Source organism: Salvelinus alpinus, chromosome 5, assembly GCF_045679555.1.
Source record: "Salvelinus alpinus chromosome 5, SLU_Salpinus.1, whole genome shotgun sequence".
Classification (NCBI taxonomy): Eukaryota; Metazoa; Chordata; class Actinopteri; order Salmoniformes; family Salmonidae; genus Salvelinus; species Salvelinus alpinus.
The window spans coordinates 81387798-81531158 of NC_092090.1; the positions used below are offsets into that span (position 1 = coordinate 81387798).

General features: G+C 43.8%; 8 protein-coding genes and 2 pseudogenes across 12 annotated transcripts; 1 reads left to right on the forward strand and 9 right to left on the reverse strand.

Annotated features, from left to right (window-relative positions):
• Positions 1–9539: 9539 nt before the first annotated feature.
• Positions 9540–32796, reverse strand: LOC139576969 (protein crumbs homolog 1-like). Its single transcript, XM_071403635.1, has 13 exons — positions 32541–32796; positions 26679–27374; positions 26242–26437; positions 25498–25637; positions 24705–24890; positions 24418–24531; positions 19705–20697; positions 18916–19475; positions 18569–18734; positions 17023–17884; positions 16791–16907; positions 11758–11884; positions 9540–11503 (listed from the first exon to the last, which is right to left on the reverse strand). The coding sequence occupies exons 1-13, from the start codon at positions 32608–32610 to the stop codon at positions 11282–11284; spliced, it is 4449 nt and encodes a 1482-aa protein (XP_071259736.1). The 5' UTR covers positions 32611–32796; the 3' UTR covers positions 9540–11281.
• Positions 32797–34215: 1419 nt separating this feature from the next.
• On the reverse strand, positions 34216–43154 carry LOC139575352 (folylpolyglutamate synthase, mitochondrial-like; annotated as a pseudogene).
• Positions 43155–43160: 6 nt separating this feature from the next.
• On the reverse strand, positions 43161–47887 carry LOC139575354 (folylpolyglutamate synthase, mitochondrial-like; annotated as a pseudogene).
• Positions 47888–54482: 6595 nt separating this feature from the next.
• On the forward strand, positions 54483–57205 carry LOC139576970 (tubulin beta-1 chain). The gene is made up of 4 exons (XM_071403636.1): positions 54483–54635; positions 55551–55659; positions 55769–55879; positions 55996–57205. The coding sequence occupies exons 1-4, from the start codon at positions 54579–54581 to the stop codon at positions 57054–57056; spliced, it is 1338 nt and encodes a 445-aa protein (XP_071259737.1). The 5' UTR covers positions 54483–54578; the 3' UTR covers positions 57057–57205.
• A 1062-nt stretch (positions 57206–58267) lies between these two features.
• Positions 58268–60219, reverse strand: bcl2l16 (BCL2 like 16). Of its 2 annotated transcripts, none has more exons than XM_071403637.1 (3): positions 60025–60219; positions 59081–59716; positions 58268–58474 (listed from the first exon to the last, which is right to left on the reverse strand). In XM_071403637.1, the coding sequence occupies exons 2-3, from the start codon at positions 59558–59560 to the stop codon at positions 58343–58345; spliced, it is 612 nt and encodes a 203-aa protein (XP_071259738.1). In that variant the 5' UTR covers positions 59561–59716; positions 60025–60219; the 3' UTR covers positions 58268–58342. The 2 variants fall into 2 exon arrangements, with proteins under 2 accessions (XP_071259738.1, XP_071259739.1); XM_071403638.1 differs by having other exon boundaries at positions 58268–58470; positions 60025–60167.
• Positions 60220–82884: 22665 nt separating this feature from the next.
• On the reverse strand, positions 82885–86712 carry LOC139576972 (LIM domain transcription factor LMO4-B). 2 transcript variants are annotated; one of them, XM_071403639.1, is made up of 5 exons: positions 86370–86712; positions 85162–85398; positions 84532–84628; positions 83949–84107; positions 82885–83853 (listed from the first exon to the last, which is right to left on the reverse strand). In XM_071403639.1, the coding sequence occupies exons 2-5, from the start codon at positions 85377–85379 to the stop codon at positions 83845–83847; spliced, it is 483 nt and encodes a 160-aa protein (XP_071259740.1). In that variant the 5' UTR covers positions 85380–85398; positions 86370–86712; the 3' UTR covers positions 82885–83844. The 2 variants fall into 2 exon arrangements, with proteins under 2 accessions (XP_071259740.1, XP_071259741.1); XM_071403640.1 differs by having other exon boundaries at positions 86657–86705.
• Positions 86713–89262: 2550 nt separating this feature from the next.
• Positions 89263–92657, reverse strand: LOC139576973 (CCN family member 1-like). The gene is made up of 5 exons (XM_071403642.1): positions 92312–92657; positions 91802–92015; positions 91200–91565; positions 90838–91040; positions 89263–90587 (listed from the first exon to the last, which is right to left on the reverse strand). The coding sequence occupies exons 1-5, from the start codon at positions 92381–92383 to the stop codon at positions 90285–90287; spliced, it is 1158 nt and encodes a 385-aa protein (XP_071259743.1). The 5' UTR covers positions 92384–92657; the 3' UTR covers positions 89263–90284.
• A 7456-nt stretch (positions 92658–100113) lies between these two features.
• On the reverse strand, positions 100114–104965 carry LOC139576974 (uncharacterized). Its single transcript, XM_071403643.1, has 11 exons — positions 104837–104965; positions 104315–104480; positions 104000–104174; positions 103788–103860; positions 103487–103605; positions 103239–103305; positions 102741–103106; positions 101835–102030; positions 101451–101614; positions 101237–101342; positions 100114–101064 (listed from the first exon to the last, which is right to left on the reverse strand). The coding sequence occupies exons 2-11, from the start codon at positions 104469–104471 to the stop codon at positions 100970–100972; spliced, it is 1518 nt and encodes a 505-aa protein (XP_071259744.1). The 5' UTR covers positions 104472–104480; positions 104837–104965; the 3' UTR covers positions 100114–100969.
• Positions 104966–105329: 364 nt separating this feature from the next.
• On the reverse strand, positions 105330–118548 carry fkbp15b (FKBP prolyl isomerase family member 15b). Of its 3 annotated transcripts, XM_071403644.1 has the most exons (29): positions 118365–118548; positions 114272–114375; positions 114084–114162; positions 113891–113960; positions 113696–113770; positions 113499–113597; positions 113258–113407; positions 113066–113134; positions 112800–112943; positions 112545–112696; positions 112399–112447; positions 112155–112271; positions 111971–112055; positions 111672–111775; positions 111305–111505; positions 111117–111215; positions 110912–111006; positions 110674–110776; positions 110370–110402; positions 109736–109907; positions 109476–109612; positions 108253–108402; positions 108005–108157; positions 107699–107791; positions 107463–107576; positions 107266–107373; positions 106560–107149; positions 106247–106355; positions 105330–105943 (listed from the first exon to the last, which is right to left on the reverse strand). In XM_071403644.1, exons 1-29 carry the CDS (start codon positions 118412–118414, stop codon positions 105869–105871), a joined length of 3579 nt encoding a protein of 1192 aa, XP_071259745.1. In that variant the 5' UTR covers positions 118415–118548; the 3' UTR covers positions 105330–105868. The 3 variants fall into 3 exon arrangements, with proteins under 3 accessions (XP_071259745.1, XP_071259746.1, XP_071259747.1); XM_071403645.1 differs by lacking the exon at positions 110370–110402; XM_071403646.1 differs by lacking the exon at positions 106247–106355 and having other exon boundaries at positions 105801–105943.
• A 6958-nt stretch (positions 118549–125506) lies between these two features.
• fgf17 (fibroblast growth factor 17) lies at positions 125507–130587 on the reverse strand. Its single transcript, XM_071403647.1, has 5 exons — positions 130402–130587; positions 130277–130313; positions 129629–129806; positions 128788–128894; positions 125507–126056 (listed from the first exon to the last, which is right to left on the reverse strand). The coding sequence occupies exons 1-5, from the start codon at positions 130431–130433 to the stop codon at positions 125766–125768; spliced, it is 645 nt and encodes a 214-aa protein (XP_071259748.1). The 5' UTR covers positions 130434–130587; the 3' UTR covers positions 125507–125765.
• Positions 130588–143361: the final 12774 nt, after the last annotated feature.

Genomic DNA, 143361 nt, shown 5'->3' on the forward strand with positions numbered 1-143361 from the left:
AAGTAAAAATCTGTCGTTCTGCCCCTGAACAAGGCAGTTAACCCACTGTTCCCCGGTAGGCTGTCATTGTAAATAATAATTTGTTCTTAACTGACTTGCCTAGTTAAATAAAGGTTAAATTAATAAATAAATACTGGAAAACATGATTAAATTGTATGATAAGATAGTATCACAGCCTTTGCCTCTGTTTCAGTGACCAAGACCTATGTGAGAATGCTCTTCATTGACTACAGCTCAAGCTCAGGACCCTGGGATTGAACATCTCCCTCTGCAACTGGACTTTCTGATGGGCCAACCCCAGGTGATGAGGGTAGGCAACAACACATGTGCCTCGTTGACCATCAACACGGGGCCCCTCAGGGGTGTGTGCTTAGTCCTCTCTCTTACAGATAATTGTATGTGTGGGGTACAGAGATAAACATTCAAAAATCATGTTAAACACTTTTATTGCACACAGAGTGAGTCTAGGCAACTTATTATCGTAACATAGACGCAAGGAGTCAGGAAACAGGTGCAGTTAGTGCGTTTAACGACCGATACAAAACAAATCAAATCAAATCAAATTGTATTTGTCACATACACATGGTTAGCAGATGTTAATGCGAGTGTAGCGAAATGCTTGTGCTTCTAGTTCCGACAATGCAGTAATAACCAATGAGTAATCTAACCTAACAATTTCACAACAACTACCTTATACACACAAGTGTAGATGGTATAGAGTACAGTATATACATATGAGATGAGTAATGTAGGGTATGTAAACATTATATTAAGTGGCATTGTTTAAAGTGGCTAGTGATAAATTCTTTATATACATTTTTCCATTATTAAAGTGGCTGGAGTTGAGTCAGTATGTTGGCAGCAGCCACTCAATGTTAGTGGTGGCTGTTTAACAGTCTGATGGCCTTGAGATAGAAGCTGTTTTTCAGTCTCTCGGTCCCTGCTTTGATGCACCTGTACTGACCTCACCTTCTGGATGATAGTGGGGTGAACAGGCAGTGGTTCGGGTGGTTGTTGTCCTTGATGGTCTTTATGGCCTTCCTGTGACATCGGGTGGTGTAGGTGTCCTGGAGGGCAGGTAGTTTGCCCCCGGTGATGCGCTGTGCAGACCTCACTACCCTCTGGAGAGCCTTACGGTTGTGGGCGGAGCAGTTGCCGTACCAGGCGGTGATACAGCCCGACAGGATGCTCTCGATTGTGCATCTGTAAAAGTTTGTGAGTGCTTTTGGTGACAAGCCAAATTTCTTCAGCCTCCTGAGGTTGAAGAGGCGCTGCTGCGCCTTCTTCACCATGCTGTCTGTGTGGGTGGACCAATTCAGTTTGTCCGTGATGTGTACGCCGAGGAACTTAAAACTTTCTACCCTCCCCACTACTGTCCCGTCGATGTGGATAGGGGGGTGCTCCCTCTGCTGTTTCCTGAAGTCCACGATCATCTCCTTTGTTTTGTTGACGTTGAGTGTGAGGTTATTTTCCTGACACCACACTCCGAGGGCCCTCACCTCCTCCCTGTAGGCCGTCTCATCGTTGTTGGTAATCAAGCCTACCACTGTAGTGTCGTCTGCAAACTTGATGATTGAGTTGGAGGCGTGCATGGCCACGCAGTCGTGGATGAACAGGGAGTACAGGAGAGGGCTCAGAACGCACCCTTGTGGGGCCCCAGTGTTGAGGATCAGCGGGGTGGAGATGTTGTTACCTACTCTCACCACCTGGGGGCGGGCCGTCAGGAAGTCCAGTACCCTGTTGCACAGTGCGGGGTCGAGACCCAGGGTCTCGAGCTTGATGACGAGTTTGGAGGGTACTATGGTGTTAAATGCTGAGCTGTAGTCGATGAACAGCATTCTCACATAGGTATTCCTCTTGTCCAGATGAGTTAGGGCACTGTGCAGTGTGGTTGCGCTTGCGTTGTCTGTGAACCTATTGGGGCGGTAAGCAAATTGGAGTGGGTCTAGGGTGTCAGGTAGGGTGGAGGTGATATGGTCCTTGACTAGTCTCTCAAAGCACTTCATGATGACGGAAGTGAGTGCTACGGGGCGGTAGTCGTTTAGCTCAGTTACCTTAGCTTTCTTGCGAACAGGAACAATGGTGGCCCTCTTGAAGCATGTGAGAACAGCAGACTGGGATAAGAATTGATTGAATATGTCCGTAAACACACCAGTCAGCTGGTCTGCTCATGCTCTGAGGACGCGGCTGGGGATGCCGTCTGGGCCTGCAGCCTTGCGAGGGTTAACACATTTAAATGTTTTACTCACGTCGACCGCAGTGAAGGAGAGTCCACAGGTGTTGGTAGCGGGCCATGTCAGTGGCACTGTATTGTCCTCAAAGCGAGCAAAGAATTTGTTTAGTCTGTCTGGGAGCAAGACATCCTGGTCCGCGACGGGGCTGGTTTTCTTTTTGTAATCCGTGATTGACTGTAGACCATGACACATACCTCTTGTGTCTGAGCCGTTGAATTGTGACTCTACTTGTCTCTATAAGCATCTGACATGGAAACAAACAATACTACCTGATGACTGACAACTCGTTTTTTTTTCACCTTATTTAACCAGGTAGGCCAGTTGAGAGCAAGTTCTCATTTACAACTTCGACCTGGCCAAGATAAAGCAAAGCAGTGCGACAAAAACAACAACACAGAATTACACATAAACAGACGTACAGTCGAAAACACAATAGAAAAATCTATGTACAGTGTGTACAAATGTAGAAGGGTAGGGAGGTAAGGCAATAAATAGGCCACAGAGGTGAAATAATTGCAATTTAGCATTAACACTGGAGTGATAGATGTGCAGATGATGATGTGCAAGTAGTGATACTGGGGTGCAAAAGAGCAAGAGGGTAAAGAGTGCTATATAAAGGGTAGGTAATCAAGGGAGTAATGATGTCCAGGTGTGACTGATGCTGAGAAGCAGGTGTACGTAATGATGGTTGCCAGGTGTGCATTAAGATGGGTTGCCAGGACTGGTGGTTAGTAGACCGGTGATGTTGAACGCCGGAGTTGGGGATCGGGAGTGGACGTGACAATTATGTGACTAGTTAAGCACATTTTTACTCCTGAACTTATTTAGGCTTTCCATAACAAAGGGGTTGAATACTTATTGACTAAAGACATTTCAGCTTTTCATTTTTTATTAATTTGTAAACATTTTAAAAAACAACATTTAATTTTGACATTATGCGGTATTGTGTGTCCGCCAGTCACACATTTTTTTATTTAATACATTTTTAATTCTGTCTGTAACACGACAAAATGTGGAATAAGTCAAGGGGTGTGAATACTTTCTGAAAGCACTGTATATGTGCATGGCTACCTTAATTACCACGTACACCTGCACATCAACTGGGTACTGTTACTCCCTGTCACAGGAGGTTGATGGCACCTTAATTGGGGAGAACAGGCTTGTGGTAATGGCTGGAGCGGAATAGTGTAATGATATCAAATACATCAAACATGGGTTCCATGTGTTTTATGCCATTCCGTTCGCTCCTTTCCAGACGTTATTATGAGCCGTCCTCCCCTCAGCAGCCTCCCCTGCTCCCTGTGTATTGCCATGTTATTTTTACTCATTATTTTTGTATTCGTTATTCACTGTGTATTTTATTCACTATTTATATATTTTTATGTTTAACTCTGCATTGTTGGAAAAGCATTTCACTGTTGGTCTACACCTGTTGTTTACGAAGTATGTGACAAATAACATTTTATTGGATATTTTTATTGGATATATCGTTATGGGAAAGCCTGATTGCTAAAACTCTTGTCTTTCTTCGTTCCTCATAAGAAGGATATGAAAAAAACAGTTGTGTTGGATCACACCTTGCTATTCACATTGAAGTCCCTCTCCTTTGTCTGCATGGTGGAGAGTGATTCACTGACCCAAAGCTTCCCTGGAGGCTAGATGCATTACCTCCAATTTATAGAAGTTCATTTGATTATTCCCATAGTTAATGGGTGGCAATAGTCATTGCTCTATTCCGGTACGTTGTATGGACCAGGCTCGGCAGAATATGCATTGTAATTAAAATAAAAGGCAAAACTCTAATAGGCATTTTGTTCTAGGAGCTCTTGGGGAATATGGATTATGAATGAGGGCAGAAACAGACCTGCTGTGGTTTCAATATGTATGAACCCTTTCATGTTCAGAGCACTGGCTCTTTGTCTGCCTCAGCAGGTGAGAGGAGAGGAGGAAGGAGCACTTTCACAGAGTCAGAGAGAGAGAGGGAGAGAAAGAGGGAGAGAGGGAGAGAGGGAGAGAAAGAGGGAGAGAGGGAGGGAGGGAGGAAGCACGGAAGGAAGCACGGAAGGAAGGAAGGAAGGAAGGAAGGAAGGAAGGAAGGAAGGAAGGAAGGAAGGAAGGAAGGAAGGAAGGAAGGAAGGAAGGAAGGAAGGAAGGAAGGAAGGAAGGAAGGAAGGAAGGAAGGAAGGAAGGAAGGAAGGAAGGAAGGAAGGAAGGAAGGAAGGAAGGAAGGAAGGAAGGAAGGAAGGAAGGAAGGAAGGAAGGAAGGAAGGAAGGAACAGACAGTGTCCTGCTGGATGGCCTACAGATTAGGTAAATATATAAAGTGCAAAGGTTACTGTAAACCTCATTATGACTTAACCTGTAGGCCATCCAGCAGAATGCTGTCTAACATGCTACCAGATTATAATGAAGTTTACAGTAACTTTTGCACAGCACATTGTTTTTGCACTATGAAAAATTCCCCCAAGACTGAGCATGAGGGTAATCTTAAATGATGAAGGTGCCATCAGATACAAAGCTCTGGTCAATGTGGTCACTAAATTAACAGGTTTCTGCATACAAGATATGTACTGCTAGCCTTGTAAATACCAGACTGATTACAGTCATAACACATGCATGTAAGACACACACACACAGTAGTCCGTTCAGATGGGGCTGGCTGGTGGAATGTTCTTTTTTTACGGTCACTCCAGAGAAGTATTCACAGCACACTGACAGACTGGTTCAACTGGCCCTCCAGCCTCAGTTTAATTAAACACACTTTCATTTTGTCCTCCTGCATGTGTCCCTTCTACTCTACCCCCACTCTCCCACCCTCCCTCCCTCCCTCCCACTCTGCCTGTCTTCTTCCCTGTCTCTCTCCCTTTCTGCCTGTCTCCCTTCCTCCCACTCTCTCTGTCTCCTTCTCTACTTCCTTCCACTTTACATCGCTTACTTCCTCCTTCCTCCTTCCCTTACACCCTCCCTCCCTTCCTCCCTCCCTTCCTCCCTCCCTCCTTCTATTCCTCCCTTCCTCAGCTCCTGTCGGAATTCAATGAAGCGCTCTCCCCCATCCATCGCGGCCATGCCACGCCACGCCATGCCATGCCACGCCACGCTGCTGCCTTTGTTTGCTGGCACCAAGCCATTTGGCTGGGCTCTGTCAGCTCCTCTCCTCTTCTTTCTCCTAATTAGCTGTGTTGTTCTCCTCCTTCCAAGATCCCCCTGTTTCAAGTTCAGACAAACAGCACCAGGCTTTAATCCCACTTCCCCCACCTCCCCCACCCCTCCAGCCACAGGTCTAGGGCCCACCATGGCCCAGATGTGACCCCTGGTGATGACCTCTGTGTGGAGGCTGTGACCCCTGACCTCTGGTCTGTCTACCACTCTGGGTCTGGTCTGGTACTACAACTTAACCCAATCACCACCAGGCACTCTGGCTGCCACAATGATCTCTGCCTTTGAGCTGTGAACCTCAGAGTGATGTGGAAGAAAAGGGGATTTTGGACAATGTAGCGTGAGTGATATGTACCCTTCAGGCACTTTAGGGCGATTGGGATGCAATGTTTTAGCGGTGGTTAGGCAATGCATAAGGTGTATAATGATTTAGAGAGAAGAATAATGTTGCTGGAGCTGTTCCTGGGCTGTTCGGGGGATGCTCTCAGTAATGAGCTATGTTTCCCTCTCTATCAGCCCTACCCTAGGGTACACATTAACATTCCATTCACATTGTGCTACATCAACGCTAACAATTAAGACATACTCATCAGCAGAGTAAATATACACCCAAGCCGCTGCATGAAACTTAGTCCTCTTAAACTCCTCCTGCTTCCGTGAGAAAAAGACCCTCAAGTCAAGCGATTCAGGCTGAACTCGAAGGAATTCGGAGGTATTGGTTGCTTCAATTTTAATAGACACTTTAAGGTGAGAAGGAACAAGGTTTTCACAGAACACACAGTATGCATTATTCGGCTGTATAGTTCACATCCATTAGTCCAATTTCATATCCAAGAGTCTGCATGACAGCTATATATGTAATTATGTTCAATAGTGACCAGTAATTAACTATTAGCACTGGAGGGGAGACTACTGTGTGTGTGTGTGTGTGTGTGTGTGTGTGTGTGTGTGTGTGTGTGTGTGTGTGTGCGTGCGTGCGTGCGTGCGTGCGTGCGTGCGTGCGTGCGTGCGTGCGTGCGTGTGTGTGTGTGTGTGTGTGTGTGTGTGTGCGTGCGTGTGGAGCTTCAGAGACACTGGGAGTCTGCATGGTGCCAGAGACAGGGTGAGCTGCACTCTGGGCCACAGCTTTATTCAGGAGAACTGGCGAGGATATTGAGGTTTCTCCATTTAAACGGATCTGATGAACAAACCCCAAAATGTGGAATAAACACATTAATTCTTATCTCCTCCTGCCCCCCTCCTCCTCAGTACAGGCCTGCAGCTCGCTCTTGCTCTCTAATGGTGAAAAAAGGGAATTGCAGCTCATGAATAAACTGACCCAGCAGGCCAGGGTCATAGATATGAGTTGAGAAATCTGTCTGTTGCAAACAATTACACCAAATGGGATTTAATTGTGTAATTCTGCACAATGATCTGAATTTACAGCTATACTGCTCAATTAAAGACATCTCAGGCAATAAGTCTGGAAATCAAATGCATGATTTCTGTAGTATTGTGCACCTGTTATTACCGGCTGAAGAGCCAAATGTTTGTTGAGTCTATTATGAGTGTAAACACAGGCAGTTATTACCATATCAAGTGAATCCATAATTCACCCTGTGTCTGCCAGAGCTTTGTGACATGTGTGTACTTAAGGCACACCTGGCTAACTAGTGACTAGTTCATGATTGGCAGGGTTTGGTACAGTGACAGTACAGTCCATCAGCTGTAAACCTCAATGCTGCTGTATCAATGCAGCGCAGACGTTCCCCACGCAAGGCTGTCACGGCGGGCTGACAAGCCTCAGAAACACACATCTAATCTTAGCCTGCTTTTAATCTCGTCCTCAACCACAGGTGTGGAGAATACAGGGAGAATGACATGCTGTACAAATATTAAACATCCTTCCAGCGTATTCATACATAATTTCTTCTCTGGAGCTTTTTACATCTCTGCTTTCCCCTATTTTTTATTTCCTCTCTCACTCTTCCCCCCCTTCCCTCTCTCTCTTCCTCCCTCTCTCTCCGTGTCATTGTCTCCTCAGAAGTCCTGGCAGCGGGATCATCTCCATCTCTTAGTGTCAATTAAAAGTGAAATATCTGCATTTGTCAACGTATCATTTGTGGCCGGCGTGACGCTCCTCTGATTTTGTCGGCGATTCCTGACACGTGGGAGAGAGCAGGAGACGGCCGTCTCCCTCATTAGAGCGAGAGCTGGCATCATGATGGCTGACACTGGCGAGCGCCACCTCCTCCTGACATGATACTTACCCAGGAACAGCCCTCGTCTGTCAGGGCTGTCACACAACAGCGCTGGGGGAGCGGGCCCCTGCACACCAGGCACCCATCTCTCAGGGCTCAGGAGGAGAAGGGGGAGGGAGGAGGGGTGTTGGAGATCAGTGCAAGGCTGGGTGCTGGATTGTCTTTGTCCTAGTTTTCTATTGACTGTGTCTATCTTTATTTATCTCCCTTCCTCCCTCCCTATCTATACTTAGTGTAGTCTGAGTACCCAGATCAAGGAAAATGTAGTTTATTAGATGAGACCAATCATCTTTTTTTCACAAAAATAGTGTAGCATTCACAGCTTTAAATTGTCTTCATCAGGCTTACCTAAGCTGAGAACATTGTGTATAAATTGTGTTGGAGTCTGTGAAAGTTTTTATGATATATCTACTGTAAGGTGTCAGATACCTGGAAGGTTGTGGTAAGATAGTAAAGTAATAGAAAAGTAAATATGTTCTACATTGTACAGTAGATTACATCATATCTAGGTAAGGAATATTTTATACCTTCTTTTATGGCTGGGAGGGGTATCGGAATTTGAGATGCCCAGTGTGTGTGTGTGTGTGTGTGTGTATACGTGGGTGTGTAGATTCCAGCCCAGCATTCCTGCCTCCTCCGCCCCCACGCTGTGGATCAGGGAAGAAGCCAGCCAGCGATCCTTTCCTCTACAGTTCTGTTCATTAGGGAGGGAGAGAAGCACTGACCACCACTGCACTGCTCTGAGGGTGTAAGTTATGATAAAGACACAAAGGAATTCACCATGAGCTCTTCAAAGAGGCCAGAGAGTGAGGAAGGAGGGATGGTGCAGAGTGAGAGGAGAGAGAAAGAGAGAGAAAGAGGAGGAGATAAGATGGAGACTGTGATGTTAAAGGATTTTTCTATAAATTGAATGATCCCTCAGGATATTCAGCCACCATCATTGTTCTAACTTTTTCACATATCATAACCTTTAAATGTAAGCACCTTTGTCAGCATTACTGTAAACTGTAATAATAGTCCTTCCCAAATGTTTCTTCTAAGCTCAGCACTCCCTCCTGTGGGTTCCTCTTGCTTGTGTGGATCAGGCTTCACATCTCTGTCTGGCCCTTATCCTGGCTGTGACCCTCTCCCTCTTGGTTTACTTGAGTGAAATCATTGTAGTTCCCTCAGTTGTTCTCATATTATGTCAGCAGAGAAGATTTAATTTAGAATTATTTTCTTGGACCGGATGGGCCCCTCCATTTCAAAATCATAGGCCAGTTCCCATTCTCTTGGATCAGTGAGCTAATTTTAAATCTGGAATCATACTCTTCGTTTCATTTGGGATGAGCGAGAGAAGATTTCTGTGTCGTGTCTGAAGGGTCCTTTCTTACTTTGTTTTTACAGACAATTTCCAGGCGGTACATGTGTTACTTCATGAGAAGAAACAGACCTGTGCTTGTGAGAGACTGTATTTCTATATCATTTATTTTTCAATGAAGGCGTTATTAGGCGTTACAAACATGCACTGTGCCGCTCTACTCCCTCCCTGATTCCCTTATTTTGCTACAGCACTGAGAGAGGGGATCCATTCAGGAGCATTGCATTCATTTAAAAGACACAAACCATAGGCACTGAATTGCAAATTCTATTTAACAAATAGATAGTCAAACCCTTATAGCAGGGATGTCAAACTCATTCCACGGAGGGCCGAGTGTCTGCAGGTTTTTGATTTTTACTTTCAATTAAGACCTAGACAACCAGGTGAGGGGAGTTCCTTACTAATCAGTGACCTTAATTCATCAATCAAGTACAAGGGTGGAGCAAAAACCTGCAGACATCCGTCCCTCCGTGGAATGAGTTTGACACGTGCCTTATAGGATAACTGTTGACTTATAAGATCGTTACAAACAGAAACGTACACAGCAGGTCCATTACTTCATGATGTTGTTTTTATTATCCTTCTTTTATATGAGCTCTTTTGCAGCAGTTTAACTGTTGAAATCCAACAGAAACGTTTACGTTTTGAATAAATCACATTATATACAATTACATCATGTTACAGTGTTACTATCCAATCACATTTTACAGAATCACAGAATACTCCTTGTATACACCAGTGTAGCCTACCCAGCATCCCATACTGTTGAGTACACTGTACTTTGTACTGCGTGAGTAAAGATGCGTCCAGTGAAGGCTCCTACCATACTGTTCAGTGCTGAAATACAGGTCAGTCCAGTCTATCCCCTGTTGTAGATTAATCCAGGGTGTACCAGGATTGGGGTCAAATCAGTTTTCAATTGACAATTGACTTTGTGAATTGAAAAATCCCCATAGAAAGCAATGGGCTATGTTCACTTCCTGAATTGACTTTATTGAAAACTGAATTGAACCCAACCCTGGCATGTATTCTGTGAAATCCAGCACTGGAGCAGAGATGATGTCAATGTATACACAGTAACATGTCTCCCAGTAAAATATCATCCAGCCATGCAGGAATAAGAGGAGGAGGCCCAACAGAGCTGGAACAGGCAGCATGCTTTGTCTATCTGTCTGTCATACTGCTCTACAGCATTCCACAAAGACATCAATAAAATCATCACAGTGAGTTTCCCTTTGAGACAATACATGGCTCCATCGAACATATAGATACAATATACAGGAGTAAAATGTTGGGTTTGTCAGCATTCCATCCATTCTGTTAGGAAGGCACATACAAACAACTCATTCATAAAGTAATTTAGAAGTCAATTCATAACAAATACTTATCTTTCAATTATTTGCCTTTAGTAGGGTCTGCATGATCTTCATATCTAGCTAATTTGATAGAAAAATATAGTGCCTTATTTTCATTCAGCTCAGTTACAGTATAAATGTGGTACAACATCCATAGTTACAGAGAGCGAAAACATCCATCGATCACTTGGCTGGTTAAGTTAGTGGCACTGGTGAGCAAAGACTAAGAGACAGGAGTGTAGGTTTGGGTAAAAGCAACCTGTCTGAAGACTGTGGCATCAGAGTTGAAGTTAGCTGATAACATTAACATGGTCTCAATCCACTTTCTAGGAGTTTTAGGAGCACCTCACACATTTGCATAAGACAGTGACATGAACAAAAACACATAAAATATTTAGAAATAGATAATTATTTACATTGTTGGTGTAGCCTGTTAACTTACATAGTGCACATCCCGAGAAAAATACAATGTTTTACCATCAAAGTCATCATTCGTGTGAACTCACACATAATCATTGTGGGGTACAGAATGTTCACAGGTAGGTATTTTATAGAAAGACACTGGAATCAAGTATGGTTCATCACTCCAGAGAAGGGATTAGCTGAGGAGACTCAACCCGACAGCATTTCTCGAGTCTTGGGAAGAAGACCGTCTCTATCCTGTCTTTCTCTGAGGCTCTGACAGATCATGTCACTTCTTTCCATAGAGGGATGAGCTCTGGGTTTAACCACCCCCACCACCATGACCCAGCAGCAGCAGTGTGGCGGGGGCACCACTGTAAGGGCATATGTCCACACCACTGGTGGCCTTTCACCCCTTGGACACCTCTTAATGAGTCTGACCAGTCCTCGCCTGTCTGTTTGTGTGTCTGAACCAGAGAGTGTAGGTGTATGCAGCCAAGCAAAGGAAGTGTGTGTTTCTGTTGTGTGTAGGGCTCATATGAGCCTCTCCTCAGGGGGCACTTTGAGCACGCTACCCATCTCCAGCCGTGCCCCTGCCACCTCCTGGGCACTGGGACTATAGGTGCCCTCTGACTGGCGCTTCTTGCGGGCGGTCAGCACCATGAAGACCAGGGCCACCACAGCCAGCAGCACACACAGGCTGGCCAGAGGGATGGCCACCACTAGCCAGGGCACACGCTCCCTCTGCTCCTGTCTCTACAGAGGGGACAGAGCAGGACAACAGGCCTTACTTCTCACTCAAACTGAGATTAGAGGAACTACAGTTTAAATAGTTTAATACATCAGCTCTTTTGATCCAATCTGGTCTATGTATAAGCTTTTGATACTCAACACACATTAGCATTACATACTAGACTACTGTAACATATACACCTACACTATGTACTGGTTACATGCAGACTGTCAGTTACTGAGTGCGATATGGGGAGATACAGTATGTGGTCACCTACATTGTTTTCACACTGTGTGCCGCTGAAGCCCGGCATACACATACACTGGAAGCTGTTGAGTCGGTCCAGGCAGGTAGCACCGTTGAGACAGGGACTGGACTCACACTCATCTGTCTCTGCCTCACACCTGGGAAAGAACTTCAGGGGTTCAACACAACACTGACACACCAGCAGTCCCACAGCTCGCTGTAATTACAACAGGAACCTTGCACTGTCCACCCATTGACATAGACAGCATTTTAACCTTAGACATATAGGGCTGGTTTACTGGACACAGGTTAAATGGTGACTGCACTTCCTATTTTGGCCTCGTTTTGAAGATTGCTCATTAAGAAATGCTAGCGGCCATGACTGAAGCCAAATGAGAGTTGTCTTGGGAGTGTGATTTGATGTGGGAGGTCTTAGTCACACAATTTTACATTGTTTGTCAGTGCCCCAAATCACTTGCTAGCTAGCTAAGTTCGAACTGTGTCCGATTACCCACACTTGCATCCTAAATTGTAGGCCGTTTGAGTAAGTTTAATAATATGCCACATTTAAAAAATCTAGTATACTTTAAATGCCAGGATGTCATTCTCCTTCTGGCAGCTGATCAATTAGATATTGGGGATGTGCTACCGAATCAACAATAGTGGGAAACAATGCAATCTCAGTATGTGAAAAAAAAAAGGTTTACATATGAATAGGAATTTTCGAAAAATCGGATGGTTTAAAGGCCAGGATGTTATACTCATTTCCTCTCTTCATTTAGTAGAATTCGCTGCACACTTTTCTACAAAGAGGTTGGCTGCGAGTGATAGGCCCTAGTTCTCTTCAAGTAGCCAAACAACAAAACTATTATGAAGATGCCGAATAACGAAGCTTCTGCGGTGGTGTTCAAATGTAGGCTAAGTAGTTTTTGTTCTCCTTAATTAAAATGATCACCAGTATTGACTTTTACCCAAAGTGGATTTCTGTTTTCTCATTGAAAAGTGTTACTTGTTCTCTCTCATTGAAAAGTGTTTCTCGTTCTCTTGGCCTTCGTCAGAGCTTTAAAACTAAATACACAAACATATTTTTATTTCTGAATGTGTCGGCAGACTCAGGATGTGGCTGCTTTAATGATGTCATGTTATTTAGGCCTTTTGATTTGAACATATAGATTGTTTTAGTTTTGTAGGCTACCTATTTAATTATTACATTTTTGGATCAAGCCTTAGCAGTCATTCTTATTTCTTTCCCAATGATCAAGGTTTTAGTTTATTATGTTGCTGTCCAGCGGTTCTGAATTTGCGATGCACACGACTGTCCACGTTTTTCCGTACAATAGCCTTTTGATTTGAACATTTGAAAAGTTTTGGTGTGTGTACTAGACTATTTGATTGAATTTATATACAGTACCAGTCAAAAGTTTGGACACACCTACACATTCAAGGGTTTTTCTTAGTTTTTTCTATTTTCTACATTGTGCAGTAATAGTGAAGACATCTATGAAATAAGACATATGGAATCATATAGTAACCAAAAAAGTGTTAAACAACCACAATCACCCGACCTCAACCCAATTGAGATGGTTTGGGATAAATTGGACCGCAGAGTGAAGGAAAAGCAGCCAACAAGTGCTCAGCATATGTGGGAACTCCTTCAAGACTTTTGGAAAAGCATTTGTAACGCAGGTCAACTAATGTTGAATACTTATCGTTACTAGTGAGATTCCAGTAACCAATCATATATTGCTATTGATATGTTTAATGTGACAGCTATTACAAATCAGCTGTCAGAAGCTGCATGACGAGCAGTTTATTTTGAGCCAATCAAAACTCAATAATCTCTTAGTCCCTCTCCTAACTTCACGTTATACACCAGTTGGCGCCAACATGCTAAAAAAGAGCTAGAACGGAACGTGAAAAGCTACCGCCATTCCATGGAAGAAAAACTATGTTTCAAAATGTTGAGAAGTTGTATAAAACTGAACTAAGAAGAGAGAACTGGATGTTAACATTCACTTATCTATACAAACATGCTGTGAAGGGATTGAGGGAAAGATTGACGCCAAGATTTGTTGAGTTTTTGTATGGAGAACGAGCTGCTAGCATTTAGTGTAGCTAAGCTATTGCTAGCATTTTGTGTGTGTTCATACTGAACCAAGCATACGCACAAGCCGTTAACATTTAAGCTAGCTCAGTTATCAATCAATTGAAATAGCAAACGTTAGTGATCATGCTAATCATGCATGGCCAACTATTTTAGTTTTCATACTTTTATAAAATGTGATTAGCTAGTATCATAATCCATTTTGGTACACTGTTATGTTTTAGATGACTTTATAAGAAATGACGTGTAGGTGTAAGCACTAGTACTTTTCATTTGCCCGGACTTGTCTATTGTTCAGTCCACGTGAGCCTAGTGCAGTAGTGAAAGTGTAAAGCATTTTGACTAAGTTTTATTTTCTTAGTCCTGTAAGAGATTAAAGCTAAGCACTATATTAATGGTTATATGAAAGTACTCATGGTGTATATATTGTGTGATCCTGTTTGTAAAACAGGTCAGGTTTTTTGAGTATGGTTTCAAGTCCACCAAGGATGGCGAGCAGCCCGAACCCAGGACATTGATAAGAAGATTTGCATGCAAAGATTTAATTTCCTTGGAGAACACCGAATTTGCACTGCCATACTACGGTGTGGTAGGATATTTCTTGCAAAACATCATTGCATCATTCATTGCAGTGGGATTGTTATTATAAGCACATGCTACACTTAAACACCTTACAGTGTTTATTGATAGGCACAGTCACTCACATTTGATTCCATGTCTTAGTGTTTTATAAGTCAGTATTTGTGAATTGGTTTGTGTTTTCTGTGGATTCATGTTTTTTGTATTGCTATTGAACTTTGAACATTGAAATCTGAGAGACCTTCAGATTAAAATAGAGTTGGGTGAACTCTAGTAAACTATAGGCAGGATATATGGCCGAAATCTAAGTCTATTGTACTATTGATGTATTTCATTCATATTGAGCTCATTGTACAAATTTCACATATGAATATTTACTCAAGGTGATTCAGTTTTTGTAAGTATTTTTTATTTACAAAATACAAGCCGGCATTCTTTTCCTAAATGATTCAGTTATGTGGTTTTCATTTCTCCCTACTGCTCCAGTAGCGAACCTAACTGGTCCAATAGAGTTTAAGCTTAAACATAGTGCCCATAGTGTTAAGCAATTGTTACACATTTGTCATCAAGCTGTTTGAGAGAATGCCAAGAGTGTGCAAAGCTGTCATCATGGCAAAGGGTGGCTACTTCGAAGAATCTCAAATATAAAATATATTTTGATTTGTTTAACACTTTTTTGGTTACTACATGATTCCATATGTGTTATTTCATAGTTTGATGTCTTCACTATTATTCTAAAATGTAGAAAGTAGTAAAAATATAGAAAAACCCTTGAATGAGTAGGTGTGTCCAAACTTTTGACTGGTACTGTATATTACAGCAAACTCCATAAAAGGCTTAGGGCCAAGGGTTATTTCAACATAACATTGGCGATGTGTTGTCTTATGGAAACAAGTCTGAGGCGCTGCATAACGGGCAGGTCTGTTTCACTGTCTTCTTCTTCTTCTATCGTATTATGACGGTCCGCAAACACCTCCGATCTCCAGCACCATGGGCACCCCCACAGTTAACACACACAACTCTTTCCACCGATACTACACATTCCTTTGTCTCATGCCCTCCTGCAGACTTCTCACATCTAGGAATCTCCCTCCTACACACTGCTGCAACATGACCATACGCTTGGCACCTAAAACACTGTAATGGGTTTGGGACAAAATCTCTCATGGGATAAATTATACATCCTAACTTGACCTTGTCGGGAAAGACTCAGCAGGAAACTCTGCAGGAAAGACAGTATCCTCTCTGTTTCACCACACTCTTCACCGGATCTGTGTCGCACCAAATGGCAGGAGTCACAGACACCGGGAATCTTCCATTTCAGTTGATCCTCCTCCACACTTAACGCCACCCCCGTTACCACTCCTTTCAACAGCACCTTGCTCCAGAGAGCAAAGCAAGTCACAGCTCTTGTCCCTAGTTGTGTGGTCTGGAACGCTCGCTCCCGCTGGACAGAAGAAACGCAAAAAATCATCACGAGTCCACTTCGAGTTACTTTCACCAATTCAACAGTCCCCAACCTCTTCTCCACCCAACCTGACACCACATATGGATCTGCCAGAAGGCAAGAATCCAGCCTCTCCAAAAATCTCACTCCCACTGGGCCAGAATCATCTTTATCATCATCAGGACAAGGCTCAAACTAGGCGCTTTTTACCTCATCTGCCACCGCAGTTAATTCATCCTCACTCTTTTCACATTCAATTTCTTTCTGTAGCTCTTCCAAAAGTTCTGTGTGATCCACCATTCCATATTCACTCAAAACATGTTCCACTTTTCTCCTTTTCATTTTCTCCTGTCCGCCATCTTCTCCTTCATCAGATCTTCCAGAAGGCTTGTGCATTCCCCATTCCATATTTACTTATAATATGTTAAATTTTTCTTATTTTTTTCCTGTCCGCCATCTTACCCCCACCTCATGGCCACACCAGCTGCCACATTCAATCACCATGCCATGCAACAAAAAAAAGCGTGTTCCAGTGTCTGGATGTTCTGGATGCTATGATTACATAGAGCGTGTGCAGCTGAGAAAGCGCAATCAGCACAGCTGCTTCTCTCATGTTAATGGGCACTAGGCAAGTGGGCATGATCATTATCCATACTCAACCCTCCAGTAAGTTGTGACGAACTCACTTACAAAACTCAGTTTTGGATGAGACTTTATTGGACGTGACTTTATGGCCAAAATTATCCTATTTACACTTTGTATTCAATTTTGTCACTAAAATTAATGTTTCTGACTCATATCGATGCCACATAGGCCGTTTAAAACTAGAGAAGTTGGTTCTAAGAGGCAGTTCACCTTTAAGCATAGTCCATTGAGCATGCCTTTAAGTCCACGAAAATGTGAAATGCATGAAATGATAGGTTTGGGATCTCACCAGTCCCCAGTGTATCCAGGCTTGCAGGTGCAGTTGGCACCCCAGATCCCATCCATGCAGACTCCACCGTTGTCACACTGCGTATCCTCATCACACTGCTGTGGAGGGAATCTCCGCCTACCGAACACACACATTATAGAGTCATTACAACTTCTACACAAACTAAACACACACACACACACAGTGTTGTGATTTTTCCAGTCAGAAGCATGCACAAGTTTGTGGTACTCACTGACAGCGGCGGCCGCTGTATCCAGGGAGGCAGACGCAGTGGTAGTTGCTCGTCCCGTCCAGACAGGAGCCCCCGTTCAAACAGCTGTGTTCCAGGCAGTCATCCACCTCCTCATCACAGTCTCTGCCCCCCCAGCCTTTGTGACACTCACACCGGTAGTCTGCCAGCAGGTCTGTGCAGGTGCCATGGGCACAGAGGCCTGAGGCACACTCATCTGTGTCCCTCTGGCAGAACTGTCCTTCCCAGCCTGTGGCACAGCTGCAGTTTAACAGGTTCCAGAGGTCCTGGCAGAAGCCCTGGTTGAGGCAAGGCTGGGACTGGCACACATCGGCACCAACACACCCCATCTTGGGCTCCTGGCCTCCCTGCCTGATAAACCGGGCTGCCTGGGGGGAATCCTGGTCGTCCACCAGGGGTAGGTAGACTCCTCCCACCCTCAACTCCCCCAGACAGCCTGTGTAGTTCTCTGCCATCCACACAGTGGTGTCGTTGAGGAAGTTGAGATTCCCAGCTGTGCCCATGGTGCTGCCCACCCTGCGCCCGTCCACAGTGAGGTGCCAGCGGGACACAGGTTGCAAGGGGTCGGCCATGGCAAGGTGGAGATGGTGCCAGGCCCCATCTGAGATGGGCAGGTCACTGGTGAATGCCTGCAACTCCAGGCTGTTGCCGCTCAGTAGTTTGACTAGCAGGGAGGAGTTGAGCAGACCCAGACAGAAGACCTCAGCTCCGTTAGTGGCCCGCAGTAGCACGCCGTTCTCCTTCCGCGTACGTATGTCCACGGAGACACTGGTCACCGAGGCGACTAGCGAGCCGTTAGCAGTGAACTGCAGAGCGTTGCTCTCAAAGGTGGCATTAGTGAGACCTGGGGGAAGAGCAGTATCGTATATACACTGAGTATACAAAACATTAAGAACACCTGCTCTTTCCATGTCACAGACTGGCCAGGTGAATCCAGGTGAAAGCTATGATCCCTTATTTATGTCACTTGTTAAATCCACTTCAATCAGTGTGGATGAAGGGGAGGAGACAGGATAAATAAGTATTTTTAAGCCTTGAGACAATTGAGACATGGATTGTGTGTGTGCCATTCAGAGGGTGAATTGGTAAGACAAAATATTTAAGTGCCTTTGAACGGGTATGGTAGTAGGTGTCAGGCGCACCGGTTTGTGTCAAGAACCGCAACGCTGCTGGGTTTTTCAACAGTTTCCCATGTGTATCAAGAATGGTCCACCACCCAAAGGACATCCAGCCAACTTGACACAAGTGTCGGAAGCATTGGAGTCAACATGGGCCAGCATCCCTGTGGAACGCTTTCGACACCTTGTAGTGTCCATGCCCTGACGAATTGAAGCTGTTCTGAGGGCAAAAGAGGGTGCAACTCCATATTAGGAAGGTCTTCTTAGTCATACCTTTCAATATGTAATATTCAGTATTATCTGGTATTTGTTATTTTGTGTGCATGTTTATGGCTGAAAGAGAGCAAGAGACTGAGACTGTCAGAAAGGGAGTGAGGGAGTGAGATAATGTATCAAAAATGTCCACTTACACTCATAACCGTCAACTAGATCCACACACTGGCTGCCCATGACACAGGGGTCACTGACACACCACACGCGTGTATCACATCGCCTGCCAGAGAAGTTCATGGGACAGGTGCACTCAAATTCATTCCAGGTGACCCTGCACGTTCCTCCATTCTGACAGGGACCAGTCTGAGGAGAACTTAGAAATTAGTGTCTGTTACAAAGACTGAACTCAAAAGTCTTTATCAGGACCCTAACCTGACAAATCGAGTCAGCTCTTGTACCAAGTATCCTTGAACAGTTACACCCACTTCCTGCAGTTACAGTAATACATCTCTAAAGATTAAAGTTGCCATTGATGTTACTGTACCTTGCATGCCTCATCACTGACACAGCCATCCAACACATTCTCAGCTTTGTTTGGGAAGTAGCACTGGTACGCTTTGTGGGTGTGGCACTCCTCCTTTGTGTGGTTGGGATACAGCTGCATGTGGTCCAGAGTGATGTCCTGCAGGCAGCCTTTGAAGTGACCTCCCCAGGGGGCAGTGGACTCCCCCGGTGGCAGACCCCCGATGTACACCACATCCCCCCGTTCCATCCTCACCCTCCCCAGGGAGAGCTGTGTACCAGCCTGGCTGAACCCTACCTGACCCTGGCGTATCGTCACAGTAACCAGCTCCCTCTGTCCGCTGGTGAAGTAGGTATTGTTAGAGAACAGAGTGGTGGGGGGGCTGTTGAAGACCAGGGTTCCCTCCCGCAGGTACAGGATGAGGTAGGCCCTCCTCCCTCTCCGCAGCTGGAGGAGCAGGCCGCTGGGATTCAGAGAGCGGAGGAAGAAGGAGATGTTGAAGTTCTCACCATCAGTTGTGTTGATGTTGAAGGCAGCATAGCTCACTGTTTCTTCATTACTGAATGTCCATGAGGGGTATTCTGAGGCAAGCAACAAAAAGCAATGCTTTCAGTGTGAATGACAAAACCTGTACAAACCAGTGTTGTTGAAGGAAACTGGTTGTAAGTTGAGTAACCCTCTTTAAATGACCGTATAGTGTCAACGCCTGGTGTTTACAGTTTATTGTATAGTTTTTACATAATTTTAAAAGCAATATTTGAAAACTAAAAAGTAAAGTAGTAATTTTTTAAAAGCTATAACAGTTCTTACCTTCTTCACATAGGGAGCCATGATAGGGTCGATGACACTCACAGCTGAAGCTAGTCCACAGGTCAATACACTGCCCACGATGATGGCAGGGGTCAGGATGACACCAGTCAGTCTTGTTGCAGCCCAGCTCCATGTCTTGGACGTGCTCTAGAGAGAAATCCTGTGGCAGAACACGCTGGTGGTCAACCTGTAGATCCTCCATGCAGCCAATGAAACCCTTCCTACTCTCTGTGTTGTCCAGATACTTCTGGGGGGCCCCCCCCACATAGACTTCTGGGAATGATCCATGTTGGAAGAAGACCAGTTGGTTGTGTCCTTCGTTCTCCACCGTGCATCCCTCGTCATTGTCACAGACTGGTCCTTTGACCATCAGTACCAGCTTCTCATCCATGGTCACTTTGGCCTCATGCCAGTCTCCGTCGTTGACTGGGAGATGGTAGGTGGCCTGTAGCTCCTTCCCTGATCCAGCTCTAGCCTTGAGGAGGCTCCCCACGATCTCCAGGGACACAAAGTAGTGCTCAGCCCCTCCGTAGAACAGAAGCATGTCAGGCAGAGTGGTCCTGAAGCGCAGCTGGACGTGGTGGTGATGGGGTTCTACTTCTGCCATGCTCCTGTGAGCTGTAGGAGGGAGCTGAATGAGGATATAGCCCTCTGTGTTGAAGGAGAAGGTGGTGGGGATGCCGCAGTGCTTCCCAGTGAAGCCCGGGGGACAAAGGCAGGTGTGGCCATGCTCTTGTTCATCCCCATCCCCATCACTGTCCTCATTACCATCCTCTTCTTGGCTTAGGATAGGCACACAGGGGGCTCCGTTCTCACACAGGTGTTCCCTGCAGCCAATCAGACGGACGTCACAGTTATGGCCGCCCCACGGCTCCTCCCCTGGCTCCGCCTCCACACAGTGGCAGGTGTAGGCGTTGGCGTCGTCGTGGCAGGACCCTCCGTTCTGACAAGGCTCGCTCTCACACTCGTCGATGTCTACCTCGCAGTGCACACCTGGAACGAAAACATAACACACCACTAGTTCTTCATGTTATACATGTATCTGGCTGAAGGGTTTTGTCATGTCGTTCTCTGCCAAACAGCACTGTCCCTCAGCCACACAGACAGATTCAACAGGAGCATAAGGGTCTCCCTAACCAAACCAATAAGTTAATCAGAGTCTCCCTAACCAAACCAATAAGTTAATCAGAGTCTCCCTAACAAAACCAATAAGTTAATCAGAGTCTCCCTAACCAAACCAATAAGTTAATCAGAGTCTCCCTAACCAAACCAATAAGTTAATCAGAGTCTCCCTAACAAAACCAATAAGTTAATCAGAGTCTCCCTAACCAAACCAATAAGTTAATCAGAGTCTCCCTAACAAAACCAATAAGTTAATCAGAGTCTCCCTAACCAAACCAAATAAGTTAATCAGAGTCTCCCTAACCAAACCAAATAAGTTAATCAGTCTCCCATACCAAACCAAATAAGTTAATCAGAGTCTCCCTAACCAAACCCAAATGAGTTAATCAGAGTCTTCCTAACGAAACCCAATGAGTTAATCAGAGTCTCCCTAACCAAACCAATAAGTTAATCAGAGTCTCCCTAACCAAACCAATAAGTTAATCAGAGTCTCCCTAACCAAACCAATAAGTTAATCAGAGTCTCCCTAACCAAACCAAATAAGTTAATCAGAGTCTCCCTAACCAAACCAAATAAGTTAATCAGTCTCCCATACCAAACCAAATAAGTTAATCAGAGTCTCCCTAACCAAACCCAAATGAGTTAATCAGAGTCTCCCTAACGAAACCCAATGAGTTAATCAGAGTCTCCCTAACCAAACCAATAAGTTAATCAGAGTCTCCCTAACCAAACCAATAAGTTAATCAGAGTCTCCCTAACCAAACCAATAAGTTAATCAGAGTCTCCCTAACCAAACCAAATAAGTTAATCAGAGTCTCCCTAACCAAACCAAATGAGTTAATCAGAGTCTCCCTAACCAAACCCAATGAGTTAATCAGAGTCTCCCTAACCAAACCCAATGAGTTAATCAGAGTCTCCCTAACCAAACCAAATGAGTTAATCAGATATGGAACTAAGTACACTGGCACGCATGAGACTTTCCAGGAAGCACTTGATTAGACTATGACAGTTTACTAATGATGAAATGACCGATGAAGGTAGCCTTACACAATTAAAGTAATGACTGGGACGTTAATTGAATTGATCTGACAGTTGAAATATCGGTAGGGATGTGAGCCCAGTTGCTCCTTTTCTTTCTGCATTCCAGCCAAATCACAGTAAAAAAACACTTGCTGTGAAGAATAGTGCTAGATTATTTACAGTCTATATATAGTAAATCAATGGGACTTTAATACACTTAGTAAGAAATGAGCCCAGAAAGTTTATGCATTAGCAAAACCTACTAAAACTCCTCTCCACACAAGTAAAAACAATAACAATGCTCCATGCGCCCTCCTCCAGCCCCATACCTCCCCCACATAAACACACAGCCTGTCCTAGCAGCCCTTCCCTGTACTGTAAATCGGAGGTGTTTACCTGTCTGTCCCCATGACCCACACCACACAGCCAGCAGCAGTAGTAGCAGTAGCCCCCTCATTCTCCCAGAGCAGTAAACACACACATATAGCTTAACAGAAGAGATCCAACTCATGCCCCTTCTCTCCCTCTCTCTCACACACACACTCACACACACATACACACAGTCCATACACTCCCCTCTGTACCAGGCAGGCAGAAGTGATTACACGAGCCTAGCCCACCCTCCTTCTCTCCCTCCCTTTTGCCTGCATGCCTCCTTCCCTCGGCAGCCCAGCCCAGCCAGGGCTCTAAGCCTCCCACCCAGCTGGCTTCTGTCAGTGCTGACAACAGGAATGTTGGGCTGCAGTCCCTCCTGATTGATGTTATGGATGCCCACTCATGGCAGATGACATTTTAATCACAAGAGATGGGCTTGTGAGTAGAGGGGCTGAGCTTGACTAACAAAAAAAATAAATTAAAAAAAATAGATGAAAATGTATGCACTCACTACTTACTGTAAGTCGCTCTCGATAAGAGCTTCTGGTAAATGACTAACAGTTTTTTTTAGCTCAGTATAACATAGGGGGAAAGGAGGGTCAAGGTGGGCTGGGATGAGGGGGGCTCTATGTCATTTGTGTATCCAGTTCCTGAGTATTATATCTGCACGTGCAAAGGAAACTCATGGAATCACAGATAATATGCAGTCATATGATCTTGTTGTGCACGTGTGTGTTATGTCCCCTCTATTTTGCTGATGCCTGGTTACAATATATGGAAGTATGCTTACCCTTGCAAATAGCCTAGGACTAGGAGTATCACAATGCATTCTGTACTAATTGGTAACAGGTTTTGTTTTGTGATGAGAGGGTCTTCGTGCCTGCTTTCATTCATTAGCAGTTGATAAGGCTTAAGCAGCTTTGTGGTAATCTCTCTCTCCCCTGGTAAACTAGAGGAAAGACCTATGTTTAATGCACAGCCAGGACTACTGACATATGGCAGCAGGTTTTACGGGCTTTGTTGTTCTTCTACTGCCTTGCCCCTCCATATGGACTCCCCTCTTCACAGTCCGCAAGTCCAAAACGAATTCACGGCAACGCACAGTATTATACAGAGCCATGATCGCATGGAACTCCCTTCCATCTCCAATTACTCAAGCAAACAGCAAAATCACCTTTCAAAACGGATTTAACAACATCTCATGGAACGGCGGGGACAGTGAGGGGACACACACACACAAAGACACACTCTAACACACACATTGTTTTTTAGTTGTATTGTTTGTGTATCGTTGCATTTTCACTTTGTGACTATCCATGTCTATTAGTGTATCAGTGTTTGTTTTGTAAAGTTATTTTGAGGACACCAGGAAGAGTAGCTTCAAATACCCGCCCTGTCAAACCCCTGTACACGGCAGGTCACCCAAGAAACTGGATATATACTTTGTTTTATATTCAGAGTTATTCATGGGTGGTTTTCCTTCCCACCTTCACTTGTACTAAACTCAAGGTCAAACTTTCAGCGTGGTTTTATCTCTGTTTTGACTGATGGTGGTATTAAAGTTTTCTAATGCCCAAGCAGACCAGTTCCAGCCGGAATGATCAGCAGTGGCAGGATTAACCAATTATTGTTTTTCTCACTGCTCAGCAAGCATCTCCAAAGAGATATCACTATGGGATTTCCGGGGCCGGGTTTAGGCATAAGTGCAATAACCGGTCAATTAGGACCCCTCAACTTACTATTGAGAGTAAGAATAGTAGAATAAACCAGGTTTAATTTCGAATTTTGGTTGTGCATTAGATTGGTAGTTAGTCTAGCCAGCTATCGAAACTTGTAGTAATCATGGCCAAATACCGAACGGGCACTCAGGGCACATGCCCAGGGGCCCTGATCTTCAGGGAGCCCCCATTGATTGTGTTAGTCATTCTCACACACACATCATATTAAGATGACATAAGTCATTACAAAATGTGCAGAATTGTAGGAAATTAGCTGTAAAACTAGAAAAGTGTTCTCTCTGCCCCTTGGCAAAATTTGTAGAATTGCAGGAAATTAACTTTAAAACAAACATGTTTCTCTCTACCGTCAAGGGGGATTCATTTTCTTTGTAAACTGAAATATATTAAGAGCAGGTCAGGGGTTCTTTGCACATAAAGAGCTGTATTATTACACAGTGAAAAAGAGAGACAGTCTTACCTGTAAACCCAGGTAGACAGACACACCAATATGAGTTGACCAGGTCCTCACAGCTCCCTCCGTTCTGACACGGGGCGGACTCACACTCGTCCACATTCACTTCACAGCTCTCTCCTGCAAGAGACAGGACGCATTACTTACTGACTCAATAACTCACCCTCAACTCAAATTAACATCCACTACAATATCAAAGGATTCCAATTCAACCAGATCTTATTCTTAAAGGATCCTGTTCCTATTCAATGATCATGAGGTCACCAAGTATGAATATGAGTCATTTGCCTTACCAGCAAACCCAGGTTGACAGTGGCAGAGGAACCCAGCTGCATCCTCATAGTTGAACTCCCTGTCTTCCAGTCCAGACAGCACCCCATAGTACAGCAACTGTGAGCGCTGGAAACACTCTCCTCCATTCTCACAGGGCTCCAGCTCACACTCGTCTATATCCACCTGGCAGTTCTTCCCTTCATAACCTGCATTACACACAGCCATTATTAAAACAGGACCACACAGTACCACCTTGTTCAATACACACATACAGTATCTATCAGCATGTCTTTATGCATCAAAACACAACAATATGATGTGTTCTCCCATATTATGATATATTATTGAGGATCATCTTTGTTTTCCTACTGCTCATGGCCCTGCAGCTGCACCAGTTCTGCACTAGATGACACTGTGGTGTAACACCACAGTACTACACTATTACAGACTATTATAGGTTTTTCGCTATGTCTCATACCACTCCCCCTTCTTGTCCTCTAAACTACATACCTTTTACCCTTTCTCTCATTGATTTACGTCTGGGAAACTCCAATAACCCAATCTTACCAAGAAGAGGGTTTCAAATGTCTCTAAAAGACTGCGCCTGGAGTGTCTCATTTCAACATACTCCTGACACTTAGGATGTTCCCATATACTCGCTGTTTTAGTGTCAGATAGCAGATCAAATTGTCTTGTCCAATAACCCCTGCATGTGTAGTACTTCCTGTAGTGTAGCGAAAGCTATGCAGACATGTTACTACTCCCTCATTTGGTGAGAAGTGGGTACACAGCGGGAGTATTTGGTGTGTGTACCTGGCCAGCAGACACAGCCATATTGGTTGATTCCCTCTACGCAGGTAGCTCCATTCTGGCAGGGGTCAGAAGCACACTCTGGGATGTCCACTTCACATTGCTCTCCTGTAAAGCCTGTCCCAGTGCAGTCACACTCATAGCTGAGGAGGAAAGTTACAGAGGCAAATTAGATCCATCTTATTTCAGTGAAACTGGGACAGCTTTGATGTATAAAAATGCGGTGGGGTCTCAGCGCAGCCAGTAGAGATATTAAACAGCCCTAGCTGTGAAGTTTCTAGTCTAGTATATGATTTCTGAGCTACAGGCTTTCCACCCTCAAGTAGTTTTCTTTTGTGGGGCAGTCCCACTTCTTGCGTTATTTAGTTTTATTGGACAAGACAAAGGTAGAAAGGAAATATAGAGGTGAGATTATGTTGAAACAGCAATGGGCATGATCCTAAACAGCTTAGACCACTACAACTCCTTAGACCACCTTTAGGGCATTTTTTGACTAACAAATGTAATTGGTTCAATCTAACGTATTTCTGTCTTATCAACCCAGGTCTGATGAAGCTCTATCAGGTTTTCCTAACTTCCCAACCTCATGATTAATTACCATCCGAATAAGCGGATTGATCCTTATCCTTGCCCTGTTAAACTTTACTGTCTGGAAGGAATCCCTCGGCTGACATACTGCTCACCGACACATTGGGGTTAAGCAGCTGATTCAGCCTATAAGAGGAGAAAGAGTAGGAGCCGCCTTACCTGTTCACCAGGTCAGTGCAGTTGCCCTCGTTGAGACAGGGTCCGCTGGCACACTCATCAATGTCCAGCTCACATTCATGGCCCTCGTACCCGGACACACACTCACATGTGTACAGACCCACATGGTCATGGCAGCTGGCACCATTCTGGCAGGGCTGCTCCTCACAGTCATCTATCTCCACTTCACAGTTCACCCCTGCCACACACAGCACAGACACAGCTTCATATGATGTGTTTCACCATGAGGAAAACAACTGAGCTCTGAGGTCTAATGGAGCAACACTAACCATGGTGTATCAAACGTGTGTAGTTTCTATATGAGGTTGGTTTAGTAGTGAACTCTTAACTAAAGGCACTGAATTAAGAAGAAAGGGTAGTTCCCTAACTCTCTAAGACAGCAGGATGTATTGCACTGACCTAAACAGAGACCGTCTCACCTTTGAATCCAAGAAGACAGTTGCACTCATAGTGGTCCACCTCATTGGCACAGGTCCCGTTGTTCTCACACGGCCGTGACGCACACTCGTTAATGTCCAGGTCGCAGTGGTAGCCTTGGAAACCAGGCACACAGAAGCACTGGTATCCGTTGACGCCGTCTTTACAGATGGCTCCGTTCTGACAGGGGAGTGACTTACAGTCATCTATGTTCTCCTCACAGTCGCTCCCCTGGAAACCCGGGCCACACTGGCACACGTACCCATCCGGTGTGCCAACACAGGTGGCATCGTTATGGCACGGCTCCTCAGAGCAGTCCCTGATCCTCTCCTGGCACTCTTCTCCTCCATAGCCAGGGGGACAGTGGCAGGTGTAGCCGTCCACCCTGTCCACACAGTGAGACCTGACATCCCCTTTACATGGGTTGCTCAAACACCTGCTGATGTTGAGTGTGCAGTTGGTCCCTGCGAAGCCGACAAGGCAGTGGCAGGTGTAGACCCCTGTGCCCAGTGTGCTGGTACAGTTGGTGCAAGGGGCATCGTAGACACAGGGGTCGTACAGCTCCTTACACTCCTTCCCCGTGTAGTGGACTGGCCATCTGGGGCAGAGACACGTGTAGTTACCCATATAGTCCAAACACGTACCTCCATTCTGACACGGGGATGACAGACACTGGTCTGCTGCTGTGCACAGTATACCTGTTTGCAAGAAATAAAAGACTCAGTGTTTAACATGAATGAGTAGACCTTATCAAGCTCCAAAGTTTGACTTGAGGAAACTGCTGTGAGAAAATCACTGGTAAAGTCTGGTAAGCTGTGCACTTGTGGGCACACAGCTCCCCTGGGACTGCAGTGCAGAAGAAACATCAGCCCCAGCAGAGAAGCACGAGATTGAACTACACTCAACTTTCTAGTTTTCCCCTTTAGTTAACACTATCAACATTTCCCTCTACAGTGGGAATAGACAATATTAGCCACTTTCAATGCAACATACTGAAACAAAACGAACTATGCAAGACTTAGTGTTGCAAAACTAACTATACAAGATATTTTATTGTAGGCAGAAAGCACCAAAGTAGGATTCTATTGAATTGACAGGCATGACTCAGCCCGTACTCCAAAGACAAGTGTGACATAACCAATCAGAACTACAGTATCCCTATATGCAAATGTCCAAATTGTCCTATGTGGATCTGATAATAATGGACTTTATTTTGTAAAGTGGTTTCTTGCATCAAACAACATATTGTCAGTCACCTCCTTGTCTGAAGGACAAGTGGATAAACAGGTTAATGTCAAGCCCTGCATATTTTTTCAAAAGGTCTCACGGAATGTAGGCCTACATTGAACAACACACATTGGCTGCTACTGTAGGCTGAATGATAGAACTATTGATTTTGATAGTAGGCCACTCTGATAGGCCTACATTATGATCAAATAGCCACAGTAGCCTAAAGCGGGTACAGCCTCAGTGTTCACAATAAACCCGTGCCAGAAGTCGCACAGAATTTTCACAAGGTTCAAGTTTGCGCTCAGCAGACCTGAAATTTGCTCAGTGCCTACATTTTTTGGAGGGAACATTGCCAATGAGATTACCAAGTAGTAGCACTGAGAGTTCTTATAGGCGTGACATCCTACAAGCTCATTAGTAGACTGATACACCAGCTACAGTACCTTTGACCTCTCCCTTTGTCTCTGATTTTGAGGCGCTTACAGAGCACTCTCTTATTAATGAAGAGTAAAAAGCCCCACTTCCCTCTCTCTCTAGTCTCTACAGTGAACACAGCAGATGGTGTTAGGAGTAACTTCATTACACAATCATTGTAAAAGCAGCTGTTACCTGAGACTTCATCAATTTAGTTCCCTTCACTCTGACCACTACTTCTCTAACTTGGTTCAGACCGCATGGCCCATCGTCATACACAATGCATCAGGTTGTCATTCACTAGTTTAATAATCACAGACTGTTTGACCCTGGTTCGATTTCCCGCAATAGTTGTTGAGGACATAGCAAACACTATCTTTGCAGAATTTCCTTTATGGAAAAGAATAAGCTTACAGTGCTAAAATATTTGAATATGAAGAGGACAAAACTGTGGAACTGCCCCTCCCTACCTTCAGGCTATACTCAAACCCTACACCCCAACCCAAGTACTCCTCTGGTCTCTTGGCCCTCCTACCCCTCCCGCTCAGCCCAGTCAAACCTCTTCTCTGTCCTGGCACCCCTATGGTGGAACCAGCTTCCCCCTGAAGCTAGAATCCCTTCCCATCTTCCGAAAACATCTGAAACACTACCTCTTCAAAGAGTATGACTTTGCTGTTAGCTGCTTCATTGAAGAAACATGTACTTATGTGGTTGTCTCATCTATCTATCTATCATCTATCTATCTTATGTGGTTGTCTCATCTATCTATCTATCTTAAGATAAATGCACTAACTGTAAGATGTGCATTTATCTTAAGATTGATAGGTGATTGCTTTGGATAAAAGTGACTGCTAAATGACTAAAATGTCAAATGTAAATGCTGTGTGAGTTCTGATAATGTGTTCCTCATAAAACTTTACGTTTATGGAATGTGTATGTTGTCTTAAATCCTGATTTGATTAGATTACTAAAGTATCGACTGGCTTATCAGAGTTATTCAATATACTGGTATTGTTTATATTGTATTTAACAAAGTTCATTAGAAGGGATTTTTAACATATGTTTACATGAGAGTTGTTTCCGTCACTCACAGCTTATCTTCTCTGTCCCTTCCCACTGGGCACAGACGTCAATTCATTGTCTATTCCACATTGGTTGAACGTAATTTAATTTAAATGACGTGGAAACAACCAGTGTATGCCAGTGGGTTGTTAGTCACCCCTCCTTATAAAACACCTATCCCTCTATCCATAGTAACACCTACGACTGCCATTTATTTATCCAGGCAAGTCAGTTAAGAACAAATTCATATTTTCAATGACGGCCTAGGAACAGTGGGTTAACTTCCTTGTTCAGGGGAAGAACGACTGATTTTTTTTACCTTGTCAGCTCGGGGATTCGATCTTACAACGTTCCAACACTCTAACCATTAGGCTACCTGCCACCCCATACCATTTAGCACATCTACATACAGTTCCTGTGTCACCCCTAACACCTATCTGTTACTATAATGTGACCACCCATAGTGCTGAAGAGCTGCAGGGTGGGCAGGCTTTTGATCGAGTTCAGCACCTGATTCAATGAATCAACTTATCATCACACAGATTAGTTGTGTGTGATCAGGTTTGTGATTATTGGCAAAAGCCAGCACAACTTGTTGCTCTCCATGACAAGTGTTGGAGACCACTGACCACTGATAATGTCCTACTGTAAGGCAATGTGTCACAGTCTACTTGCTGTCAGTCAGTCTGCTTCCCCTGCTGTAATCTGTCTGTTCGAAACACCTTCCCTGTTCTCTACTAATGCCCTGATACCCCAGACACACTGGAATGTTGGTTTCAGCCCCCAGTTTAATCAGTTTCTCCTACTCTCAACCCATCAACCCACAAGCTTCCCTTAACTCATGGTGTTCCCTTTATATTAGAGAGTGTGTTTAACATGCACACATGTTAACACTCTCATCCTCCAGACATAATCATAATGCATAGGATTTACACTGAGTGTACAAAACATTAGGAACAGGTACTGGTCACAGAGGCAAATAGCGAGCGGTTAGCAGTGTACTGCAGAGCATTGCTCTCAAAGGTGCCGTTAGTGATATCTGGGGGAAGAGCAGTATGTCAGTAAGGTAATATCGTATATACACTGAGTATACAAAACATTAAGAACAAAGGACATCCAGCCAACTTGACACAACTGTGGAAAGCATTGGAGTCAACATGGGCCAGTATCACTGTGGAATAGTTTCAACACCTTGTAGAGTCCATGCCCCTGACGAATTGAGGCTGTTCTGACTCAATATCAGGAAGGTTTTCCTAATGTTTTGTGCACTCAGTGTATATAGCGCTTTTATAAGACCTAAAGATGCTTAAGTAGTGTAGTGTAGCTGGTACACATGGACCCCATATCAGACTAGTAGTAGTGTGGGGGGTGGTGATTGGTTTAGACAGTGGGGGTCTCTGACTGGTCTATCCTGCTACAGCCAGACCAGTCATCCCTGAAACATTCCAATGTGTTGATGTCATTGCTGCCTCCCGTGTCATGAAACAGTTCATAAATCATGGTTATGGGCAGATTACGGCGCTGTTCTCTGGCACTGCACTGCACCAAGCACTTGACCCCAGGAATGAAGATAAACACAGAGCAGAGCCAGTTACTTGTCATGGGACCATCCTAACTTAGTACGCAGGTAGAGTAAAAGAACAGAGAGTTGTCAGCTGTCTGTGCAGAGATGGATCCCAGCCCCAACTCTAGAGTGAGTCTGTCAGAGCATCCCTCTAACAGTGTTGGAGAACGCAGCAGGAAGATAATAGATGATTAATAGTTATAATATAAGAGAACTTCTTTCCCCTGCCCCGTGATAACAGTTACCAACAATAGTTAGCCAACATAACATACATAACATACATATACTCCAAGTCAAATGTCAATTGAAACCCACACTGTGAGATATGGACCAATGATGCCATGACTAATGTGAGAGGACGCTCCTGGCTCTAACACAAGTTCTAGTTAGAGGAATTCTATTTGGTCACCACAGGGGACTGCTAGCCAAGCCATGCCAGTGTTGAGCTTTCTCCTAAACTGTATTCATACTCAAAAGGCTACACTGTGGTGATTCACTTCGCTTTAAAAAGCACAAATTCTCACACGTTTAGTCACAGTTATCCTGTGATGTCAGTCAGAGATTTAAAGGTTTGTGTTTCGTGTGGGTTTAACATTAAAGGAGCCATATTGTCGTCAAGATAGTATTTTATATGAACAATTGTTGATTCAATATTGTAGATACTTTTCCATCAGCCATAAAATCTAAATATACTGTTTGTTTTTCCACACTTCTCCGAAGATTGCCTCTCTCTCCATTCATAGTTTAGACAAAACGTGGTGCAGACTCTTAACCCGTCACCATGGTGATGGGTAACAATGGCCCCTGCATGCAATCCGCTCTAGCCGTCCCGTCCTGTCAGTCTGTCCAATTTAACGAGGTTCAGACGCTTCCCACAGGGCCGCAGGAAAAATGGGTCAACGCATCATTAGGTGGGGTTCAAAATATCCTCCACCCAACGGCACCCCAATCCCACCCCACAATCCCTCCTGTCTTCATCTCTCTACTAATCTTAATGCTTCTATCATAGAAGACATGGGTTATCAGAGATTAATAACAAAAGCCAATTATCTCACCGTGTTAGTTGATTGTGAACGACAAATTAATTAATGATAAGGGCTCAAGACAATTATATCTTCAATCGTCTTACATAGTAATGGATGATAAATTATAGTGACATACGTTTTACCACAATTCTTGTTTTATGTATGCTATGTTACAAATGTTTGATAGCTCTCTTCTTGGGGCAAGTCTATCTTGGTTCTCTTAAAGAGATGTATAAATAGGATAAATAGGACCAGCCGTATAATTAAAGAATAAATAACTTATTGAAGGGAGACTGCAATCAGCTTAACATCAACTACAACAACCTGTCTGCCAGCTGGCCTCTAACCACTTGTCCTCCTGTAACATCTTCCCACCTTGTTAATGCCCTATTACAGCCCTGTCCCTATCTCCTACACACAGATACACACACACACACATTTTCACATCACTACTTTCCCCATTAATACTCACACATACAAGTGCACACACACTTCTCACTATTCACACTCACAACAACACATGGAATATTGTAGTATTCATACACCTAGTAGTTGATCAACAGTCCTACCCAGTTTGAACATTATCATGCTGAGCAGCAAAGTTCTTTGGGACTTGAAAAGAAACCTCCCAAACTCCATGGCAGTGATGGGACCCACTGGGTTCCGTAACGTCCAGCCTGAGAACTGCTGCCTGTCACTCCTCCACAGGGTCCCCGCCCAGCATACTGGTCCAGCCGATCAACTCTCTGCTCTAATAGAAGTTAGCTGGAAGTGTGCTGCAGCCTCTCCATGCTTGGTCAGTAGTCAGTAGTGTGAGTGTGTGTGTGTGAGCTCTCTGGGGATAGAGCTTGGCTGGCTAGAGTAAGGCAGAGTAATCACCCTGCAGAGAGAGGCCAAAGAAAACATGGCCTGGATTCACTGACATGGACTGTTTCTCTCTCTAGCACTCTCTCTTTCTACTACACCCCTTTGTCCTCTTTCCTCCTCTCTCTTCATTCCTCTCTCCCACTTTATTTCACTTTCTGAAACAAAACATAAACGCAACATGCAACAATTTCATTGATTTGACTGAGTTACAGTTCATATGAGGAGAAGAATTCATTTGGCCCTAATCAGATATGCATCTGTTGGTCACAGACACATACAAAAAATGGGCCTCACAATGGGCCTCAGGATCTCGTCATGGTATTTTTGTGCATTCAACTTGCAAATCAATTCAAATCGCCATCCATAAAATGGTCTTGTGTTTGTTGCCTGTAGCTTATGCCTGCCCATACCATAACCCCACGCCACTATGTTCACAACATTGACATCAGCAAACCGCTCGCCCACACAATGCCATACACGTGGTCTGCGGTTGGGAGGCCGGTTGGACGTACTGACAAATTCTCTAAAACGACGTTGAGGCTGTTGGTATGGAAATTAACTTACATTTTCTGGCAACAGCTCTAGTGGACATTCCTGCAGTCAGCATGCCAATTGCATGCTCCCTCAACACTTTAGACGTCTGTGGCACTGTGCTGTGTGACAAAATTGCACATATTAGAGAGGCCTTTAATTGTCCCCAGCACAAGGTGCACCTGTGTAATGGTTATGCTGTTTAATCAGATTCTTGATGTGCCACACCTGTCAGGTGGATGGATTATCATGGCAAATTAGAAATGCTCACTAACAGTGATGTAAACAAATTTGAGAGAAATAAGCTTTTTGTGCATATGGAACATTTCTGGGATATTTTACTTCAGCTCATGAAACATGGGACCAACACTTCACATGTTGTGTTTAGATTTTTGTTCAGTGTAGTTTTATGGCAGTGTGGACCAACAACAAATGCACCTGTTGATATGAATCAAAGTAGACCATGATACTGAACCCACTTTAACAAGATTTTTCTCTCAAAAGTATCCCTGCCTCTTTTATAAATGTGTTAAGCCAGACCTTAATGTCACTATAGCCTCCTGCACTAGCCTTACAACAGTCTCTGGAGTGGAGAGAGGTCCAGTCCAGGTTTAATGAGTATACGAGGGGTCCATCAATGGCTAGCCGGGTCCTTTGTGAGTGGGGGGCTTATCCCACCGCGCTCTAACACCTAGCGGGACAGAGCAGGCCCCCATGGCAGCTGGGTAGCCCCTCCACACCCCAGAGCAGTCCTAAGCCCAGGCCAGGCTTAACTACAGCATACTGGGATTGGAATGACACAGAGTTTAATTAAACACTTGGCACCAGAGCAGGCCAGAGATAAGTCTAGCTCCATTCATCCCAGCGACACGCAAACCCAACCTGCAGTATGGGAGCCTGAGAGTGACAGAGTGACAGACAGGGTCACTGCAGAGCAGAGCACCTCTCAGCATTACTGCCTGGCAGGATCACAGTGACGTCTTGCAGCTTTCATTAAGCACCAAGACAAAAGAGAGAGAAGGACCTAAAGACAGTCCCAGTTTGTCAGTTGTTCGGCCAACTCAGTAATGAGCACAGGCAGATGAAGAAATCATGAGAAGAAGCATTTAAGCATTTGAATAGTTGGTCTGTTAGAGTGGATGTTGTAAAGTAGAAACAATTTCAAGATCACTAGACTAGTTGTCCCTTTAGATCTCTGAAAAATTATCGTTTTTTAAAATAGTTCTTATGGTAATTGGAACATTTGAAAACTTTATTTTAAATTACTTGTGTTACTTATGTTTAATCTTCAGGTTAGTGTGAAACGCCTTATCTAAGAGGATGTTTGTTATTGTAGGACCCTGGCCATATGCTTTATCATTAGATTTATAGCTGTGCCTGGGTAGGTCCTCCTCAGTCATAGACACACCCCCAGACCAATGTTTGTTATATGTGGTCAAGGGTCTGTGGGCAGACGTGATTGATGAGGTAATCTTCTTCCCTAGTCTGAGTAAAAAGACAGGAATTTTAATAAAACTGCTGAAATCCGGGAAACATGTTTATAATAATTATATAAAGTCGATGAAGTTATTATCTGAAGTCTATAACAATTGGTCATACATAGGGTCTAAATGTTGTTATTGATCAACATAAACAGCTTATTATGTGAATGATAAGTCAGGAGCTTATCAGTGTTTAGCCTGCTAAAAATAAACTAGTGAAACAAGATCTACTGCAGAGAAGTGATGTACTACGGAAAAGCTATATGCACTAATCCCAGTCCCACCAGGAATTTGGGTAACCATGATAAGGGTAGTTATCCTACACCATAAAACAGTATACTACCCAGATTAGTGCTGGCAGCACAACAAATCTGTCTGCCCACTATGGAGTTTCCAGTTTACCAGTCATATACCATACGGGCTGCTGGGCTGGGCTGCTGGGCTAGTGATCGAGAAGAGGCTTTAGAGAGAAAACCCCTTTTTTAAACTAGGTGGTCTGTGAGCAAACAAACATGACCATTAGAATTTGATTAAAACACACACATGCCGTGTGACACGGCATACCATGACATCCCCTCTGCTCTGTGCCTCTGAGATTACCATTGTGACAGGAAGCCCAAAGCACCTCTGACTTTACAGCAGCATTGTATGGAAATGTTGTGAATCAATGACGGCTTCCTGTTTATAGGTGCTGTTCCTTGATATGGGTGGCACTGGCACCGTAATATTGAGAATCTACAGGAAGACCAGTGACTGAATTCTGGCTTGCTGTTATAACAAGCAGGTTTTAACAGTGGGTCGTTTACAGGGGGTGGAAGGATGAGTATGGGGAGGTGATGACCAACTAATGCTAATTCTGTCATTAAGCAATAATACAGGTTTATGGCTGCGTATCTCATGCATAGCCATGGAAAGTCGTTTTTTGGGGGGGGGGGGGCAGACTGCAGAAAGCTATATCGGTCTGCTAATAACACTAATACAGGACTATTAAATGCCCAGTGCACTACTTTTGTGGTATGTATTCATTTATTATTAATTTTAAAAATCAAATCAGATTTTTCAGCACCCCGACTTCCCTCTGCTATGATCTCATGCCACTGAATTTATTAACACTTTAACTACACTTTTAATGCCATTGAGAGCGAATAGAGCATGCATGAGTGATGCTGAGAGAAAGAGTGATGGCCTCTGGGGCTGAGCTTTCACAGACCAAGTGCCATCTGACACTGCCCACCTTTCTTAGAGATGGGGAACCCCCAGGATTTATGAGACTTCTTATAAAGGCCCAGACTGGAGCTTAATCTGCCTGCTCAATCACACACTCTGCACTGTCCTCCCTAAAGCACACACGTGCACGCAGACACACACACACACATATTCACATGGAGACCTTAGAAAAGTTGCTGAACTTCAATTCAAGCCTGACCCTAAACAATTTTGACATCTCAAAGAGGTCCGTACGCCTTGTGACCCTCAGCTCCACTGGCTCATAGTTTCCTCTTTTTCATTTTAACAACAGAGAATGCAGGAACAGCAGAAGACTGGAGGGCATTCAGACCCCATTGGATATATAATCCAACATTACCTTTGTTGTCTCACATTAATCTGATTACATCCACAGCAGCTACACTTTGAAGAAGGAGAATGTTTTCTCGCCATTAAAATCGTATTTTCTTCTCCTAAGTTACTTCAGTAGTTGCAGTGCTGCCACCTCACAGAGTATTGAGCCTCTGATTAGGGTGTCCACACAGAAGATGACATTTCAATTCCTTATGTTATAAAATACATTTTACCGAGACAAATATGATTATTTGTGTTCTGAATCGTTCAGTGGGGTCTTTTTCTAACATATCATTAACATTATATCAAAAAAGTCGGATGTCGTAACCTAAGACATAGCAAGCACAGAATTCTGCTGACATAGCGGTGCTGGTTTCTCATAACAACTTTTGAGGATTTTACATTTTCGTGGTTGTCCTCTTCAAAGTTGTTTGCGGGTTGCAAAAAGCTAAATGAACATGACACGAGCAGAATTACATTTAAAAGGCTTTGAAAATAAAAAGCTTGATATACACTTTTATTTTTATTTTATTTTTTATTTCACCTTTATTTAACCAGGTAGGCTAGTTGAGAACAAGTTCTCATTTACAACTGCGACCTGGCCAAGATAAGGCATAGCAGTGTGAACAGACAACAACACAGAGTTACACATGGAGTAAACAATAAACAAGTCAATAACACAGTAGGGGGAAAAAATGAGTCTATATACATTGTGTGCAAAAGGCATGAGGAGGTAGGCAATAAATAGGCCATAGGAGCGAATAATTACAATTTAGCAGATTAACACTGGAGTGATAAATCATCAGATGATCATGTGCAAGTAGAGATACTGGTGTGCAAAAGAGCAGAAAAGTAAATAAATAAAAACAGTAAGGTGATGAGGTAGGTAACTCAGTGCTCCGTTGACATTTCACAGAGATACGCTTGTTTTTGTGATAATAACCCTAAACCTTTTCTTAACTTAACCTAAACCTCAGTCTCCGAACCTGCCACGCTATTTCATCTAACCTGCCACGCTATTTCACCTAACCTGCCACGCTATTTCACCTAACCTGCCACGCTATTTCACCTAACCTGCCACGCTATTTCACCTAACCTGCCACGCTATTTCACCTAACCTGCCACGCTATTTCACCTAACCTGCCACGCTATTTCACCTAACCTGCCACGCTATTTCATCTAACCTGCCACGCTATTTCATCTAACCTGCCACGCTATTTCACCTAACCTGCCACGCTATTTCACCTAACCTGCCACGCTATTTCACCTAACCTGCCACGCTATTTCACCTAACCTGCCACGCTATTTCACCTAACCTGCCACACTAATTTACCCTAACCTGCCACGCTATTTCACCTAACCTGCCACGCTATTTCACCTAACCTGCCACGCTATTTCACCTAACCTGCCACGCTATTTCACCTAACCTGCCACGCTATTTCACCTAACCTGCCACACTAATTTACCTAACCTGCCACGCTATTTCACCTAACCTGCCACACTATTTCACCTAACCTGCCACGCTAATTCACCTAACCTGCCGCGCTATTTCACCTAACCTGCCACGCTATTTCACCTAACCTGCCACGCTAATTCACCCTAACCTGCCACGCTATCTCACCTAACCTGCCACGCTATTTCACCTAACCTGCCACGCTAATTCACCTAACCTGCCACGCTATCTCACCTAACCTGCCACGCTATTTCACCTAACCTGCCACGCTAATTCACCTAACCTGCCACGCTGTTTCACCTAACCTGCCACGCTAATTCACCTAACCTGCCACGCTAATTCACCTAACCTGCCACGCTATTTCACCTAACCTGCCACGCTATTTCACCTAACCTGCCACACTAATTTACCTAACCTGCCACGCTATTTCACCTAACCTGCCACACTATTTCACCTAACCTGCCACGCTAATTCACCTAACCTGCCACGCTATTTCACCTAACCTGCCACGCTATTTCACCTAACCTGCCACGCTAATTCACCCTAACCTGCCACGCTATTTCACCTAACCTGCCACGCTAATTCACCTAACCTGCCACGCTATTTCACCTAACCTGCCACGCTATTTCACCTAACCTGCCACGCTATTTCACCTAACCTGCCACGCTATTTCATCCTAACCTGCCACGCTATTTCACCTAATCTGCCACGCTATTTCACCCTAACCTGCCACGCTATTTCACCCTAACCTGCCACGCTATTTCACCTAACCTGCCACGCTATTTCATCCTAACCTGCCACGCTATTTCACCTAACCTGCCACGCTATTTCACCTAACCTACTATGTAAACAAATCATATGTGTCGAGAACCCATCAGTCTCATAACATTGGAACTGACCAATAGCACGTAAAAATCGTGTCATCGGTTGCAACACTCACTATTGAGTTCCAAACTGCCTCTGGAAGCAACGTCAGCACAATAACTGCTTGTTGGGAGCTTCATGAAATGGGTTTCTGTGGCTGAGCAGCCGCACACAAGCCTAAGATCACCATGCGCAAACCAAGCATCGGCTGGAGTGGTGTAAAGCTTGCCACCATTGGACTCTGGAGCAGTGGAAACGTGTTCTCTAGTGATGAATGACGCTTCACCATCTGGCAGTCCAACAGACTAAACTGAGTTTAGTGGATGTCAGGAAAACGCTACCTGCCCCAATGCATAGTGCCAACTGTACATTTTGGTGGAGGCATAATGGTCTGGGGCTGTTTTTCATGGTTCGGGTTAGGCCCCTTAGTTCCAGTGAAGGGAAATCTTAACATTACAGCATACAATGACATTCTAGACGATTCTGTGCTTCCAACTTTGTGGCAACAGTTTGGGGAAGGACCTTTACTTTTTCAGCATGACAATGCCCCCGTGCACAAAGCGAGGTACATACAGAAATGGTTTGTCGAGATCGGTTTGGAAGAACTTGACTGGCCTGCACAGAGCCCTGACCTCAACCCCATCAAACACCTTTGGTATTAATTGGAACGCCGACAACGAGCCAGGCCTAAATGCCCAACATCAGTGCCCGACATCACTATTGCTCTTGTGGCAAATCCCCACAGCAATGTTCCAACATCTAGTGGAAAGCCTTCCCAGAAGAGTGGAGGCTGTTATAGCAGCAAAGGGGTTACCAACTCCATATTAATGTCCATGGTTTTGGAATGAGGTATTCGACGAGCAGGTTTCCACCTTTGGTCATATAGTGTATCAATGGGCGTTTCCTGATATCAGGGAACACCCACATCAATAAACACCCCAAATTGTGGTCTGCAATTACACCATATTCTAAATCTTCAAAAAAGAACAGTATTTTGAATTAATATGAAAAGCGTATTCTAAAATATGAAAAATACTACATCATGACTCAAAGTCGATATCCATCTTACCTATATATTGTTCTTTGTCCAGCGGATTTGAGGAGAAAGATGAGGAGTTCAATGGGAAAGGGAGTCTGTCAGGTAGCCAGTAGCCTTAATTCTTGCAGCCTAGCTGACGCCATGCAATTTTCCATTTGTTTTCTTCTCTAGCCTCAATTGATTATTAAGTCACCTTAATTCTGCCATCCTACAAGGGTAAACACTCCAATAACTTTAAGTTTGGACCATTGGTTTTCTTAGAGAATTGTCTACACAATATATTGTTTTACCCATTGCTCAAAATATGTTTAGGATTGGACACCCTACTTTGACAGTATAACTGCAGTGTTGCGGTCTGCTTACCGCCCACCACTCCCAGAGCTTCAGTCAGGGACCTGTAATGGGAGTCCCTGCTGTAATTGAATTCTAAATAGTACAATCTTCTCAGAGAGCAGAGGTGCTGCAGATTCATGACCAACTCCCTGCAGTTTCTCATTGAAGGGGAAAGGTGGTCTCCGTCAACTAGCAGCAAGCACCAGCTACACTAATATCCTCATCAGAACTAGCCTTTCTAATTACTCTATTGCCTCTGAAATCCTATTGACTAATTGTATTGAAATGTATATGTTCAATGTAACATCCTATTGGATCGTCTTTTTAGTTTCATTGTGTGTTTGGTGTATATTCTGCTCTTTTGATGTGTTTGTCACCGAGGCTTTCAATCCACTGTAACATGCAGTCCAGCAGCAATATCCAATATATCCTGAGAGGATGTATGGCTAAATCTCTGTGCTCAGCATGAAAATGTTTACTGATTCGTAGAACAGTTTCATTAAATGCCACTAATCATATTTTCTATTCAAAGTTCAGGAAGATTCGTTTTTAGGTTCTAGATAGCACATTTTTTCCTAAGATTGTAGAGCTCCTCTCCTATGAGCTTGTGTCTATGGTAATCTTGATGAGAGGCTAATAAGCGAGAGAGAGACACTCGTCCCCTAGCGGGGCCCTGAACCCACACAAACATCCCACTTTAACCCTTTCTTTCACGGGCCTGGCCATAGCGATACCCCCCTCAGATGCTGAAGTAATGAAAGGATTCAGACAGGATAAGGGGATTGGAGCAAACTTCCTCTCGTAATATTTTGAAGGTAAAGCTAATGGCAAAATATTGCATTCCATTTAGCTTTTAAGATTGTGTCTGTCTGTAAGCTTACCTAAGACATTACAGGGAATTCATTCACTGAGGGGGCATGCAGACAGAGACAGACAGGCATGTTGTTCTGTTTCAGGGCAACTCTAGCAAAGGTCAGGGAATATGTGGCAGTCTGTACGTATGAACAGTCAGTGCTAGGCTAGGGTACAAATGAACATGAAAATAAATCTTTACTCACAATTAATAACATTTTTAAATAAACTATTTAGAAACAATTTGTACTTTCATTTTCGTTATTTACATTAGTCAAAACAATAATTCTAAGGGAAAATACAATCCAACTCAATCATAAGGTAATCACCCTGAGAAAATCAATAAACTTAAAGTTCTATCAGAAAGAAATATTACTTGCTGACAGTAGGCCAACAGCTGTAACTTCATAGTATAAAAGCTCAGGGATCCTGCACTGACAGAGCAACTTGAGTACAGCGCACTGGACAAGGAGCACACCTCTATTCAAGATGACCCTTAGCTGTAAACACCTCAGATATTATACCTGTCAAACATTGACTGTATCTCAATGTCCTACATAAAAAACAGCCAGACGGATCCAAACAAACTACTGATCCAAACAGAATCCAAACTGTGCCAATAATCCAGTAGGACTCGAGCGAGGGGTCCAGGTGATTCAGAGCCACTCCTACTAAGTGTAGACTACCTGTGACCAGGCCAGAGATGTGGGCTGCCTCTCTTAGTGCTGCTGCTTTTGCCATGACACTGGGTTGTACTGGAAGACTGCTGAACAATTAGTCACCCGGACTATTTACAGCTGCTACCCGCTGTTTATTAGCTATGCATAGTCACTTAACAAATTACATCGACTAACCTGTACCCCCGGCACATTGACTCGGTACCGGTACCCCCTGTATATAGCCTCGTTATTGTTATGTTTCTTCTGTTACTTTTTACTTTAAAAAATATATATATTAATTCATTCTTATTATTTTTTCACTTTAGTTTATTTAGTAAATATTTTCTTAACTCTATTTCTTGAACTGCATTGTTGCTTAAGGGCTTGTATGTACGCATTTCACAGTAAGCTGCACCTGTTGTATTCGGCACACGTGACAAATACAATTTGATTTGATTTGAGATAGTGGCTCCCTGCAGTAGCCAGCAGTGTCCTTTCCCTGACTGATCCACTGGAGGGCGCTGAGGATGCAGGGGTGTGTCTCCTGGTCTTGGCCAGCAGGGGGAACTTGTCCTGTATCAGCAGCTCTGACTCAGATCCCTGCTGCTTCTCTCTCCCACTCAGGCTCTGCTAGCTGCTCTCGTTGTCCAGGCAACGGGTGAGCATGTTCTCCATCAACACATTGACATTCTGCTGATCTGTAAAAGAGCAGAGCACACAAAGAGAGTAAAGGACTACACACACATCTATGACATTTTTCAGAGCTGGACAATGAATGTGGTAGCATGTTTTTTTACACAGCCAAGAAAACAAATATTCCAACTTGTGTAATCATATATTTATTGTGGCAGTTATGCTTCAGTAAATAAATATTTATTTGCACGACTTGTCTGTTAAAACCCCAGACAGAGAAGCCCAGAGAGAGAAGATAACCCACCTGCATTGTTTTCTGTAATAGTTTCAGTGATGTTGGAACAAAACACAGTCAAATCAAACTGGCATAGCTGCAAGGACAACAAAGGGAGAAGATTTGATATTTTGTCTATTTCAGTGTTTGATCTGTGTTGTGCTTCTTTGGGTGCTGTACAATAGTCAGATCATGGCCAGAGCTGCAGACTAGAGCAGGACAGAGCAGCATCTGTGTATCTGATCCCAGACCTGTAGTACTCACCACTAAGAGCTTTAGCATGGTAGCAGAGTCCCTCTCCCCTGTGGTGTTGAACAGCAGTACTCTGACCACAGGGCATCTGTCATACACAGGCACATAGTGAGTAGGCTGTCTAGCAAAGAAATACACACTCAAATCTTACCGTAAAATTTATGGATGATAATTTTGTATCAGATTAATGTGAGCGTCAATCTCAGGTGCGTGCTGATGTTTGGTGCAATGCAACTATTTCCTACAGTTATATGAGCTTACAATTTTCCACAATCGTTTGACCAATACAGGCCACTGTAGAAAAGCCTGAGGAAGGACCACCCTCAGCGGGGTCAGTCAAACAGTAATCTCCAGTTTACAGGGTCTCTTCCCCCGGCTCAGGCATTTTGATTTACGCCTGCACCATCAGACCTGGAGACAGAGGAGACAGAGGGAAATTAGTGGAGAAGTGTGGGAAGGGTGAGATAGATTATTATTTATTTTGTACATTCAGGCATTTTTATATCTGGATGTTCCATGGGTGAAAATATGCTATTGACCTTTAACCATGATGCTGGGCTGAAAGGCTGCTGCCTGGGAGACCAGCCTGTTCTCCACTACTGGGGTAGTGAGCTGGTCATCTGCAAGTAAGCAGAGGCACACAGTCACTGAACCTCATCACAATTGGAATGTGTACTGTTATTTTGAGAAATACGTTCCCACACTAGCTAGAATAACATTGTCATACTTTGCGAGTTATAATCTAACACACACGCACACACATCCACACACACACCAGACTGTTGGTAGCAGTGTAGCCAGGTCTTGCTGTGCTGCAGGGCAAGTGATGCATTGCAGCGCTGCTGTTGTCCAGCCAGGCCTAGACACAGAGGGTCAGCCCCAACTTCATACTGCTCCAGATCTGGACATACCCACAGGGGACACTACACAAGGCAGGGGAGAGGGGGTCAACTCAGTATGTGAAATATGGGCGCACTCAAACAAATGCATAGCAAAATCAATGCAAATCTACTAGTTTTATGCCAAAGCCATGAGAAAAGGCCCCAGTGACTCACCCCAGTCTCTTCGGCTCTGTCCGGTAGAACAGTCATGGGCCTAGTATGCTGCCTCACAGTGAATGCTGGCACCCCTTGGTTGAGGAGAGAAAGGACTTTATTCTACTACATTCACCCCTGCAGACAGACTGAGTGGCACTTGCATCTTGCATCAAAGTGCAAGAGGCGTCACTACAGTCCCTGGTTCGAATCCGGGCTGTATCACATCCGGCTGTGATTGGGAGTCTCATAGGGCGGTGCACAATTGGCCCAGCGTCGTCTGGTTTTGGCCGGGATAGGCCGTCATTGTAAATAAGAATTTGTTCTTAACTGACTTGCCTAGTTAAATACAGGTTAAATAAAACATTTTTTTTTTTTAAATAGATAGTAAGAATAATGCCACAGACAGGTACACAGTTCATAGGTTGACCTCACACAACACAACATGCATTACTCTCACCTGAAATATACATGCTTTCTCCTCTATGGTGTCTCCTAGTATACTTGATCAATTCCTAAGGTGGAGATCCCACAAACCCATGGCTTCCTGTTCACCAAATGTCAGAAAGAAAAATAAGTGAATACGGATTCTGTAACTAATCAATCTTATGTTTGACTTTGATAATATACCCTTTATGATATGCAGCAAAATTACCTGATGATGTTTGCACAGTCATAGGCCCTTCAAATTACAACCTCTACAGATAAATCCATCTGTTATATAGAAAGATACTGCTCAGAATGGTTTACAACTGTTCTCAATTGATTTGGTCGTTTGTAAACAAACACACATTTGTAAACAAACTGTACATGTGACAGGGTATGTGAATGTTACCCTCTCCTATAGGAAAACATGGAACGCCAGGATGGTGAGGAAGCGGAGATAGGCCGGTATACTAACTCCATGGGAGTATTGAGGATCAGTGCAGTGACACAGTCATAACAAGAAAGGGTCAGAGAGTTCCTTTGAGAGTGATGGGCTACATCAGTGTTCATTCTTCAACTCTCTATGAAGACATACTAGAACTGTGTAGCCTTTAACTGGGCATACACCTCCCAGAAGTATTTGGTGAAGAGCTCTTTGCTGATTGGCTGTCCATTGATGCTTATTCTCGCTCTGAAATGTACCAGGTGTGGAGAGCTGTAAGGTAAAGATTACAATCTTAATGTTCACAGTAGGATAGCCATGACATCTCTGATTGTATGTTAGGTCATTTCATATTATGTGTGTGATAAGAATGTAGTTTTTCACAATTCCTGACATTTAACCCTAGTAAAAATTCCCTGTCTTAGGTCAGTTAGGATCACCACTTTATTTTAAGAATGTGAAACGTCAGAATAATAGTAGAGAGAATTATTTATTTCAGCTTTTATTTATTTCATCACATTACCAGTGGGTTTGAAGTTTACATACACTCAATTAGTATTTGGTAGCATTGCCTTTAAATTGTTTAACTTGGGTCAAATGCCTTCCACAAGCTTCCCACAATAAGTTGGGTGAAATTTGGCTCATTCCTCCTGACAGAGCTGGTGTAACCGAGTCAGGTTTGTAGGCCTCCTTGCTCGCACACGCTTTTTCAGTTCTGCCAACAAATTTTCTATAGGATTGAGGTCAGGGCTTTGTGATGGCCACTCCAATACCTTGACTTTGTTGTCCTTAAGCCATTTTGCCACAACTTTGGAAGTATGCTTGGGGTCACTGTCCATTTGGAAGACCCATTTGCAACCAAGCTTTAACTTCCTGAATGATGTTTTGAGATGTTGCTTCAATATATCCACATTTTCCTCCCTCATGATGCCATCTATTTTGTGAAGTGCACCAGTCCCTCCTGCAGCAAAGCACCCCCACAAGATGATGCTGCCACCCCCGCGCTTCACGGTTGGGATGGTGTTCTTCGGCTTGCAAGCATCCCCCTTTTTCCTCCAAACATAACGATGGTCATTATGGCCAAACAGTTCTATTTTTGTTTCATCAGACCAGAGGATATTTCTCCAAAAATAACAATCTTTGTCCCCATGTGCAGTTGCAAACCGTAGTATGGCTTTTTTTATGGCGGTTTTGGAGAAGTGGCTTCTTCCTTGCTGTGCAGCCTTTCAGGTTGTCAATATAGGACTCGTTTTACTGTGGATATAGATCATTTTGTACCCGTTTCCTCCAGCATCTTCACAAGGTCCTTTGCTGTTGTTCGGGGATTGATTTGCACTTTTCGCATCAAAGTACATTAATCTTTAGGAGACAGAACGCGTCTCCTTCCTGAGCAGTATGACGGCTGTGTGGTCCCATGGTGTTTATACTTGCATACTATTGTTTGTACAGATGAACGTGGTACCTTCGGTGAAAGTGCTGAAGCCTTCAGAAAGCCTTGGTTTCCCATCACCATTCAAGTGCACACGTTTGGTAATGTAATCGCTAGGTTAAAGGTAAAGAATGATTTGCAAACGCAACTGTAATCCTCATTGAATTAAGTGAGGAATCCTTTGTTCATGTGCTAGTCGGAACTAGGAAATTATGACATTTCAGACTTGCTAACTGATTGTTGGGCGGCAGGTAGCCTAGTGGTTAGAGCGTTGGGCCAGTAACCGAAAGGTTGCTGGATTGAAACCCTGCGCTGACAAGGTAAAAATCTACCGTTCTGCCTCTGAACAAGGCAGATAAACCACTGTTCCCCAGTAGGCTGTCATTATGAATAAGGATTTGTTCTTAACTGACTTGCATAGTTAAATAAAGGTTACATTTTAAAACATATTAAAATATTCAACTGGCGTTCGTAAATTCATCCGTTATTCTACGCTCTGGCACACTCAGACGAGAGTGCTCTGAAATCGGAGTAGATAGCCAGAGTGAATTTATAAATCAACAAATAGTGATGACTGTGTTAATACACCTGTAACTTTTTAATTACAGATATATATGGGCCTACATGATGCAACCCTGCATCAAACAAGCTCATCCCTGTTAGTTATATTGTCTAATTCCAGTTGTGTCTGTGTAACTGAAACCCCCAGTAAGTTTTAAAATAGAATTAGTATGAACAAGTACAAGGTTGCTGCAGTTTGATAGGGTTTTCATCCTCCCTACAGGTCCAGGAGGTTTTCCAGGAGTTTAAAACTGTGACCTGATTAGAAAAACTCTGTTCTCATCAAAGCTCATATAAAACCGTTTTACATCTGATTAATCACTGTCATGCCCCACACAGAGACTGATTTTAAGGTCAGAAAGGTACTTTCCCATCTGCCAAATCAGCAGTATTTTTTGATTGCCCGAAGATTATGTTCACTTGCCCAGAAATGGGAAAATAGTTGTTTACACACAGAAATGCTATAACTTGTCAGTCTCTTAATAAAACAACAATGAGGTAGCAGAAAAATCTGTTTTACTGGCCTGCTCCATCAAATGGAACTTATAGGCCTAACTTTTGCAAAGCGTGAGACACGATTTCGACAAGCAGCTCACGCCTGATGGGGCTTTTACACTAGAGATGACATCAAGTGTGTAGCCCTATCCTGGAGTCAAATGACCAAATTGCCCTCTAGTGACCTCATGGGTGGAATGTTACTAATATTTTCCATAATATCCTAATTAATAAACCTTCTTTTTTTTAACAGCTGAAAAAAACCTGTTTCTGTCAATTGGTTTTGTTATATTTCAGTCTTCTGTGATGTATACAGTATAAAATGTAATATTGAGATGCAAACTCAAAATGAAACACATAAGAGAAGCTACATGTATCTAATTATAGATAACTTGACTAACAAATAGCCTACCAGCATGTCAGAAATTATAAGCAGAAACATATCTAAATCCTGCAACCCCTTGTTCTGCAGTCTTTGACTGTAGCCTATAGCACATTTTCTATATTTGCGGGTTAGGATCAGGTGCGGGCCTCAGATTTTCACTTTATCACATATAGTCAGGTGGTTGCGGATGGGTTATTAGCAATTGCGGCGGGTGTGGGTGAACAAACACCTGACCCGTGCACCACTAGTATGCACATGTACAGTATTTTCACATTAGTATACTTACACATTCTACTTACCCCTTTTGACCTGTTGTCAAGGACCTCGACATAAAACTGGAGGCCATTGTTGGTACGATTAACATTGTTTATCAAATGTTTTTCCGTGTTGTCTTATGTGAACACAGTCAGCAGGTGATTGGTAATGGCTTAAGTTATAATTGATTTTCTCTTGTGGAGAAATGTGGCTGCAACAAAAAAGAGGATCTCAAGATAGCGATGTCAAAGCTGAATGAAGACCTGAAATTGATTAAAAGTGTTGTAATTAATTAAATTAATGTAATATATTTTATTATTAAAAATACAATTAAGTTTGTATAAACGTATTTCTTGTTTTATGAACATGGAGGAATTATGTAGGAATGTGGAGGTTTTAAGTCGTACAGTGCATACGGAAAGTATTCAGACCCCTTGACTGTTTTCACATTTTGTTACGTTACAGCCTTATTCTAAAATGGATTAAATCGTTTTTTCTCATCCATTTATACACAATACCCCATAATGACAAAGCAAAAACAGGTTTTTAGGTACTAGTTGGTACTAGTTTTCTCAGGTACTAGTTGAAAATAAGGGGTTAAATACATGTAAAAAAATAGAAATAAAAACAAATGTTCCCTGATCTTTCTTATATCTTTCAGATATAGGACAGACACTTCAGAATGAACTTTATTTAGATTTTTGGAGGGACTATCTGTTGTTCCATGTAGTGAATTTGTTATTAAATGCGTTTGAATGGGTTAATAGTGCTAAAGCCAAAAATAAATACTTTTTTCATTTTTTTGATACTTCAAGGGGTCTTAAAATCAAAATCATATAACTAAATGATCCTTGGTATCACCTTCTTAAAACAATTCCATATAGCTTAGTAGAACCCCCCACCCCTGGCTTAGACTCTTATGGGTTAATGGAGATAATTTTCCTGCTGGGCCAGTACAACCCAGGGATACTGATACTGTAAGGATAACATCCTCCCTGCAGGTAACTGATCTGATTTTTTCAATTCAAAATCAATGATCTTCTCCTGAATTGAATATCACCATGCCATTCATGCTCTGTTACAGATGTTACGGTAAAGAGTCATGGGGAAAAGTGGCGGTATGCATGCTGCTCTTGCACGTAGGCTAAATGTACTGTTGTGTAGCAGCTACTCCCCTACACAACAGGCCTACCAATCAACACAAATCATTCCCAATCACCTTCACTGTAAAATCAGATTATCTTGTACTTGTGTTTTATCTCTATGACAACTAGGTACTGTTTTGTATATTCTAAATAGAAAAATAAAGGTTTGCTTTTGCTTTATAAGATATCTGTGTTGAAATGTAATGCTGTCATAAGATAAACCTACAATATTCCCTCTTGAGACAGTTGGAGTTCACTTAATTCAAAACCAAGATGATAGTCACTAGGCAACAAGATGATAGTCACTAGGCAACAACATTATAGTCACTAGGCAGCAAGATGATAGTCACTAGGAAACAGGGACACTGCTAGTCAGAGAAAACAGGAAGTAAAACCCTACATCTAACACATTGAAATGATTCAGCATGATCATACTCATGGTTAATTTCATGTTCTTCAATTTCTCATTATAGTTTTTAATAGACCTTCATCAAGGTTTGTTTTGACGAACCAAAACACCCAAATATGGATCTATTGGAAATTGTGAATTCATACAAGATCGCCAGTCTCCTGGGATGTATTTTTCCAATAATCAATAAACATGACACTGGTTTTCAATACAGCCAGAAGATGGCAGTAGATGATTGGAACGTTATTGCTCTCCGGAAGTGTTGGGAGTTGGCCTGTAATAAGGGGGTGGTATGGAGTCGAACACACAATGGACTGCTTAGCAGCTGCCTCCAGTAGCAGGCCTCTGAAAAAGATCATCATACCAAATGAGCATCTGTTTGGATGCTGTCCCAGAGATTGTAATCTTTTGGTAACAGTTTCAAGACTGGTTTACCCATATCCCATTACCCACTGTTTCATTATGGGTGACTGTAGTAGTGTCCAATATGCTTACATAAAACACTAGAAAAGGTAGGCAATATTTATTTATTGAAATCATTGATTGATTGATTCAAATCAATGTCACTACTATAGAGCTAATTTAAACCATTTAGAGAGAATCCCAGTTCTTAGAAAAAAGGAAAGAACACCACAGAGAAAACCACATTTGATTTGTAAACCACATTCATTTGATTAAAGACTCACTTGAAAGAGTGCAAATGTAATGTATTAATGAATGAACACTCCCAGGATTGATCAAAATGATTTGACCCATCTCAACATCTCATAAACATCTCAAAACATGCTCTGTCACATCCAACCATAAAACCAGATTATGAGGCTGTCGCTAAGTGCTGTCTAGTGGGCCAGTATTTATTACAAGATATCTTGAAAATGTATTTATATTGTTTTTGGCAAAGAACGCATCTACTTTCATCTCAAAATCCCTAAATGAGTGATGCAGTAGTATTACTTCACCCCCCTCCAGAAGGCTATAAATCCAAATTGATCCAGTGACTCATCCTTAATCAATACAAACCCATCCCCCATTTTGTTCTACCATTACCACACCAATTATCTTCCATCTCAGCCACCATCATTATCCCACTCAGTCATTCAGCCAGTGGCAGTGATAGCCCAGTACATAACCAGCATAGTATATTGCCAGCGATGTGATAGCCTGTGTTGATAAGTGTCACAGCGGAGGTCTGGACTTCCCCGGGCCACAGCTGACTGTATGTTCTCTGCGTATGCATCATCATCATCAGTAAGCTCAGTGGATGTGCTGCATAGTCTGGAGCTGAGTGTCTGGCAGCGTTAGCATCAGCTGTGCTTCCTGACTGACTGTTCTCCCAGTGGACCAGCCATGGAGACAGTGAGAAGAGAGAAAAGCACAGAAGGATAGCATGCTTGGCCAATCTCAGGAAAATCAATGGAAGAATTATGTATTCCCTCTCTGCATCTGGGCACTGTTCCATTATTCACAATGCAGCCTAGCCTACCACTGAAGGAGTGCCCCTCCCCCTCTTGCTCTTACAATAGTGAATCCCACCCATTCACTCACAGATTGTTACTCTTCATTAGGGACAGATATGGTGATACACAGCTTACTATGCTATGAGAGATCAGGATCAGACACAGCCATTTATTGTAACAGCATTCCAGAGTAAATGTAAATACTGAGGAGAGTAACCTGATATGTCTGAATCACTGGGCTCCATCAGCAGACATACTGTACAGTACACAATCAGCGTGAGACACAGCTGTTCCTGTCCAACACCTGGCCTGCATTATTAACCACACGCCCATTCCACCCGCTCACCCACAATTCTACTGTATAGGCCAGGCCAGGGAAGACCACCTCTGATTTCTGCTGTTCTGCAATGAAACTTTACAAAGATGTCAGATATTCACTGGAAATTCTAAATGTTACCCAAATCTTGCCCAAATAATTGTTGGTAGAACCCTCTTGTAGAGAGTAGGCATCTGTCTGTACCAATATGCTGGACTGGGCAGGGCGTGGCAAGTACTTTACAGTGCTTAAGAATTCTACTGCCAATTTGTTGCAAATCAGCATACATTTATAAATTGACTTGTGTGTACTTGTTCCTCGCTGCTAGAAAACACAGTTCTTGAATAGCATCACAACATGCCCACTGCAACACAGTAACTATTGTAGCTGACACTAGCTAGCATTTGCATTCTGCCAGGGTGTCTTTTTTGCACAGTCATGGTCTCTTTGTTATGTAACGTGAATGTGGAGCTCTGTCTAACTCTTCCTCACACTCTACCCTGAGAATAGTGTAGTCAAGTCATAGAGATACAGTATAATACTGATTCTGTTATATCTACAGTTGTAATCGTTTTTCTATGGGTGTAGTGTACCACTGTCTGCTACACTATCTGGCAGTACACAGAGGATGCAGTAGTCTACTGAAGATGTAGGGAAGATGCTGAGTAAGGGCAGGGTAATTTAACCATCAACCTTCTGGGGAGCTCTAGTCTAGTGGGACAGCCAAGCTGCAAGTTACTAGAAGCATATAATGAGGTGACATTATGTCCATAAATGAGTCCATAAAGAGCCGAGGACAGCAAATGCCCTCAATTTGACTCGGAGATGTTTTTATGCCGATGTGCAGTAGACACGCTCAGCCTCACATCACATGACATCATACCACTTAGTGTACAGTCAGACTCTATTCCCCTTCAAAGTTAGATGAATAATTAATTTACTGCAGAGGGATAAAAATGGTTTGAATCAAAAGGAAATCTCACACCTCCAGTCCTGTCTTGAGATTAAAAAGGCTGAGATAGAAATAGAATGTGGATGTGTGTGCCCAAACAGAGGATGGTATGGGAAAGGTGTTGTATGAAACCATAATGAGCTGCTTCCACTGTATAGGATGTTACTCAGGAAATGTATTTGTGAATGATTCCTTTTGTCTCTCCTCAGGCTCACCTTCTTCCAGTCCTCACAAGAAAGCCCCACTCTCTCCCCCTTTGTTACTATTAACACACCCTCCCTTTCCCTGTCGTCTGTGACTAGACACTACCGTGGAGGAAGAATGCAGGTGTGAGGAAGAGTTAGACAGGGCTCCACATTCACTTTACATGAAAAGGGGCGGCAGGTAGCCTAGTGGTTAGAGCGTTGGACTAGTGACCGGAAGGTTGGAAGATCGAATCCCTGAGCTGACAGGGTAAAAATCTGTTGTTCTGCCCCTGAACAAGGCAGTTAACCCACTGTTCCTAGGCTGTCATTGTAAATAAGAATTTGTTCTTAACTGCCTTGCCTAGTTAAATTTAAAAAAGTATTCTGTATATACACTGAGTGTACAAAACAATAGGAACACCTGCTCTTCCACTCAATAATAGGAAGGTGTTCCTAGTATTCTGTCATTGTGTGCTGTATCAAACTGAGAGTACACTGTATGATGACCCAGTTACAGAGTGAACACAGCAGCGATGTCTCTGCAAAGGCTGCCTATGCTGTGAGAATGGACTGTATGCACTTACTGTGCTGTAATGAGATTGAAACTAGGCCCTTTGTTTCTGAGTATGGCTATTCATTCCACACACAGAGCTCTTATCCCTACACCTTGACAACTCTATAGGTTTAATCTACATGAAAATGCATGTTATGGATACAGTGGTAAGAGCTGAATGGGTATGGATCACCAGACTCAAGGTAAAGCCCCTATAGGTCCTCCACAAAGGTCTGTTCAATGGCTATTGGTCCAAACTAACAGAATCAGCTGGGTGTCTCTCCTCTGTCCTTCAGTGCACAGCTACTTTGCCCATGCAGGAGGCGAGCGCTGGCGTCTCAGACACATTCTCCCCTTGGCACACATATTAACTATCAATAAACCCCCCTACCCTAATTCCAGCACTCTTTAAAACAGGCATGCACTGCTCCCCTCCCAAGCCCACTCGCTTTCTCTGCTGCTGCCACACCTCTCCCTGTTTTGTTCATCCTTCCAGACAGTGTCTGTCTCGCTGGTGTTGAGATCAATAGCCCAACCTCCCCATCTCATGCTAAATTGGATTTCAGCTGTTTCATTGCTCTATTTATGTGTTGTTTCATATTATATAATTAAGACTATGTCAGTACAAAGATTAATACAATTGAACATGGAAGATTAAACATTTTATTGGACTGTCTGTCACTTCATGACTGGACTATGTTGTGATCAGTAATACATACCAAGGAGATGGTTACAATGGGGCCCCAGGTCAGAGTCATCTGTTGGAAATGGTAATACATTGACGTTATATAAATCAGACATGGATTCATTCACAACAATAGACTATGTATATGCAGGATTTGTTAAAATATAATAATCCTGTTGTGAAGTTCTCACTGTGGCCTGTAAGGGGAAAGGAGCAGTCAAGTAGTCTGTCTGTAAAGCCCTGACACAGCCCAGGCAGCCATGTTTTACAATGCGCAAAAAGGGAGGCGCCCATATTCAGAAATATGTAACAACAACGATAAGAATTAGGGATATAAATGACTCTGGGTACATATAATCTAATCGCAGGTTTCCGGGACAGTACCAAAGGCTGTAGACTATGTTGTGTTATGATAACAAAACAACTGACATATCTTTGATGACATATTAGATCCCTTTATTGACAGAAAACATGTGACATGATGTTGGATACATTTCATGTGACAAAATGTAAATCGAGAAACGAAATAGCTATGTTTCACCCCCAAGAAGCTGAAATAATTCTGCCAGGAATGGTTACAACGTAACAATGAGCCACGTGGATTTACATGACATCTGTGAGGTTGTTCTTAGTTGTACCATTTTATGTGAAAAGGTTTCACATATTTTAAATAGTCAACAGGTGCCTCTCTTAATCATGTACTCTATGTGGTTTATTGGATCAAAATATGGTAAAGAAAGTATAGTTTAAAATGAGATATGATTTTAGCCGGCATAAAGGATGTAGGACAAATCTTCAAGATTATGTGAGGATCACACGTTTGCGTATATTTGATTGATAGTCAGAAGAGGCCAATGAAAATCATTCCTTGTGAATATGATTGGTCTATAAGTGTGTCAATAATTGGGTCTGAGAAATATTAGCCAATAGATTTGTCAGATTTGGTGACATAGATTCTAAGGGGCGTGCACAAAGTCCTCCTATATAGTCAGGGAGACTATTCTTTTCGCGCACTCTAAGAAAGGAAGCCAAGCCTCTGGTTTTTATTGGCATAAGAGTTGTTCTACCTCCAAAGCAAAAATGAGGGAAATCGTGCATCTTCAGGCTGGTCAGTGTGGAAACCAGATCGGAGCTAAGGTTTGTCATCTGTTTTATTAATTTGATGCAAATCGTGCGATAAATAACTGAGCGCAAAATCGCAGTTTCTTTGTATGCGTGTTCAGTTAACCACACCCAAAGAACTGTATTGTTAATGGAAATGCAAGCAATTAATATTCCTAACCTATATTGATTACCGTTATTGTTTTGATTGGGGGGGGTGGGGGGTGTTATTGGTATTATTTTTATGCGCTACTCTATTTTTATTCGACCGGTTTTATTTGGACTGGAATGATCCTTACACTGTAGACTACTGGCGAGTGAGACAATATACATGAAAATGTGTATTAAGAAATTGTTTTATTAAATGTAAAATTGATCGATTAAATGTGGGTATAGATAACCACAATTTACTCGCCCTACTGCAATGCGCAAAAGGGGAAGTAGGCCTCAGTCATGCCAAATGCCATATTCCAAGTAATCTGTTAAATAGCGACTACATTTCGGTTATTGTCGTAATAAACATATTTCTTGGGGGGGAATGGGAAATTTGTTCAATCCCATATTATGACCCACATTCGTATCGTTGACAGCGCGCCGCGCCCGGTTTTTGGCGGATGTGAGCGGTGTTTCATCAAGTGACGTATTCGACATTTTCAAAACCTTTGCTAATGGATTTCAGCCAATCGGAGGTCATGCCGCGCGCGCGGAATTTTACGGGAGGGAGATTTTCATTCCAGATACCTAACCATACATTGTATGTACCTATAATGAACCATGCAATATAGTCGAATTGATCCATTGACGTAATCAAATGGAATATTGAAACAATCTAATAACTGCATAGGCCTACCACGCATTTGATTAACGGATCACACTTTGAATGGCATATTAGCCTACCTGATATGAATTCTATTTTGCGCTGTAGACTAAATCCGAATGCTCTTCTTGCAGTTCTGGGAGGTGATCAGTGACGAACATGGCATTGACCCAACTGGTACATACCATGGGGACAGTGACCTTCAGCTCGACAGGATCAACGTCTACTACAATGAAGCCTCAGGTAAGCCTTGTTCGTCTAATGTATAACCACATTTGTCAAATTCCTTATCCCTCCCAATTGATTATGTGTGGTTCTGACATTGATCTTTATTTTCCTCCTGGTTGTCTAGGTGGTAAATACGTGCCTCGTGCCGTGCTTGTCGACTTGGAGCCAGGGACCATGGACTCTGTGAGATCTGGACCCTTCGGCCAGATCTTCAGACCTGACAACTTTGTGTTCGGTAGGTCTCTCTGCTTCATATTTGTACAGTATTTGTATCATATTCATAATGTTGCCTGTACATGAACTGAATAGAGCACTAGACTACAATAATTTATCCAATATCTTGTTTTGCAGGCCAGAGTGGTGCTGGAAACAACTGGGCCAAGGGCCACTACACAGAGGGAGCTGAGCTAGTGGACTCAGTCCTGGATGTTGTGAGGAAGGAAGCTGAGAGCTGTGACTGTCTGCAAGGTTTCCAGCTCACCCACTCACTAGGAGGTGGAACCGGCTCTGGCATGGGCACCCTGCTCATCAGCAAGATCCGTGAAGAGTACCCCGACCGCATCATGAACACCTTCAGCGTGGTGCCCTCACCCAAAGTATCAGACACTGTGGTGGAGCCCTACAATGCCACCCTGTCAGTCCACCAGCTAGTGGAGAACACTGACGAGACCTTCTGTATTGACAACGAGGCTCTCTACGACATCTGCTTTCGTACCCTCAAACTCACTACTCCCTCCTACGGCGACCTCAACCACCTGGTGTCGGCAACAATGAGCGGTGTCACAACCTGCCTGCGATTCCCAGGACAGCTCAACGCTGACCTCCGTAAGCTGGCCGTCAACATGGTGCCCTTCCCCCGTCTCCACTTCTTCATGCCTGGCTTCGCCCCCCTCACCAGCAGGGGAAGCCAGCAGTACCGCTCCCTCACTGTTCCCGAGCTCACCCAGCAGATGTTCGATGCCAAGAACATGATGGCCGCCTGCGACCCCCGCCACGGACGCTACCTTACAGTAGCTGCCATCTTCCGTGGACGCATGTCCATGAAGGAGGTAGACGAGCAGATGCTGAACGTGCAGAACAAGAACAGCAGCTACTTTGTTGAATGGATCCCCAACAATGTCAAGACTGCAGTCTGCGACATTCCTCCCCGTGGCCTCAAGATGGCTGCTACCTTCATCGGCAACAGCACAGCCATCCAGGAGCTGTTCAAGCGTATCTCAGAGCAGTTCACAGCCATGTTCAGGCGTAAGGCTTTCCTCCATTGGTACACCGGAGAGGGTATGGATGAGATGGAGTTCACTGAGGCTGAGAGCAACATGAATGACCTGGTGTCTGAGTACCAGCAGTACCAAGATGCCACCGCTGAGGAGGAGGGAGAGTTTGAAGAGGAGGGAGAAGAGGAGCTGGCCTAAATGTTTGTAAAATATATGTATAATTCACTGACATGTCAGTCTTGACCTTTCCAGTGTTCCATTACCTGTCCTTTTTGTTTTGTCACCTCTGCTATTCCTGTCATTTCTTGTCTGTACAGAAACATGTCAATAAAATTTCTTTTGTTTAACGTGCTGTATTCCTCAATGTAATGGTTGCATCAGTAATCACATGTCACACATTATTCTGACAACAACCAGTTCTTCAACTAGGCAATAGTTTTCAGTGGTGAAAACATTCAAATGACATGCATTTATTGTATTGTAATCACAGTTTCATATATAACTGTAGAGCAGCTGTTGGTGCATTTATGTATGTTTTCTAGACATAGTAAGATGAGGGGCTACAGTGTTCCCCAGCACAATCGTGCTAGTTCTCTGAGGCATAGCTCAGGTTTTTGCATGTTTTGCCATGCCTCTGAAATCTGATTAGCGAGCTAAACTCGTGGTAAATCTGTTTTGAATTAGCAATTGTTATCCATTCAAGCTATGATTTAGTCTGACACAACATGCACTAATAACCATGCTAGTTATCCAAGGACTTTATCCCCTGTGATGTTGACAGACCAAATTGGCAAGTAAAGTGGTGTTTCATAAACCCTCTTTAGTTCCTTATTTCGATGTTAGCGCACACATAAATATACACATGTAGGCTATCATGAAGTTTATTGCTAATTTGGCTGACAAAGTCAAAGGTATATGAGTAATATTAGAATATGCCTGTGGGTTGAACTTGACAAACCAAAGTCTGCGTTTGCACAAGCAGCCCATATCTGGTGTTTTTCTTTCACTAATTGGTCGCTTGACCAATCAGATCAGCTCTGAAAGATATCTGATGTAGGGGGAAAAAATCAGAATTGGCTGCCTGGATGGGGCATTTTCAGCAAAAGAAAAATAAAACTGTTGGATAGAGCATTTCGGTTTCAGTTGTGCAAATGTCCTTGGCTGACACCTGACACAGTGAAAAGCTTATCTCTACTGAATTATGATTCAGTTGTAAACTAGCTGGCTGGTTAATACTGGGAGCCTATTGTATGTTTGTTGAGCCCTGAAACTTATGTCAATGTCTAATGCAAAGTCCCATAACTGCCTGGCACATTATTACTGAGGTAATGTTTTTACCAGCATGATTGCACACCTCAATGGTTTAAAATAGACAATAGTGGGACATTGAGATACAGTTGGAAAATATATGCTTTGGGAAAATATTTATTCAATAAGGGGACTTTTGGAGCGATCTGATTGTGGTCACCAGGTGGGGGTGTTGTTTAAGATATTATTCGTTTCCACAGGAAATAGGACAGGATACTGGTGACCAATAGTAGTAGAGTCCAGCAACACACCTTCTTCACCTGGCCCTCCAAGTCCTGCTTCTGCCCAAAGCGGGACACAAAGCCTGTCTGCCAACAACAGAAAATGTGATTAGATCCCAGGAATGAAACAGAATTTAAGATTCACAACAACAACAGGACAACCTAACATTTTAAACTGTAGTCTAGTGCTCTATTCAATCACATCTGCTTTAGCCGACATCCTTTTTAAAGCGATGTCCTTGTTTTGGCGATGTCGGAGGTGGAACTGCGTTAGAGTTGTCAAATTCACAAGCGGCTCCTGGCATTATACCTAAAGCTGACATTGCCATTGGCTGCAGAGTCGCATGAAAATAAATCCCATGCAGCCAGCCTTGTTACCAAGTTTGAACCCTGGAATGTGAGCTGTAATCTACACCTCAATTAGGCTGATAAAAACCCTCATTGTTTGATTTTATGATTTTATAATTGGAGCGTAATTATTTCTATATAGCTTACACTTTCTTGTTCTGAACTTCTAACGGGAGTGGCTTCGTGACAATGATCGTAAGATCAGCTGCTCACTGATTTGACGGCTCCAACGCCGCAAAAACATCCATTATGTGGCTGTCTGCCATCGCTGGTTAACGCTTGATCTGATTGAATCTAGACCTTAGTCTTACTTTGCCAGTGAAGAACCTTGACTAGTGAACTTACCCATCCACCCTTGTCCCGAATCTCTGGACAGATGACCCTCTCCACGTAACCACCCACACACTCCTTAAGCTGGGGCACGATTCCCTCCATGCCCCTCTCGTGGCAGTGCAGGGCCATCTGGCCAGCCAGCACATACACAGACAGCACCGCACTCCAGGCCAGGTCTCGTCGGCGCCCCCCGGGGGTGGTGGTGGCAAAGTGCTCATCCAGGATGGCGGTGAGCATGGGGCAGGCTGTGGCCTCGGTCACATCGTGGAAGACGCGTGGCCAGCGCCTGAAGAAGATGGGGAACCTAACTAGCAGCTCATCCCCAGCATGGCGCAGGGCTGCTGCTGTGGCAGTAGGTGGTGGGCCTATGTGGCCGTCGGGCCCTGCAATCACATAGTTTATATAGTCATGTAACATCAGATAGGCCTCTCGTACCAGGGGGTCAGGGCTGTTTATGCCACCCCTGCTCTCTAGCCCCTCTGACTGACCCATAGCCTCGGGCTGACTGACTCGCTGTCGCAAATCACAACGCTGTGACTTGCATTAGAGCAGTGGACCGTTCACAGATAAACAGTCCCTGTGCCAAGTTGCCATCAGCCATCCTCTCAGCAATGTCAATTCCTCATAGAGGGTTAGAGATCCAGTCACCTGAAACCACAAAGAAATCATCAACCTCTGCACTGTACATGTTGAACAGCACAGTGGGTAAAAAAAACATGTAGCACTTATTATACCTTTTATAAACAAAACAAGTGGAATGCTTTTCAGTTAATGTTAGTCAAATCTGTGCATTTCTCCAACTCCATTATGATGTTTGTTAGACTAATGTTATATTACACAGACATATCATACAATATTTGAATATAACATATTCTGAAATGTCAACTAATACAGCAAATGTGCACATTTCCAATAAACAACACTAGCAATCAACAGAGAAAGTATTTCAAACTCACCCCTTCCCTTCCACCAAAACACAAGTGGTACCAAGACACACACACACAAACACAAAAAGGAATTAGTGGTGCAGGTGGCGGAACAACAGCGGGTCCAAAGCAGTATATAGTTCAGCAGGAGTGGGTCGCCAACCGGTCCGCTCGTTGCTGCCTTTACCCAGGCTAAATTTAGAGGCCTTGTTGGAAACTGACACTGAACTCCTGCGTCATATGCACAATCATCAACCCTCTGATACACATCCCCATTCCAACACAAGCAAAGTTAAATATAGATCTTAGAGAGTGTGTGTGTGTGTGTGGCTCAGCGTAGAAACAGGTTAACGTTAACAGTCTGTGAGATCATACTGGTAAAGACAGACAAAGAGGAGGCAGGCCAAAATAAAGTAATCAGTTGATAGGTTTAATATTTCACTGAGCTATTGCCTTTGAAAACCATTCAGAAATGTTTCTTTTTGGATTCTGCCCATCAAAACCAGATTTCATACTGTGATGTTGTGCAGCCTTACATAGATGTACAATTATACAGTTTTAGCTCTGAAACATTTGTCGTTCATGTTTGATTGTGGTATTTTAATTCAGAGACCACCCACAAACACACACACACACTCACACAGCATCACGATTAACATACAACAACAATCCTACTCCTTCACATACAGATTTAGCATAGATTGTGTTTCTTCCAGTGAGCTTCTTTCAGCCTGTCTGTAATCTGTGTGGTGCCAGTCAGGGGAATGTGGTAAGGAGGAGTAGGCTTTAAGAGCTGCTGAAGGCTTTCCTCTATTGACCATTGTTTTCCTCCAATGGGAGTCTGCCAATCTACCCATCTGTTCCTCCACCAGGAATAATGCTGACCAGTGGAGTGCAAGGCAATAAAAGCCACATGCAAGCACTTGGACTTCCACTAGGGTGCAGTGGTGTGTCACTAAACAGATTTGACGCTTGTGAGTTGCAGTCAGTATTGAACTGTAAATTATGGTTTTGCAATACTGTAGGTTTGTAATTGATTGAAATAACAGAGACCAGGAAATGGTTTCCTTTGTACTTCCTCCCCTGCAGCTTTGTATATACAACCAGTATATTGTATGGCCATGGCACCAGCAACATGGAAACAATAATTTATCTTTAACACATTGTCAAGCATTTTGGGTTTCAATACACTTGTTTTTATTCTTGTGATTATGCATATTGCAACCAAATTATTGTCTGTTGATTTAAAGAGACAAAAAGAAAGGGTTCTTATTGCGACAGTGTATGGCTTAATGACACACTCATGTTCATGTGTGCATCTACACTGGCCTGTGTGTTAACTATCTACGTACCCGTTAATCTGATGGAGCACTTGGGGATCAATCAAATGCACTCATTTACATTGACATTTTAGTCATCTAGCAGACGCTCTTATCCAGAGAGATTTACAGGCTCAATTAGGGTTAAGTCATGTACTCCTGTTTACTCCACTGATTTATAAGTGAAGACAAAGACCAGCTGAAGTAGCATGGTCAGCAGCTCTGTGTGTTTGCCCATCTGGCACATACTGTACATGCAGAAGGAGATATGAAAAATGACAAGTCCCCTCATCCTTCCACATAGATAGATGCAGTATGAGAGAGGTGTTTTATTATTCTTCAACACATTCAACAGACAATGCTAGAACATTACAATGAGTGTGTCACATGGTTCCCCTCCTCATAGAGGAGATAGGGTGCAGGGGAAGTGACATCGTTGATAGTACCTGCTATCAGGGCTCTCATATGTTCATGTGGCAACATCTGCAGGGGGGAACTTCCTGTCTAGAGTTTTACTGTAGGCTACAGGGCCCTTTGAAGTTGGTTCAGTCCCTGCCAGGGAAACTAAAGTGTTTAACCAGATGAAACAAAATCACTCTGACAGTTTCATCTGACAAGCTGATTACAAGATAATTGCTTTCCAACACCAGCTTTTGTTGAGAGCTGAAGTATTTGAGAGTACGTGAGTATGTTGCTTACTTTAGTTTCTATGTCCTTGGTGAAACAAAATAGACTACAAGACCAAAAGTATGTGGACACCTGCTCGTCGAACATCTCATTCCAAAATGATGGGCATTAATATGGAGTTAGTCCCCCCTTTGCTGCTATAACTGCCTCCACTCTTCTGGGAAGGCGTTCCACTAGATACTGGAACATTCAGCCACAAAAGCATTAGTGAAGTCGGCACTGATGTTGGGCCATTCTGCTGCCAATCTTTGTCTCTGCAGATTGCATGGCCGTGTGCTCGATGTTATACATCTGTCAGCAACGGTTGTGGCTGAAATAGCCAAATCCACTAATATGAAGGGTTGTCCACATACTTTTGTATATATAGTGTAGATATAGGATGTTTACTGTTTTGTCTTTCTGATGCAGCACCTGATTGAGTGTAACAACTGTCTCCTCCTTTTCAAAAACAAACAAAGGATATTGTGGAAACACCTTGCCCGTTATGGACAATTTGATGAGAGCAAGAAATAATGATATTATTATGTTTTACATCACTCATTTTCATCCACTTATATCTGCCCCCCATGACCACACGTACATGTATATCTCTCTCTTTCTACTGGTTCATTGCTTCTCTCCCTGCCGAGAGGTTTTCAGAGCTTCCCCAGCATCACACAGACATTAACACATTCAATTGGTCTGAGACCAGAAAAGTGGAATACTATAATTTGACTGCTTGATCGCATGTTGTTTCTCTGGGAAAATTCAGGCCTTTGCTGGAACCTGAAAGAATCATGTAGAGCTTCACTGTGAAATGTGAAAGCAATGCTAAACTACATGTCAGGTTTTGGCCAGGACTGTTCTGTTTTTTTGTCACTAGATGTCCCCATTGCACCTTTTTTGTACCTTTTGTTTTTCCCTTGCTCTAATTATTGTTTGCACCTGTATGTCGTTCCCTTGTTAGTATTTAATCCCTGTGTGTTCCTCAGTTCCTTGCTCAGTGTTTGTATGTTAGCACCCAGCCCCAGCTCAAGCCTTGTTGTGAACATATATTTTTCTCTTGTTGGATTTTCCAGAGGTTCTCTGGTTTTGTTCTTTTGTATTTTGGATTAGTCTTTTGAGGTTTGTTTTTCCCTTGCTGTTTTTACCACTTTGTGGATTTTCTTTGTATTTTGGAAGATATCTATTTTTTTATTAAACCACAATCTCTAGTACTGCTGTGTCTGCCTCATCTTCTGGGTTCTGCCGATTTAGTGACTGCTTCTCTCACCGGGTCCTGACAGAAACACTGAGCCATTAAAATGAACCCAGAGGCAGCCAGTACCCAGGACTTTTTTCCCATGCTGTCCCACCACGAGGGGACTGTCCAACGTCACGAAGCTGCTCTGGTTCAGCAAGAGGCCTTAATGGCTGGACATTCTCAACTTCTGTCGGAGATGATGACTTCCATAAAGCAGATTTCTGATCAACTTTCTCCTGCAACCGCTTCTGCTCCAGTTCATCAGATTCAAGTGCCCGTTAACCCCCTGGCTGAACCTCGTCTGCCGCCTCCCCAACGGTTCTCAGGTGATCCGAGTGGTTGTAAGGGGTTTTTCACCCAATGTTCTCTCTCCTTCGAGCTGCAACCCTCGTCATTTCCCACCGACCGGTCCAAGATAGCATATATCATCACCCTGCTGTCGGAAAAAGCCCTAGCCTGGGCTACTGCTGTGTGGGATGCCCAAAGTCCCTGCTGTGCCAGCTACTCTACCTTTGCTGAAGAATTCAAGCGAGTGTTTCAAGGTCCTACCAGCGGTCCTGACTCAGCCAAACAGCTCCTGACTCTCCGCCAAGGTCGGCGCAGCGTGACGGACTATGCCATCCAGTTCCGCACGGTGGCAGCAGCGAGTGGCTGGAATGACGAGGCGCTCACAGTGTGCTTTTTGAAGGGTCTTTCCGACACCATCCAAGATGAACTGGTCACTCGGGAACCACCGGACAACCTCGAGTCCCTGATCAAGTTGGCTTCACGCATAGACCAGCGTCTGAGAGAGAGAGAGCTCAACCGTAGATCTCTCACCCTAGCTCCTATCGGTCCCAGCTCCGAGTCTCCACCTTTATCCCCGCTGACTCCACCGGAACCCATGCAGGTTGGACGCATCTCCCAGGCTGAGAGAGACCGCCGGATGAGGGAGCGATGCTGTCTATATTGCGGCAAACCGGGCCATTTCCTCTCCACGTGTCCCGGGCTCCAGGGAAAACGCACTCTCCCGTGCAGGCCTGGGAGGACGGTAACGGGAAACATAACCTCCTCTCATCCATCCAACTCCCGCCTGCTCATTCCAGTTACCCTTTCCTGGGACAACCACGAGCTTCCCCTTCAAGCCTTGGTAGACTCTGGAGCCGCAGGTAACTTCATGGATGGTGTCTGGGCGAAGGAGAATGGCGTTCCCTCTGAACCTCTAAGTGACCCCATAAGGGTTACTACGTTGGATGGAAGTCCTTTGGGATCTGGACTTGTCACTCGTGTCACTACCCCCTTGCGTCTTTCAGTTTCCCAACACCAGGAAGTGATGAACTTTCATCTGACCTCGTGTTCCGAGTTCCCTCTCGTCCTTGGATACCCCTGGCTTCACAGCCATAACCCTCACATCGACTGGTCTGTGGGCACTATCAAGCAGTGGGGTCCTACGTGCCAAGCCACTTGTATCTTCCCAAGTTCCCCGAGTTCCCCTCCCGAGTCTCTAGAATCCATCGACCTGTCCCGAGTTCCCGAGTGTTACCATGACCTCAAACCGGTATTTAGCAAACAGAGGGCCACCAAACTACCACCCCATAGACCTTACGATTGCCCCATCGACCTGTTTCCGGGCACCTGCCCCCCCAGGGGTCGGATCTTTTCCCTATCTCCTCCCGAACGAGCTGCTATGGATACCTACATCAAGGACGCTCTGGCAGCAGGCCTCATGCGTCCATCCACCTCGCCGGCGGGAGCAGGGTTTTTCTTTGTGGCCAAAAAAGACGGGGGATTACGTCCTTGCATCGACTACCGGGGACTTAATGCCATAACCGTCCGTAACCGCTACCCGCTACCCCTTATGGCCACAGCCTTTGAGCTGCTCCAGGAAGCAGTGGTCTTCACTAAGCTTGACCTGCGGAACGCATACCATCTTGTGCGGATCAAACCCGGTGACGAGTGGAAGACCGCTTTCAACATGCCTACTGGTCACTACGAATACTTGGTGATGCCCTTCGGCCTGACCAACGCCCCGGCTGTGTTCCAAGCGCTCATAAACGATGTGCTTAGGGATATGCTTAACATTTTCGTGTTTGTTTACATGGATGACATCCTCATCTTTTCGAGCTCCCTTCAAGAACACACTAAGCATGTCAGACAAGTGCTCAAATGCCTCCTAGACAGCCATTTGTACGTTAAGCCGGAAAAGTGTGAATTCCATTCCTCTCGAGTACAGTTCCTGGGATTTGTAGTGGAACCCGGTCGAGTCCAGATGGACCCCAAGAAGGTAGGGGCGGTAGCAGATTGGCCCACCCCCAAGTCCGTTAAGGAAGTTCAGCGTTTCCTGGGCTTCACTAACTTCTACCGCAAGTTCATCAAGAACTTCAGCTCGGTGGCAGCCCCTCTCTCAGCTTTAACCAAGGATGGCAACACAAGGTTTCTGTGGGGAAGAGAAGCTGAGACGGCCTTCCAAGGACTCAAGCAGCGCATCCTCTCTGCTCCCATCCTGACACTACCGACGGCGGATGAACCTTTTGTGGTGGAGGTAGACGCATCAGAGGTTGGTGTTGGAGCTGTCCTGTCTCAGAGGGGTGAAGACAAGAGGCTTCATCCTTGCGCCTTCTTCTCTCACCGGCTTACCCCGGCCGAGAGGAATTACGATGTGGGGGATCGTGAACTCCTAGCGGTTAAGATGGCATTGAAGGAATGGAGACACTGGCTCGAGGGGGCTTCTCAACCGTTTCAAGTGCTTACGGACCACAAAAATCTGGAGTATATCCAGCAGGCGAAGCGGTTGAACTCCAGACAAGCTCGATGGTCTCTTTTCTTCAGCCGATTCCAGTTTATTCTCACCTATAGACCCGGGTCGAAGAATCTCAAACCGGATGCCTTGTCACGAGTCTACTCTCCTGCCATTCGAGAAGATACTGACATGACTGTTCTTCCTGCCGCTAAGATCGTGGCTCCGATCTCGTGGCAAGTGGAGGATACCGTGAAACAAGCTCAAGCCATCGAACCGGGCCCTGGAGGAGGTCCTGCTAATCGGTTGTTTGTTCCCAAGGCAGCAAGGTCCCAAGTCCTTCTGTGGGGGCACTCCTCTCGCCTCACCTGTCACCCGGGCGTAGGTCGCACCTTGGAGTTCATCCAGCGTAAGTTCTGGTGGCCCACCATAAAAGAAGACGTTGCCACTTTCGTCAAGGCCTGTTCCGTGTGCTGCCAGGGCAAATCTTCTCACCTCCGCCCTCAAGGACTCCTTCACCCTTTATCTATTCCCCACCGACCCTGGTCCCATATCTCGCTGGACTTTATTACTGGCCTTCCTCCGTCCCATGGTAATACTACGATCCTAGTCATCATCGACAGGTTTTCTAAGGCGGCCAGGTTTGTTCCCTTGACCAAATTACCTTCTGCCAAGGAAACAGCTGAGTTGGTGATTAACCATGTGTTCCGAGTCTTTGGCATCCCGCAAGATATGGTTTCCGACAGAGGTCCCCAGTTCGCCTCAAGGTTTTGGAAGGCCTTCTGCCAACTCATAGGGGCCACGGCCAGTTTATCTTCAGGGTACCATCCGGAGTCCAACGGCCAAACTGAGAGGATGAATCAGGAGCTGGAAACCACCCTCAGATGTATGGTTTCCAACAACCCATCCACATGGTCATCCTTCATTGTTTGGGCTGAGTACGCGCACAACACCTTGTGCTCCTCCTCCACTGGTATATCCCCGCACGAGTGTCAGTTTGGCTATGCTCCTCTATTGTTCCCGGACCAGGAGGCAGAAGTCAGAGTGCCTTCAGCCTCGAGGTTCATCAGACGCTGTCGGCTTACGTGGAAGAAGGCCCGTCTTAATCTTCTGCGTTCCTCACAGCAGTACCAACGACAAGCCAACAGACGTCGCCGTCCCGGTCCTACCCTGTACCCCGGCCAGAGAGTATGGCTCTCAACAAAAAACTTACCGCTACGGGTGGAGTCTCGCAAGCTGTCCCAGAGATTCATCGGACCCTTTAAGATTGCCAGGAGAGTCAATCCCGTTACTTTTCGCCTGCACTTACCCAGATCCCTTAAAATCAATCCCACATTTCACATTTCTTTATTAAAACCTGTTGTTTTTTCTCCCCTTATTCCGGCAGGCAGACCTCCCCCTCCGCCCCGTGTCATCGGAGGCCAGTCGGCTTATACCGTCCACCGGATACTGGACTCCCGCCGGGTGCAGCGGTCCTGGCAGTATCTGGTGGACTGGGAAGGCTACGGTCCCGAGGAGCGCTCCTGGGTTCCTGCCAAGGACATACTGGACCCTGACCTCATTCGTCAGTTCAGGGCCCTCCACCCTGAGAAGGCTGGTAGGAACGTCAGGAGCCGTTCCTAGGAGGGGGATTCTGTCAGGTTTTGGCCAGGACTGTTCTGTTTTTTTGTCACTAGATGTCCCCATTGCACCTTTTTTGTACCTTTTGTTTTTCCCTTGCTCTAATTATTGTTTGCACCTGTATGTCGTTCCCTTGTTAGTATTTAATCCCTGTGTGTTCCTCAGTTCCTTGCTCAGTGTTTGTATGTTAGCACCCAGCCCCAGCCCAAGCCTTATTGTGAACATATATTTTTCTCTAGTTGGATTTTCCAGAGGTTCTCTGGTTTTGTTCTTTTGTATTTTGGATTAGTCTTTTGAGGTTTGTTTTTCCCTTGCTGTTTTTACGACTTTGTGGATTTTCTTTGTATTTTGGAAGATATCTATTTTTTTATTAAACCACCATCTCTAGTACTGCTGTGTCTGCCTCATCTTCTGGGTTCTGCCGATTTAGTGACTGTTTCTCGCACCGGGTCCTGACACTACAGGACTGTTTTGCTAGCACAGACTGGAATATGTTCCCGGATTCTTCCGATGGCATTGAAGAGTACACCACATCAGTCATTGGTTTTATCAATAAGTGCATCGAGGACGTCGTCCCCACAGTGACTGTACATACATACCCCAACCAGAAGCCATGGATTACAGACAACATTCGCACTAAGCTAAAGGGTAGAGCTGCTGCTTTCAAGGAGCGGGAGGGCTTGTGGCAGGGCTTGCAAACTATTACAGACGACAAAGGGAAGCACAGCCGAGAGCTGCCCAGTGACACAAGCCTACCAGACGAGCTAAATAACTTCTATGCTCGCTTCGAGGCAAGTAACACTGAAATATGCATGGGAGGATCAGCTGTTCTGGACGACTGCGTGATCACGCTCTCCACAGCCGATGTGAGTAAAACCTTTAAACAGATCAACATTCACTAGGCCGCAGGGCCAGACAGGTTACCAGAACGTGTACTCCGAGCACGGGCTGACCAACTGGCAAGTGTCTTCACTGACATTTTCAACCACTCCCTGTCTTAGTCTGTAATACCAACATGTTTCAAGCAGACCACGATAGTCCCTATGTCCAAGAACACTAAGGTAACCTGCCTAAATGACTACCGACCCATAGCACTCACGTCTGTAGCCATGAAATGCTTTGAAAGGCTGGTCATGGCTCACATCAACACCATTATCCCAGAAACCCTAGACCCACTCCAATTTGTATACCGCACAAACAGATCCACAGATGATGCAATCTCTATTGCACTCCACATTGCTCTTTCACATCTGTACAAAAGGAACACCTATGTGAGAATCCTATTCATTGACTACAGCTCAGCATTCAACACCATAGTGTCCTCAAAGCGCATCACTAAACTAAAGACCCTGGGACTAAACACTATGCAACTGGATCCTAGACTTCCTGATGGGCCGCCCCCAGGTGGTAATGGTAGGTAAACAACACATCCGCCACGCTGATCCTCAACACAGGGGCCCCTCAGGGGTGCATGTTCAGTCCCCTCCTGTACTCCCTGTTCACTCATGACTGCACGGCCAGGCACGACTCCAACACCATCATTAAGTTTGCTGATGACACAACAGTGGTAGGCCTGATCACCGACAATGATGAGACAGCCTATAGGGAGGAGGTCAGAGACCTGACCGTGTGGTGCAAGAACACAACCTCTCCCTCAACGTGATCAAGACAAAGGAGATGATTGTGGACTACAGGAAAAGGAGGACCGAGCACGCTCCCATTCTCATCGATGGGGCTGTAGGGGAGCAGGTTAAGAGAGGAGCAGGTTCAGATCATCAAAAGGTTTTACAGCTGCACCATCGAGAGCATCCTGACGGGTTGCATCACTGCCTGGTATGGCAACTGCTCGGCCTCCGACCACAAGGCACTACAGAGGGTAGTGCATACGGCCCAGTACATCACCGGGGCCAAGCTTCCTGCCATCCAGGACCTCTATACCAGGCAGTGTCAGAGGAAGGCCCTAAAAATTGTTAAAGACTCCAGCCACCCTAGTCATAGAATGTTCGCTCTGCTACCGCACGGCAAGCGGTACCAGAGTGCCAAGTCTAGATTCAAGAGGCTTCTAAACAGCTTCAACCACCAAGCCATAAGATTCCTAAACAGCTAATCAAATTGTTATTCACTGCTGCTCTTTAATTATTTGTTACTCTTATTTCTTACTATTTGTTATTTAAATAATTTTTTGTCTTTTTAAGTAATTTTTGATATTTTTATTACATTTTCTTTTTTTTTATGTGTTTTCTTAAAACAGCATTATTGGTTAAGGGCTTGTACGTAAGCATTTCACTGTAAGGTCTACACCTGTTGTATTCGGCACGTGTGACAAATAACATTTGATTTGAAGAACATCCAGCAACAGGAAAGCTGAAGTACTGATGGAAAGAGTAGAAACGGCATACAAAGACAGCACAATAACATCCCCACAACTCGTCCTCTGTCATCCATGGCAAATAGCCTCCCAAGCAAGACAGGGACAAAGAAGGAAAGGGAAAGGGAAACATTAGAGTCTTGACCAGTGGTGAAAATGAACAAAGATGATTTAAGATGGAAGATGAATCTTGTGACCTCTGCGTGCTACACATTGTAATGACTAGAAAAAGCAGAAACAAAAACTGTTTTTTGCTCTATCAATTGGAACAATATGCTCCTTCCATCCTGTCTGTTTGTTATCTGTAATGCATGTGTACGTATATCTCTTATGTTCAGGAAGTTTCTTATCTACAAAGAACTTGAAACACTGAAGTTTTTGACCTTTTCTATAAAAACACTCAGCTCAATACAAAGCTGCAAGATGACTAAGAAAGGTAAAAGGAGACAAGCGAATGAAAAAACACCCCCTCCATACCTTTGTTTTATGTGAGCCTCCTATCACCCTCACAGAGGGAGGGCTGGGCAGAAAGAGGAGAAATTGCTCTGAATTTGCCAGTAATTGAAAACACCTATACCTCCCTCTACCTCCCTATCTCTACCTGGCCTCAAACATCCACTCCCCTCTCCCTCCCCTGTTACTGCCTTTTATTCCAAACCAGTCTGGCCTCCCTACCCAAACCTGTTCTCAGTCTCCCACCAGCCTGAATTTATGCAATCGATTGAGGTACATTTAGTGTCTGGAGGAGAGGTGACCCACTTGTGATCTGTGTCCCGCTGTCTCCCACCCCACCTCCATTCCGCCAATTGAAGGTATTGATGCCCGCTATTGTTTCCCCCTCTGCCAGGGAGGAAATTAGGGACCCATCAGGCGAGGATAGCAGTTATCGATTTCTACCTTCTCCTCCAACTGTTCTTGTGCTGTACAAGCTCTTCAGATACAAGCCAAATCCGAGAAGGTGTTTGCAGTTAAAGCTAGAATCCTTAATTTAAAAAATAACAAAACTAATGTATAGTTGTAATCATGTTTTGAGGCTATACAGTGTTTGTTTACATTTACATTGTTTACAAACATTGGAGTTAAACAAGCTTATATTTTGATGGGGTACGACAGTTGAAATATGCTCATGAGGCTTTTATAAGTTATATTCTTCAAGAATCAATGGGTATATCCCATTAATTTATAGGTCCAAAAGTGGATGTAGCATCTAACGATTCTAGCTTTATCATTCTAGGTTCTTTACTGTAGATGCAGAAGCCACGTTTCCTTCATGCTGGGACGATGACAGTAGAGAGATGACTGATGAACATGTCTCTCTGAATGGTTATCTGCCTGTGATCGCTGTCTGACTCGGCCTCTGCTTCTGAAGTTAACTTCCACAATCTTCAAATGTTTCTTCATAAAGTTATGCAGGTGATCATATAAAATATATATATGTACTGTATCTCAGATATGGTGAGCTCTGCGGGGGACACTAAATTATATGGATAGAATACAGTTTTGAGGTCCAGGTCAGGTTAAGGTAGAGTGGGTGCTGAGCTTCCTAAAGTGGTCAACTGTTGTTCAAGTGTCCTCTCTTTATATTACCCTACATTAGCAGTTAGACCCATTGGACCAAGCAGCTTTAAACCTCTTCTCCACCTCCTAAACCTCTACAAACGTGGATGAATTCAGCAAGCTATTAAAATGTATAACAGTTTCTACCAATGTGCTTGGACCTCGGCATACAGAAATAGAGCAGAGAGAATGTTCTGTTCATTGTTGAGGGGTGAGAGTTGACTCTCCTATGGAATATGAGCTGCCTCTCCATACCAATAACTCCCTCTCACTGTCAGACGTGTGACATGAGGAGAGCTCACCCACTGGAATATGTATCACTCTCAACCAGCACAGTCTGACTGTTCTTCACCACATTAACATGTTCAACTACAGATATACCTCTTGTTTATATAACGGAAGCCTCTACTCAATTAGAGCACCTGGGGTGAAAAGAAGAGTGGGCACACACACACACACCCACACACACACAAATACACACACACACACACACACACACACACACACACACAAATACACACAAATACACACACAAACACACACACTCTCTCTCTCTCTCTCTCTCGCTTATCGCTCTCTCGCTCTCTCGCCCAAGGACAAGAGATATAGCTTGTGATCACCTACAATCTGTATTTGAGGAAATTAAATACAAATGACAATTGTGACAAAGATCCAACAGAGTGCTGCATCAGCAGATACTTACAGAAACACCACAGTCATTAACACGTGGATTTACTTTTCATTTTTCAACTATATCCCACAGTTACTCTGACAGCTTTGTTTCTCATCATCTATTTCTGAATTCCCACATCAATTACTGCTTCCTTTTTGCCCTTTAATCCTCCCTATTGATCATATAAGGCATTACATTACAATGCATAATAACTGTGGTTTGGCCTATAGTTCCAGGCCTGTCAACAGTGGTAGAATATAGTTAGTGAGGGAATTCGAGCGCTATTTAAGGCTAGCCACTCTCAACCCCAACCTACAAGTACAGTGGCCTCCCTGCCACTACCACAGAGCCAGTAGAGTAGGGATCATGGAGCTCACAGTGAGTATAAAGACCACATTTAGGACTCGATTCATTCCCTAGCGTTGAAGATCAGCGCTGTAGCACCATTTACATTTTAAAGTCATTTCCGATTGAGCAGAGATATGCATCGTTTACCGCGAATGCAGTCTCGGACGTTTTTATTTATTTATTTTTATCATGCCAGTGCAGGTCTTCAGTGCCATGGATTTAATTCAGCCCTTACTTTGTATTTTCTTTATGAATCCCTCTCATGGGGCTTGTCCACAGCCTGAAGGCATACTAGGACCTAGGTGTGTGGGACAGGCTGCATCCATCCACACTCTGATTCAGAAGGGGTCCCGACAGTTTGATCTGCTCTGAGGTCATAATAGAAAATGTTGATCGGCAAGCTGTGCAAACACACAGAACCCGATTTTGAGATTGGAGGTCTGTGGATGCTGCCAACAGGTCTGGACCTGTTGGAGTGGAACAAGTCAAATGTGAGTCTAAACTGAGCAAAGGTTAAAGGGTTATTACAATGTTGTGATACGTTAATGTCCATTTATTTTAGGAGATTATGGAATTGTTGCATGATTGTATTGAATGTTTATCTAATGGAGGGCATTAAGAGGTATGCTGTTGAGTTGTTGATGTTATACTGATCCAGTTTGTGTTTTTGTTATTGTAAACACAGGACATACAAACACTCGGTAAACATAAGACATAGTCTTTCCACTGCTGCTGTTGCTGACTTGTTTGTGGTGATAGAACTGTGAGCTATGGCATCCTGAGACATCCTATGTGTTACGAGGAAGAATGCTCTGAGGTTGTGTAGTAGACAATACGGTTGTGGTCACAGACGGTGAGGCCAGGTGGTCCTCTGGGGCCTGGCAGTGAGGTGGGGGGCGAGTAGGGGGGATAGGGGGGATAGGGGGGGGGGGGCTAGAAGGGGGACGAGGAGGGGGACTGGTCAGAGGGAGACGTTATCCTGCTGCCTCACTGAACTCCAAATCAAACCAGATGGACTCATTTATGGCCAATTAGCTCCAGTATTGTGAGTGGAGTCTGACTCACCTAACACAATTATACCTTTTATCTTTATTCAGAGGAAAGCCAACAGCTGTAAAGCTAGCTATGTTTTGGTGGGGATTTAACCACACCCCCCTAAGAGAGTTAGAGTCATGATCGTGAGCGTGGTCATGGAGGCAGAAGAAGGGACTGGAAGACAAATAACTGAAGTTTGAGAACTGGAATAAGCAAGCAGAATATGTGTGGGGTGCGTGGGTGTATGAGCACAGGTAGCCACAGATACAGTGCATTCGGAAAAGTATTCAGACCCTTTCCCTTTTCCAAATTGTTTTACGTTACAGCCTTATTCTAAAATTGATTAAATTATTATCAATCTACACACAATACCCCATAATGACAAAGCGAAAACAGGCCTTTAGAAATGTTTGCTAATTTATAAAAAAGAAAAAACAGAAAGACCTTATTTACATAAGTATTCAAACCCTGACGTTGAGCTCAGATGCATCGTGTTTACATTGATCATTCTTGAGATCATCCTTGAGATGTTTCTACAACTTCATTGGAGTCCACCTATGGTAAATTAAATTGATTGAACATGATTTGGAAAGGCACACACCTGTCTATATAAGGTCCCACAGTTGACAGTGCATGTCAGAGAAAAAAGCCATGAGGTCGAAGGAATTGTCTGTAGAGTTCCGAGACAGGATTGTGTCGAGCCACAGATCTGGGGAAGGGTACCAAAAAATGTCTGCCGCATTGAAGGTCCCCAACAACACAATGGCCTCCATCACTCTTAATTGGAAGAAGTTTGGAACCACCAAGACTCTTCCTAGAGCTGGCCGCCCGGACAAAGTGAGCATTCGGGGGAGAAGGGCCTTGGTCAGGGAGGTGACCAAAAGCCTGATAGTCACTCTGACAGAGCTCCAGAGTTCCTCTGTGGAGATGGGAGAAACTTCCAGGACAACCATCTCTGCAGCACTCCACCAATCAGGCCTTTATGGTAGAGTTTGAAATGGGGTTTACAGAGTGTGCAGTTTGGATTCGGGATATTGGGGAAAGGGTCAAATGGATTGATTGGGTTGAATGTACGTATAAATGTGGGATTATAAAAGGAAAGACTTGATATGAAAAACCACAAGGAGCCTGCATTTACAATAGTGAGTGGCCCCACACACACAAAACAAGGGTTGGTCTGGCGTTGGATATCCCATTGCTAAATGCTTCCACTGTGGAGGCAGAGGGATTGGTGAGTGTTCTGTTACTGAGTGCAGTTGATGAGAGCGATTGAGTCCTGCATTGAGTCCTCTTTCATACCGCTCTCTCTCTCTCTCTCCTCTAATCGCTCTCTCTGTCACTTACTCTGCCTTTGCTTGACTCCTTTCGTGATGGTCCACTTCACTTAGCCCATAAACAACACCCCCATCCCCCTCCACACCTTCACATTTCTCCCCCCAGCGAACACAAACCGGGCTCTGCTGCCTTTCTACATCCAAGTCATACTGGACCGTTTGCCAGCACAATTATAATTAGTTGAGGAGCTGCAGCACAGCAAGACATTTCCCTAATAGGTCTTCATCCGAGTCATGTGTGAGTACTGTAAGAACGTTATAGAGACTGTTAAAATGATGATGTGCTCATTATACACTTATTCAAACAAAGTGGGATTTTATCCTGAGTATGATTCCCGCTATGTTCTAGACAGAGTTGTCTGAATTGAGCTATCATAGTAACATAGCTGGGCAGAATGTGAGACAGAGACAGAGACATATGATATTACCAAGCTAAAACATGCAGTTTGCGGAATGTGCACATATAGTGGCTGTCTCACGAGCTGAGCATATCAGTACAGACAAATGTTGGTTACTGTAGTATTGGACATTACCTCCTAATGGTGGGGATGTTTGAAATGCATTTAGGAGGGGACCTTTCAGTTTGTTGCAGTTGCACAGTCCCATGGGTATCAGCCACCAACCACGGCTGAGCTTCATGTGAGTGCCTCTCAATGAAACTGCCTTTAATTGTCCCTGCATTGTTTATCAACACTGCCAATCCCAACTAGAGCGGAAAGACAGACCAATTTTCCCATTACTATGGGAGCAGAAAATGGAGGGGAGCCGAGGGGACTGGAGAGTCCTGCCTCTCATGAGAGCACTGCAGATGACTTCATCTCCAAGTTTAAAAACACATACAGGAGGTATGGGGTGAGGGCTGCTCACATATATACCAGAGGAGGCTGGTGGGAGGATCTATAGGAGGAAGGGCTCATTGTAATGGCTGGAATGGAATCAATGTGTTTGATGTGTTTGGTACCATTCCATTGATTTCATTCCAGCAATTAAAATGAGCATGTCCTCCTATAACTCCTCCCACCAGCCTCCTCTGATATACACATATATTCACTCTCTTACACACACACACACCAACAACATACAATCAAATAGCTTTTAACCTCCTTAAAAGCTTCTCCACTACATTGGAATTGAGATGAATTTCTTTACGTGAAGGAATGTTTATTTAGACTATCAGATACAACGACAGGGTACTGTGTGTGTGTGTGTGTGTGTGTGTGTGTGTGTGTGTGTGTGTGTGTGTGTGTGTGTGTGTGTGTGTGTGTGTGTGTGTGTGTGTGTGTGTGTGTGTGTGTGTGTGTGTGTGTGTGTGTGTGTGTGTGTGTGTGTGTGTGTGTGTGTGTGTGTGTGTGTGTGTGTGTGTGTGTGTGTGTGTGTGTCTGTGTCTGTGTCTGTGTGAGAAGGAGAGACTGCCCTGACTAACGGCTCCATGCGGCTTATCAGAGTTACTCATTGACTTACACAGTTATAGAACACACACACCCATTCAGAAATATCTTTAGCCACCGAGAACATTTTGAATTTTGGGGAACAATCGAGTTAACTTAATCGCCTTAATAGCTCTTATTGATGTCAAGCCCAATGAAGTACAGCACAATTCACAAAGCTCAAAGGCTCTTGTCTGTAACATACTAATTCCATACACATTATGCAAACAATTCACACAAATAGGTTTCATTTTCAGATATGCTTATCCCTCTCTCTCTGCAGTCACTGAGGTCATGAACAGGAGAGAATAAGCAAATAGACTGCGAGAATAGAAACCAAGATAGTAGAGTGACTGTTGGAGTGGAGTGACAGATCTCTTATCTTCTGCTACCTCGCTAAACCTTGACTGTGAATATAAAGTTCAGTTCGACAACAGTTTGGTACGGCTCACACAGAAACACTGAGATGACAAACCACAAACTGACTTCATTAGTGGAGTGGAGAAACATGTATACAGTGGTTTGACTTGCTTGCCTTGAGCGACACTCACCAGCACACACATATCACACCCCCCCCACGCACGCACACGCACGCACACGCACACGCACGCACGCACACACACACACACACACACACACACACACACACACACACACACACACACACACACACACACACACACACACACACACACACACACACACACACACACACACACACACACACACACACACACACACACACACACACACACACACACCCTACCGTGGCCCCCTATTATCTGTGTGAGCGCTGATAAGGTGTGGAGGTGCCCCATGGTTCAGTGAGGTGGGTCTTCATGGGGGTTGGCTGGGGAGAGCTCTGTCCTTGGCCCTTCGCTGGCATTTCAAATGTGGGGAGGCAGCATGGAGGAGGGCACTCAGGCTCTGCTTATCATCCCAGAGACCAAGGCACAGACACTCAGCAGAGCCATGGGGAGTTGGCTTTCTGCCCTACTGCACTAGCATTAAGCATCACCACCCTGCTTCAAGAAGACCTTTCCCCCAGCTGTTTGGCTGGGGCCTCTGCCAGTGTCACACACTCACAGGAAAACCACAGTCCCATGCACACTCTGAGGTGCAGACTGGCCCCTAAATCAGGTCAGCACATCTCTAACCCCAGTCTGAAATGATATCTCTCTCTGAAATGTCAGAGCACCCGACCACACAGTGACATTTCAGCTGCTGCACCACTTCTGATCGGCATCATCCTCTCCTACTTATGTACAATATGTGACTTCATCTCAAACAAACCTTCATGCACTGACTAAAGTGGAAGAGTGTAATGGTAGAATAATACTACAGATGTAGAATCTTAATTTGCCCATTGGAATAGTAGGGGTCAAGCCCCATAGGCCGCGATAGCAGGGGTCCAACCACATAGGCCGGGATAGCAGAGGTCCAGCCCCATGGGCCGGGATAGAAGGGGTCCAGCCCCATGGGCCGGGATAGAAGGGGTCCAGCCCCATAGGCCGGGTTAGAAGGGGTTCAGCCCCATAGGCCGGGTTAGAAGGGGTTCAGCCCCATAGGCCGGGATAGAAGGGGTCCAGCCCCATAGGCCGGGATAGAAGGGGTCCAGCCCCATAGGCCGGGTTAGAAGGGGTTCAGCCCCATAGGCCGGGATAGAAGGGGTCCAGCCCCATGGGCCGGAATAGAAGGGGTCCAGCCCCATAGGCCGGGATAGAAGGGGTCCAGCCCTATGGGCCAGGATAGAAGGGGTCCAGCCCCATAGGCCGGGAAGTCCGGGACCATACTGAGTTCAGTCCCATCGTGGCAGTGCTCAAACTGTCAGAGCTCACCTGGAAGGCTGGCTCTCTTATTTTAAGGACTTCAATTAGAAAGCTTGGCTGGGATGGTGTGAGTTAACTTTAATGGGCAATTAGGGATAGTGTGCCTTGAAAGCATGCCCTCTTGAGGAGTGGGAGAAGGGCATTCATTACACATGGCTGCAAATCTACAGCAGAGCACAGTGTGCTGCTGGTGATGTAGAGAAGAATATCACATCTGTGAGCTATTATCAAAGACTACAGTGATACTGTATGATTGACACTCTAGACAACAATGGGAAAACTAAAACTTTAAGGTGGTGAATGTGAGGCCAAGGGAGTCAACCCAACCACGCCACCAGAACACATTTTAGTGTTCAAAACTCAAACTGAACTATATACACTCAGTTCCTTGGGGATACAAATAGAGTGACGAGAGAGAATGATATACGATCTCAGTCATTCTTCTAAATTGGACAAATGTCCTTTAATGGGTTGAATAGAGGGGAGGCCAGCATTGTGTGTGTGTGTGTGTGTGTGTGTGTGTGTGTGTGTGTGTGTGTGTGTGTGTGTGTGTGTGTGTGTGTGTGTGTGTGTGTGTGTGTGTGTGTGTGTGTGTGTGTGTGTGTGTGTGTGTGTGTGTGTGTGTGTGTGTGTGTGTGTGAGAGAGAGAATGAGGGAGAGAGAGCGAGATTGAGAGGGAGAGAACGAGAGAATGAGGGGGAGAGAGAGAGAACGAGGGAGAGAGAACGAGGGGGAGAGAGAGAGGACGAGGGGAGAGAGAGAGAGAACGAGGGGGAGAGAGAGAACATGTTGCATCTGCTCCTCATTAACAGAGCGCTAATGAACGCACGTGTGTTCCACCTGGCTCCAGTGAGAGGGGGTTGGAACACACACTAACTAAACCTGCCGACGAGGCCTTGGCCTTTCACAACACTTCTTCTGAGCAATAATAGAACTCTGTCTCAAGATGTAGAGACTATAGTGCTCTGGAACAAAGTTGTATGAAGTTGCCAGTAGAAGCTGATCTATGGTCATTTTTGGACTTCTCCTCTCACTAGTTAAAATTAGGATTAAGGGAGAGTAAGAGCCTCTGGTGTCCTAAGAGCCTCTGGAGCCTTTCAGTTGGGGACAGGAAGACATGGGTGGAACTAACTAAATAAGGTCATCACTATTTATACTGTGGGAGAATAGACTCCTAAACGATCAGCATTTACAAACAGGTCACAGCTCATCTCAGAGCAGCATCTGTCCCCCGGCTCTCAGAATTACGTTACTCCCCCTGGGGGTCTCCAGTCTGTCTTGTTATGTATCGATACAACACCCTGTGGGTTTACCCTAACATGGGCCGCACCTGGTATAATCAGCATTACACCAGAGCGGCTGGAGTTTCAACCTTTAGTCAGTATATAGGATTAGAAATAGTGTGCACAGTGTGTTTTGTGGTACTGTATGTCAAATAAATTGTATGTTCTGTGCTCCCCCCATCCACCCCTCTGTCTCTGCCAACCATGCCCCAACACACCATTTCTCAACCATGGTAATGACAGCTGAATGCATGCCTGATCTTCATATTTTCAAATTGGCAGCATTCCGCTTCGCTCAGAACCTTAAGTGGTTGTTAATTTAATATGCAATCGACTCCTGTCAGTCTAAATGCATTTGAATGAAAAGCCTGTTTCCAAGAGAGGAGGTTGCAGGTTGTGGGGGTGAAGAGGAAAGAGAGACAGGAGAGCAGGGGGAACTAGGATCATGATCTAAATGTGACAAGAGAGGTGGGAATATAACATATCATGGGCAGTTTTTCAAAGGGACAAACTAGATATGCCAGGTTGGCCCAGAGGGTAGATAGACTTACCTAGGGACTCACATTTTAACATGTGAACTTTATAGTAGAGAGCATGGTAGTACTGAGCAGAACATGCAGCTATGTTTAGCTTCTGCTCTTTGAGTCAATAGCCTAGCCCTTTGGGTATGGGGTTTAGGGTATGGGGTCTTTGGGGGGGGGGGGGGGGGGGTCACTGAGATAGGGTCTGGTGTCACTGTGATATCCTGGTGTTCAGGGTAGATACTATTTAAAAGAGTTTGGGGTTATGAGAGGGAGCAAACACAAACATCAGCCTGCACAAACATGATAGCACAACCTGCATCATGCACATATACACAATCACACACACACACACACACACACACACACACACACACACACACACACACACACACACACACACACACACACACACACACACACACACACACACACACACACACACACACACACACACACACACACACACACACACACACACCCTAACAAATGTACACACACATATACAAATCCTCTATCTACAACTTGTTGTTAATATCAGATTTGGCAAAACCTTTGCTTGCACATCCATTCTGTTGTAGACATGTGTGATGGGAGTAAAGTGAGCGTGTTATTGGGGGGGTGGGGGGTGGATTGCAGGCGGTGTTAAGTCAAGCAGGAACCCTCAATGTTGCTAATTTATTTACAGATTTAATTAGATGGATAGAGCCCTCACAGACATAAGGAATAAAGGAGAGATGTTGCCTGCGTTACAGCACTTTAATTATGGTACCAGGCTCCTGATCCCTGCGCACTGCTGTCTGGGGAACCAGTTCATTAAAATCCTCATTATTTTACTTTTAATTAGTTCCCCCCTCTTTTGTTTCCTTTCACCATATGGCCGTGTTCCGTGGTCAAATTAACGTAATTGAGCTAATTAAGCCGATCAGTTTAATTATTCAAAGCGTTCTGATTGGGCCGGGAACTTTTTTCCACTCTCTATCTATCTCTCTATCTCTCTCTCTCATTCTTGTGTGAGGCTCATATTTGTAAAGTCGTTTTTTCTTTGTTATTAAGCCTGTTCACTATTGTTTTAGCAGACAGGACAGTTTTATGGTCGCAAGAAGGATTCTTAGCATAGTTGCAATTCCTTAGGCAACAGTACATACTTGGCTTTTCAATAGATAGGCCTAATTTAAAAAATAAAAAACAGATGGTGTTTTTACTGGAAACCTGTTACCATGAACGTTATGCATGTTTGTAGGCGGACATCACCTCAGCTTGCATGCCTGTCTATCAACACGGACGCCCTTTCAGCAGCCTCTGGCTCTGTTCCTGACGGTGACCACATGCACATACCTCTCTAACATACTTTATTCTCACTGGAACACATTTAACAGCAGCCAGACTGCTTGAGCTGAGAGGATTTAAATGGTGTCTGTCTGTCTGTCTGTCTGTCTGTCTGTCTGTCTGTCTGTCTGTCTGTCTGTCTGTCTGTCTGTCTGTCTGTCTGTCTGTCTCTTAACTCCAGCACATTGTCAGACTGCTCCAAACCCTCTCCTTGGCCTCTCGACAGATCATGAGACATATATGATCTTCCTGCCAGTCCTGCTGGCACAGAAACAATGGATCATCATCATCATACAGCTCGACACAGACTCCATCTTGGATCTGTATCAGAGGAGTGGCTGGGCAGAAGGGCACCACTCAGACCCTCTCTTCCTCTTCATCCGCTTGTAAAAAATATCCTGGCTCATTTCTGTCTCTTCACAGTGTGAGGCGTAGAAGCTAAGGCAATTACACTCATCTGCATGTGTTAATATGATTAATGATTAATTAGTGAGTATAAACACTTTCCTATAACAGAAGCTAGGCTAGATGGTGAGCCACACACCTGCAACGTCTCTGATTTTAAAAAACAACGCCTCATGGCAGAGATTTTTTTAGGAGACCTGCTAATTGGCATCTGAAAATGCTGGGCTAATTAGTGATATGCAGACGAGGCCTGATTGGTTTGAATGCAAAGTGTAACTTGTGGAGTGGTGGGCTTGAGATTGTGCAGGTTTTATTTCCTCACTATCTAGATATGAAGATATTTGTAATTGTGATCATTTCCATAAGTTAATGAATTTGCGTGATGCTTTTCAATCAAACGTGGAATACATAATTGATGCAGTATCAGCACCTACCATGACAAGTGGGACTTCTGAAATAGCTAAGCACATTAAGGTGCAATTTTGATGGCTGCCATACTCCTAGCAAAGGTGTGAAAGTACAGACCTCATTTGAAGCACAGCAGATGCTATCATCTGATTCACTCAAACTGTATTTCTTAAAGCCTTAACCACTCAGGTCTACACACCCATGTCTGACTATACAGGCTACAGATTTGTCATATCCAGTTTTACATTACATCAAACAGACAAATTCAAGGAAGGTCAAGCAAGTTAGCCAATGCAGATCCTAACAGAAATTAAAGCTCATTCTTTTGAACAACCAAGAGCAGCAGAGGGGGCTTAGAAAAGCTCTGGCCTGTGTCTTTTAATTGCAACATGGTAAACCGTCCAAGCATCAGATTATTATTATTTTTTTTTTATTTTTTTTTTCTACACGCTGGCTGGATGCGTAGGAGCCCCTCCCTTTAATTAGGCCGGCTCCCAGATTAGTCTTTAATAAAGTCAGCCACGGGATATGGCCAAAGTTCAGCCTCCCAGGAGCAGGAACTGTAGCAGGCAGCACAGATACACCACTCAAGTTTAATTGCTTCTGTAAATGGTCAGGACTGTAGCCCTCTAATTCCATTCCTCAGGGTAATCAGGCATGCTTTCACCATACAGGGCTGAGGGGAGCTATGCAGCACAAACAGGGAGGAAATGCCACACCAACTGGGTAGTAGTTTACCATGTAATCCCGCAAGACTCATGTCATGTGACCAACCAACTGCACATAGGCTTCAATTACTTCAGTTCACCTCATGTTATAGTAGTCTTTTAATAGCATTTTTTGTCTCCATCCGATAATTTCACATATTGAACAGGTATCGATAATTCAATTGAATGAAACATTAATTCAGGAAATAGAACTCTACTGGGAAACACACAATAGCATTATAAAAAAATAATGGACATGTATCTTCTTCCTTGACTTCAGCCCAATTCATATGATGGTTTAAACATCACAGAGTAACAGATGAGAGGCCATTGAGAGGGATTCTGAGTTCATTATCTAGGCGATGGGTTATTCTTGACAATAATGATAACCACAGCAATGCCACTGTGACAGAGTTTCAGTGGACTCCATGGAAAAGCTTATTTTTATTTGCTTTATTCTTCTTGGAGAGGGTCCAGGCCATACCCTTAAAACTCATGGCAAGATTTGTCCACAAGCACCAAAGTTCTGGATATGCACAGAATTGGGGGTCCCTTACTTACAGTACAACATGTAACCTCAGTCCTGAAGTAGTTAATGTGGTCCATATTGTCTTTGATGGGCAGACCAGCACTGTATCACACACGACTCACCATTACGGTGTATTTGTACACTGTCTCAAGCATGGATATGTACAACACATCTGAAGTTGATCCTGCAAGTAAAAATAACCTCCTGGTCAAAGAGACAAGATGGTGGATGGTGATGAGGATCCCAAGTGGCGCAGCGGTCTAAGGCACTGCATCTCAGTGCTAGAGGCATCACTACAGAACCTGGTTCGATCCCGGGGTGTATCACAATCGGCCATGATCGGGAGTCCGATAGGGCGGCGCACAATTGTCCCAGCGTCGTCCGGGTTAGGCCGTCCTTGTAAAATAAGAATTTCTTCTTAACTGACTTGCCTAGTTTAAGAAAAGGTTCAATTAAAAAGGATCCACAACAACAGTATCAGGAGCAGGGATGGAGAGACCTCTGGAGACAAGGGAAGGATGAAGGCTAACCACTCAGCACACCTACAGACAAGAGCAGGGGGGAATAGAATGTTCAGTACTAGACAGTAGTGTGTATGAAAGTGTGAAAGGCCTCATGGTCCTGGTCTCTCTCTCACCTTCTGGTCAGGCAGCACAGGGTTACTCTGGAGTGGGGGCAGGTGGCTGTTGAGCAGTGCAGCCTCTGGCCGGTCGTGCTCACAGAAGATGGTGCCGTTAACATAGTGGAAGCGGTCGCCTGGCACCAGTCTGTTTCTACAGGTGGCACAGATGAAACACTAGGGATAAAAGAGACACAGGAGTTAGAATCCTCATGCCAAGTCCACGCCTTACTCTAGTGGGCTCCCGAGTGGCGCAGTGGTCTAAGCACTGCATCTCAGTGCTAGAGGCGTCACTACAGACCCTGGTTTGATTACAGGCTGTATCACAACCGGCCGTGATTGGGAGTCCCATAGGGTGGCGCACATTTGGCCTGTCGTCCGGGTTGTAAATAAGAATTTGCTCTTAACTGACTTGCCTAGTTAAATAAACGTTAAATATATATATTTTTTTTTTATTGGGGCGTTATACACTTTAGGATAGTGTATAAAGCACCTTGTTTCAAGTATACATCTATTGGTTTCACACAAACAACCTGTTACAAATGAACTGATGGTGACAGACACTAACAACAGTGAAACACTTACTGCCAGAGGGTCTTACCTTGAGATGGTACACATTGCCCTGTGCCCTCATAACCATCTCATTGGCCGGGATCGACTGGCCACAGGCGCTGCATGCTCCACTGTGCCCGAACAACCTGCAGACACAAAGCAGAGCCAGATCAGTCTCAGTGCCCTAGCCTGGGAGCTAAAGTCTAGATTCTCCCCCTCCGGTCCTCTCCCCAGAGCCAGATCAGTCTCAGTGCCCTAGCCTGGGAGCTAAAGTCCAGATTCTCCCCCTCCAGTCCTCTCCCCAGAGCCAGATCAGTCTCAGTGCCCTAGCCTGGGAGCTAAAATCTAGATTCTCCCCCTCCGGTCCTCTCCCCAGAGCCAGATCAGTCTCAGTGCCCTAGCCTGGGAGCTAAAGTCTAGATTCTCCCCCTCCGGTCCTCTCCCCAGAGCCAGATCAGTCTCAGTGCCCTAGCCTGGGAGCTAAAGTCTAGATTCTCCCCCTCCTGTCCTCTCCCCAGAGCCAGATCAGTCTCAGTGCCCTAGCCTGGGAGCTAAAGTCTAGATTCTCCCCCTCCTGTCCTCTCCCCAGAGCCAGATCAGTCTCAGTGCCCTAGCCTGGGAGCTAAAGTCTAGATTCTCCCCCTCCGGTCCTCTCCCCAGAGCCCCATTAGGACCTCACCTGATATAGTCGCTCCTACACAGGATCATGCCTCCTTTACTGTAGCAGGTGTTGCCAATGTCGCCTAGCTGTGCGTTGCAGCAGGAGCACTTGAGGCAGCGTGTGTGCCAGTAGCGCTCCATGGAGAAGAGCAGGAAGCGTTCTGCGATCTTCCCCCCGCATCCTGCACATGACCTGGGGGGTGACGCCACACCCCCACCCAGCTGACTGTTCACCATGCTGAGCCCTCAAAAGCTCCTGGAAACAAAGACAATGTTGACACTTAAGCTACATGGCAAAGGTAGCAAGCTGTTACAATGACCTCATGGACAATGTAAGCAGGGAGCCTCCAATTATCTGCTACTGGAAGGGGTCAGGATATTCAGAAGTCCTAACAGGTGACCATTAAAGCAAGCATGCATGGGCAACATTAATCCAAGTGTTTTAACTAGTATTTAGTAAACATGCTCATGTTTCACTATATCTTCAGAGAAAGGAATTCCCCACAACTTTACTTTCTGTATGTTTGCTAGTTCAAGAACATTAAGCTGCTACAGGACAAGCCAGGTAAACTGTATACTGAGGTTTTAATAATGATGCCCATATTAGGTGGTTGGGTGAAGGATTTTTTTATTCCAAATACCAAGCAGACAAGGTATATCTAGCAAATAATAATTTGCCTGCATCACAACTCACCAAAAACGCAGGAAGTCCAACAAATAATATGTTAACTGGTTGAACAAAATAAGCTACATTATACCAAAAACTGTAACATAACATTTATAACACGTTGTATGACATTTCACACCAGTTTAACCTGCCATTTTACCTGTCATTTACAGGTATCAAAATAAAATAAAAAACAATACTGATTTATATTCCACAAGATAAGGGAGCTGTGCTATCTATTCATACAGAACACTTTCCTATGTTGAATAAGGTCCTGGTTACGAATAGCATTTTTTATACAGGAAATCATACAGTGAAACATAGAAGTGTCAGCGTGATGCACGTGCAAGAAAAATAATAGCAGCCTCAAAAAAAGGAGACTCGGAATGAACTTCGAACCATCACAGAACAGCGAATCAAGATTAGGTGATAATAGCCTGTACATAAATGTATATTTCATGGTATTTAAATTAAGTTGAACATTACGGTAAGTAATTTGGTCATCAAAATAGGCAGCTTAATAACGTATTATAGGCGCATTTAGAAGATAAGATGCTCACCTTGATGTGCGTTCCAGAGAATTCAGACGTGGAGAAGTTGTTGTAAAAAAGAAAAAAGAAAACAATGGACGACAGCGGATAATGTTTCAACAACAGTTAAATCTGACTGACAAACTAGCGCTTCTATGATATCCATATCCCACAAATAAAGCGACACATTTTCGAAAGTGGTTAATTAAAACGATTTACAGCAATGTCAAAAAGGAAAAAGCGCACGTTATCAAAAATACAATGTAATAAAATGAGTTTTAAAGAGATTGCATGCAACATATTTTTAAGTCAATTACATTTATCATCCGACTCTCAACTATCACTAGCGTCTTTGACAGCTACACTATTAACTGAATTGCGCAAGCGGGTATTTAATTCGCTTCTTGGTGACGTTTTTAACATGCAGTGTGCGCAGCCACTAGACTCTCAGGGGTGGGGTTACTGTCAAAATGATTTATGTGCTTGGAGAGGGCCATTGTACATTTTCTCATTAGATTGAACCAAACTAAACTGTTTCCAAATATGACAATCCATTACACAATTCATATGTGCAATTAAAAGGCATAGACTGTCAATAACCACTTCCACCTTCCAATTCATATATTCGGAATCGTACAAATTTGACGTTTACTAGACATTACCATTTACTTTTAAGAGACGTTTGGGCGAGATGTGGCAATACATTTATTTGAATATAGTTTATTTGAATAGTTACTATATTTTTGTGTAGGTTAAATTATGTATTTTCGTATCATATCTTTCATAGTAAATAAAGAGCTGGGGATCAACAATAAGAAAATAAAACATTTTCAAATAAGACTGAATCCTAGTATTATGAATGTTATTAGAGTAGGCCAAATACACAGTGGTTAAATTGACTTTGGGTCAAAGGGAGAGCCCGGCTCAACCCTGACCCTAACCCTAGCTTCATGTCCACACCCTGGCTCAACCCTAATCCTAGCCATAAGCCTAACCTTAGCGTCATGTCCTCACCCAAGCTCAACCTAACCTGCACTGCTTGCTCGGGGCCAGTAGAGAACAGTGTTCTCTTGTGTTGTAGGCCTACGAGACAGTGGGCAATGAGCAATGAGAACTTCACTGTACTGGAAAACTGTGCTGCAGAAAATATCCACCCAGTGTTGGTTATTTTTTCCCTAGAATTTTTGCATTTTTTAATGTAAAGATATGCTTTAGAGTTATATGGCGGGACAAGTTAAATGTTGTGTTATACACAATACATATCACAGATTGTAGCACCTGAACTGCTGGAATCTTTAGATCTTGGTGAAACCTGACTCCTGTTTAGAGTGACATTTCTCTTAGGGAGAATAATTTTTGCAACAAAATAAAAATGTGTTTTTAATTGACTTATATGACAGTTGTCTTCTGCAGAGGATGCTATGTTTTTAACCTTCCACCCAGGCCCCCACCATACCACTACTTCCCACAGACCCTGTTTATTTCTGACATATTTCCTTTTCCTATGTTACGGCCATGCTGAAACTCAGTTCTCTGTGAGGCTGGACAACACCTGTAACTTCCAGCCTGGTGTCCAGGCCAAAGTAAACTCCACCGCAGAAGGAGGCTACAGCCAAAACAATTCACAGGGGAGAGAACTACATTTATACACTGCCTTTGAGTAATGCTCATTTCACCGGATGCTTTGCTTTCATATAATATGTGTTAGTGTAAGTCAACTACAGTACATGACAAAGCTTCTGTTTAATATGGACTGGACCCTTAGAAAATTCCATACCATGATATTATAACCCAATTTTAATACTCTTCCCTTGAACAATCAACTATCACACAGCCTCCTATAACCTCCTCCCCAGTCCTCATATTGCCATGGTTTTCACTGAAATGCAAGAGCGCCTCTTTGACAGCTGTTTTGTCAAACGTTGTCCTTGGACATCAGCTTTAGTGTTCAATAATTCTGAGAACGATACTATTTCCCTGAATTTACAACACCAAATAGCCCCACTAGACAAACACTAGAGACCATAGTCTTTGGAGAAATGTGGTACAGTCAGAAGGGATACAGCCAATAGGAGGATTGGGGCCTTTAGTGAAGACGATGGCAGATAGTACTGCGGTCTCTATGGTGATGATTCAATGCCATGTGTGCTCTGTAGGGTTTTGTCTGTCAGTGGACCAGTGAACAAAATGCAAGGAGAATGTATAGGCTCATAAGAAATCAAACTGTCGCCCTATTCCCAGCCTTATCTAATACCCTTATCTAACCCTATAGTGTATGATTGATGTGTCCAAACCTGAATTTCAAACTAATTACATTGAGCAGTTGAATAGATGATACATTGAGATGATCCGATAATATATTAAACAGTAGGCCCATGCTGTAACAGCCTCAGAGATGCCATTTAGACAACTAGCACACTGGATGTCAGTCTGTTCCGAGCCAGACCAGGTCTGTAGACGGTGGTGTGATAGACAGGGGAAGAGGTCAGCATGGAATAGATAGACAAGGAGAGAGATAGGAGACAGAGGGAGGACGGGGTGTGGAATTTGGGAGGCTGCTGTGATGTTTGTGCTGCAGACCAGCCTGTATGTATAAAGATACAAGGGAACATGATCATGGCTAGAGTACTGACCCCGGCCACACTGGAGACCCAGCCTCTTCTCTCCGGCACCAGCCCTAACCACAAAACAACAGGCTGGCTTTCAGCACTGCTCCCCTCTCTGGAGTAGTACACTCAGCAATAACGTACCTCTATAAGGTAAATATCAGACTCACCACCTTCTGTGAGCCTATCCCAACTCAGGAGAGACTTTTGCTTTCCCCCCTTACTGTAGTATCCCAGACCAACCACCCGATACTGTCATCTAAATCACCATCAACTAACACACCTCTCTGAGAAACACAAGTAAGACAGAGAGGGGCACGTGTTGAATGTTTTTATTCAATTTTTCAGAGTATTATTGATCTAGAATTCAAACAATATAGAAATCTTAAATATATCAAATACAATCTTCCCTCCAGTACAAGTCTCTATACTATGAGGCAATAAAAACACACCCCGGAAAATGAGGTGATCTCCATCAATTGCCACTCCACTAAGAGTGAAGTCTGTACACTATACTCTGTCATATGACACAAATACACACATGTAAACACTCTGTTTCTCGCCCTTTCATTCTCTCTCACAGACATAAACACTGAACTTTACACAATGTAATATACAGTTAATTACAATCATTGATGAATTTGTAGAATGATATCCTGTCCTCTTTCTACCATCGATGTATCAGACAAAACATTTCATGAATGTATGAGATTGCCCATGGTCGTCACTCATCACATCCTTACACATTCACTGGCCTCACTAATTTACACATTTCTATTATGACAAAAATGTATATGTCTTTCACATACACACATATACATTCCTTTTCCCTTGCTCCTCTGTGATTATAGAGGAACTTGACAATGTTAACAAATAAACATTATAAATAATGAGGGGGAAAAGCAGACAACCAAACTGATTAATTTACAAGTTCAAAATGACATCAGGAAAGTGACATCAGGCCATCCATAGTCTGTTGTGCTCAGTGCTGTCCCTCCCTCCACCAGAACAGTTCTGTGACTGTGTCATCAACAGGGAAGGGACACTGGACCTGGCTGTGGAGAACAGTTGCTCCACATCTCTCATGTCGGATAACTTGTGGCAACGTGTCAGGAAGCTTAAAGTGCAAGCGATAGTTCTGCCTGGTTGGATGGAGCGGCCAAGGCTCTCTCTCCCATAGTCTGGCGCTGGTGCAGGAGGGAGAGGCTGGTGTCCAGGAAGGGACTGAAAGGCAGGGCTATCCCTGGGCAGAGGGTGGGTGGAAGATGGGGAGAGGTTAGCATGCACTAGCCCTGTCTAGTGTGTTGAGGCTAGGGTTAGGCATCCTCCTAAGCCTGCCTCAGTGCCTGAAGTTGTGGATGTCGTTGTGCAGGCTGACAGAGGGCCTTGAGGGGGAACTGTGATTGTGGCAGCTCTTCTTGCAGCTGCAGCTCTGGATCCACATGACGTTGCGTGTGAAGCCCTCTCCGTCGGGACATTGGAAGCGCAGGCGGACGGTGCGGGTCAGTGAAGGGGTGCAGCATCGCCCGTCCGCACAGGAGCCACAGGTGTGAGGCCGATGGCGGCGTGTTGTGGAGCAGCCAGCAAAGTTGATCCTGATTGGCTCCTGGGGGCGCACTGTACGCTGGCACTTCTTTAACCTCTGGACAGTCAACAAACAGAGTTAGATAACTGAGCTATGTATTCCACAAAAAAATGATATATTACAAAAGTTCTCATAATTAAAAGTGAAATATCAAATGTTATATGTGCTCTAACGCAATTTCCCACATTAGGTAGTTGTTGTGGAATTGTTTGATTACTTGTTAGATATTACTGCACTGTCGGAACTAGAAGCACAAGCATTTCGCTACACTCGCATTAACATCTGATAACCATGTGTCTCACTTTACCTTGATTGCTGGGGTAAGCTGCAGGTCACATTGGCGGACCTGACAGAGTCGTGTCTCTCTGACCAGCCGACACTCTGCGTTGTTATTGGTCACCCGGCTTGAGATGCCCATCCCGCACGTGGTGGAACATTCCGTCCAATCAGTGGTCTGAGGGAAGCATCTGGCGCTTAGCAACACCTGGGACCTGGGGAGGGACACCAACTCTGTGGAAGAAAAGGACAGAGTCATCAGCAACATGTAGGGTAAGGCTTGGGAAAAACAAACATATAGGGCCGGTTTCTCAGCCTAGTCCTGTACTGAAAAGCCATGACTAGACAATCTGTGGCTGGGAAACTGGCCCTTTGGGTTAGGCTTTACTGTACCTCTAAAGGTGACTCCAGTGCTGGCCTGATAGCGTGGCTGGGCCAGGGCTTGGGCCTGGAGCTGGTTGTTGATGTGGTTTGGGAGGGGTTGTGGGTCAGGTAGGGCTGCCTGTGGAGGTTCCTCTGGGTCCTCACTGATGTTGTTTTTGTCATCACAGACCCACTCCTCACAGCAGTGGCCCCGGGGCCGTGCCAGCCTTGGCTGGGAGCAGCGCCAGTCGGGCAAGGGCACCTGCTGGGGACAGAGTGGCATGCAGCCCACCACCCCGTCCATGCAGCTGCACTGGTGCTGGCAGCTGGGCTGGAAGTCCTCTCCATGCTGGTAGACACGCCCGTTGAACTCACAGGGCCGGCCCTGGGCCTCCGCTGGGTAGAAACAGAGACATTAGCAGCACTGTGGACTTCATACCCCTATGGTAGTGTGTTACCATGATGCTGAGCATTTGACAACTATCTACCTGGATCAATCTAATGATCAGAATTCTACTACAATTCTGAAAAACCCATACCCAGCTGCTACTCCCATAATTCTGCATACTCCCATACTGGCCCAACCACCTCATTTCTCTCCCACTGATGTTAGGGGTGCTCCTGGTCCTTACCTCGGCACAGGCCTCTCTCTGGGTCTCCCCCAGCCCCCAGGTGGCAGTGCAGGCCCTTGATGTGGTCACAGGGCTGGCTGGGGCTGCAGTCCTGGTTGAACTGCCTGGCACACACCTTACAGCAGCCACAGGCGTCTGTCACCCAACTAATGCCCGCTGGGCACGATGGCTGTGAGGGGCCACAGGAGCACTGGGTAGGACAGTCACTCACCACCTGAGACAGACAGCAGGGTCAGTGTTAAACATGAGTTAGGGTTGGCACAGCAGCAGTAGGGTGGAGGTGAGGGGAATGCATTCCAGGCTGATTTATATGACTACTGATACAATAGTATATTGATCTCAGTGCCTTTCTTCATTGTAACAATACCAAAAAAGTTCAACAAATATTTTTACATAGAAAAATAAAAAACAAACACAATGTAAATATGGTCATGCAGTGTAGAGAGAAAGAGTGAATGGGAAATAAATACAATGAGGGCAGGAAGGTAAGAATGCATCTTTGAAACTCACCATGACAGCAGCACTGGAGAGGAGAACGAACAGTGTGGAGACGGTCCGTCTCAAACTAACCAGAGAAAACATCCCGAAGGTGTAGATTACACAATTTAAATTAGAGATAAAGATTCCGTCCAGGAGGTCGTTAGATTCTAGAATAGATACCTAGTGTCTGTGATGATATACTGTCCAGAGCCTGCACCTGAGTCCAGAGGAGAGAAGTCTATCTGTCAGTTCACTTATTCCTTCATCTGTTTGAGTGCACTAAAAGGTACACCAGTCTAGTGTTTCTTTGCTCTCCTGCAGTGTCTTTGCTCAGCATGGGTCAGCACTGCTCAGCTGGGTTAGCTCAACTTCATATAGAGATTCCCTCTGTGGTGCCTGTACTTATAGACATGGGCAGACCGCCACCTCCCTGTGACATCAGCTCTCCTCTCAAGGAGGAAGAGAAAGTGAATCAAGGGGGGATTGAGTGAGTGGAGTAGGAGAGGAAGAAATTGCACCATTGCTACATTACTATACTGAGAAACCATGGTTATATTACAAACACAACTCTGTAGGCACTTCAGTGCACTGACAGCTTACTATCATATGTCCCTAATGCTATTGAGAAACTACAATAAAAGATAATTGCTGATAAATTCATAATAAGTAAAGCTAAGTGTGGAGTGGCTTCAAATAGTATTTGATTTCTTTCAAACAGGTTGAGCATTTGATTGAGCCTTTCTTTAGTGCCAGATGGGTGTGGTTTGCACTTTTGGGACTATTCCATGGGAGAATCTCAATTGCATATTCCTCATGTCCTCTCTTCTCGCCTCCTTCTTAAAACCCATTGGATGGAAAGCCAGATTTCCCTCCCCTCTAACCTTCTCCTCTAATGGGTTTTGAGAAGGAGGCGGGGAGAGGACGCGAGGAGTAGGAGTATGCAATTTAAATTCTCGCCATCAGTCCCATTTTGCCTTGAAAGCTCAATCAAATGCAGCTTAAAGGGCAATTCCACCACTTTTTAACCTCATTTTCATTATCTCCATTTTCACAGTACCAGTGTCTACATGTGTGAAAACGATGCATTTCTACATTTAGTAGAAAAAATCAAACATTTAAAAGTTCTATCCCATGACGTCATCAAAAGTTAAAATTTTTAAAAACCCTATGAGATTCGCAGTGACGTGGGGAGCAAGAAAACATCTTCCCTCTGGCTAGAAACTTGTTGCAGGTTTGAAAAATCAACGTTTAAAAAAACAAAAAACGTTTAACCCTACACTGTGATGTCACAGATAAGTCTTTATTAGGACCTTTCATCTTATCTTTGTAATCACTGAACATAGAAACATGCCATTTTCACATATGTAGACACTGGTACGGTGCTGGAGTTAATGAATATGAGGTTGAAAAGTATCACATATGTCCTTTAAGTATTTGTATTTGAATAAACACAAACACTATTTGAACCCAGGGCTGCAGGGCTGTGATATTCCCATACTGTGGAGTGACACGGTAGCTACATTCTGGCATATGAGCGATATTTGACAATGGGGGTCAAGTAAGACTGATGCTGTCAACAGAAAAAAACAAGTGCAGGTGTAACGGAAAAAATGAGTGGGGAATCCCACTCTGGCATGGAATCCACTTTAATAGGGGAAGTGGTGATGCAGATAGCAGAGAAAATCCCTGCGTACAACTCCTCTGGCCCCAGCCACCCCATTGAAACGCATTGCCCAGGGCAGGGCACATATCCTGTGTTCCCTCCATCTCTTTCCTAATGGCCACATTCCAGGAAACAAAGGCTCTTCCACAGGTTCCCATGTTTGGTAGGAAAAATGAAACATTCCCATTGTCATCCCAGCGGGACATAAAAAGTGTTTTGTTCGAGGGCAGGAAGGCCCTGCATTAGGCCTTGGCTCTCATTGTTATGAAACACAGGAAACGTAATTTAGCACATTTGATGAGGCCACTGAAAACCTGCAGAGCGAGACAGAGAGGAGTGAGTGTGAATATAGCAAGCCTCTCACACCACAGGAGAAGGCAAAGAAAATAACTAGGACCTGTTTCTGTGGATCCTTGCTCAATTTGTGAGACCTGTCCTCACTTAACCCAGTTCACCTTGACAAAACCACAACAGAGCTTCTTCTCCCCAAAATATCAAACAAAATATAAATAATAATGGTTCAGAAAAAAAACGTCTCTTATTCACATATATTTTGGACGTGTCCGAAAATCCAGTATTTTTGGTCTGAAATTCTCCATTTTATATAGGACATCACACATATTATTATTCAACCAGACCCATGTCATCTCCTCCTAGGTATTGTTCCTGTGGATACACTCCACTCCTCTCCACTTAAATTGAGATGATCTTTTAGCAGCAGAAAGGAAATGTGTAACAAAATGCCTCCCAAAAGATATGTGGTTAGGTCTGCGTGGAACTTGCTGTCATGGAGAGAATTACATCAATCTTTCAACATAGACAGCATAGGTATGAAGATGTCTGGTCAAAGTTCCTGTCATATTGTACTGGTCTTATTCTGGAACTTCTGGGTTTTTGTGTTTGATTGTTTATGTTATTTTTCTTAAGTGGTTTTTACATATTGTATTCTTATTCAGACTCTTGAAATGTTTGCTTTATACAGCCAAAATGTACCCTTAACATGTGAATCTCACTACGCTCCTTTGTAAAGACTGCAAAGATATGTTGTGTATGCACTTTACATGGTCTTTATGTGCTCTTTAAATAAAATTAATGTAAAAAAAAATGTATAATACAAGTATCTTTGAATACAAAACCGCTTCAGAAATTCAAGAATTGCGAGGAATGAACCAAAATGAAAAACCAAATATAAAAACCAACATGGATGTGTTGAGAGTTGAGGCAGCAGGAATCTCAGTGTGAATAAAGATCAGTGGGTGGGAGCAGAGGGGAACCACAGAGAGCAGGTGTTGCTACTAACCTGCCTGCCACTGATGTGGGGACGGAGGAGCACTGTGGAGAGAGAGGAGGAATGGAGGGAGAGAGAGGTGAGCCACAAGCAGCGCCTTACACAAACACCCAGACACCCAGGCTACTGGGCTGAAACCACTGGGACACTGGGGATGTTTGAGAGAGAGCACCTTTTTGGGGAGGGAGGGGTGGGAGAAGGAGGGCAGCTGTCTGGATTCCTGGCATTCCTGGCCCACAAAGGCAGGATGTGTGTGCTGGCCGTGGTTTGGCAAGTCCCCCCTGGCTTTCAGCCAGCCATTGTTTGTCAGATAGACAAACATTTCCAAAACAGAGGGGTCAGGAGCCCTGGCGATTTATCAATGCTGTCCCTTTCCAATCTACTCAGCCTAGTCTCAATCTACTCAGCCTAGTCTTAATCTACTAAACCTAGTCTCAATATACTCAGCCTAGTCTCAATCTACTCAGCCTAGTCTCAATCTACTCAGCCTAGTCTCAATCTACTCAGCCTAGTTTCAATCTACTCAGCCTAGTCTCAATCTACTCAGCCTAGTCTCAATCTACTCAGCCTAGTCTCAATCTACTCAGCCTAGTCTCAATCTACTCAGCCTAGTCTCAATCTACTCAGCCTAGTCTCAATCTACTCAACCTAGTCTCAATCTACTCAGCCTAGTTTCAATCTACTCAGCCTAGTCTCCTTCTACTCAGCCTAGTCTCAATCTACTCAGACTAGTTTCAATCTACTCAGCCTAGTCTCAATCTACTCAGCCTAGTCTCAATCTACTCAGACTAGTCTCAATCTACTCAGCCTAGTCTCAATCTACTCAGCCTAGTCGCAATCTACTCAGCCTAGTTTCAATCTACTCAGCCTAGCCTCAATCTACTCAGCCTAGTCTCAATCTACTCAGCCTAGTCTTAATCTACACCAACAAACCACCACCCAGATTTACTCCTATCCACTCCTGTGTCTGCAGTCTGACCCATCTATACTGTATGACAGCAGTTAGCAGCTTTACTATTTTGGAGGCTTTTACAACAGCTTGATTTCTGGTCTACTCACAGTCTGAAGATAATGGTCTGTGGACATGTTGATATTGTTGGCAGCCCTGATGCCTGTAAGTACCCTGCGTAGTGCAGAGAAGGGCCAATGATGATGGGTATACTCATGTATCATTGGTGAAGAAGTGGGTAAACAGGAAGTCTACAGTATCTACACAACACTCAGGAAGAGGTGTTCTAATGTCCTAAAGACTGACAGTCAGTAATCCAAACAGACCTGCCCTGAACACGTAAATCAGTGTAACTGGGTTTGTGGGTGTGAGTAAGTATTCCATACTGTATCATAGCAAACAGACAGTTTCATCAAGTCAACTTTATCAGACTGGTGTACTGTATAATGAGAGTCCTCTAAAGTACTACAACTATTTTCTTCACTAAAAGTAGACAATTAAAAAAAGACACTCGTACATAACTGTCTGACAAGTACTGCATGTGACTTGCATTCTGAGGTACAGTATATAACAGTGACTGTGGGAGCAACGTCACGTATATTTGGGTAAACATCTACCCAGTGTAGAATCAGCTGGGTACGTGTGATGCACCCTAACCCAGCTCATGACACCCCCTCTATAGGTCAGGCCTCCACTGAATTCCTCACACTAGTGTCCTAAAAACCTTGGCTGGTACACTCACATAGTCAATCATCAGTAACCCTTCAAATGGTCCATTCAAAGAGTGCTTGTTTGTTTGCTAAATGCCCATAATTGTACATGTATAAGAGAGAATACTGATTATACAACAATTCTTTAAATACGTTACATTTTGTACATTCCTGTAAGGCAGTTGAGCAAGACAGCTGTGAAAAGGATGATGTCAGGGGGCACGGTCATTGGGCGTATGGATCCACGACTGGGGGAAGACACCGGTGCATCTCTCCTCCAGTACGCTCCGCCATGAGGCCCCAGGGCAGAGCATGATAAGTAGACCTGTGCTAGCCTAATGCAGGTGTGGCTCTCCTGCACCCATTAAGAGACAAAAGGACCTCATTTAGGCCTAACCTGGCGGCTACCCAAGCAGCAGAGCTGAGGGAACCCATGGCCTGTGCATTCCTTCACCCAGCCTAATAGGAGTGATGAAAGCAGCCAGGAGAAGAGACCCCCTCAGCAGAGCTCTCCACAGCACTGCAACAACCTGTCCATTGTGTGGCTGACTGACATGAGCAGGTGTGCTATAGTCAGGTACAGAGAGACAGACACACCTTCTCTGAGAGAGGAGAGGTATGCATGCCCACTGTAATCAGTCAGCCCATGCTGTAACCCAAAACTACTGCTGAATCACCTGATATTGTGAAGAACACCCACCTACACAAGGTTAGGAGTTTTGGAATAATTGCATGACAGCCAGGCACAATACACATGCAATGCATGGAAACATAAATAGAATCCCAGGACAGAACTACTAGGCTGTAACAAGACATTCATTATAAACCATCTCCCGTAACTGAGAATCCAGACCACCTACACACAGTCCATATCAAAATGAATCCTTCCTTTTACCTAATACACTGTGGCTACTTATAGCCTACATCAATTGAAAATACTTTGATTCTCCTCCCAATCCAAAAATTCAATCAGACAAACAGATGATGGGCCAAGGCAACCATACCTACTGACACTGCTTTTTGCTCCAGTGAATCTGAGGGTTCTTAAGCTGCACACTGCATATTAAACGAAGTACAAAAAAAAAATCTAACTTGCATTTCAAAGGGACTTTAGTGTGGGAGTTGCTGGTGTAGCTGCATGACAGAGAGTGTCCTGTTAGTGGGGAGGAGAGAGGGGGATGGGCTGTGTGGCACCATTACACAGTGGTGCCTATGATTCAGAGGGGAACATTTTATCGCAAAGAGCTGTAAACAGAAAGTTCTAGGGTTATCCAACAGGGATGGTGACACAAACACATAAAGCTTACTGTGACTGAATGGGCCACAAGGCTGGTAATAGCCTAGAAAATGTAACCCACCATACACTTGATATTTCATGCAATCTACAGCTGATGATAAAACAGCTACGTATGTCCAGGTAAGGGAGTCAGGCCTACTGGATATTCACACTCCACTATCATAGTTCAGAGCATTAAGCAATACTTTCTTTAAGTAGTTAGATACTTCGTTATCCAGCAGCTTGCAGCAGGCACTAATATCTAATGACCAATATTCAGTGTTATGCCACCTAAAAATAGTCCAGTTTGTTTGCTCTGACATTCAACTTACTTGAGGTCATTCCTAATCAATGACTTCTTTATACCCTGGTGCAGTGGTGTAAAATACTTAAGTAAAAATACTTTGAAGTATTACTTAAATAGTTGTTTTGGGTATCTGTAATTTACTTCACTATTTATATTTTTGACAACTTTTACTTTACTACATTCCTAAAGAAAACAATGTACTTTTTACTCCATACATTTATCCTGACACCCAAAAGTACTCATTACATTTTGCATGGCAAGCAGGACAGGAAAATGGTCCAATTCACACACTTATCAAGGGAACATCCCTGATCATTCCTAATGCCTCTGATCTGGCAGACTCACTAAACACAAATGCTTTGTTCGTAAATTATGTCTGAGTGTTGGAGTGTGCCTCAGGCTATCCAAATCTAAAATGTGCCCTTTTGTTTGCTTAATAAGCAATTTGAAATTATTTATACTTTTACTTTTTACTTTTGATACTTAAGTATATTTTTGCAATTACATTTACTTTTGACACATAAGTATATTTAAAACCAAATACTTTGAAACTTTCACTCAAGTAGTATTTTACTGGGTGACTTTCACTTTTACTTGAGTCATTTTCTATTAAGGCATCTTTACTTTTACCCTAGTATGACAAATGGGTACGTTTTCCACCACTGCCCTGGTGAATTGAATCAAAACAGGACTTTACGATAGGAAAAAATACCAAATAAAATCTATACAATAATGTATACGCCGCAGAAAGAGGCCTTTCCCTGATAGGAGATGCTCTGGGGTTAAGGGAGTAAGAGAGAAACATGTTGAACACATCACTATTATAACTTGTTCATGTAGTACTTTCTGCTTTTAAAACCTTGCCTTTTACAGAGAGAACTTAAGTAAAAAAGGGCATCAGACACGTTCAGTTCAGCCAGTTCTTTCCTCAACCCAGCTTTGTTACAGTGAGAGTCCGTGCTTAATAAGTACTGTTACTGAGGCACTCATAGGAGGAGCACCTGGCAGAGCAGCAGGAAACCTCTCCTGGGCGTCTACTCCACTAGCAGTAGCACAGCTAGCCTAACCTCCTGCACCCAACACTGGCCTTCACATCCTCTGCTACATTACAAACCACTGACTGCTGCTGCAGTCATAATTAGGGCAAGGACAGAGAGTGGAAATGAGCGCAGCTGGAGAGTCGAGTACCATCAACTGGGGTACCATCAACTATTCCATAAACAAACTGGCTGAACCATAGCCCTAGCCCTATGATGTGATCTAACCCCAGAGCCCCTTCTTTCAGTTGTCATGGCGAATGTATATATTTGGGCTGCTGGACGGACAGGAGCCACGGTTGTGACAGAGCTCCCAAAATATGTGGAACCAAGTTTATCTTTTGTAGACGATTTTATCATAATAAAAACACATTTTAACTATGTTTTAAAGTGAAATATTTAGAGGTTGGCAATGGCAACTGATCAAAACAGCCAAATTGGGAATTTCCTCGATGATTCTACAGTGACACCTGGTGCCCTCTCATAACCATGAAGGTGGTGGACTCCATTTAAACCCTGTGGTGAGAAGCACCTACAATCCTGATATGCAAGGCTACCATGAAGCTGACTAATGTCAAATAATCAAATACTGAATCATGACATAACTGAATAAGAATTGTTAATTGATTGTTGAATAAGGATTAGGCAGTATAAATCATGTAAGTTAACATACACTGAGTAGACAAAACATGAAATTAAGAACACCTTCCTAATATTGAGTTACACCCCCGCTTTTGCCCTCAGAACAGCCTCACTTCGTCGAGGCATGGACTCTACAACGTGTCGAAAGCGTTTCACAGGTATGCTGGCCCATATTGACTCCAATGCTTCCCGCAGTTGTGTCAAGTTGGCTGGATGTCCTTTGGGTGGTGGACCATTCTTGACACACAAAACTGTTGAGTTCTTGACACAAACCGCTGCGCCTAGCACCTACTACCATACCCCGTTCAAAGGCACTTAAATCTTTTATCTTGCCCATTCACCCTCTGAATGGCACACATACACAATCCATTTCTATATTGTCTCAAGGCTTAACAATCATTCTTTAACCTGTCTCCTCCCCTTCATCTACACTGATTGAAGTGGATTTAACAAATTACATCAATAAGGAATCATAGCTTTCACCTGGATTCACCTGGCCAGTCTATGACATGGAAAGAGCAAGTGTCCTTAATGTTTTGTACACTTAGTGTATATTGTTACGTTACCATGTTAGGCTATACTTGACATGAAAAAAAAGCAAGCTACCAGATGTATTTATCTAAAGCATAATAATAGCTCTGGATGAAATATATGAATGTTCACAGGCATGATGAGTACATTTACTCCTGGATCTTAGTCCTGGATCGTTCAGTGTCAGTCTCTTCATATTCAAGGTTAACCATCTCCATAGGTATCGGAGTTGACGCTAGAGGGTGGAGGGGATGGCTGGGACCCTGAAGACCTGTGCCCTTTGTCCTAAGAGCTCCTACCTGGCCTCTCTAAGGCTCCTAGACCTCCTTCAGCATCTCTCTCTGGGCATAAGCCAAATTCCTTATCCTCTCCTTGACAGTCTGTGGAATCACATGGAGATTAGGAAAATTATCTGAGAATATATTGCATATATGGACACTTCTGATGTACAAATGTACATACATTTTAAAAAGTAGCAGATGAATGACGATACAATAACAAATATCAACATTAAAAACTGAGAACCATCCTATACGGTATTGATATACTCACCACTGTAGTGTGAAGCTGTGTCCTGAAGGTACATCATGGAGTTCTGAGGAGCGATGGTGCCCTTGTTGCCTGGATCCACATCACTTAGGTAATCTCCATCTAGGAGCTTAAAGAACATGTCAGATCAGTTTCAATGCAGGGATGAATTTTGGTTTTGATTGGTTCACTCTGAGTGTGTTGGCTAGCTTTGAGAGGTGTAGAGTCGGACAATTACTTGGTGCAAGGGGTTTTGACAGCTGAGTTTGGATCTGCTACAGAACTTGAAGGAACTGTTTGACACCAATGAGTTAAGGCACTTGGATATGGAGGCCAGTGGACCACCACCATGGCCACACCATATCCCATCCACACATTCCAGGCAGCGCCACACAGCTGGACCTGCAGTGCACACACATCTTCCTCAACAACATTCTTTGCAATCTTTCTCTCTATTTGCATCACACCAAAAAACATATACAAGTTTGTTACAAATGAGCGGTTCTTTGATCACCTTGATCCATTCAATGCCAAATCTACAAATCTGTAAGTCTCTTTGTGACAGCATGGCACAGCGTCCTGGCTTGCATACAATATGCAGCCTAGAGCTCCAGTGTGTTACCTTTGGACAGAGGGCTCCTTGGGTCGTGATGGAGCATGGCCTTTGGGATGGGGTAGAAACCAAAGCCTGTCTGGCTGACAGTCATGTCCTCTGGGGGAAATGGCTTCTCTCTGTCACAGTTGGGTGGAAGGTTGTGCTTCCTCCACAGATAGGTCTGTCTTCTCAGACTATCCCAGTCAATGCCACCCCCACCAGTCTAGAGTAATAGCCATGAAGACAGAAGAAAAAGGAAATAGAGCTAAAAAAAAACTCAACCAAAACAACAACATGGGTTGCCAGATTTTCCTTATTCAAGTGTAACACTCTACAAAAATATATATATTTTCGACTAAACTAACGGTTCCTCGCTTCATTTCCACCCACCAACAGGAGATGACAATAGACAAGTGTTGTCTACAATAAGTAGCATACATCCCAGACAGTGTATTTGGCAATAATTCAGTTAAGTTTAAACTCTTCATTTATTTATCAACAGCTGAGCAGGAATTTGTTCCATTCTTCCTGGACTAAAGATTGGCTGTTCGAGGAAGTACGTGACTACTGACCACTCCCTACACGAGATGCTGAAAACAGAAAATAAACAGTTATAAAACCAGGCAGAAAAGCTGAGTGTAATAGGAGCTATCGGGGCCTGCATCTCCAGAACCAATGCCCAGTCTCACTCTCCCATGACTCTCCCTCACTGTGGAGCCAAAGCAGGGTTTTCCCCCTCTCTCAACCACTCAGCAAGCCTGATGAATATGGATTGAAAGGCAGCAACATGCTTCATGGCTATTGGTTACATGTAAATTAAACAGCACTGGAGACAGGCCTTTTAATGATCAGACAGACCAGTCATACTCAGAGCAGAGAATCATTATGTAAAAAGAGAATGCCATGAGACAGTAGTATGATAGTATGAGTGACCTTGCTGTCCAGTTTGTACTTGTATGTTGAGATGTCCTGCTGGGTGTGTCTTCTCAGTACCCTCTCCCTGACACTGTGGAACACCACAGGCTTGTTCCTGAGGAGGAAAGCACTGGGGAGCCTGGGTGCTGGGGGAGGGTGTGGGCTGGTATGAGCCTGGGTCTGGGCCTCGTCCTCCTCCCTCTTGGGGTCAGTGTCTGTGTCAGGCTTGGCCAGGGCAAGGTCTGTTGGGTGGACAGTTTGCTGTGCCACTGGGGAGCTCAACCCATGCTCACTTCTCGGCTTTGACGTCAATGTTGTCAGCTGGAACGGCACCCTCTTCCGCACATCCTTGGACTCTTGGACTTGAATTCTTGGATTTCTGTTCTATAATATACAAGAAAGACTAGTAAATATAACTGGTTAACGAAATAGGCCTATTCATTAACACTAATGTAATACAAAGACAAATAACCTGCCACAAACCATTTATGAAAGCTGTGTAAATATAGTACTCACAATTTTTGAGGTTTTTAAGGACGGAAGGCAAATTAGCTCCTTGACAGGTACATAGGGAGATTTAGGCCTGTGATCAAAAAAGGCAATTTGCATATCTGCCAAGTTTAACACCTAAAAAGGTAATGTGGTAATCAAACGATGCAAATTTCCAAGGTCTAGGCCTACAACATAAAAAGTACAGCACAAGGTGACTGAGTATGATGAAAAATAAAGATACAATCAACATCAAATACAATAATTCAAGTGACCTGTTTTGGGCTTGGCACTGCGGGATGTGTTGGGGATTGGGTACCCACATCACTAGGGAGCCAGAGCCCCATGATGCACTGGAACAGCTGGCCAACTGATTGATCTGAGCTGTGCTGAGCTGCAATAACACCCACAACAGACATTACACTGGATCAGCTATACTCCGATCAATATTACTCACCATGGAAAAGTATAGCCTACAAAAACTCCATCTTTGGTTTTCAACAAAGGGTGTAAGACAAAGTCAGCAAGCCTTGCGTCTGACTTTAGGCCTACTGTCTCTGTGTAACTGTGACAAACCTTTACTTCCTTGTGTTGTTTATTACGAGGACTATGGTCAACAGAGTTTAACCCTGGAACGTGAAGGTCTGCACTGCAAAGAAGAATTAGAGAGTAGGAGGACCCCTATGCAAATCCATTGTTTAAACTTCAACTATAAATGATAACTCTGTTCTCTGTTTCAGTATACTGAATGGCAATATACTATATTGACTTATTAGGCTATTACTAACCTTGTGTTATGCTCCCGCTGGTGGGCTTGTGACTGGCTGGAGAGAAGAGTTAGAGAGGCATCTGTGGCAAAATTCTCCTTGCTAAGCGTCTTGTAAAGCAGCTTCACTTTAGGGGTCTTTTGGCCCTCAGTCCACTCCGATACATTAACCACACTAAGGGTTGGAAACTCTTCCACTGAACAGCAAGAACAGCACTGTTAATCCACTTTGACATATGGTCCATATGAGCCAGCAGCTGCTCAATGCATTTTACAGTACTGCTGTGTGTGTTTGAAAGAGAGGAGAGAAATTGAATTGCAATACATGACTGCCTACCATCTACAGTGGCTCTGCCCCCATCTGATGTTCTTGGCTTTATGTAGCGTGGGACGCCTTTGGCAATGCGCTGCTCCGACTCCCAGCAGCAAGGATGAGCGCACATCGCCCAGAAACAGTGGGCCTCATCCAAAACCTCACTGGCAAGGCTGCCCATGGACTACACCTGAGTGAGAGAATGCAATCATGTAGCTAGTCCTGTAGTACATATACTACTGTTAGCTATCTAATGTCCATACTAGCATACCACTTAGAATGCATTCCCAATAATAGCTAGCTACATTGGTTCAATCTATGTAGCTAATGTGCTATTGTGAATATTATAACAGAGCCGCTAACATTTTTGGAGAAGCACCTGGCCTTGTGCTCTGTCTGTTTCTCGTTAATTGGAAGGAAACTACTGTTTTAAAGAGAAACTTAGTGTACTAGTAGCTAGCTAGCCAGCCATCCATTTCTACAGTAACGTTAACTCTGCAATGCTTATTGAGCAGAACCCCCAATCCGAGTGCAACGCATACGTACCTCGCGTAGGGCACCCTAGATAAATGAATGGAATAACTATGTTAGGCTAATTTAGCCAGATAAAAATAAGCGTCGCTAGTAAACAACTCTGCTAGCTAGCTACCCAAGAAGAGCCAACTGTCAGAACTTGCGTTGCCAAGCAACGGCGAAACACTTCCATACTAGTTCTCCACCTGCTGGTCAGTTTTTACACCAAAACCCATCCTCTCTTGGAGGATGCTCTGCATAGCCTTCCATACCAATGACTCATTTTAGGCATACTATATTATATGGTGTTATGGTAAATGTGTCAACACCAAATTATGATCCAGTTTTGTCATTGTATTTTTTTAACGTTTTAATTGCAGTAAGTATGCTATAGGCTAGCGGTATCAGCATTCATTGATTGCAGGTCGTTGGTTTGATTATGGATGTCATACCAAAATGATGCAGAAATATCTCTGGTGCAATATCTTGTGGAAATACAATAAAAAATTAAAAGAATATGTGGACATCTTTTTTATATGTTTTTTATTTTCTGGAATGAATCTCAGCAAACATTTTTAAAAGTTAGATGTTCTTGAAGCATCAAGCCCTCATTAATACACAACAGCCTTGTAACCCTGACAACAAGCAAACAGACATCTTAAATCAAATCAGATAAATGAACATCCAAGCTACAGTAGTTAAAATACCCTAGACCATCATTTTAGTCTCAAAGACCCAATGAAAGCAACAAATTACAGGGCTAACAGATGGATTGACTTTGATTGCATGGGGGGGGGGGGGGGGGGTCAAAGGTGGCTTTCAGGCAACAGCAATCAGGTCAGCCCTACAGATCTCAACATGGCACACAGATCTTTAACCGCAGTGTTCAGGGCAGTCTGACAGGACGTCCTTCTCACTCACATTGTTCAGAGTTGCCTTATCTCAGACAGACTGAGTTCACTACATGTTCATCCAGGTATAGTCTCTTCTAGGACAGTGGAAATCATCTCTCTAGAGGATGGCCTTCAAGACTCATAAGACTTATCACTTCAGTTGTTGCTCAGCTCAGCCCAGCCAGTCAAGATCTTCATCCTCTTCATCGCCAAACAGAGGGGCTGGGGGAGGTCGCCCCTTCAAGCTCTTAGAAAACATGGCAAAAATATATCAAATGTGAGTTGTGTTCAGTAATCCTATGCTGACCAACCACAAAACACTTATGAGACTGTTCGGAAATGAATTAAGTAATTCAGAACAAGTTCCTGTCATAGACATTCAACAGCAGAGGATCCTGCCACTGAATTATATCTTGAAACCAGCTTTATGTTACCTGATGTACTATTCAGTAGGCCATGTAACAGACAAACGTTACTGACAAACAAGGGGAACAGAACCAGTGTGTATAAATCTGAGAGAACTGGTGTGGCTCTACTGATCCTTCCTCACCAGCTCATCATCCTCCTCCTCCTCAGTGGGTGGTGGTGGGGGTTTGGTTGGGGCTGTGCTCTGGAAAAATGTCTCCTTTCCATTTTCCTCTCCTACTCCCTCAGTCAGACTGAGAGAATAGAACACACAAGTGAGAATGGACATAGAGTAGAGCAAGGAGGGAGAGCAAGGGGGGTTGGGGATAGAAGGCAGAGAGAGAGGTGCAGGAATTCATGCATATTAGCAAGGGACAACAGACTTATTATGAACATAGATGCGGCTCAGTTGAATGAGACTGGGTTGTGTATTTCACTGGTCTCGCTAGAAAACTCACCTTACTTTCCCAGGACTGTCATGCAGAGGGCTTGGTGGAGGTGGGGGCTGGGTTGGAGGACCTGTGGCTTTGGGGCTAGTTATTTCCAGTTCACCCATGGAACCCTCAATAGTGACACTCACTTTTTTCACCTCTGGGGTAATTACGTCACCTTCTGACTGACTTTCCTGTCCCATCTCAGAGGGCAGATTCTCCTCAGGGTTTAAGTCAGTGGGTTCCGAAGCCTCGGTGGTGTTCTCTCCCAGTGGCTCGGGAGATGTTGGTCGTGGCTGGGTTGAGTGTGATTGGTGCTCTGGTTTTGTGTGGATGTCTGACGCTAGCTCCACCTTAGTCGGCTTCTCGGTCTTTGGTACTGCCTCCAGACGAGCCCTCTCCTGCACATCTCTGGGGTCTCCCTCCCTCTGCCCAACGGCCTCACTAGGCTGCTCTGACTCTGTCCTCTGCTCCTCCTCTTCCTCCCCATTCACATGGACATCCTGTGGTGGTCTCTCCTCTCTACGCTTCACATCACTGATCTCCACCACCTCTTCCTTTTCACTCCGATGGGACGAAGGTCTCTCAGTAACGTTGAGCAGTTGCAACGTAACACTCTGAAGGTCAAACACCAACATTAATTCACCCAAATCCCTTTCAGTCCATCTCCATTGTGAATAACACAGTAGTAAGATATAAAAGTTTCGATAATTGTCAAGCAGAGATGCATTACCTTAATGGTGTTGACGATTATACTGAGCACAGCGCTGCCTGTATAGGTCTCATGTAGGTCAAACTCCCCTCTCAGAGAGTGGAACACTCCGTTCATCACACGCTTCACCTGCCAGGGCACACAGGGCTAGGGTCAAACCATGAAGTACAGATAAGACAGACACTCAGCTGTGAAACATGACTCTGTGTCCCTCTCACCTCCCCTGCAGTGTCCTCTTGGCCCCTTTGCTCTGCCAGCCTCCTTTCCAGCTCAGCCACTCGCCCCTCAAGCTTCTGTTTCATAGCTGATGACTGCTCCTCCAGGCCTGAATACTGAAAGAGAGGAGAACGAGAGAAAAGAGAGAAAGAATGTGAGTGTGTGAGAAAGAGGACTTCATTATGATATGGAGAGAGTTAGCTGCTAATGCTACACTAACATGTAAACACATCAGTACCTTTTCTTGTAGGACCTGCAGCTTCTCATCCTGTACCTGCTGCTGTAGCAGGCACTGCTCCTCTGAGTCCCTGGACTGCTTCAGAGCTGAGAACTGTTAGAATGCGTTAGAACCACTAAACTCTCACAGATTAAGCTACACAAGTAATTTCCCAGCCTTAGAACTTATGGAATTCCATTGTTGTATAACAGTAACAAATCCCCCCTTAGCCACACAATATAAAATGATGTATTAACTCAGGAGTCCAATGGGGCATCAGGAGAGAGAAAGCTTTGTGTACGGTATAATATGGGTTAGGCTGTTGACCTTTTCCTGTAGCTGGGTCAGTCTCTGCTCCAGTGTGTCCCTTTGCTCTGCCAGTTCGGCCATCTGACGCCCCTGCTGCTCCTTGGCTGAGGCCAGCGCCTGCTCACACTTCCCCTTCCACTCCTCCTCCAGCTCCGCTTGCAGCTGGGCTAGCTGGAACACACGCACGCACAGTCAGCCGTACACGCACGCACAATTACTCTTCACCCTCTCCCCATAGACAAATATTATTACACCCTGTACAGTACCTGTTCTGAGGCTGCCTGGCCAGTGCTGGCCTTGCGGAGCTGTGTCTTTAGACTGTCCATGTCCTGCTGGCTGCTCCTCCTCAGCTCCTCCATCTCCTCATCACACCGCTGTCTCTCCGCCTGCCACTTCCTCTTCCTGTCTGACAGCGTCTAAGAGAAGAAAGATGAAGCTACCCTTAGACACCGATCTAATTTCAGTTTTAGGTCCTTTTCCCACGCTATTGGTGAAGGTTATGGTATAGGATTGAAGAGAACTGAGATCTGTAAGCTGATCCTAGATCTGTGCCTTTGGGCAATTTCTAACAGAGCCGTATGCATTGGAGGCTAAATCTAAAAGTTACATTTTAATGTCACGTGCACGATTTTCCGGGCCTTTCTTTCACACTGCCTGATAGAGGTCCTGGATGGCAGGGAGCTTGGCCCAAGTAATGTACTGGGCCGTCCGCACCACCCTCTATTGCACCAGGCAATTGAGTGCGGTGCTGTTGCCATACCAAGCAGTGATGCAGCCAGTCAAGATGCTCTCAAGGGTGCAGTTGTAGAACCTTTGTTGAGGATTTGAGGGCCCATGCCAAACCTTTTCAACCTCCCGAGGGGGAAGAGGCGCTGTGCGCGTGTGAGTGGACCATTTTAAGTCCTTAGTGATTTGGACATAGAGGAAATTGAAGCTCTAGACCCGGTCCACTACAGCCCCGTCGATGTGGATGGGGGCGTGCCCGCCATCCCATTTCCTGTAGTCCACAATCAGCTCCTTGGTCTTACTGACGTTGAGGGAGAGGTTGTTGTCACTGATCTCCTCCCTGTAGGCTGTCTCATCGTCGCCAGTGACCTACCACCGTTGGGTCATCAGCAAATGGAGTGTGGAGTGCAATTGAGACTCCGTCGTCTATGGATCTGTTGGGTCGGTATGCAAGTTGGAGTGTCTAGGGTGTCTGGGATGATGGAGTTGATGTGTGCCATAACCCGCCTTTCCAAGCACTTCATGATGACAGATGTGAGCGCTACAGGGCGGTAGTCATTGTGGCATGAAGCCTTAGAGTTCTTGGGAACAGGAATGATGGTGGTCATCTTAAAACATTACAGACTGGGACAAGGAGAGATTGGAAATGACCGTGAAGATGCCTGCCAACTGATCTGCGCATGCTCTGAGAACGCGCCCTGGAATACCATTGCGCCCAGCGCCCTTGCGAGAAAACAGCCCACAGACACTGTGCCATACTCACTCGTTCCAGACTTTCTTTGTCAGTCTTCAGGTCCTGCAACTCCTCCTCCATGTTGTTTACTCTGAGCTCCATCCCTTTGCGTTTCTGCTTCTCTGTACGGTACTGGGCCTGGCCTCGCTCTGACGTCTCCTTTAGCTCTACTCAAAAACACACATTTAGTCTCACACCAACATAAACACACTCTCACTGACACCTTTCTAACCAATTTAAAAGAAAAACATTGTGTTTATAGCACATAATTATGTAAGAGTAGTGCAAACCTTCCAGTTGGGTCTCTAAGGAGGAGATGCGTGTGCAGTGTGTGTTACTGTCCTGCAGGGCAGAGGTCAGTTTGCTCTGCAGCTCTGCAGCCCTCTGCTGGTGAGACGTGGCCTCCTGCTGCAGCTGGGACACCCGCGCTGTACACGTGGCCAGCTCCTCTGTCAGACGCACCTGAGCGACAGAGACAAGTACTGTTAGTCAGCGGTGTTGTCTGTCTATACAATACACAGTCCAAAGGCAGGCTGTGTCCCAATAACCTAAACTAACGTATTTCCTTCATGATCACTAATCTGACTGGAAATAAATCAAGATGTTGGGAACTGTCAGTGTCCAGTCCTTTTTCCAGTGGTCATGAAGGAAAGGCGACGAGGAAAGGAGGCCATCTCATAGTTTTGGGACACAGCCATAGACAGTGCGAGCGGACAGTGGTGATGGTGATTGGCTGGACGTGATGAGTGAGAGACAGAGTTAACATGGAGCCTGACAGCATGATCCTGTGGGAAGAAGATGACTGGTGAATTATGATGACTGATGAGGAGGAAAGGGCTGAAGAAAAAAAAAGAAAAGTCAGCAAAAAGGGGGACGGGAAGGAGGATGAGTGGAGGAAGGTAGAGCGAGAGCTAACAGGCTCACCTGGCCCAAGCACAGGTCCTGAGGCAGTGCATGCTGGAAAGAGAGAGCAGTCACTACTAAAGGTCCTGAGAGGAACACAGCAGGACAAACAGCCAGGAGCTACAGCAGTCATTCTGTTAATCTAGTCCCCAGACAAAAAGAACACTAATATCCCTAAAGCCATGTTAGATAGTGTAATAGAGCCATTAAGTCACATGAGAATAATGAGCCCTGGCTGTGAGAGTATAAGAGAAGGTTAGTTCCTCCTTCCAGGTTGATGACAGTATATACAGAAGTACAGTAGGGTGGTGGTACAGTGATCTACCTTATCCTGCTCAGCCTGCAGCACCCGGACCTGGTTGTGTTCACTGGAGGACTTCAGGGAATCATTCCTCTGCTCCATCAGCAGGTTACTCTGCTCCATGTATCTGGACAACAACAAAAGAGACAAGCCTGGCTGGACACGCAGGGAAAATCAACGGCTGTGTCTGAAATTGGTATGTGAATATGGTGCCATTTCAGATCCCCCAATGTTAACTTCTGCATCAATGTCTGCGTCTTACCTCTGGTTCTGGTTGATGAGCTCCCCAATCTTGTGGTTCTGCTCCTCTACACGTGAGCTCTTCTCATAGACATCCTTCTTTAAAGATTCATTTTCCTGTACAGTAAATATAGTGAGATACAGTGAGAGAAAAAACAAGTAGACATTTTACTAAAGTATTATTAGGGAATTAAATCCCTAACACACCCCCCCCAACCAGACTATACCTGAATGATTCTTTGGATGTTGTGCATAATCATGGATGTTTCCATATTGACACTGGGCATAGCCAATGAGTGGCCTCCTTGCCTCTGAAGGTCGTCAACCTGTCAAATCGATGAGAAGTGAAAAACTGGAGGTGGAAATGTCTGATACAGAAAGAGAAATAAAAAATAAAAATAATAATATTGCTGACCTTTGACGCCAACTGGTCCACTTTATCGGCCACTTTGCCGACAGCCAATCGGATCTCAGTGTTGTGCTGCCGAGCTTCAGTCATGAGGAAGGAAGTGACCTCTCCAGTGCCTCCCATGTATGGCACTGTCTGGGTGGGGTAAATCTGGCCCATTTGTTGAAGTTGAGAGGGAGCCATAGAGGACTGTGGGTAGGCATAAGGCTATGAAAAAACATAACAGACTGATTCAATGACGCAGCAGAGAATGGAGGAAGATTCGTTAGAAAAGAGGTTAGCCTTTAAGTCAGCTCTGCAGCCAATACAGAGCATGGAAATTAGTTTAAATGTTTGACAGTTGAACGATGAAGATGACATTTGTCATTCTCACCTGAAAGGCATGGGCGGAGCCTGGCATCACAGGCTGCGGAGCAGCAGTTGTCATAGCGACAGGCATCAAGGCAGAGGGCGGTGCCCCATGAGGGTAGGAAAGCACTGTAGGAAAAATACACATTATGTACAAACTGAGAAATTACATCCCACGGCATCAACAAACATCGACACCCTGAAAAGAAAGCTTTATAGCAAATCTCAGTCTAATCGGTCTTAAAAAAGTATGATATTAGACCATTTATTGGCCAGCTAAACATGGAGAGTGATGACTCCAGCAGAGGTTGTGGGAGAGCTCACCTTGCACTGGAGCTTGGGGGGCAGGGGAGATCTGCACAGGAGAGGGAGCAGCAGGACGCTCCTTCACTCTGGACACACTGGGGTCCTGAAGGAAGACACTGGTTATATCTAGCATCATTATCTCAGCTCATATTCTGTAGGTGCAGCTATGTGAAAATACAATCCCTTGGACCCTCCTTCTCACCTCCATCTCAGAGTCACTGGAGTCTGGCTGGGAGGAGGGCCCTGCCATGAAGGGCAACATAGGCTGGCCCATCTTGGCCATGCGAGAGATCAGCTTGGCTTTGGTGGCATCTGGATTCTGGAGCCATGGGAAGATTAAGGAGTAGGTTATACCTCATCAGCCTGATAGGGCTTGGGTTACAAACAGGTCAGCTTTACACATTTCATATTAAAGTCTAATGTTACTCAGAAGAGAAAGCACTCACTGTCAACTGTTCACTGATGGAATTCGACTTTGACCGAAGTAGTGGTTCCCTGAAAACGAGAGGGTGAAAACAATGAAAGAAGGACAAAGACAAGAAATGAGCTGGGGGAGATGGTTATGAGTGTTCAGGAAAGCCTGTACTCTTACCCTGGTCTCCCGGGGCTTGTAGAAGGGGGCTGAGCGGGCCCTGCTGGTAGGTCCGGGCCCAGGTTCTCCATACTGGGGGCAGGTGAGGAGGCAGCAGAGTCCCGAGACCCAGCACTGGCACGGTCAGACACACTGTCCTTCGCCAACTTCAACTGAGGACACAATAGAAGAGCATGAGGAGACAAAGAAACTCAATTGTGACTTCTGGCTTAATGTTATCGGACAGTCCCATTTGAGAGATGCTGGACGTCCTACCCGTCGTAGCTCTGCCTCAAAGATAAGTGTGCAGTCTGCTGGGACGCAGTTGGCCACTCCTTGGGAGCCGTCTCCCAGACTGGGGGGTATCACCATGAGACGCCGGCCTGACTTCCTCATACCCAGCATGCCCTCCTCCCAGCCCTGGCAATTAGAAAGGAGAGAGAGGAAGCTGTAAGTTCCCCATGCACCTACTATTCTTCTTGAGAACAGAAGCTGTGCCCATACAACCCAAATGACTCACCCATAGGACATCTATGACTCACCTTCATCACTTTTCCAGCGCCAAGTTTCAGTCGTAGTAGCTTGTCTTTGTTCAGGTTGGAGTCAAACACCTGAAACAATAGTTGAATATTACAAGACCACTGCTGTACCACTACATCCCAGGGCAAAGAGGACACACAGCTATGTGCAAAGCACTGATCTCTAATGGCACAATAAACACAGCGATATCTTACCTGTCCGATGGCATGGTTCTGCAGGAGCCATCCTGTGTATGCCACCTCCAGGGAGTCTCCATTCTCAACCCCCTGCCCCTCCCCTAGTGTCAGGTCCTGCACCACCACCATATCTAAGGCGGGGGCGCTGTTCACTTTTGCCAAACACACCTAAATCAAAGACAAGTTGCCAATTCAATCACTTTTATATCAGTATTAAATTAAACAAACTCAAACTCAGAGTCCATCTGCTGTCCTTCACCTCTTTACAAAAGTCCACGGCAGCTTTGTCTGTGTCAAACATCAGGGACCAGTTCTGACGCTGGTCGTCATAAAAAGTGCAGTAGTTGCTGGGCTGAACCTGCAGAAGACAATGGGAAAGAGTAAGAGCTGAGATTCTTTAAGTGAAGCCAACTGGCTCGCTTTTCACTTGCTCAGGTTCTTCTGACACAAACTCACCGTAAAGGCGAACCCAACATGAATCGTGGCCGCAGTCACTTGTTTCTGTTGACTGGCGTACAGCAAGAGTTTGTACTACGAAAAAACAGACAGGGAACTTTTACGCCATTTTTAGCAAACTTGCATGATGATAAGCATGTTCAAAGAGACAGAAATCATTAACATTTATTCACATTTAAAAAAATAAAAGCACACCTCTTTGGTTGTGTGGTTACCCAGGACTGCAGCTCCAAGCTTTCCTTGTTTCTGATACTGTCCATTAAGACTAAACAAAAAGATGCACGATCAATTATGGAGTAAGTCATGAACTCAAAACAAATGAATGGGTCTCGTCACAGGATCAACAGGGTGGCATTTCAAGTCATTTGTACAGTTTAAAGATACTCACTATTTGAAAGCATGGATAGCTGTAGCCAATAATACTGCAGGAGCACCAGGAGGGCCAGTGGGTTTCTGGGCAGGAGGTCCTGGAAATTAAAACATGCTCTATTGTCAGTAAACACATCTCAGTTTCACCTGATCATGTTAACCTAACTTTGGTCATATTTCCTTCCATTGCTAAAATTATGTTTTTACCTGGATTCAGGGTCTTCCTAGGCTGTTTAGGGGCTGTATATTGGAAGGATTCATTCCCCTGACTAGGTGCTTGGTCCAGTCCAAAAAGTGATGCCAGCTTTGCCCTGAAATAACACAGCAGGGATCATCAACTAGATTCAGCCGCAAGCTGATTTTTTTCTTGGGCGGATGGTCAAGGAGGCGGAACACAGTGCATTCAGACCCCTTCACTTTTCCCACATTTTTTACATTACAACCTTATTCTAAAATGTATGAAAATAGATGTTCCTCAATCTACACACAATACAGCATAATGACAAAGCGAACAGGTTTAGAAATGTTTGCATATGTATAAAAATATATAATTTTCTTCTTTAAATGTTTTATTTATTTACATAAGTATTCAGACCCTTAGCTAAGAGACTCGAAATTGAACTCAGGTGCATCCTGTTTCCATTGATCATCCTTAAGATATTTCTACAACTTGATTGGAGTCCACCTGTGGTAAATTCAAATGATTGGACATGATTTGGAAAGGCACACACTCATCTATATAAGGTCCCACAGTTGACAGTGCATGTCAGAGCAAAAACCAAGCCATGAGGTCGAAGGTATCGCCCGTAGAGCTCCGAGACAGGATTGTGTCGAGGCACAGATCTGGGGAAGGGTACCAAAACATTTCTGCAGCTTTGAAGGTCCCCAAGAACACAGTGGCCTCCATTCTTAAATGGAAGAAATTTGGAACCACCAAGACTCTTCCAACTATCTCTGCAGCACTCCACCAATCAGGCCTTTATGGTAGAGTGGCCAGACGGAAGCCACTCCTCAGTAAAAGACACATGACAGCCCGCTTGGAGTTTGCCAAATGGCACCTAAGGAACTCTCAGACCATGAGAAAAAATATTATCTGGTCTGGTGAAACCAAGACTGAACTCTTTGGCTTGAATGCCAAGCGTCATGTCTCGAGGAAACCAGGCACCGCTCATCACCTGGCCAATACCATCCCTACATTGAAGCATGGTGGTGGCTGCATTATGCTGTGGGAATGTTTTTCAGCGGCAGGGACTGGGAGACTAGTCAGGATCAAGGGGAATTTGAACGGAGCAAAATAAAGAGAGATCCTTGATGAAAACCTGTTCCAGAGCACTCAGGACCTCAAACTGGGGAGATGGTTCACCTTCCAACAGGACAACTACCCTAAGCACACAGCCAAGACAATGCAGGAGTGGCTTTGGGAAAACTCTCTGAATGTTGTTGAGTGGCCCAGTCTGAGCTCGGACTTGAACCCGATTGAACATCTGGAGAGACCTGAACATAGCTGTGCAGCGACGCTCCCCATCCAACTTGACAGTGCTTGAGATGATCTGCAAAGAAGAATGGGAGAAACTCCCCAAATACAGGTGTGCCAAGCTTGTAGCATCATACTCAGAAGACTTGAGGCTGTAAACACTGCCAAAGGTGCTTCAACAAAGTACTGAGTAAAGGGTCTGAATACTTATGTAAATGTGATATCAGTTGTCTATAAATTTGCAAAAATGTCATTATGGGGTATTGTGTGTGGATGGATTTTGGGGAAAAAAAGTTTATTCATTTTAGAATAAGGCTGTAACGTAATAAAATGTGGAACAATTGAAGGGGTCTGAATACTTTCCGAATGTACTGTAATTACAAATCATTTATAGACTGCAAATTGACCACAAGAAGCCCAAACAGATATAATAGTTGACTAAAACATCATTTCTAATCTTGCTTACATTTGTATACAATCACATCTCTCTCTATAATGTGTGGGAATATTTTGAAACAGATTTCCAAAAGTAAAATCACTTGGAGCTGATTTGCAGTCTCATGTCCAACAAGTAAAAATAAAATAAACACTCAGAAAACTTGAGGTACCAAAAATATATATATATATATATATATTTTTTTATCACCCGCAGGCTGCGAGATGGGGAACCCAGACATAGAGCAAGTGTTATTTAGGTTATTTCTGTAAGCCCATAATCTGCAAAAGCCCTATTGGTGTAATGAGGTCGGTCTACTTGGCTCTCTCCTAAGTGAAGTTCAAAAGAGATCAACACATATGTTCCATAGAGACAAAAAACATCTCATTGGATAAAAAGCCAACACTATTCTGTCAATTCAGTTGTTGCCGTTTCATGGTCAACAATTTTCTTGCTTACTGTTCCTGATTTCAGCTGACAACAAATTGAAGTGAAAATGTATTTATATTGAGCACAGAGAACAAAAGCCCCATGCCCGGTTTATACAGCCACCACACACTGTATATCAAGACCCATGCCCACACAACAGAGAAAAGCTGCTCTTATGAGCCCTTTCATCTGAAAAAGACTGAGGATTTCCAAATCCCAAAGCAACTGCATCCAACAAGTCAAAATGCTAAAATTACTTGTTCATGTTAATAAGTCAAGTAGCCCATTTCCACATTTAACAGGTTGTTGAATGAAAGACGAAAACACACAACCGTGAATGTAGGTTGTTATCCCAGCAGCTCTTACTACGATACAATAATCGTACACACTAGAATAGGTATTGCACCATCATCTCTAACAATATGTTGCCATAACTGAAGCATGAATACATCACAAGAACATTCACATGCTTTCCAGCAGAAGAACCACATCACAAATTCACACCATGACCTTCCTCAACTGCCACAGACAGACCACCAGCGGCAAATTAAAGATTTGTTCATTATCGAGATGAAAATCATTAGGTTTCACTTGAACATTTCCCTCCAGAGCAGGGCCATACTGACCCTTGGATCTCCCTCCAAAGGTAGTCATTATCCCTCAGAGCAGAAGACATGGTGGGCACCTTGAGGCCTGGGTCTTTGTTGCTGACGACTGGTGGTGAAGAGTAGCCCGTTTAGCCACTTGTAAGAGAGACAGGCATGGGCCACAGACAGGCATGGGCCACCCAACAACACACTAAGTTTCAGTGTTGCCACTTTTAGCAATGCCCTCCTCTCCTTTCCCCAATGTCTTGCTCTCCAATGCAGTCACACCACCATGGCAGATTTGACACCATATCACTGGAAGAGCTGTGGAGCTCTGGCTCAGTCTGCAGTCCAGTTTGCTGAGCTGATGTGAAGGAGCAGGCAGCCCTCGCCCTACTGGCCCTAACTAGCAGCATGTGAGAGGAATTAGGAGCCACAACCCTAGCCTCTCCCTCCTTCACTGCTCCTGGCCCAGACAAGCTTTATTCCTCCAAATCATATTAGCAGAGGGAACAATTGCCCCACTAGCCAGGAAATGTTAGAGAGCAAAACAACATGCCCTAGTTGGCAGTTAGCCTGCATTGTTCAAGTGATTGAATATCTATGAACTTCAGATGAGACATAGCAGACCTATTAATTCAGCAACTGTGGTACCAAACCTCTTGAACTGAAATTGGGCTCACAGCCAAATGGGAAAACATATTGGGGTGAAATCAAACTACCCAAAACATAGGATATAGCAACAGTTGCATGAGACACCTACTGTACATGCAAATCCAATGCATTACTGTCTTTGGGTGAGAGGTGGAGGACAAAGCCTGTCTCAGAACACAGGGCTCTAACTGAGGATGCGCGAAGTGTAAGGCGAGGTCACGCTTTCCTTCGATTTATATTGTGCAATGCACGCGCCCGACTAGCTCAAATCCGTAAAATCAAATCGTATTGGTCACATACACATGATTAGCAGAGGTTATTGCGAGTGTAGCGAAATGGTTGTGCTTCTAGTTCCGACAGTGCAGCAATATCAACAAGTAATCTAACAATGTACCAGACTGTGTGTGAATGGGCTTGACTACCTTAAATGGTTGTAGTGATTGTAGTGATTTCGGGGGTAGTTGGCTACATGTCAATCAAAATGATTTCGCAGCTAGCCATTTTCCATAGCATCAGTGCAGTTTTTGTCAGTGGGTGCAGTAACTAGCTAGTTCTGTGAAAATTATAGCCTAGCCTACTTCAATTCGGGAAGTCTAAAAAAGCAAACAAGCAAGATATCTTAGCTTCCATTCGCTACAAAATAAGCACAGCTTCATGTAAAAGAAAAATGGTTTAGCTAGATTGGTATTAGCCAGTTAGCCTGAAAGAAAGCAAACTCACCCTCCAGTAGGCGACAGAAAATCTCCATCCTCGTCGTCAGCGGCAAACATTTTGAATGTATTTTCTTTCGTGTAGCAATAATAGTTCTCAAATATTATGATTTGTTTTGGGTTGATAAATATAATACTTATTGATAAATAACAACGCTAGGACACCCACTAATCTGTCTTCCTGTTTCTTCTGATCATCAGCTGACATATCACCTGATCCATGGTACTGTGAATTGTTCTGCTCCGGGGTAATGGCCTTATTTCCCGTTTACGACATAATGTAAATAACGCGTTGCACTCTGGGATCATTAGGGGTAAATGCCGTCTAATTCAAAAGGTAAACAAAGCAATTCAACATGTTTGCGCTAAGATATCGAGTAAAAAGACGTGAAGGGAGCCACCCTTCCAACACCAGTTATAGAAGATAATGACGTCTCATACGTTGGCTACAATGTAGAGGGTTTTCGGCGTAGAAAATCGTTTATAAGAAACGTTTAACTTGTTAGTAACAAGGTTAGCTAGTCAATTATACTGGTAGCGTAGCTAACTAGCGTTGTCTATCTGATTTCACCGTTGCTAACTTTACCAATGGAAGGTTGTCCAACACAATTCAACAAATTGAGCATTATGTAATTATGTTTTATACCCAAGTCCAATGTTATAGACTTTCAAAATAAACACAAGCCATGGTGGACATGATGCTCTTCTTCTATGGTATTGTAACAGCCCTGGGTTTATAAGGGCGGTTATCGACTCTGCCGCGTAGCATGCTTTTGCGGCACAGTGAATAGCGCGCTGGACTTCGGGCTATAGAAGGTCGAGGTTCGAGACCTGCTCCCTGCCTGTTTCATTACAGTATATTGGCGATCGACAACTACTGTGCGGGATGGAAACAGGATTCCCAAAAATGGAACAAAATCCCCCCCCCCCAAATAACTACCAAATAATAAATACACTAAACTAAATCAAACGAATCTGATCCCTACACAGACTCAATGGGGAACCTGGGAGGGCGGGTCTTCTTGCGCCAGAACCCCTAGCAAGTCTTCAGATGTAAAATCCTTAAGTCCCCATACCTTTTCTGCCACAGCCACAGTAATGTCCAGTTTGTTAGACTTGTGCTGTACAGTTAATAAATGTGGCAATGAATGCCACAAAATCCACCTTTTTAACACACTCTCTTGACTGGCAGCAAACATTTACTTCAGGCTGTGGTACGTCCACGACCATATCTTCACTAGCATCACTTATTTTCTCTATTTGTATCGCCTCCGCATTGGAGATTCGATTGTTAGAACGGTCAATCTCCAGGAACTCGGGATCAGGATCCCCACCACAATTTCAGCACAGTCGTCCTACACACAGTTCTTCAATATACTCTGTCCGTCTGCACACACTTGAAAAATGGACACATCCTTTACAATTCTTACACTGCAATGGTTTGGGTCGAAAGTTCTTATAGTGTATCTTACATAACCAAGCTTCACATGCGTAGGTATTTGGTCTTCATCAAAAAACAACAGGACTGGCAGACTTTCTTATTTTTCTCCATTCACCCATCGGGTCAGACGCCGGGCATCAACAACACCAGGAATTTTGTTCAGGTATTCAACCTGAACATCTGTCATCACCCCTTAGACCAGTGCTCTACTCCGAAGTTCAAAACCCAAAACTTCTGTTGTTCGGATTCTTTTGAGGTGCAGTGCAATCTTCCTCTGTTTTTCAGAAATACACTTAATCAAAATAAGACCAGTCCTGGTCAATCTGACAGACCCCTCTTTTCCCAGCACATAATAGAACTTCAATATTTTCTACACCTCAAACTGGTTTCCCACAAATGCATCCTTACTCAACAAACGCATCCCAACAAGAAGCGATTAATTATCATTCATACACGTATCCTCACTCCAATTTTAGACAATTTCCTTTTTGTTCCGGTCTGGTGTCCTTTCAGACATTCATCTTCACCGACTTTCCTCGATGTAATGCTTGATTCGAACACAGCATCCACTTCCGCTAACTTTCTCGTCTGCAGCTTTCCAACCAATCATCCAACCTCAATCCTTTCTCCCGATTGGCTCATCAGTAAATGCATTAGGTAAATGAGACTTAACCATGTTGTGGACTGCTACAGACCCTTTTCCAGCAGTTGACACACAGACGTCACGCACAGATGCGTTTGACTCTTGGCCATCGTCATCTGCGCACGAACAACCTAGATGTACGTTTTTATTACTTCTAAACAAAATAACGTTTTGGGGTTCTCATACGGTAACAATTATGATGGATTCTTGCTTGAACAGTCGCTAAGATTATATTTGGTTGTGATCTTTGCAAAATAACTATTTTGGATGCAGCCGTTTTTAGCTAGAATGCTATTGCTCATTGATTTAGGCTGTAGCAAAAGCTAGCCAAAGAGTCATTTTACTTGTTGAGTGTTTTTTGAGTATAATGCATTTGCGATGATGACACAAACATTATATTAAGCAGGGCATTCATACGAGCCGTAAAATCCAATTATAATCCAAAAGTAGTGTGAAATGCACTCATAAGCAACATGTAAATAATAGTGTTTTTTTGCTGGCGTTCTATAGGAACTACACCTTGTACCACACAGGACTGTTCTGCTAGCAGAGACAGGAATATGTTCTGGGATTCATCGAATGGCATTGAGGAGCAAACCACCTTAGTCATCGGCTTTATCAATAAATGCATCGACTACGTCGTTCCCACAGTGACCGTACTGTGGGAGCGATATCCCATTCAGAATCCATGAATTACAGGCAGCATCTGCATCGAGCTAAAGGCTAGAGCTAACGCTTTCAAGGAGCGGGACACTAATCCGGACGCTTATAAAAATCTCGCTATGCCCTCAGACGAACCATCAAACAAACAAAGTGTCAATACGGGATTAAGATTGAATCCTACTACACCGGCTCTGACGCTCATCTGATGTGTCAGAGCTTGAAAACTATTACGGACTACAAAGGGAAACCCATATGCGAGCTTCCCAGTGATGCGAGCCTACCAGACGAGCTAAATGCCTTTTATGCTCCTTCGAGGCAAGCAACACTGAAGCATGCACGAGAGCACCAGCTGTTCTGGAAGACTGTGTGACAAAGCTCTCGGTAGCCAATGTGAGCAAGACCTTTATACAGGTCAACATTCACAAAGCTACAGGGCCAGATGGATTACCAGGATGGTCAATATGGCCAAACAGTTCTATTTTTGTTTCATCAGACCAGAGGACATTTCTCCAAAAAGTACACTCTTTGTCCCCATATGCAGTTGCAAACTGTAGTCTGGCTTTTTTTATGGCGGTTTTGGAGCAGTGGCTTCTTCCTTGCTGAGCAGCCTTTCAGGTTATGTTGACATAGGACTCGTTTTACTGTGGATATAGATACTTTTGTACCCGTTTCCTCCAGCATCTTCACAAGGTCCTTTGCTATTGTTCTGGGATTGATTTGCACTTTTCGCACCAAAGTACGTTCATCTCTAGGAGACAGAACGTGTCTCCTTCCTGAGCGGTATGACGGCTGCGTGGTCCCATGGTGTTTATACTTGCGTACTATTGTTTGTACAGATGAACGTGGTACCTTCAGGCGTTTGGAAATTGCTCCAAAGGATGAACCAGACTTGTGGAGGTCTACAATGTTTTTTCTGAGGTCTTGGCTGATTTCTTTTGATTTTCCCATGATGTCAAGCAAAGAGGCACTGAGTTTGAAGGTTGGCCTTGAAATACATGCACAGGTACACCTCCAATTGACTCATGATGTCAATTAGCCTATCAGAAGCTTCTAAAGCCATGACATCATTTTCTGGAATTTCCAAGCTGTTTAAAGGCACAGTCAACTTAGTGTATGTAAACTTCTGACCCACTGAAATTGTGATACAGTGAATTATAAGTGAAATAATCTGTCTGTAAACAATTGTTGGAAAAATTACTTGTGTCATGCACAAAGTAGATAGTTTGTTAACAAGAAATTTGTGGAGTGGTTGAAAAACGAGTTTTACTGACTCCAACCTAAGTGTATGTAAACTTATGACTTCAACTGTTTGTGAGAATGCTGTTCAATGACTACAGCTCAGCATTCAACACCATAGTTCTCACTAAGCTAAGGACCCTGGGACTTAACACTTCCTTCTGCAACTGGATCCTGGACTTCCTGACGAGCCGCCCCCAGGTGGTAAGAGTAGGCAACAACACATCTGCCTTGCTGATCCTCAACACGGGGGCCCTTCAGGGTTGTGTACTTAGTCCCATCCTGTACTCCCTGTTCACCCATGACTGCGTGGCCAAACACGACTCCAACACCATCATGAAGTTTGCTGACGACACAACATTGGTAGGCCTGAACACCGACAACGATGAGACAGCCTATAGGGAGGAGGTCAGAAACCTGGAATTGTGATGCCAGGACAACAACCTCTCCCTCCATGTGAGCAAGACAAAGGAGCTGATCGTGGACTACAGGAAAAGGTGGGCCGAACAGGCCCCCATTCTCATCGGATAGGGCTGTAGTGGAACGGGTTGAGAGTTTCAAGTTCCTTGGTGTCCACATCACCAACAAACTAACATGGTACAAACACACAAAGACAGTCGTGAAGAGGGCACGAAAACAGCTTTTCCCCCTCAGGAGACTGAAAATATTTGGCATTGGTCCCCAGATCCTCAAAAAGGTCTACAGCTACACCATCGAGAGCATCCTGACTGGTTGCATCACTGCCTGGTATGGCAACTGCTCGACATCTGACCGTAAGGTGCTACAGAGGGTAGTTCGTACTGCCCGGGACGTCACTGGGGCCAAGCTTCCTGCCATCCAGGACATAGGCGGTGTCAGAGGAAAGCCCCAAAAATTGTCAGACTCCAGTCACCCAAGTCATAGACTGTTTTCTCTGCTACCACACGGCAGGAGGTAACGGAGCGCCAAGTCTAGGACCAAAACGCTCCTTAACAGCTTCTACCCTCAAGCCATAAGACTGCTGAACAATTAATCAAATGGCCACCAGACTATTTTAAATTGCCCCCCCCCCCCCCCCATTTGTTTTGTACACTGCTGCTACTTGCTGTTTATTAGTTAATTCACCCCTACCTACATTTACAAATTACCTCGACTAACAGGCACCCCCGCACATTGACTTGTCCTCCACCAATTTACACAGATCGCCCTTGTGTGGCAATGTTTTTAAATACAGAAAGGGGTCTATTGAGAAACTCTTTACAGTCGTGTTTCCGTTTGTCACACGGTTGTAGCTTTTCATGGTGGTAGCATTTCTAACACAGCAAGTGCAGGTCCAGGGTCAGTTTATTCTGATGGGGTTATTGGGTTATCCTACCAAAAAACCTGAACCAAACAAAAATGACTTGATCAGCCCAATGGGGCACAATTACCGTTGCAGTATACAATGATAACCACTAGAGTGAACTGTTACTCCACTTCAATCATCCCAGTATTAGCAGAAGGAAAACATTTAAAAAAGACTGACCAGGTGAAAGCTATGATCCCTTATTGATGTTACTTGTTAAATCCACTTCAATGAGTATAGATAAAGGGGAGGAGACAAGTTAAAGAAGGATTTTTAGCCTTGACAATTGAGACATGTATTGTGTATGTGTGCCTTTCAAAGGGTGAATGGGCAAGACAAAAGTGCTTTTGAACGGGGTATGGTAGTAGGTGCCAGGCACACAGGTCAAGAATACACTGTTTCCCGTGTGTATCAAGACAGGTCCACCTCCCAGAGGACATCCAGCCAACTTGACACAACTGTGGGAAGCATTGGAGTCAATATGGGCCAGCATCCCTGTGGAACGCTTTCGACACCTTGTAGAGTACATGCCCCCAACGAATTGAGGCTGTTCTGAGAGGGGGCTTCCAAGTCAATATTAGGAATGTGTTCCTAATGTCTGGTACACTCAGTGTATACCACTAGTTAGGGGGGGAAAACACTGCAATTAGGATACCTACTCCATTGAGTTACATTTGGATGTGTCAGCAGGCTAATTTAAGCACTATTATGAAAGGATGGTGGGAAAATGTCCCTATAATAGCATTACACAAACCCCAGTATTGGAAATGGATGCTCTTATCTGGCTTTTGATGATGATTGAATAAAAGACAGATGTGAGGGATGAATGGATCAGCACCTCCAGTGGGGTCATTCAGATTGTTGCTTTCATAGGACTACATTGACAAATGGTTTTCCTAAAAAAAGAATCTGTCATCAGGTTGAAAATAGATCAAATGAATATTAAATACACAAAAGATCACATCTCTTGCTATTAATGATAATTAATTGTAATATCCATGTCTTACTTCCTTGCCAAGTTCATTACAAGTGATAATCTCCACAATATTATTGGCCTATTCCTTGATAAAGGGCTTAGTGGCAATATAATTTTTGATCTGTCATAACAGTGTCATAAATCCATGTGATTAATCATTTGGAATCATGACAAGTTCATCCTACACAGAAAATGAATGGCGTTAGGAGTTAGTTTGATTGGTGTTGTTGAATGAAGCATTTACATAATTGTACAAAACAGTAGGGCTAAGCAACAGAATTAGTAGCATGGAATTGAGTAAGTATAATAAGTACGTCTCACTTTGATAGTAAGCAAATTATTTCATATTTCTGACTATAAGTACAGTAGCTAGGCTACATATTGGTAGGTGGATGATTTAAAGCACGTGTCAAACTCCTTCCACAGAGGGCAGAGTGTCTGCAGATTTTTGCTTCACCCTTGTACTTGATTGATGAATTAAGGTCACTAATTAATAAGGAACTCCCCTCACCTGGTTTTCTAGGTCTTAATTAAAAGGAAAAACCAAAAACCCGCAGACATTCGGCACTCCATGGAATGAGTTTGACACCCCTGATTTAAAGAATCATACCTGAGCAATGAATCATGTCTTGGCATAGCTGTTCGTTAGAATGTTATACCACTTGGCTACAGATTTTTATACTGGATTAAAAAATGTATGCACTGGTTGTGCACACTGATCTGTGAAACAAGAACATTACTACTTCCTGTACATTTCTGAAGAGGTTTTCTTAACTTAGAAATCAATTTCAGCACTAGTACCAAGAAAGCAGTCATATCATATGAGAGAGATGATCTAAAGGTAAAATGTTGCATTTGTCACGCTTAAGTTTTGTGATAACCAAGCTGAACATGTTTATTAATGTACCTATCCTCTACCCACTCTGTCACGGGACCAATCTAAAAGCAAAAGAAAACACATACATACACACTGTCATATTAAATATATACATAAATCTCATTTACTCTCTTACATGGGATCATTTTACAACTAAATTACTTTAGACTTTTTCGCATTTTAAGTATCTTCACATATTAAAAACATACAAAAATAAAATTTTCCTCAATAATAGTCCGATTTGTTCTGTACTAGGCAGCAGTCTGTGATTTCCTGTTCCGTTTCGCTCGACGGGTGGGTGGAAAACTGATAAACTCAAATTGTTTGATTCTGTCCATGTTGGGGAAAGGTAGTGGGCCCTTGTGTAGCCTCTTGATGAAATGGACCTCTCTCTGGTTCTCCCTCGTCTTGGAGGCTTTAATGGGCCTCCCTTTCCTGGTGAAAGCCACATACCAACCCTCATACTTGGCATTCTGGAAGGCAGTGTAATTGTTCTCCAGAACAATCTCTGTGAAGATACAATCCCTGCTTCTGCCATCAGGCTGTTGAAAGGATGAGAGAGAGGAAAGACTAAGTCAAATCCAAGTTTATAGGCACATACACAGTTTAGCACCACTACTAGAAGGCATATTAAAACAACATCTGATTAGGCTACTTATACAGTATTTCCCTCTGAACTACACTGCTATCTATTAATTTCCACGCTCCAAACAAAATTGAATACTTCAATATTGTAATGAAACACAGAAAAGACTATTAACAATTACAAACAAATGCAAACAATGTGTACAAGACAAGCCAAATAGTAGCCTACACGACAAGGTCAAACCCATTGTATATACATTTTGAGACAGTTTCGTTAAAACTCCAATGAAGACACCACATACTGTATCAGTACAGCCAATAAACTAAGAGTAAACTAGGAATAGTGGAGAATGTATTTAAAATAAGTACGAATTATTAGCAGGATATCCAAATCACACAACGATAACTATATTGTCGGAGTTGTGAGAAGTATTAGCAAACTATTCCTCTCCAACCTAAGGTTTTCAGAAGAGAGGAACCACTAGAAAGCTACACCCGTTATCTACATTTATTTAGTCACTAGATTAAACCAGAACCTAATCTTTTAAAATGATGATGACAGATGAAAAAGATCATGTGAGATGAAACCCTTTATTTCTCATGGCAAGCAGACAACACTGAATAAATATTTTCTATTTCCATTCAAGAAGTGGAGGGTTGACTCCTGACCAACCACCAAATGGAGTGAGGAGAGTTTCTCCCATGCCTTGAAACTGTAATGCTACATGAAATACAAGTTGGGTTGTCTCTCTGTCACCGACCCTATCCAGGCTAATGAATGACATTACAAATAAGTACCATTATAACACAATATAAGTCACGTATATCTCATATTTTTCTTACTTTTTAACTCTGCATTGTGGGAAAGGGCTCAAAATCTAGCATTTCACGGTAGTCTACTACACCTGTTGTATTTGGCGCATGTGACAAATACAATTTTAGTAAGTATACACTACCGTTCAAAAGTTTGGGGTCACTTAGAAATGTCCTTGTTTTTGAAAGAAAAGCACATGTTTTGTCCATTAAAATAGTTCCTCTGTCCAGTGTCTGTGTTATTTTGCCCATCTTAATCTTTGTTATTTATTGGTCAGTCTGAGATATGGCTTTTTCTTTGCAACTCTGCCTAGAAGGCCAGCATCCCGGAGTCGCCTCTTCACTATTGACGTTGAGACTGGTGTTTTGCGGATACTATTTAATGAAGCTACCAGTTGAGGACTTGAAGCATCTGTTTCTCAAACTAGACACTAATGTATTTGTTCTCTTGCTCAGTTGTGCACCAGGGCCTCCCACTCCTCTTTCTATTCTGGTTAGAGCCAGTTTGCGCTGTTCTGTGAAGGGAGTAGTACACAGCGTTGTACGAGATCTTCAGTTTCTTGGTAATTTCTCGCATGGAATAGCCTTAATTTCTCAGAACAAGAATAGACTGATGAGTTTCAGAAGAAAGTTTTTTGTTTCTGGTCATTTTGAGCCTGTAGTCGAACCCACAAATGCTGATGCTCCAGATACTCAACTAGTCAAAAGAAGGCCAGTTGTATTGCTTCTTTAATCAGAACAACAGTTTTCAGCTGTGCTAGCATAATTGCAAAAGGATTTTCTAATGATCAATTAGCCTTTTAAAATTATAAACTTGGATTAGCTAACACAACGTGCCATTGGAGTGATGGTTACCACACAGGAGTGATGGTTACTGATAATTGGCCTCTGTACACCTATATAGATATTCCATTACAAATCAGCCGTTTCCAGCTACAATAGTCATTTACAACATTAACAATGTCTACACTGTATTTCTGATCAATTTGATGTTATTTTAATGGACAAAAAAAATAAAAAATCTTTCAAAAACAAGGACATTTCTAAGTGACCCCAAACTTTTGAATGGTAGTGTACATCAGTTTTATTGCAGTTTCTCTGTTTAGCGAACCAAACTCTTTAAATTATTTTCTATTTGTTTATTTACAATAACAAATATAATGAACACTGGTCTCAGACGATCCTGCAGGTGAATATAAACGCAACATGTAAAGTGTTGGTCCCATGTTTCATGAGCTGAAATAAAAGATCCCAGAAATGTTCCATGCGCACAAAAAGCTTATTTCTCTCAAATTTGTGCATTTGTGCACACATTTGTTTACATCCCTGTTAGTGAACATTTCAGTTAGTGAACATGATAATCCATCCACCTGACAAGCGTGGCATATCAAGAAGCTGATTAAACAGCATGATCATTACACAAGTGCACCTTGTGCTGGGGACAATAAAAAGCCACTCTACAATGTGCAGTTTTGTCACACATGTTGCCACAGATATCTCAAGTTTTGAGGGAGTGTGAGAGACCAGCCACCCGGACAGCTGATGAAACTGAGGAGTATTTCTGTCCATAATAAAGCCCTTTTGTGGGGAAAACCTCATTCTGATTGGCTGGGCCTGGCTCCCCAGTGGGTGGGCCTATGCTCTCCCAAACACATCCATGGCTGCACCCCTGCCCAATTGTGATATCCATAGATTTGAGCCTAATGAGTTTATTTCAATTGACTGATTTCCTAATATGAACTGTAAGTCAGTAAACTTGTTGAAATTGTTGCCTGTTGCGTTTATATTTTTGTTAATTATACATAATGACCAACTAGGAAACAAGCACGCTGGAATTCTTACAACTTTGAAAGTGATGTGGATTTGATATCATACCTTTCCAACCAGTTTCCCCTTCCGGTTCATACAGAGGTAGCGTCCACTCTCTGCACCTTTGATCCGAACCCGACTGCCAAAGGTGTCAGTCTCTACAAAGAGACGTGCTACAACATCCACACAAATATCCACATGAAAATGGTGTGATAAATCCACTAGGCCTATGTAAATTCACTACATAACAAGTGTATTTTGGACACTCCCTATATCATATTCAAAATCTTTTATGCAAGTGGAATAATACAAACCTGTATAAAGCCAAAAATAAACTGTCTGCCATCTATTGGCCTACAACAAAAAAATATTATGCAAAAGGAGATCCTAAAATTAACTGACATTCACTGGAGAGAGACCATCACAACAGCCTATGTGAGATATTATGTGTTTCAGGTTTGAGACACATTAACAAACCATTGCGCTGATTAATTAAGTGTTATCATTAATCATGTTTGAAGACAAAAGTAATGGAAGTGGAATACAACAAATCCCAATTGCAGTTGTCCTATGGGTCAATTGATTTACCCCCTGGTTAATTAGGTTTAACAACTGGAATGTGTATTGGACCAGGACAAAAGACTTGGCCTGATTCGCCAGACAAGGGTTTAGATACAGTAGGCAGGCTAAATGAACATACAGCCCCACAGAGGGTCGGGCCAGCAATAGGTGGGCAAGTAGCCTAGGCTAGCCCTGCACACCTCTTCGTAGACAGACAGCTCATTACAAATGCAGTCCTCATTAAAAACCATTAATAAGACTTTAGACTTGTATGCATGGGTTCGACTGGTTGAAAACAGATACTTTGCCCAAATGCAGCCACCATTGTGTCATGGGAAGAACTTACCGTAATTGTTGCCGTCCTCAGCAGTAGCGGCGACCCTCTTGCCCTGTATCTGGACGTGCTTCCCGCTGGTCCGGCTGTATAGTTGATAAACCCTGACCTGTCGCCGGCTAAGCTGGTCCGTCATTGCGCCCTGCTCCATCACATACTGGTTAAAATTAGGAGACGGGTGATTCTCCCCCTTTTTATGCAAAAGGGAAACATAAAATCACATATAGAATTTTCTTCTAACCTCTATTTTTTTTCTAAAATAAACCAACCACCGCCTGAGAGCCTCACTGAATAAAAGTAACATGGTGATATTTTGGTTGATTTCACATCACCTAAACCAAATGTTAATCAAAACTAGACTTTGAACTGCTGACGTCTGTGCCCAGTGGGAGATGCCTATATATTTTTATCTATTTAACTAGGCAAGTCTGTTAAGAACAAATTCTTATTTGCAATGACGGCCTAGGAACAGTGGGCTAACTGCCTTGTTCAGGGGCAGAAAGACAGATTGGTACCTTGACAGCTCGGGGATTCGGTCTAGCAACCTTTCGGTTATTGGCCCAATGGTCTAATCACTAGGCTACCTGCCGCCCCAAACTGTCTATACAATCTGCGAGGAATCAATCTGCAATCTGTGAGGAACTATGGAAGAGGGTTTACCTGAGCATGGCACCACAACACGAAGAAATGAAAAGATCTGCAAAATAAAATCACAATAAATAAAACATTATCACCAACAATGCAATCTGTTTTGATAAGAATGTTTCAAATGGTAGTATTCTTACATGTAAATACAGCGCTGATTTATTCCATACATTCTTTCATCCAATCGCAAATGTTTTTCTTCACAGAGAGCAAGTAGCCTAATATTCCCAACGGATCCAAAATAATCCAAGAGTTCCCTCGCATCCGCTTGACCTGTCCACTCCGTGTCTCTTGTTAGTTTGTGAGTTTTATTCCATTCACACACCAACTTTCAGATGTGAAACACCTTCTTCATAAATTCATATGAGAAACACATCATGGTACGCATATGGGGAAAATCATATACTCCAGTTACTGCATGTGTGTTGAAGTGTGAAAGTCTTCCTGAGAGTATCCAAAAAGTCTGCAACCAAGAGAGTCACCGAGATCCATCATACATTTTAGAGTCAAACTTCCAAAGTCCACAGGAAAAACTATTAGTTATTGCCATTTGGATGTTTATTTCAAGGGAAGAAAAGTGTCACTCATAGGTACTGTATCGCAATGTAGCCACGATATAGCCCCAAGTAATTACACGTTTAAAAAGCCCTCTTACTCAGCGCGTCTTGGCCTCTTGCTGGGCAGTGGTTAAATGTTGAAAGGCAGGTCCCTCCCACGAGTTGGGAGTTGGAGGTTTTGTATTGTGGGTGGGCAGGGCACAGTTGACTGTAAAGTGGAAAAAATTGGGGCAAAAGGTTTTGTAGTTCCCTGGTGCAGATGGTAATGGATGTACTTTGGGTATGTTTTACGCACAATATTACGCATATTATTAGCCTACGCAATTAACGACAAATGAACCAACATTCAGTATGCATATCAGCATGAACTTCGTATGTTTGTATAATTTTATGAAATACACAAGAGATAAAAAGACTGATTGGGTTACAAGAAAAGCTTTAATTTAACCCTACATCTTGTTTTTCATCTCTCTCGTGACGGATATAAAATGCGTTTTATCAACTATGTTATAATGCATTGAGATCATAATTAATCACGGTATTCATAAGTGAGTAGCCTAATGTCACTTGGAGGGGTGTGGCAATGATGTGCCAAACACTCCATCGCTTTTCCATTCTTTCTCGTTGAGCAGTTTACTGCTCACACGTTCAGCTAATGTGTAAAACAAATCATTTTAACAATAGGCTGTTTCGTCATGCTGCAACGGTAGTCTGGTGAGATAAGCCTATGTGTAGTAGCCTAATCAACGTCACTAATTGATGACTAACTGATGTTAACAGGATTCTTATTTTTCGCTGGTTAATTAAACTGGCATTCATTGAATTAAGGTCTATTTTTGTCTAGGCCTTCACCAGTGTCAAAGTCGTCATCGAGGTTATGGTGATGTCTCTGAGAGACTTTGATAATTGCACAATTTATTGTTTCAGTGCAATGCATGAGTTGTAATTAATGTTATATAAAATTATATTAGAATTTCTTTATTTCTTTAGTTACACTGATATCCAATACAGCACATTAACTACAAATATTCTTATACCTAGTAGCACAGATTGCCAGAGACGAGTTTCACAATTGGAAAACCTTGCACTGTTATAGTTTAAATAAAATGTTCTACATTAAAGGGTACATTCAAACACAACATTGTGTAATGTGGGCTCTGTGCAAGAATTTAGCAAGTCCCAGTGTTTACATCGTCCACCGCTCACATCACTGGCCCTCTGTTCAGCCAGAAGTTAAGCATCTCTGACAAGTTGTAGCAACAGCAGTTAAGCATCTCTGACAACTCATTCTGCTGAATGTGTGACAGGCATTGGTAGCCACTGACAGACATCGTAGCAGTTGATTCCACTTGCTTGGGCTTAGGTTAATGTCACTTCTTAAAAGTGGTCAGTCAGTCCATCCATCAAGTTGCGTTGCCCAAGCTGTAGTCTCTGACATAATCCAACAACAAACAACGTTTTTTTGTGTAAAAAACAAAACAAAAAAACTAAGTTGCAGACAAGCAAGGTAACATTCATGATTTGAGAGTAAGGAAACATTCTCCAAACACATTTGTATGTATACATATAGATGCATATACAGCAATACAAAAATAAACCACCATTTCTTATGCAGCAGTAATAGACATCACATCACCTGGAAAATCTATTTGCTTCTTCAAAGAATGTTTGTCAGGCATCTGTTGATATTTGATCCTGTCTTCAGCTTAGTCTTCTTGTAAAATTCAAATATACACTTTTTAAAGAATCTGACAGGTGTGGCATATCAAGAAGCTGATTAAACAGTATGATCATTATACAGGTGCACCTTGTGCACCACCACTAGTCCACCCCACCCATTGACTTTTCACGCATAAAATGCACATTTTCGGATGCTCATCACAAGTAGTTTTGAAGACATTGCCATCCTTAATGTTTCATGTCTCTAGTATTTTCTATTTATATACTAGTATAGTGGGTGATGAATATGACTGTGGTTCAAAAGGGTTATTACATACTGCTATACGTAGAAACACGGCAGCGTGGGATGTTTAGCTCAATTTTAGGAGCTAACTAGCAGAAATTTGGGGAGTGGCTGAAGGGAGAGAGAGCTTTTGCAGTAGCTAGCCTCATCACTGTGGAATTCATCTCCAGCAGGCTGCCTTGCTCTGGTGTCAGCAATATTTTTTGGGAGTGGGATGTATAATGAAAAAAAGAGAAGTGGCTTCATGAAATGCCGCTCGTCTACCCCCCCCCCCCCCCCCCCCCCCCCCCCCAACACACACCCCCACTTCAGTTTACAAAGTGACGGTGAGATCTGAGGCCTTGCAACCTGATCTTATTTATTCATGTCTCCACTGGCTTTACTGGCGCTAAAGCTGTGATGGAAATAACCAGACTTTCACTGAAAAGCAGGCACCTACAGCCACCCACAGAAAAGGTACAGAATTCTTTGAACCTTAGGAGAGAGAGAGAGGGGGGTGACTTTTTAAAAAGACTTGGGTGGAACGGCAGAAACCCATGACAGGTGGGCAGATAGATCTGACTCAAGTGTCATGCTTCAATGTGAAACTGATCATATGTGATTGTAAATGTATAGACACACCCATTTTTAAACAGAGACCACCGTAGAGCATAACTTGTCTCCCAAAATCGGAAAATCAGATGTGAAAACGTTATTCCTCGTCATGCAATGACCATGTTTTTTACCTACCTCAAATCAATTCATGTTTTGCTACCAGCTGATCAAAGGCTGCCTGCATAAAGTTATGGACAGCTTTAAACCCTCACTATACAGTATCACTACATGTAATTACTTATTATTTTGAGTAACTTCGTCAACACATGACAATCTTGATCCAGTATAGTTCAGAGCTACTGTACCTCCAGTAACAAGTGAAAGGACGATTGGTGGTCTCCCAACAGCTCCAACTACATCGTAAAGATCTCCACCATAAAGAACAACTGGACACTCTTTTCTGACCCTGCAAAAATAGAGGCAAAGGTTTAGAAAGTGGGTGGTCCTCTTTATGAATGATAAAAACTCAGATTGTTTCAGAAGATGAGCTTGGAGAATATCTGTGGATTGCCACTGTGGATGCTTGCACAGCAGTGGAGCACCTACACTCATGCCACCCAAACCCCTGCTATAAGGTCACTCCGCAGTGCTCTGATAAGAGGACTCCATAGACTTATAGGAGGGCTCTCGCCATTGCGCTGGTTGTCCATCGCCTGTATGACAGAACATACATACTTGCCTCTTATAGAATGTTCTGTTAGAGAGGACTTTTTCTAGAACTGTCATACTCAGACGTGAGAGATAAATGATGAGACATTTGTCAAAATGTATCAACATTTTACTAACGTAATTAACTTTAATCTAATTCCATTAATCCTATGTTTTTATTTATACATGTAGTGTGTGCTCAAAATGTACAGATTTGTGGATATTAGAAAGGCCTCTGACCCCTACGTATACCCCAACCATTTGCAAGCTGACCATTTGAGCTTGCCAAATTTGACACAGCTGACACAGGCAATAAATTTGAACTAGTTTCCCCACCCCCTTTATCTGTAATGAGCCTTGGCCTACAACCCTTCGCACACACACACGCGCACACACACGCACACACGCGCACACAGAATTTGAATGGGTCCACAGTTATTGCCAGCACATCAAAATATGATGTATGCTGCTATATTAGAGTAAGTGCATTTGCTAGTATTGGAAGACACAGTACAGGCCTAGTCAAAACACCATATAATAAAAATATACAGTACCAGTCAAAAGTTTGGACACACCTACTCATTCAAGGGTTTTTCTTAATTTTTATTATTTTCTACATTGTAGAATAATTGTGAAGATATCAGAAGTATGAAATAAAACATATGGAATCATGTAGTAACCAAAAAAGTGTTAAACAAATCAAAATATATTTTGTATTTGGGATTCTTAAAAGTAGCAACCCTTTGCCTTGATGACAGCTTTACACACTCTTGGCATTCTCTCAACCAGCTTCATGACCTGGTAGTCACCTGGAATGCATTTCAATTAACAGGTTTGCCTTGTTAAAAGTTAATTTGTGGAATTTATTTCCTTCCTAGTGCGTTTCAGCCAATCAGTTGTGTTGTGACAAGATAGGGGTGGTATACAGAAGATAGCCGTATTTGGTAAAAGACCAAGTCCATATTATGGCAAGAACAGCTCAAATAAGCAAAGAGAAACGAGAAGTCCATCATTACTTTAAGACATGAAGGTCAGTCAATGCGGATCATTTCAAGAACTTTGAAAGTTTATTCAAGTGCAGTCGCAAAAACCATCAAGTGCTAAGATGAAACTGGCTCTCATGAGGACCGTGACAGGAAAGGAAGACCCAGAGTTACCTCTGCTGCAGAGGATACGTTCATTAGAGTTACCAGCCTCAGAAATTGCAGCCCAAATAAATGCTTCACAGAGTTCAAGTAACAGACACATCAACTGTTCAGAGGAGACGTGTGAATCAGGCCTTCATGGTCGAATTGCTGCAAAGAAACCACTACTAAAGGAGACAAATAAGAAGAAGAGACTTGCTTGGGCCAAGAAACACGAGCAATGGACATTAGAATGGTGGAAGTCGTTTGGTCTGATGAGTCCAAATTTGAAATTTTTGGTTCCAACCGCTGTGTCTTTGTGAGACGCAGAGTAGGGGAACGGATGATCTCCACATGTGTGGTTCCCACCGTGAAGCATGGGGGAGGAGGTGTGATGGTGTGGCGGTGCTTTTCTGGTGACACTGTCAGTGATTTATTTAGAATTCAAGGCACACTTAACCAGCATGGCTACCACAGAATTCTGCAGCGATACACCATCCCATCTGGTTTGTGCTTAGTGGGACTATCATTTGTTTTTTAACAAGACAGTGACCCAACACACCTCCAGGCTGTGTAAAGGCTATTTGACCAAGAAGGAGAGTGATGGAGTGCTGCATCAGATGAACTGGCCTCCACAATCACCTGACCTCAACCCAATAGAGATGGCTTGGGATGAGTTGGACCACAGAGTGAAGGAAAAGCAGCCAACAAGTGATTAAGACTGTTGGAAAAACATTCCAGGTGAAGCTGGTTGAGAGAATGCCAAGAGTGTGCAAAGCTGAATCAAGGCAAAGGGTGGCTACTTTGAAACATCTAAAATCTAAAATATATTTTGATTTGTTTAACACTTTTTTGGTTACTACATGATTCCATATATTTTATTTAATCGTTTTGATGTCTTCACTATAATTCTACAATGTACAAAATAGTAAAAATGAAGAAAAACCCTTGAATGAGTAGGTGTTTCCAAACTTTTGACTGGTACTGTATATATATCTAAAATGGGATGCTCAACAGGTGAAACCCAAGTTGTTGATCCACGATTAACACCCACCATTTGCAGACAGGGTTTGACTGCTTCATCTGACAAGATCAAGAAGCTGGTAACATGTCAGGCTTCAAAACTAATAGAGTGACTCAGACAAGAGCGATTCACAGAGAGGCAATGAAAATAGCCGGACACTGTCCAATTCCAATGGCTGGAATCAGACAGGCCTGCCGAGGACGTCAGAGCATCTGTGTTATTTTTAAGGAGCAAAATGTCACAGAGCAATGAACATGCTCAAGGCACATGTGTAACAGGGTTAGGCACAAGGTCACGTTGAAGCCCTATCACTTTCTGAAGATAGTCACTGTTGTTAATGTGGCATAGATCAAGTGCTTTGAAGGTCCAACATTTAGAAAAAGGACAACATTAAGGAACATTTGATGAAGTTACTGCCAACACAGTATTGGTAGCAGCTGTTCCAATACCTTCATAAAAATGTCCTTGTTTGAAAATTGCATTCATTTTTACGGAGATACTTTGAGTCTGTCCCTCAGTCTTTGACAGTCATAGACAGTATTTATGAATCGTTGGAGAAATTCAGGAAAATCATGAGTCATTAAAAATAAAAATGATCAAATGTATTATTCAACTGTTTTTTTCAGGCTCAGCAGAGCAAATCCCAGACTCCTCACGTCTCACGTGGCAGTAAAAAAACGGAGACGAGAGACTTCGGAGACGAGAGACTGCAGAAAAACAACATGCAAACAATGTGACCTCTAAACACTGGCATTAGGAAAAATAGCCATTTATTAGAAATTATTTATGCATCCAGGAACAGGTGACCTCCTGCTCCCCAAGGACACATTAGGCCATTATGTTTGACTGGTTTGGGGTTTCAAGGACTCACTGAAAGGCCTTTTTAAGATTTATTTTATCTTCAGTTGACAGCAAAGACTTCAGGCATATGCCACTGATGTCACTGGGCCAACACTGAATTGCTGAGTATATTCCCTGAGAAATTTTGTAGGGGGATCTTTTAGAAATCCTCCTTGTTGTAGCAGAGGAAGGATAGAACACTAGTATACATGTATCATAGGTAGTTGATTCCTTTAACAATATAACATTATAATATAAATGTTGTTTTCAAAGTAAACCATGTCCTTTGTTTTAAAACTTCTCTAGGATAGGGGGCAGCATTTTCACTTTTGGATAAATAGCGTGCCCAATTTCAACTTCCTTCTACTCATCCCCAGAATATAAGATATGCATATTATTAGTAGATTTGGATAGAAAACACTCTGAAGTTTCTAAAACTGTTTGAATCATGTCTGTAAGTATAACAGAACTTATGTAGCAGGCAAAACCCCGAGGACTAACCATACATTTCTTCTTTTTTTTTTAGGTCACTGTCTGTTCAATGAGGTTTCATTGGGATACTGGATTTCTAATCACGCTGTTTTCAGTTCCTACCACTTCCACTGGATGTCACCAGTCTTTGGAAATAGGTTGAGGTTATTCCTTTGTGCAATGAAGAAGTAAGGCCATCTGGAAACAGTGTAACGTCATGTGTACTGTTTGAGAGTTGCGCAAGACTCGAAAAGTAGCGTTAGTTTGTTGATCTCCTGTATTGAAAACAGATAGACCCGTCTTCAATTTGATCGATTATTAACGTTTACAAATACCTTAAGTTGTATTACAAAAGTAGTTTGAAATGTTTTGGCAAAGTTTAGAGGTAATTTTTTTTATATTTTGTAGTGACGTTGTGGAAATTGGAACCTGTTATTTTCTTGGATCAAACGTGCAAAATAAATGGACATTTTGGATATACATGTACGGAATTAATCGAACAAAAGGACCATTTGTGATGTTTATTGGACATATTGGAGTGCCAACAAAAGAATCACGTCAAAGGTAAGGCATGATTTATATTTTATTTCTGCGTTTTGTGTCGTGCCTGCAGTGTTGAAATATGCTACTCTCTTTGTTTACTGTTGTGCTATCATCAGATAATAGCATCTTATGCTTTCGCCGAAAAGCCTTTTTGAAATCTGACATGTTGGCTGGATTCACAACGAGTGTAGCTTTAATTTGGTATCTTACATGTGTGATTTAATGAAAGTTTGATTTTATATCATTTTTTTGAATTTGGCGCTCTACATTTTCCCTGGCATTTGGCCATATCCCAGAGAGGTTTAATTAAAAGCAGGAGAATAATTAATTATGATGAAAATATTTCATCTTTGAGAGGGAGAGTGATCAACTGCTGATATACATTTCCCTCTAGTTGATGAGGCACAACACCAATCCTCAAGGACTGTAGTCCTGCTGGGTCACCCCAGCCACTATTGGATACATTGTCACGAATTGACTGTAGTACACACATGGTTGCCTAGCTGCAAATAAGACCCTAGGAAGCATAAACGTCAACTGACAGCAGCAATAGCCCCTGAGGACCTGACCAGTGCAACCCTGCTCTAGCCCCTCAACAACATGTCATTTAATATTGTACATTTTAATGTTGAAATAGTGCTAATAACGCAATGAAAATGTGCAAAAAATAGATTCTGAGTTATAGGTGAACATTCACCGTATTGGTTTTTGTACCTTGTGCAAATTATAAGCAAAACATGCATCTGCTTTTTTGACATCATGATTTGTGAACTTGTTGATACATTCCAAACAGCCGGGGCAAAATAACATGGGGGGAGTGTTGAATATTGCACCCCTGGATACAGTTTAGCAAGCTGTCAGTCATCTCCCAGTGATTGCATAAAATGTTTTGTGTGTCTCAACAACTTCCTGTACAGAACAGGACATACTGTACGTGTAGTAAGTCACTCGATCTAGTGTCAGTCTATCAGAAATAAGATTTGATTGCAATTTGATTGAAACTGTTTGCAATTTGATTGAAACTGTTTGCAATTTGATTGAAACTGTTTGCAGATAGACAATCATGACTGATGCATGTTTTAATGTGGAGCATGCTATGATGGTTCACATACAAGTAGAATGACGTCATGAACATGCTTTTCATTGATTTATCAGACTAATTCCGAACATCACATTCTGTAATTATGAATGTGCAAGTATGGGCGAATGACTGAGGTTCCCCGCCTTGCTTTTTTTTCCATCTGCTGCCTTGCATCCAAACTGGTTCTGTCTGCTGCCGTGAGCCCTCCAGTAGCTGCCTGACTGTGGGCCCCAACCCCAGCTGGTGTGTGGCTTGGTGGAGTGCTGACTGGGGCTGGAGCAGCTGTCTGCTCCCTCCACCCCCTCCTCCTCTGATCTCCGCTCTGCAGTTCACACCTGATCACCAACGACTGCACTTCACAAAGGAATTTTCTATTTTCTCTCACCCCACCAGCAAGACAAGTGGTGCCCTACAACTCCCTGACTGGCGACACCCAAACCAGGCTGTGACACAACAACACGCTTGGTATTTCAGTCACACTTCCATGACTCAGTTGCCATGGGAGTAGAAGGCTATTCTCTCTCTGTTGGTGTGACTCTAGGCAGTAGACTTAAAAAGCCCATCTACGTCAAATAATTGTCTGTGTGTCCGATGAGCAAAGACCCCTCATTATCTCCTTCCTCATCACCTCCAATGATCTCTTCCCAGCTTGCAAAACTTATTGAAATGGTGTCATTACAGTCAAGAATTGTGGTTGTAAAATGGTTGTAACGACATTATTTCAACCAGCTGAGTTGAAGCAGTTTAATGTCACAATAGCTGAGGAAATTCAGACCATATCTGACACTGACCCCTGAAATATCCCTGTCTAGAGGTCACATGTCATCCCACTGGTCACTGGCCATGAGAACCAAACTATCCTAGGTCAGCCATGCTGTGTCTTACCTGCCTGTGACCTCTGAAAGGGCTTCCGTTGACCCCCTTCAATCTCTCCTCACATATCTTTACTCTTAGCCCTGTGTCCCTCTCAAAGGCCTCTTCACATCCAATCTAACACTGCATCTCTGAACCCAGGGCAGGCCTGCTTCCCCTGACTGGTCTGTAGTTCTGTGGACGAGTGCTTATAGCCCCCTAGTCAGTCCTCCATCAGTCAGTCACATATTTCACAGACATAATGACAAAGTCAAACATCGGCTGGTGACACATGGCCTTAAAGAGGAGTTGAAGGCCGCTGCCAGAATGTGTGTTGGGGGGAGTGTGTGTGGTGGTGCGAGTGTGTCCTTTCATGTCCTTTCAGGCGATAGTTTCAACCTCATTAGTAAAAGTTCAATTGACTTTCATAGTCAAGCTCATTATTGCTCATCATCAGGATTTCTGCATTCAAAGTGAGGGAATACAAATCCTGCACAATATCCCTCCCAAAAGTAAAATCATTACTTAATTATATATATTTATGCATGATTGTAAGATTTCTTATCAAATGTCCAGTTCTTCTGAAGTCTTTACTCAAGCTGGTGAAGTTGAGAGTCGCAGTCATGACAGAAACGGAAAAAAGATTTAAGCAACGTTTTATATCAGAGATTTTTTTTAAATCATTCAGATGGTCTGCTGCTTGGAAAACAGGTCTCAGTAGGCAAAGCAAATCAATAGCTTACAATTCCATTGACAATGTCACACTAAAGTAATGGAAGTAATTGGCTTAACTTTGATGCAGGGGGAGGGTCAGAGGGTCACATAGGGAGCAGCGTAACAGGACACTTCCAAAGACAGCACTTCAACTTTACAAAAACACAAGTGCAGCTCCTGTTTCCACTCACCTGCACAGCCCAGCATCGAGGCCCTGTCTCCCAGCAAGTCACTACAGGACGGACCCCTCAATAAGCTGGGAACACATTTGTCGCTTTCACATAAAAATTTGACACAGAATACCATCAATGAATGTCACAGTTCTTACTGTAGTTCATTAAGACAGGAGTTTTGCATCCCTGTGTCAAAGCACTGTCCATTTACTGTGTTTTTATTTTGCAATCGATGTGTGAAGTATAATGAACGGTAGAAAGTAGAAACACAACCATACCGATCACTTATCACTGGCATTTTGCTGATATCGTTTATTATGATAAGTAGCCTAAACTAGAGAAATGTGAAGTTTGAAATGAAATAGGTTTTCTAATATGGGTGATTGTTATTGGGAAAATTAATGACTACAACCATCAAACTAGTAGTGGTGCACATTAATGTTATAAACGGATATCGTCCTTTATCATTATCGCATCAATTCAGAATTTATCGCGATATGGATTTTTGTCCATATCACCCAGCTCTAATGACAATACTAAGTAAATGGCAATTTTTATATGACAAATATGATTGAAATTCCTGTCACAGCAGCACAGATTTAGGAGCTATTGAAAACTATGAATCACGTTCCGTTTTTCCCCATTTGAAATTACCCTTTATCAATAATAAAATGAAAAGCCCTTTTGCTGTAACACCAAGTCATTACTTTCAACCAACCAAAGAAGAATGTTCATGTAGGCCACCATAACGACAACAGAGTGGACCATTCTGTTAACGTGACAGACAGCTAACCATTTCTTCCTCTTGTTAAAGTAACAGCGTAGGTGCAGAGGCAGAGAGATGCACCTCTTTCCAAGGTGCTGCTGGGGTTCAGATGATACATATCAACAGATGCAGGACGACTAGTCAACAGGCACAGAGATAAAGCCAGAGATTTGAGAATGGCTATGTTTGCATGTCAGTTCTGATACCTTTCAACCTTCCAGAGAAAATGTCTCCTTTCCTCACCACTCCCTCTGTTCTTCACCCTTCCACTCCCCCTGCTCGCTCTCCCTCCCCCTCCACTCTCTCTCTCTCTCTCTCTCTCTCTCTCTCTCTCTCTCTCTCTCTCTCTCTCTCTCTCTCTCTCTCTCTCTCTCTCTCTCTCTCTCTCTCTCTCTCTCTCTCTCTCTCTCTCTCTCTCTCTCTCTCTCTCTCTCTCTCTCTCTCTCTCTCTCTCTCTCTCTCTCTCTCTCTCTCTCTCTCTCTCTCTCTCTCTCTCTCTCTCTCTCTCTCTCTCTCTCTCTCTCTCTCTCTCTCTCTCTCTCTCTCTCTCTCTCTCTCTCTCTCTCTCTCTCTCTCTCCTTCTGGGTTGGGCTGTCAGATTGAGCTGCAGACAGAGGGGTCCACAGCAGGGGCAAACTCAGCCTGTCCATCACTGGGCCCCCCATAGTTCCCAGTGTACCCTGTCACACTCCAATTAAACCAGAAGCCGCTCTGAGGGGCACCTTCTTAGGCAGGCTGCCGACAGCTATTTGAAATGGTACATAGGGACCTGCCCTAGCAATGTTTGTCTTTACACTAGCTATCACTTTGATACATAAATGCCTTTCCCTCCTTAACATGTTTAGTTAAGTCACATTCAAAGTCAAACATATATTTTTGTCTGGATTTGTCAACTGCATAATTTATTATCTTAGAGAGACACTGAGAAATCATACAGATAAAAATGAATATGCATGGCGACACCCGACATACTACCTACATGACAATTATGAAAGGTTAACACATGTTATGTTTTGACATGTCAATCCTAGGGCAAATCAACGTACCACATGCTGCAAGAACAGTCCTACTCCCATCTCCAAGAACGCTCCTACTCCAATCTCCAAGAACGGTCCTACTCCAATCTCCAAGAATGGTCCTACTCCAATCTCCAAGAACGGTCCAACTCCCATCTCCAAGAACGGTCCTACTCCCATCTCCAAGAACGGTCCTACTCCAATCTCCAAGAACAGTCCTACTCCAATCTCCAAGAACGGTCCTACTCCAATCTCCAAGAACAGTCCTACTCCAATCTCCAAGAACAGTCCTACTCCAATCTCCAAGAACGGTCCTACTCCAATCTCCAAGAACTGTCCTACTCCAATCTCCAAAAACGATCCTACTCCAATCTCCAAGAACGGTCCTATTCAAATCTCCAAGAACGGTCCTACTCCAATCTCCAAGAACGGTCCTACTCTAGTCTCCAAGAACAGTCCAACTCCAGTCTAACATATCCTGCTATCTTATAGGTCTTATAGGCAGATAGTGAGGGAAATGTGGCTTGAAATGACGATTCCTTGCCCAGCCTATAAGCTTTAGCTTTAAAGTGGGACAGACACTACTTAAAATAACAAAATTAAATCGAACCAAAATTTGCATACAGTACTTTTTTATCAAACACTGAGAAATGTATGACACTTTGGAAGACATGTATTTCAAGTCTCAACAGTTTTCAGAGTCATGAAAAGAAGTATACAGGATTTTTTTTTCA

Coding starts and splice junctions, on each gene's coding strand:
- bcl2l16 (XM_071403637.1), bottom strand. CDS start 59,560: ATGGGTCAGTCAGAGGGGCTAGAGAGCAGGGGTGGCATAAACAGCCCT. Junction 58,475..59,080: donor TTCGGGACAAGGGTGGATGG/GTAAGTTCACTA, acceptor TGTTGTTGGCAG/ACAGGCTTTGTGTCCCGCTT.
- fgf17 (XM_071403647.1), bottom strand. CDS start 130,433: ATGTATGGAATAAATCAGCGCTGTATTTACAT. Junction 129,807..130,276: donor TGTTGTGGTGCCATGCTCAG/GTAAACCCTCTT, acceptor TTGCATAAAAAG/GGGGAGAATCACCCGTCTCC. Junction 128,895..129,628: donor TGAGGACGGCAACAATTACG/GTAAGTTCTTCC, acceptor TGGATGTTGTAG/CACGTCTCTTTGTAGAGACT.
- LOC139576970 (XM_071403636.1), top strand. CDS start 54,579: ATGAGGGAAATCGTGCATCTTCAGGCTGGTCAGTGTGGAAACCAGATC. Junction 54,636..55,550: donor GAAACCAGATCGGAGCTAAG/GTTTGTCATCTG, acceptor CTCTTCTTGCAG/TTCTGGGAGGTGATCAGTGA. Junction 55,880..55,995: donor ACCTGACAACTTTGTGTTCG/GTAGGTCTCTCT, acceptor CTTGTTTTGCAG/GCCAGAGTGGTGCTGGAAAC.
- LOC139576973 (XM_071403642.1), bottom strand. CDS start 92,383: ATGTTTTCTCTGGTTAGTTTGAGACGGACCGTCTCCACACTGTTCGTT. Junction 92,016..92,311: donor TCTCCAGTGCTGCTGTCATG/GTGAGTTTCAAA, acceptor TGTCTGTCTCAG/GTGGTGAGTGACTGTCCTAC. Junction 90,588..90,837: donor AGCTTACCCCAGCAATCAAG/GTAAAGTGAGAC, acceptor TTGACTGTCCAG/AGGTTAAAGAAGTGCCAGCG.
- LOC139576974 (XM_071403643.1), bottom strand. CDS start 104,471: ATGGGCAGCCTTGCCAGTGAGGTTTTGGATGAGGCCCACTGTTTCTGG. Junction 103,606..103,787: donor AACAACACAAGGAAGTAAAG/GTTTGTCACAGT, acceptor GTGTTATTGCAG/CTCAGCACAGCTCAGATCAA. Junction 103,107..103,238: donor CCTTAAAAACCTCAAAAATT/GTGAGTACTATA, acceptor TGTATATTATAG/AACAGAAATCCAAGAATTCA.
- LOC139576969 (XM_071403635.1), bottom strand. CDS start 32,610: ATGGAGTTTGGGAGGTTTCTTTTCAAGTCCCAAAGAACTTTGCTGCTC. Junction 27,375..32,540: donor CATGATAATGTTCAAACTGG/GTAGGACTGTTG, acceptor TCTTGCAAACAG/GTATACTGTGCACAGCAGCA. Junction 19,476..19,704: donor TGGCTCCCTATGTGAAGAAG/GTAAGAACTGTT, acceptor TGCTTGCCTCAG/AATACCCCTCATGGACATTC.
- LOC139576972 (XM_071403639.1), bottom strand. CDS start 85,379: ATGGTGAACAGTCAGCTGGGTGGGGGTGTGGCGTCACCCCCCAGGTCA. Junction 84,629..85,161: donor TGTAGGAGCGACTATATCAG/GTGAGGTCCTAA, acceptor TTGTGTCTGCAG/GTTGTTCGGGCACAGTGGAG. Junction 84,108..84,531: donor GCAATGTGTACCATCTCAAG/GTAAGACCCTCT, acceptor TTTTATCCCTAG/TGTTTCATCTGTGCCACCTG.
- fkbp15b (XM_071403644.1), bottom strand. CDS start 118,414: ATGTTTGCCGCTGACGACGAGGATGGAGATTTTCTGTCGCCTACTGGA. Junction 113,961..114,083: donor GCTATCCATGCTTTCAAATA/GTGAGTATCTTT, acceptor CTTTTTGTTTAG/TCTTAATGGACAGTATCAGA. Junction 111,506..111,671: donor GCTCCGCCCATGCCTTTCAG/GTGAGAATGACA, acceptor GTTTTTTCATAG/CCTTATGCCTACCCACAGTC.